The 144,179-nt window shown below is 37.5% G+C and overlaps 9 protein-coding genes and 2 pseudogenes across 13 annotated transcripts in view; 6 read left to right on the forward strand and 5 right to left on the reverse strand.

The window, feature by feature from the left end:
* The first annotated feature begins 19,719 nt into the window (after positions 1 to 19,719).
* Positions 19,720 to 22,102, forward strand: LOC142620323 (uncharacterized). The gene is made up of 2 exons (XM_075793712.1): positions 19,720 to 21,617; positions 21,736 to 22,102. Exons 1-2 carry the CDS (start codon positions 19,720 to 19,722, stop codon positions 22,100 to 22,102), a joined length of 2,265 nt encoding a protein of 754 aa, XP_075649827.1.
* Positions 22,103 to 42,106: 20,004 nt separating this feature from the next.
* On the reverse strand, positions 42,107 to 47,436 carry LOC142618771 (8-hydroxygeraniol oxidoreductase-like). Of its 3 annotated transcripts, none has more exons than XM_075791791.1 (7): positions 47,012 to 47,436; positions 46,123 to 46,265; positions 45,978 to 46,015; positions 45,410 to 45,812; positions 43,596 to 43,832; positions 42,934 to 43,041; positions 42,107 to 42,431 (listed from the first exon to the last, which is right to left on the reverse strand). In XM_075791791.1, exons 1-7 carry the CDS (start codon positions 47,046 to 47,048, stop codon positions 42,321 to 42,323), a joined length of 1,077 nt encoding a protein of 358 aa, XP_075647906.1. In that variant the 5' UTR covers positions 47,049 to 47,436; the 3' UTR covers positions 42,107 to 42,320. The 3 variants fall into 3 exon arrangements, with proteins under 3 accessions (XP_075647906.1, XP_075647905.1, XP_075647907.1); XM_075791790.1 differs by having other exon boundaries at positions 42,934 to 43,092; XM_075791792.1 differs by lacking the exon at positions 42,934 to 43,041.
* Positions 47,437 to 59,993: 12,557 nt separating this feature from the next.
* On the reverse strand, positions 59,994 to 60,731 carry LOC142620324 (uncharacterized). The gene has a single exon (XM_075793713.1). It carries the CDS (start codon positions 60,729 to 60,731, stop codon positions 59,994 to 59,996), a length of 738 nt encoding a protein of 245 aa, XP_075649828.1.
* An 11,641-nt stretch (positions 60,732 to 72,372) lies between these two features.
* On the forward strand, positions 72,373 to 80,907 carry LOC142618996 (large ribosomal subunit protein uL2my, C-terminal part-like; annotated as a pseudogene).
* A 998-nt stretch (positions 80,908 to 81,905) lies between these two features.
* LOC142620325 (uncharacterized) lies at positions 81,906 to 83,060 on the reverse strand. The gene is made up of 2 exons (XM_075793714.1): positions 82,983 to 83,060; positions 81,906 to 82,733 (listed from the first exon to the last, which is right to left on the reverse strand). Exons 1-2 carry the CDS (start codon positions 83,058 to 83,060, stop codon positions 81,906 to 81,908), a joined length of 906 nt encoding a protein of 301 aa, XP_075649829.1.
* Positions 83,061 to 85,354: 2,294 nt separating this feature from the next.
* Positions 85,355 to 90,763, forward strand: LOC142618820 (uncharacterized). 2 transcript variants are annotated; one of them, XM_075791852.1, is made up of 6 exons: positions 85,355 to 85,910; positions 88,349 to 88,426; positions 88,557 to 88,632; positions 89,191 to 89,264; positions 89,403 to 89,473; positions 90,451 to 90,763. In XM_075791852.1, exons 1-6 carry the CDS (start codon positions 85,881 to 85,883, stop codon positions 90,491 to 90,493), a joined length of 372 nt encoding a protein of 123 aa, XP_075647967.1. In that variant the 5' UTR covers positions 85,355 to 85,880; the 3' UTR covers positions 90,494 to 90,763. The 2 variants fall into 2 exon arrangements, with proteins under 2 accessions (XP_075647967.1, XP_075647965.1); XM_075791850.1 differs by having other exon boundaries at positions 85,539 to 85,910; positions 88,349 to 88,447.
* Positions 90,764 to 94,448: 3,685 nt separating this feature from the next.
* LOC142620022 (putative gamma-glutamylcyclotransferase At3g02910) lies at positions 94,449 to 95,392 on the reverse strand. Its single transcript, XM_075793459.1, has one exon. The coding sequence runs from the start codon at positions 95,083 to 95,085 to the stop codon at positions 94,537 to 94,539; it is 549 nt and encodes a 182-aa protein (XP_075649574.1). The 5' UTR covers positions 95,086 to 95,392; the 3' UTR covers positions 94,449 to 94,536.
* A 4,502-nt stretch (positions 95,393 to 99,894) lies between these two features.
* LOC142619991 (prohibitin-1, mitochondrial) lies at positions 99,895 to 106,018 on the forward strand. 2 transcript variants are annotated; one of them, XM_075793420.1, is made up of 6 exons: positions 99,895 to 100,077; positions 101,140 to 101,326; positions 101,825 to 101,941; positions 103,050 to 103,220; positions 103,610 to 103,822; positions 105,499 to 106,018. In XM_075793420.1, the coding sequence occupies exons 2-6, from the start codon at positions 101,150 to 101,152 to the stop codon at positions 105,691 to 105,693; spliced, it is 873 nt and encodes a 290-aa protein (XP_075649535.1). In that variant the 5' UTR covers positions 99,895 to 100,077; positions 101,140 to 101,149; the 3' UTR covers positions 105,694 to 106,018. The 2 variants fall into 2 exon arrangements, with proteins under 2 accessions (XP_075649535.1, XP_075649536.1); XM_075793421.1 differs by having other exon boundaries at positions 99,990 to 100,077; positions 101,106 to 101,326.
* Positions 106,019 to 107,438: 1,420 nt separating this feature from the next.
* LOC142620326 (putative gamma-glutamylcyclotransferase At3g02910) lies at positions 107,439 to 109,031 on the forward strand (annotated as a pseudogene).
* Positions 109,032 to 116,516: 7,485 nt separating this feature from the next.
* Positions 116,517 to 118,748, forward strand: LOC142618551 (protein RGF1 INDUCIBLE TRANSCRIPTION FACTOR 1-like). Its single transcript, XM_075791500.1, has 4 exons — positions 116,517 to 116,736; positions 116,855 to 117,061; positions 117,409 to 117,624; positions 118,136 to 118,748. Exons 1-4 carry the CDS (start codon positions 116,734 to 116,736, stop codon positions 118,358 to 118,360), a joined length of 651 nt encoding a protein of 216 aa, XP_075647615.1. The 5' UTR covers positions 116,517 to 116,733; the 3' UTR covers positions 118,361 to 118,748.
* Positions 118,749 to 142,845: 24,097 nt separating this feature from the next.
* Positions 142,846 to 144,179, reverse strand: part of LOC142619573 (uncharacterized) — a 6,170-nt gene continuing 4,836 nt past the window's right edge. Inside the window, exon 5 of the mRNA XM_075792717.1 lies at positions 142,846 to 143,429. Within this exon, the coding sequence (XP_075648832.1) occupies positions 142,976 to 143,429 (454 nt within the window). The 3' untranslated portion in view covers positions 142,846 to 142,975. The remainder of the gene's footprint in view (positions 143,430 to 144,179) is intronic.

Consider the following 144,179-nt stretch of genomic DNA (forward strand, 5'->3'; position numbering starts at 1 on the left):
TATATTAGTTTGTGGTAATATATTGAATAAGTATTTATTTATGCAAGTTGAGATTGCTAAAAACTTGTTATTGTTCAATGAAATTACAACAATACTTTTTATATAAATCAGGTTCTATTTCTCATTTGCTCTACACTTGAAAGTTATTTTTTATTTTAGTCTTTATAAATATATTGTTTGATTAGAAATTTCTACTAGAAAATATGCATCTGAATATAAAAAACTTAAAAAAAGAAAAAAAGAAGAAAAATTAATTTGTTATTAGTAATAAACAAAATATAACACAAAATTTAGATGAAAATATCACAAATGAGCAAGAAATTAACCAAAAATAGTTAGAAAATTAAGTGGATTAGCTATATTATCGATTGAAAAAGAGATGTTAGAGGAACTTGAATACAAAAATTTAATTAGTCAATTTGCATCTCAAAAGGCAAGAAAAATAGATTTTAAATGAAATATATTTGTGGGGAGTAAAAGGACCCGAATGGGCATATGGGCATTTGGACTGTAGCATGGAGGGCCGACCTACTCCAGAATTAAACTCTACAAATTAGCCCATACGCCGAGGATCCGAGGGTACAGCCAAGAGCGAGCTTCTCCTCGGACAGATCCAAGAGAACTCAAGACTTCATTATGAAGGTCAAGGCACAACTCTGGAAAGACTAATGGTTAAAAGGAGACACCCTGAACCTTCTAGATGCACCAGTGTTAAAGAAAATATCAAGTGCAAAGGCTGCCACCTCCGCATTAAAGGCTCTGCACCTACCTCCCTGGCCGCATTAATGGGGAAGTGGCCCCTGAACAGTAGGGCTGAAACTTCTAGTCACTGTCCAAAAGGTATCAGGGAAGGAAGTATTTAAAGGGGGTGGAGGTCAGAGAAAAAGGGGGATCGGCAACAAAGAAAGAAACTAAGAATTGTAACTTTTAAGTAAGAAATAGAAATAATACAGAAGTAGTCCTCGGCGTACGTCCGAGGAGGCCTGTTTACAATTATCTTTCGTTATTTATAGGTGTTTGTAACTCTTAGCCTGTTATCAAGTTCTCAGCACTTCTAATCTAGGTTTCAAGCCCACGCTCTACAAATTTTATTGTCTAAGGCTCATTGGGCCTGAGCCCGTAGTTGTCTTTGGGTCCAGGTGCAATTGTGCACTTACAATTGGCGCCGTCTGTGGGAATCTAGTCTAGAAGGAGTTGGGATACTATGGCAGGCCTGGGTTCTCACCATGCAGAGTCACAGGGATCACAACCGGAGGATCTTTTCGAGCATCTTGAGCGTCTAAGGGATCGTGAGGGAAGTGTCCATACAGAATACCCCGGGGCTAGCCATACTCATGGTGGGCGTAGCACCACCCATGAGGATGGTGCTAAAGCCATACAGAAGGAGATTAATCGTTTGAAGAGAAAGTTACGCCGCGCCAGACGCAGGTCTTCACCGTTCTCATCTGATCCTTCCTCAGAGGAGGTACGGGGAGGTAGCTACAGCTCAAGGTCATGCTCACCCCCCAGTGCAATGTCCTCTGGTGAGGAGGACGACCAGCCAGCTCGCAGACGCAAGAAGCTTCCTTCTAGGGGCTTAGGGAATGATGCTATGAGTCGGGTGTTGCACCAACTCTCCAAATCTCCGTTTTCACGGAGGATTGAGAAGGGGAGGCTTCCCAGGAGGTTTACTCAACCCACCTTTACCATCTACAATGGCCGGACTGATCCGGTGGAGCACGTGAGTCACTTTAACCAGAGGATGGCGGTGCACTCTCACAACGAGACCCTGATGTGTAAAGTTTTCCCCTCTAGCTTGGGACCTGTTGCTATGAGGTGGTTCAACGGCCTGAAATCGGGGTCTATAGGTTCGTTTGGGGAGCTTACTAGAGCATTCGCTTCGCGGTTCATTACGTGTAGCAGAGTACCTCGGCTATTGGACTCGCTGTTATCCATGACCATGAGGGAAGGGGAGACGTTGAAAGCATACTCCGACCGTTACTGGGAGATGTTTAATGAAATAGATGGCGACTTTGATGAGGTGGCGCTCAATACCTTTAAGGTAGGTCTTCCTACTGATCACGACCTGAGAAAGTCTTTGACTAAAAAGCCCGTCCGCAGCGTACGTCGCCTCATGGACCTTATTGACGAGTACAAGAGGGTGGAGGAAGACCAACAGCAAGGAAAGGGTAAGGAGAAGGTTATCCCGCAGGAGTTAAGGGATTTCAGGTCGGACAGGTACCACAATAACAAGCCGAGGAGAGATTACGTTGGGCAGCCCGGCTCAGCAGCACCTCAGGCCGTGAACACTGTGTTCCGAGAACCAGTACATCAGTTGCTGGAAAAAGTTCGTAAGGAGCCCTTCTTCAGGTGGCCTAGCAAGATGGCAGGAGATCCCACAAAGAGGAATCAGAACCTCTTCTGCCAATACCATCAGGATGTGGGCCACACTACCGAGAATTGTCGGACCCTTTAGAACCACTTGGAGCAGCTTGTCAGTGAAGGAAAACTGAAGCAGCACTTGTGCCAACCTAGCGGGCAGGGCAGTCAATCTGGCTCAAACAATCAGAGGAATAATTCATCTCGGCCAGCGTTAGGAACAATTAATGTTATTTTTGCTGCACCTGGCAGGACCGGCTCGGGTCCCACCAGGGTGATGGCAGTTTCACATCCTCAGGCCGAGGAGTCGGGCTGCAGGCCGAAGAGGTTGAAGCTAAATTTGCCCGTCTTGGGATTTTTCGAGGAGGATAAGGTAGGGACTATCCAACCCCATGACGATGCTCTTGTAGTTATGCTTAGGATAGGGAACTATGATGTGAGGAGGGTGATGATAGATCAGGGCAGCGGTGCAGATATCATGTACCCTGATCTATTTAAGGGGTTAAGATTGAAGCTGGAAGATCTTACTCCTTATGACTCGCCACTTATAAGCTTTGAAGGGAGAGCCGTTGTGCCGAAGGGACAGATCCGTTTGCCCGTTCAATCCGGCTCAGAAACGGTTGAGGTGGATTTCATTGTGGTTGACGCGTACTCTCCATATACAGCCATCCTCGCCAGGCCATGGCTGCACGCTCTTGGAGCTGTCTCCTCTACCTTGCATGTTAAGGTTAAGTTCCCCTCGGGGGAATGTGTTGAAGAGGTCCTCGGCAGCCAATCGGTGGCCAGGCAATGCATATCAGCTGCAGTGCTGCACCAGACGGAAGCCGAGTCTTTGGCTCTGATCACCAAAGACTTATAGCAGTTAACAGCTCTTGATGCACCTGGAATGGTGACAAGAGAGGAGGCTCATTGTGAGGAGTTAGAGAAGTTTCTGATAGCCGATGATCCAAAGAGGTTCTTCCAAGTAGGCATACGTTTGCCACACCAGGAGAAGATGGAGTTGTTGGAATTTCTGAAGGACAATATTGATGTTTTTGCATGGGACCCTTATGAGGCTCCAGGCGTAGATCCGAACTTCATTTGTCATCGTTTGAATGTCAACCCTGCCATTGTACCGAGAAGGCAGCCACCTCGACGTTCTTCCAAAGAGCATGCCGAGGCGGTAAACGAAGAGGTGCTCAAACTCAAGAGGGCTGGGGCTATTAAAGAAATTTTCTACCCCGAATGGTTGGCGCATACGGTTGTGGTTAAAAAGAAGAATGGAACGTGGAGAGTATGTGTGGACATCACAGATTTGAACAAGGCCTGCCCCAAGGATTTGTTCCCAATGCCGCGTATTGATCAACTGGTGGATGCCACTGTCGGACATCCTCGAATGAGTTTTTTGAACGCCTCTCAGGGTTACCATCTGATTCCACTAGCATTGGAGGATCAGGAGAAAACTGCTTTCATTACTCCAACAGGGAACTACCATTATAAGGTCATGCCATTCGGGTTGAAGAATGCTGGGGCTACCTACCAAAGAATGATGACTAGAATGTTTGAACAGCAACTAGGGAAGACCATTGAGGTGTATGTAGATGATATGGTGGTGAAGAGCAAAACAATACCTTCACACGTCAAAGATCTAGCCGACACCTTCCAGGTGCTAAGAAAGTACAAGCTGCGCCTTAACGCCTCAAACTGCTCTTTTGGCGTGGGGTCCGAAAAGTTTTTGGGATACATGATTACTCACAGAGGCATTGAGGTGAACCCAGCGCAGGTCAAGGCTATTCAGGATTTGCAGCCGTCTTGGAACCCAAAAGAGATCCAGAAATTGACCGGAATGATTGCTGCATTGAATAGGTTTATCTCTCGGTCAGCTGACCGATGCCGTCCTTTCTTCCAATTGTTGAATAAGTGGAAAGGGTTTCAATGGACCGAGGACTGCGTGTTAGCTTTCCAGCAGCTTAAGCAATATCTTTCTCGGCCACCTATCTTGTCTCGCCCCGAGGCGGATGAGGTCTTGTTTGCTTATCTGGCAGTGGCCGTCCACTCGGTCAGCCTGGTCCTTATAAGGAATGAAAGCGGGGTGCAAAGACCGGTCTACTACGTTAGTAAGTCTTTGAATGAGGCCGAGGTTCGCTACCTGCTCTTGGAGAAAGCGCTTCTGGCCATAGTTCATGCCACGCGCAAGCTTCCTCATTATTTCCAGTCTCACACTGTAGTGGTTCTGACCCAACTGCCTCTCAAGGCGGTGTTACACAGCGCCGATTACTCTGGTAAGGTGGCAAAGTGGGGAACCATTTTAGGAGCTTTTGACGTTAAATACAAGCCTCGCACCTCGGTGCAGGGCCAGGTCCTCGCTGACTTGGTGGCAGAGTTTACTGAACCATTGCTTAAAGAAACTCTAAAAGAAGCACACATGGATGGAAAATCAGTTGGTGTGATCACAACCGCAGTGCCTTCGACTTGGAAAATGTATGTGGATGGGGCAGCTAATCAGAGAGGGTCTGGTGTCGGACTTGTTCTGATATCCCCTGAGGGAATTATCTTCAAAAAATATCTAAGGCTGTCATTCTCGGCTACTAATAATGAAGCCGAGTATGAAGCAGTCTTGGTGGGCATGAACATGTTACATAAGATGGGTGGAAAGGAAGTCCATGCGTTCTCGGACTCTCAGTTAGTGGTCGGCCAGGTCACGGGGACCATGGAGGCTAGGGACCCAAGAATGCAGGAATACTTGGCCCAGATCAAGCGTCAGCAAGCAGAATTTGACTCCTTCGTCTTAGCTCACATCTCTAGAAGTGGAAACACCCATGCCGATTCTTTGGCTACGTTAGCAACGTCCTCGGCTCAGGGTTTGCCCAGGATTATCCTTGTGGAGGATTTGCTAGAGCCAACTCTTACCCCCGCCAAGGCGGCCCGCATCCATCTAATAAGGCCTGGACCTAGTTGGATTGACCCGGTCATATCTTTTCTTAGGAATGATATCCTTCCTGAAGACAAGTCCGAAGCAGATAAGATACGTCGAAAGGCGCCACGTTTTTGGTTGTCCGAGGACCAAAAACTATACAAACGATCCTTCTTAGGACCGTACTTGTTGTGTGTACACCCTGAATCAACGGAAGCACTTCTGGAGGAACTGCATGAAGGGATTTGTGGAAGCCACACTGGGGGAAGGTCCTTAGCCCATAGGGCCCTGACTCAGGGTTATTGGTGGCCCAATATGCAGAGAGAGGCTCAAGACTATGCCAGAAAATGTGATCAATGCCAGAGGTTCGCCCCTAATATTCATCAACCTGGAGGGGTTCTCAACCCTCTCTCCAGTCCTTGGCCTTTTACGCAGTGGGGATTGGACATAGTGGGGCCATTTTCGAGAGCTGCAGGAAACAAAAGATGGCTTCTTGTGGGAACAGACTATTTCACTAAATGGGTTGAGGCCGAGCCCTTAGCAAATATCAGAGATGTTGATTCCAAGAAGTTTGTCTGGAAAAACATTGTCACTAGATTCGGTATACCACACACACTTATCTCAGACAATGGCGTTCAATTTGACAGCAAGGCCTTTAGGCAATATTGTGGTGACATGGGTATCATAAATAGATACTCCACCCCAGCTTATCCTCAGGGAAATGGGCAAGCCGAGGCCGTTAACAAGGTCATAGTCAGTGGGCTCAAGAAAAGGTTGGACGATGCGAAAGGCAGATGGGTAGAAGAGCTCCTTCATGTTCTGTGGACGTATCGGACCACACCGCGCAGGTCCACAGGAGAAACGCCATTCTCTATGACTTATGGAGTCGAGGCGGTTATACCTCTGGAATCTGGTTTTCCCACCCTAAAGACGAGCTCTTTTAGCCCGGAGAATAACAATGGACTCCTAGAGAAAGGTCTTGATTTACTCGAGGAACGACGCGAGGCAGCTATGGTCCAAATGGCTTATTATCAACAGAAGCTAAAACGGGGATATGATGCCCACGTGAAGCTAAGGCCACTTGCACTTGGTGATCTTGTATTAAGAAAAGTTGTAGGCACTTCTAAGAACCCAGCTTGGGGTAAACTAGGACCCAACTGGGAAGGCCCCTATCGCATTGTTTCAGTAGCAGGCATAGGGTCATATCGGCTAGCTGACCTAGATGAAAGAATGGTACCACACCCATGGAATGTAAATAATCTTAGAAGGTATTATTATTAATAAAATGTGCTTTTGTTAGTTAACATTTCAAAGTTATAAGTACCTCTAACATTTGAAGTTACTGTTCTTAAGAATCAAACAGAAACTAGGTTAAGTGTAGTCCTCGGACCACAATCCTTGTGGAAATTGATGTCTAGTCATTTGTTAAACAGAACCTTAGTTATGCCAGGTCCTCGGACCTCCTACTTTGGGGAAATTAACGTTTGAAGTTACTGCTCTTAAGAATCAAACAGAAACTTGGTTAAGTGTAGTCCTCGGACCACAAACCTTGTAGAAATTGATGTCTTGTCATTTGTTAAACAGAACCTTAGTTATGCCAGGTCCTCGGACCTCCTACTTTGGGGAAATTAACATTTGAAGTTACTGTTCTTAAGAATCAAACAGAAACTTGGTTAAGTGTAGTCCTAGGACCACAAACCTTGTGGAAATTGATGTCTTGTCATTTGTTAAACAGAACCTTAGTTATGCCGGGTCCTCGGACCTCCTACTTTGGGGAAATTAACATTTGAAATTACTGTTCTTAAGAATCAAACAGAAACTTGGTTAAGTGTAGTCCTCGGACCACAAACCTTGTGGAAATTGATGTCTTGTCATTTGTTAAACAGAACCTTAGTCATGCTGGGTCCTCGGACCTCCTACTTTGGGGAAATTAACATTTGAAGTTACTGTTCTTAAGAATCAAACAGAAACTTGGTTAAGTGTAGTCCTCGGACCACAAACCTTATGGAAATTGATGTCTTGTCATTTGTTAAACAGAACCTTAGTTATGCCAGGTCCTCGGACCTCCTACTTTGGGGAAATTAACGTTTGAAGTTACTGTTCTTAAGAATCAAACAGAAACTTGGTTAAGTGTAGTTCTCGGACCACAAACCTTGTAGAAATTGATGTCTTGTCATTTGTTAAACAGAACCTTAGTCATGCTGGGTCCTCGGACCTCCTACTTTGGGGAAATTAACATTTGAAGTTACTGTTCTTAAGAATCAAACAGAAACTTGGTTAAGTGTAGTCCTCGGACCACAAACCTTGTGGAAATTGATGTCTTGTCATTTGTTAAACAGAACCTTAGTTATGCCGGGTCCTCGGACCTCCTACTTTGGGGAAATTAACGTTTGAAGTTACTGTTCTTAAGAATCAAACAGAAACTTGGTTAAGTGTAGTCCTCGGACCACAAACCTTGTGGAAATTGATGTCTTGTCATTTGTTAAACAGAACCTTAGTCATGCTGGGTCCTCGGACCTCGTACTTTGAGGAAATTAACGTTTGAAGTTACTGTTCTTAAGAATCAAACAGAAACTTGGTTAAGTGTAGTCCTCGGACCACAAACCTTGTGGAAATTGATGTCTTGTCATTTGTTAAACAGAACCTTAGTCATGCTGGGTCCTCGGACCTCGTACTTTGGGGAAATTAACGTTTGAAGTTACTGTTCTTAAGAATCAAACAGAAACTTGGTTAAGTGTAGTCCTCGGACCACAAACCTTGTGAAAATTGATGTCTTGTCATTTGTTAAACAGAACCTTAGTCATGCTGGGTCCTCGGACCTCCTACTTTGGGGAAATTAACATTTGAAGTTACTATTCTTAAAAATCAAACAGAAACTTGGTTAAGTATAGTCCTCGGACCACAAACCTTGTCACTGTTCTTAATATCTTGTCACTGCTCTTATTCTTATCACCCGTTTTATGGAAATCATTATCTCACCATTCATTAATTTGGATCTCAAGTTCTTCATTTTTAAGTGTTAAACAAATTTTTGTAAGGAATGGTCTTCGGACCTTACATCCTACCGAAAGCAATATGTCAGGTTACAAAGGTTTAACCGTCATGTGAGTTGTCTAACTGTGACATTATTTAATGTCTAAATTAAGTTATGTGGCTGTTTTGAAGTCATAGTTGTTTGCATGTTGGAGTTATACTTATTTATTCTGTTTTCCCTTTAACTATTTGTTATTGAAAACTTTCATGGCAAGCACAAAAAGAATAAAGTAAAACAAAGACAACATGAACGAAAGTTGAATAAAAATTTTCTTCATTAATTATATACAAAGAAGGGGAGTACAGAAAATTCCTATACTAGGCCCTAAACTAGGGAAGGGGGGTCTTGAAGGGAGCTGCTGCCAGCCTCAGTACTCTTCAATTCCAGCTCAAACGTAGACAAGGCTTGTTTCCCTTTGTCTGTTGAAGGAATGGAGGGCTCCACGCTTTGGATCTGCTCTTTCTCGGCACCACCGCACTCGTCCTTCTCTTTATGGGAACCTTCAGGTTCTGTAGGAGCAGGAACAAGCTCTTGCACCACAGGAGGAAGGGCAGAAGAGGCAGCAACAGGAGGGTCTTCAATTTCCTGTATGTCTAGGGGAAGCCAGATGTTCTCGGGCTTCCTCAGCTCGGAAGCTTGAGGAACCCCTACTGCATTCATGGCCTCTCCCCAGACTTGCTGACAGTACTCTCGGCACAAAGCCGCAAAAGCCTCTGTCAGCTCTTCTTGCGTTCTAGTCACCCCCTCTTGATAACTGGCCTTCTTCGCGGCCTCTAGGGTGTGCTTGTGGGCGCGAACTTCCTCCTTCGCCTGCATAAGCTCCTTTTCCAAGTCAGAGCGTGCCTGTTGGACTTGGGCAAGCTCGTCATCCTTTTGGCGGAGAAGCTTACGCTGCCCCTCCACTTGGCTCTCCATCGTCTTCAAGCTGGCCTTGTCACCATCTCTTTCTCTTTTCAAGTCGGCCAGCTGTGACGTGAGCTTCCCGTTTTCTGCTAGGGCCTGGTCTAGGGACCTTTCTGCCTCTTGTCTTAGCTCTTGCTCCATCCCAGCGCGCTTCCGAGAATCCTCCACGAACTTCTCGGCCGCGAAAACCTCTTGGATGGACTGCAAAAATGTTAGGAGGTTAAATGCAGCGAAGTGTTTACAAATAAATATAGAATATAAGTGTAAGATGGAACTTACCAGAGCTAAGCCCCTTTTTAACGAGAGGAACAGCTGCGGCTGGCCCATCTTCTCCAAGGATTCCATATCCTTGGGCAGCAGAAGAGGACGCTCCAACACCTCGGCTAAGTGGTGGGCGTGGCCTTGTTGGACTGCCCTAATGCTGGAGTGGCAGGGAATTGGGGCGCCGTCCAGCCTCAAGTCAATAAACCAAGTGGCTGGTGCTCGGCGCACCTCGGCCACGTCCCTGATCTCCCCACTTTCAACTGAGCGGGCGCGCCCTTTGCCCTTGTCCAGCTTCTGCTGCTGGGCCGGCGGTGGCTGTTGTTTCAGCTTCTTTAGCTTCTCGCCACCAACCCCCTCGGCATCCACTTTTCTTTTCTTCTTAGAATCGTCAGTGGGAGGTTTTCGCTTGGCTGGAGGAGGGGGTGGTGGCAAGGCAGGGGGAGCTTGGGACCCTCTTGCTCCCTTCTTTGCCACTCGGGTGCCTCTATCAGTCATAAGGTCCTTTAGCTTGTCCATCTCTTCTTCAATAGAACTGTCGTCTGGACGCGCTATCACTAGACCCGCGATCCCAGAGGCCTCAGCTTCTTCTTCTTCCTCGTCGGAAAGGATAACAAACGGGTTTCCGCGAGGTCGTGGGGAGTCCTCGAGCCGAAACTGATCTATCTCCTCGTCCAATGTGTTCGAGGAAGACACTCGCTCCTCTGGGACAGCAATTTCCTGAGAGTGCACGGTGAGTGGGATGGCCGCGATGGGCTGTGTGTACAATACGGTGTGAGGGGCGTCAGGGATGTCGTGATCGGCCAAAAAGTGAGGTCTGGCTACGTTGATTCTCCTACGCCTTCGGTCACCCGCGATTATTGCGTTCTCGATCTCCTGGAAGTCCGAGGAGACGGGATCGTACCCCAGAATCAAGTGGGCCGCCCTAAGTTGTAAGTCTCTGCTGACGAACACCTCGGAACGTAGCACTCTATTCAAATCTGCAACGTTGCAGTGGCTCAAGCGAGGGCGTACGTTTTGCTTATCTGCAAAGAAAAACATCCAAATAAACAAACATGGTCAGAGGTGCAGAACATATAATAAATTAAAGGTAGACGCTCAAGTAAATGCAAATGCACATTCCTAGATGATTTAGGGAGTTATGGGATGGGAAGTTAAATCCTAAGGTGTCGCACCTGGAACTCCCCACTCAACTGGGCAGTGGGGGCCGTCGTGCCAGTTGCCAGAGACGATGAGGTAGTCATCCTTCATACCTTTATTGGACTGGGGCAAACAGGAGATCAACCTAACTACGCTGGAGCGGGATTTGATGTAGTAACCTACTCCAGTGAGTTTGTGGCATTCGTACATAAAGACGACATCATGCCAGGTGAGGTTCAGACCCATTTGCTCGTTTAGAGCGTCGACGCTACCCAAAACTCTAAAAACGTTTGGGGCGCACTGATCGGGACACAACCGGTGGTTGCGGAGGTACTCCCTGGTGACAAGCTTCATTGGGAGGGTCATCCCACCTTCTACGAAGGCTACCATTGGGATGATAACCTCTCCAGCCTTCCTAGAACCGGCCACGGCTTCCGTCGGGCAGTATTCTAAACCTACGTCGCTGGGAATACGATACTTGGCTCTAAAGCCTTCCATCCCAGCGGCGGTATCAACTAGACATTTAAACTTTCCCATCAGAAAGGAACGAAAAACTAAGTTCTAAGAGGGAGAACTGTTATAAGGGGAGCCGAGGACAGGGTCCGAGGAGAAAGGGTTAAGAGAAAAGAAATGAGAACTTACAAATTTCAGGTTGTGCAAATTTCCACGGATTTCTGCAGACAAAAGGTGATTCCTGATGTTTTGATGGGATTAGCCTCTGGAGAAATAAATGAAGACGCAGGTTCCCGAAGCGTCACGACGTGCAGGAAACGGCCTCGAAATTGTATTTGTCCCGCCCAAATTTTCATGGAGTAACAAGGACCGTTGGATGCTCATCTCACCGTTGAACGTGTGGGACAAGGTATAACTTACGGTAATAAATGCACGCGTTTTTGAAAATAAAACCGCCAAGTGGCATCCTCTGGAATGCGAAACGGTCTTCACACGTGTAGTTATTTACAGAACGTGTGGGGAGAGTTTTCGTTGGATCAAAACCCTATTTTTCTCCTCGGATGATGAAAAATAGAGTTTTGAGGGGTTATTGTGGGGAGTAAAAGGACCCGAATGGGCATATGGGCCTTTGGACTGTAGCATGGAGGGCCGACCTACTCCAGAATTAAACTCTACAAATTGGCCCATACGCCGAGGATCCGAGGGTACAGCTGAGAGCGAGCTTCTCCTCGGACAGATCCAAGAGAACTCAAGACTTCATTATGAAGGTCAAGGCACAACTCTGGAAAGACTAATGGTTAAAAGGGGACACCCTGAACCTTCTAGATGCACCAGTGTTAAAGAAAATATCAAGTGCAAAGGCTGCCACCTTCGCATTAAAGGCTCTGCACCTACCTCCCTGGCCTCATTAATGGGGAAGTGACCCCTGAACAGTAGGGCTGAAACTTCTAGTCACTGTCCAAAAGGTATCAGGGAAGGAAGTATTTAAGGGGGGTAGAGGTCAGAGAAAAAGGGGGATCGGCAACAAAGAAAGAAACTAAGAATTGTAACTTTTAAGTAAGAAATAGAAATAATACAGAAGTAGTCCTCGGCGTACGTCCGAGGAGGCCTGTTTACAATTATCTTTCGTTATTTATAGGTGTTTATAACTCTTAGCCTGTTATCAAGTTCTCAGCACTTCTAATCTAGGTTTCAAGCCCACGCTCTACAAATTTTATTGTCTAAGGCTCATTGGGCCTGAGCCCGTAGTTGTCTTTGGGTCCAGGTGCAATTGTGCACTTACAATATTATAATATAAAAATATTAAATAAACATTAATTTAATTAATATATATAAGTATAAAAAAGGCCACATTTTTAGTTCTCGCCTAAGGCCCCAAAATGTCTAGGGTCGGCCCTAAGAAGAAATTGCCCATCTAGACGACTTGAAAGAGACGTTTGCCACCCTTGGAGAATACCTGATGAAGTTGAATCCTAACAAGTGTGTTTTCGGTGTAGCCTCGAGGAAGTTCTTGGGATTCATGGTGTCCCAAAGGGGGATAGAAGCAAACCCGGAGAAAGTACAGGCTATACTTAACATGACATCACCCAAGACCGTCAAAGAAGTCCAAAAACTCATGGGAAGGATTGCGGCATTCAATAGTTTCGTCTCTAAGGCGACGAATAAATGCTTACCCTTCTTCAAGACGTTGAAGCAGGCTTTCACTTGGACTGACGAATGCGAGACAGCGTTTTAGGAACTCAAATGTTACTTCTGTTGACAACTCATTTTGCAACCTGTATTTAACCTCACCTGGAGGGTAAACGGGTAATTTTGCCTTGGAAATATGCATCTCATTTCACCAAAATGATCTTAATGTTGTAACGATCAAATCAACTGGTCATAAGCCCTAATCGGACTACCAAATTGAAAGTTATCATCAAATCAAGTATTAATGACTGAGATGCACTATCACAAATTAAGTCTGACCATATATGATTATGAACAATTGATTTCAATTGGTTATATGTATAATCAATTTGAGATCAATGATGTATCATAATTTGATTGGTTAGGACTACATTTTATGGTAGGGTTGCACACACCTAATTAACTAGATAGTTAAACATTAATCATTCAATGAGTAATTTGTGCAATTATCTTTTAATTAGGATAAATTTGGAACTAATTAGGTTTGAAATGGGAGTTATTGGAGCCTATTAATGTAAATTGGAAACTAATTTGGGACCTATTAATGTTAATTGTGCTGAAACCATTTTCTAACAAATGACCTCTGCTCACTATTTCATCGATATCTCTCAACATATTTTGAATATATGAATGAGGTTAATTTTCCCAGAAACTAGACATTCGGGGATTCAATTTGAGCATAAGAACGAGACAATTCCGATCAGAATTGAGTCAGATATGATTTTTCGAAGTTGGCTCTACAGGCTGTTACAGCAACTACAGGAAAACCGAATTTTGGGTTGCTCCTCGCTCCTCACTCCCACCAATCTCTACATTTAATGCTCCAGATTTCCCCCAAGTCTAAAATGAGGTCTAGGTTCATGATTCTTTGTCAACCCTCATTAATGGCCTTCCATTCATATTTCTTCCACTACTACTATATAAACTCCCCCCCTCTCCTTCATTCCAAGAGACAAAAAAAAAAAACCCTCTCTTCCCCTCTCTTAAGTTCTAGTGAGGTTGAGTAGTCTTGTCATATCTTGGTCTTCCTAAGACTCAAGGTATTGAGTGAGACTCACTCTTTCTCTCCTAACTCTCCTTTTCCTCCACCCTTAGGACTTCTACTAAAAGTCTCCTCCTCCACCGTATGGATCTTGCATGAAGGTATAATCTCTTTTCCAAACTTGTTTTTTTATGTTGCCATGATGAGAATTTAAGATTAAAGCTTGATAGTTATTATTTAAATTCCCTTGAATATGTTTGAATGTTCTTAAATGTTCTTATATGTTCTTTACATGTTCTTGGTTGTTCATCACATGTTCATGCATAACACTAGTTTTAATCTTAAATTCACATAAAAAATATGAAAAACATATTTGTTTCATAATTCTTTCAAATCTTTGAATCTAGGACATCACCATCCACACACATTCACTAGAATTTATTTTTCAATCCAAATAAAATGCTTAATAAATTGAATTAGGGTTTATCACATGCACACACTTTAAATTCAACATACAAATTGATTGATAACATATTGGATGATGTGATATGAATGTTGGCCACCATAATCTAGAAGATCGGTTTCACCGGGCAAGGTGGGTGCCTAACACCTTCCCACCTTGTAACATAGCCTCCGAACTTAGATCAAGGGTTAGTAGATCAAATTCTTATCCATGTAATTTTCAATTTTTAGATTGTAATTAGGAAACAAAGCCATGTACTTTATCTTAGATTGTATCTTGGACCCAAGCCATGCAATTTTCCTATAATCAATGTAAATTCAATTGAAAATTAATAAAATGAGGAATTTTTCAATTTTGGTTTTCTTATTTTTTCAATAATTAAATAAGTGGCGACTCCATTGTGAAACCCTTAATCTAAAGGGAAAAATATAACTAGTTGAACCTCCATTTTGAGAGGCAATAATACAACTTCACCCATTCTCGTGGGTTTGGCCCAACATTCTATAAAACGGGCCGGGGGTACGGTCTCTCACAGTGGCAACTCCACTGGGGATATTGAGGGCTAGGCTTCAATTAGGTTATGGTGGCCAACCATGTCATTGTTTGCTTATTGTTTTTTTTTTTTTTTTGTATATAATATGTCTAATATGTCATTATATTATATTTCATGCATAATTTGGTTGAATGAAATTTATTTTATTTTTGTGCTTGCCCAGAAGCCCAGTAGTATTAGCCCTGGATTGTGGTCTTCCTAAGACTCACATACCCAGCGGTGAACCTACCACCCACCGCGACAAGGATCATCATGGTTATGCCATGGTGGTTCATAGGGGCAAACTGTACCGTTCGGACCAACACGGCGCTCCTGGCATCACAAGTTGGGAGGTACGACGTCCTAACTTGTGGGGACCTTTAACCTACCTTCTACCCATGTTGTAATGACCCATAGAACCTACCTTTAGGTCAGTCCATGTAAATTGCATTGCATCATGCAATGTTTGGCCGTTGTTTGAACCATGAGAAGTTCAAGTCCAATGCTTGGGCCTATCATGATTGTGTGAACCTTGTATGAAGAATTTGAGCTCAAAAATAAGAATGAATAAAAGTGGAGGGAAATGTCTCTAAGTTCAAAGTCTAAAACCCATGCAGGAGAGGACTTAGTCTAGAAATAGCAAAGGGAAATTGAGAAGAAGGTCTGGGCCCATGATCTTTGAAGGGAGTTCTGAGAGAAGTCCAAGCCTTGACAGTCTAAGATCATACCAAAGCTCAAGCCTAAGCCTAGACACAAGCCCAAACACTAGCCTAAACACAAGTCCAAACACAAACCTAAACACAAGTCCAAGCCTAAACACAAGCATAAACACAAGCCCAAACACAAACCCAAGCCCAAGCACTCAATCATCCACAAATATCCCAATTACCCTAAGCCCATTTTCTCTAGCCATGGCCGATGAAAACACTTCCAATGAGCCCATGACCAACTTCCGTGAATTGCTCAACACCTTGGTGGCAAGTCAAGTCCAACTTCGTGAGGATTTCATTACTTTATGTCAAAAACTCCAAGGGGAGGGTGCTAATACCTCAATTCCCCAAACCAATGAAAGTGAAGCCCAAAACCCACCACTGATTGTAGGTGAGAAGAAGATGATGGAAAGGATAGATCAAATGGAGCAATTAATCAAGAAGTCTAGGAGGGAAGATGCTATGGACTTGCACTCTCTATCCCTTTTTCCAAATGCAAGGGTTCCTACTAACTTTAAGATGCCAACATTGGATAAGTTTGATGGAATAGGTTGCCCAAAAGCCCATTTGAAGATGTACACAAGGGCCCTCCAACCCTTGGGAGCTACTGAAGAACTTTTGGCCCAAATGTTTCAAAACACACTTACTGGGGTTGCACTTCGATGGTTCCTAAGCCTTGAAGACTCAAAGACACGTACTTGGGAAGACATTGGCAATGAGTTCTATAGACAATACAAGTACAATACTGAAGTGGACATTACTAGGCAAGATTTGGAAACTACTAAGCAAGAGCCTAAGGAGTATTTTTCGACCTTCATTACTAGATGGAGGGCAAAGGCGGCTCAGATGACAAATAGGCCCAATGAGGAAGAAAAATTGGGAATGGTAGTGAAGAATTTGCTCCCGACATACCACAAATAATTATTTACCCAATATTTCCCCAGTTTCAAAGCATTAGTTGCAGCAGGAACTCAAATAGAAGATGCTATGAACAAGGTACCATCAAAGGAGAAGAAATAATGAGGCCTAAGAAAACATTTGGCCCATCAAGCGCAAAGATCCCAGAAGTCTCAACCATCACTCAACCATACCAATTAATAGCACCTACCCAAGCTCCAAAGGCTCGACCCCAAAGACAATTCCATGAGTTGCACATGTCCTTAAGCAATGTCTTTCAGAAACTCCGAGGAAGAGATCTTCTTAGACCACTAGATCCAAAGCCTATACCCAATCCACTACCGAGAGGTTTCAATGTTAACAAGAGATGTGCCTACCACCAAAGTCTTGGCCACGCCATTGATGAATGCTACTCCCTTAGGCATGCTATCTAGGATTTGATTGATAAAGAGATCATTACCCCTCCAAGTAGACCCAATATTGTTAGCAATCCACTACCCAACCATGCTACGGGACAAGGCCCAAGAATCAACTGCCTCTTTGAAGGAGGATTAAAGGAAGATCCATCCATCTTGATTAGTGACATCCCCATATGTGCCATGCTAACTTGGGAGGAAGTTATGGAAACAGAGTTACCCACAATAAGGCCCAATCTCAACATTTAGGAAGAAGGGCCCACCAATGAACCCACAAAAGAACCAACTCCTACACCGTCATCCTTGGACCACCAAAATGAGATAGCCCATATTACCAAGGGAGGGAAACACTTTAAACCATCCCACCTTGAAGCAGATAACCCACTTGAAGCTTTAAACCAACAATTGAAAAATACCCAGCTTCAACTCGAATATGACATTGTCCTGAAACAACTTCAAAAAACCTAAGCCAACATATCCCTTTGGGGCTTACTCATGGCCTCATATCATCACCGCCAAACTCTAATCAACCTTCTCAACCAAATCCATGTCCCCACCAACTTAACCCCTCAAGCCCTCAACACTATAATTGGAGCAATAAGGAAGGAGCCATCCATTTCTTATTCTGATAAAGATTTGTCTAGCAAAGGGCGAGATTACAGTGATCCCCTTCACATCACCGTGGACACAAATGGCAAGAGAGTTCCAATGGTACTTATTGATGATGGAAGTGCGCTAAATGTGTGTCCATTATGAACTGCAAGTTGTTTGGGCCTTAGTATTGAAGACTTTGTATCCTCTTGCCAATATGTTAGGGCTTGTGACAACACAAGGAGAGAAGTGTTAGGAAATGTAACTTTGGATCTAAAAACTGGGCCTACAAGTCAAAAGGTAGAGTTCCAAGTCATGGACATCCCTGCATGTTTCAATTTTTTGCTGGGTCGCCCTTGGATTCATTCCACTAGAGCTGTACCTTCCTCACTCTATCAAAAGGTTCACTTCCCTTACAAAGATTCTGTTATCACTATATTTAGGGATAGTCAAGACAACACTAGACTTATCCATGGCATTCAGGAAGAAAAAAGTGAACTTTTCTTGTCGGGATTTGAACTAGAGGAAGTCCCCGCCATCTCCTGGATCAAAGAAGAAACTAGGGAATGTTTCCCCATGGATTTTGACCCCTATAGCAATGTCCAAGTGATGGCCATGATGAGAAAAATGAAGTACTTCCCTGGGATGGGCCTAGGGAGACACAGTAAAGGTGTCCATGTATTCCCACATTTCTCTACTTCCATTCGCCCATTTGGATTAGGGTATAAGCCCACTAATGATGAACTCCTTGAGAATGATTCAAAGAAGACTGCCAGATCTAAAGCCAAAGCCTAAGGTGTGTCTTTTGATCCCATATCCATGAAATCTTATACCTCTACCCTTAATGGAAAAATTTTCAAAAAAGGATGCACCCACTTGTACTACGAATTTCCTGAGCCTTGGTATGATTTTAAGACTATGAAGAAGATGCCTGGATTTGAGATCTTTATTGATTGTAAGATTGAAGATGGGGAGGAAGTGAATGTGTTGCAAGACAAGAGAGAAGATTAGGTCTACCATATGGATCCTCAAGCTATGAAGACTTTGTTGGAAGAACATGTACTTAACATGAAGAAGGACAAAGAAGATAAGTTGCCATCCATCTTTCCAATCACTTCCAACTTGGAAAATTGGACCATTGAAGAGCCTTTGGATGAACTATCTGAAGGATATGCTTCCGATGAAAGTTGGGGTGTTGTCATGGAAGAAGATGATAGATCATTGGAAGACCAAGAAGAAGAAGAGCCAGTTGTTCAACTTCCTCTTCCTTTAGCAAGAAGAAATTTTGACTTATGGGATGATTGGGGTGCTAGTTTCACTGACTCTAATGAGGTGCCAAGAGGACTTCTTGAGAATCTTAGAACTTATGTGAAAAGCGTCCCCCGTGAGGTAGGAAACATGGGCGAGCAAGGTGATGAACAAAACTATATTGATATATCTAGTGATGATTCTGATAGCAATATGTCCATCATTGAGATATCTAGTGAAGATTCTGAGAGCAATATGTCCATCATTGAGGTATCTAGTGAAGATTCTGAGGCCGATGATGGTATCTACATGCTGCAAAAGGAGAAGACCAACAAGGAAGTTCCATTAATCACTGAGGCAACATTTGTCCTAAAGAACTGGAGCTGGGGAAAAAACTATCCTTCTGGAGGTCACCAAGTCACAACCAAGTCGTTAGTGTCTGTCGAAAAAACTAAGTCTGTCCCAATTGAGTCTGTTACCACTCCTACTGAGTCTGTTTCAATTTCTGATAAGTTTGCCAAGTCGGTCACCACCTTTTTCAATTCTAATAAGATGATCTCTGATTCTGCTTACTTGCTTGCTTTGAATGTTTTTATTGCTGAAATTAATAATGAAATGGTTGATAAAAGTAATGAACTAAAAGGAGAGATTCAACTAGTTAACTTAGGATCTAATAATGAACCTAAAGCAGTGCAAATTGGTAATACCCTAACTCCTAAAGAAAAGGGTGAATTAATTTCACTCCTCAAAGAATTCCAAGAAGTTTTTGCATGGTCTTACGAAGATATGCCAGGGATAGATATGGACATTGTGCAGCACCATATTCCTACCGACCCAACCATGAAACCAGTGAAGCAAAAGTTGAGATGGATGAAGCCCGAATGGACACTTAAGATCAAGGAAGAAGTAGGAAAGCAATACAATGCGGGGTTCTTAAAAGTAGTAAACTACCCTGAGTGGTTGGCAAATGTTGTCCCAGTACCCAAAAAAGATGGAAAGGTTAGAATGTGTGTAGATTTTCGTGACCTTAATTAGGCTAGCCCTAAGGATGATTTTCCATTGCCTCACATAGACGTGTTGGTTGACAATACACCCGGTCATGCACTATTGTCCTTTATGGAAGGTTTTTCGGGGTATAATCAAATCAAAATGGCACAGGAAGATATGGAGAAGACCTCATTTATCACACCTTGGGGGACTTATTGCTACAAGGTCATGTCTTTTGGCCTTAAGAATGAGGGTGCCACCTATCAACGTGCCGACACAACCTTGTTGCATGACATGATTCACAAGGAGGTGGAGGTATATGTTGATGACATGATTGTTAAAGCAAAAGATCGAGAGGGACACACACTTGCCCTAAGGAAATTCTTTGAGCGCATCAAGCATTATAAGTTGAGATTGAACCCGAAGAAGTGTACCTTTGGAGTAACCTCTAGCAAATTGTTGGGATTTATAGTAAGTCAAAGGGGAATTGAAGTTGATCCAGACAAGATCAAAGCTGTCATGGAAATGAAACCACCCAAAACTGAGAAAGAGATTCGAGGATTTTTAGGAAGGATTCAGTATAATAGCCGATTCATTGCCCAACTAACCATGATTTGTGAACCCATATTTAAGTTGCTTAAGAAAGATGTACCAATAAAATGGGATGAACAATGTCAAGTGGCCTTCGACAAGATTAAAGAATACCTGATGAAACCCCCAATATTGGTACCACCCATGCAAGAAAATCCATTGTTGCTTTATCTAAGCACCACAGATACTGCAATGGGAGCTCTGCTTGCCCAGTATTTGGAAGAATCACGCAAGGAAAACGCCATCTACTACATCAGCAAGAAGATGACTGGATATGAGGAGAGGTACTCAGTGTTAGAAAAGACTTGTGTTGCCTTGGTCTGGGCTGTCCGAAAGCTCAGGCACTACATGTTTTCTTTCCAAGTTTTCTTAATAGCCCGCATGGATCCACTCAAGTACTTGATGGAAAAACCAGTTCAAGATGGGAAAACCGTCAAATGGGTTCTTTTACTATCCGAGTTTGACATAAAGTACGTGACTCAGAAGTCAAGTAAGGGTCGAGCCATAGTTGATCACTTGGCTAGTTGCCCACCTACACAAGCAGAGGAAGTTCAAGATGAGTTTCCAGATGAGGAAATTTTGATGTTGGAACCAACTAGGTGGAGATTGTATTTTGATGGGGCTACTAATCGCAATGGGAGTGGTGTAGGAGTACTCTTTGTTTCACCAAAAGAAGCGCATGTGCCAGTATCAGTTAAGCTCAAATTTTCAACGACCAATAATGTTGTTGAGTATGAAGCTTGCCTTCTAAGATTAGAGACAGCCATTAGCATGGGTATAGAAGAACTTGATGTCTATAGGGATTCAGCTTTAATAATCCGGCAAATACAAAACAAGTGGAAGATTAAAGAAGAGAAGTTGCTGCCATACTTTGAGTACTTTCAAGACCTAGCCAAGAAGTTCAAAAAGATTGAGTATCACTACATCCCTCGAACTCAAAACCAGTTTGCTGATGCACTAGCCACATTAGCCTCTATGATTGACATCCCTGATGACACCCCTGTTCAACCCTTGATCATTAAGCAAAGGGATGCGCCATCTTATTGTTGTTCATTGGAAAGTGAAATTGAAAAGGATGAGGAGTGGTATGTTGATATCCTCCGATTCCTTAAACATGGAACTTTCCCTGATACCAAAGATAAGAATGAAAGGGTGACTATTCGTCGAATGGCCATGAGCTACATTTTGTGCGGAGGGAAACTATATAAGAGGTCGTATAAAGGGATCCATTTATTGTGTGTAACCAAGAAGGAAGCCCAACGCATTATTGGAGAAGTACATGAGTCAAGTTATGGGCCACACATGAATGCTTACATGTTGTCTAGAAAGATCCTTCGACTAGGATATTATTGGACTACCATGGAAGCCGATTGTGCAGCCCACATCTCTACATTGCCTCACATCTCCTTGGCCTTTTTCGACTTGGGGCATCGATATCATTGGCAAAATCCACCCAAAAGCAAGAAATGGTCATGAGTATATTTTGGTAGCTGTCGACTATTTCATCAAATGGATAGAAGCTGCATCTTATAAGGTATTGAACTCCAAAAAGGTTGCGCAATTTATTCAGACCAACATTATTTATAGGTATGGGGTACCGTTTGAGGTTATTTCTGATAATGGATCGCATTTTCGAGATGCAGTGGCTAAGTTGTTTCGAGAATATAACATCAAGCATCATAAGTCATCACCCTACAGACCTCAAACCAACAGGGCAGTTGAAGCCGCCAACAAGACCATAGGGAAGATATTGAAGAAAAGTGCCCAAAATTATAGGGATTGGCATTTGAGGTTACCCTATGCATTGTGGGGATACCGTACATCCATTCACACATCCATAGGGGCAACCCCTTACTCTTTGGTTTATGGCATGGAGGCAGTCTTACCTATAGTGTTGGAGGTCCAATCACTAAGAGTTGTATGGAAGGGGAAGTACCAGAAGCTAAGTGGTTAGAAAGCCAATACAACCAATTGTGTATGTTGGAAGAAAAAAGGCTTAGGGCAATGTATCATACCCAAGGCTATCAAAGAAGAGCCATGAGAGCCTTTAATAAAAAAGTCAGACCAAGAGAACTAAGAATAGGGGATATGGTACTAAAAGAAATCAAAAACCCAATGAGGGATCCCAGGGAAAAAGGAAAATTTAAGCCAAATTGGTCAGGACCATTTTTAATCAAGGAAATATTTTCTGGCGGAGGAGTAAGGCTTGTGGATTTAGATGGAAATCTGTTCGTAGAACCCACCAATATGGACCAGTTAAAGAAATACCATGTCTAAAAAAAAATAAAACCCACTAGACTGAAAACCCAAAAGGGCGGTCTAGGCAAAAATAAGGGTAAAAAAAAAAAGAAAAAAAAAGAAGGGTAGGTTGAAAACCCGAAAGGACGACCTAAGCAAAAGGAGAGGAAAAAAATTGAGTGTGAGAGAGCCCGCTAGGTCGAAAACCCGAAAGGGCGGCCTAGGCAAATATTAGGGTACATAAAATTGAACTACGTGATGACCTGATCATTTTCTAAAAAAGTACGTAGGCAGCCGTTAATGGCTCGGTCGCCAAAAAAAATCATCATCATAAAGAGGAAATGAGGAAAGCTAAAATGCACTGCTTTATTCATTAAAAGATGCTGAAATAACAAAGTTGGAGTTTCTTACTCAGTTCATATGCCTAAGTAAACCTTTCATTATCTAATTTCTAAAATTTAAAAAAAAAAAAAAAAACTAGCAATGCTATGAAGTTTAGAGTCACAGTCACCACCCCCTGCTCATTACTCCTTCTCTTGTGTGTCTTCTTAAAATTCTTCAAAAAAGTTTTTCTTGCTTCCTTCAGCCCTGCCTCTTTGTCTTGAACGTTTTCCTTGAGCTAGTCATGGTAAGCTTTCGGCATCTCAAAAGCCTGAAATCTCACAAAAGTCTCATCTACTCTATGAGCATTGTCTAATCCAGCAATAGCCTTCGTTATGATGGAGGGAACTACATTCACGGGCTTGAAAGGTCAATTCCCACTTGAAGGTATCATTGGAATTAGCCCAAATTGACTCACTACCCTTACACCCCAGTAAAAAGAAACACCTCTGAGACCCACAGGAAAAATATGATCTCGATTTGGTGACCTAAGAAGTGGATAAGGACATCTCCACTAGTGATAGTTCCAGCGGATGTTTTGACCATCCTTCTTACTCAAGAAATAGGTCCACTCTTTTTTAGTCTGGCAACCAAATAATTGAAGCTTTCGCCCAACATAATCTCCAGGACCATAAGTAGCTACAATTGGCAATGATAAAATGCACATGTAATCCATCAACCAAACTTGCAATAGTAAGAGGCTGCCTTGAAAGATGTTGGTCTCCCCCCTAAATAAAGCGTCAAGACCATGAAAAGTTTCTGCCAAAACCATGGGGATTAAACTTTTTTTCTTTTTGACATCATCAAGAAGATCAAAAATTCGAGCATCAGCAAAACCAGGTCTTTTACTACACAACAAGAATTCAGCAATCAAGCAAAAAGCCAAAGCAGAAAGCTTTTCAAAACTTTGGTCAACATTTGCCACTGCTGCATGTCTAAACCTTTCAATGAGCCTTCTCATGTCCACCCAATAATTGTCCTGAATGAAAGGAGGGATAGCATTAAGAGCAAGCCCAAGAACTTTGGAAATAGTTGCCCTATGCCGTTGATGACAAGAGGGAACAATAGGTGCAGCACGAGGGTCACAGCCTAGTATGGCTAAAAACTCTTCAATTGTAAGACAAAGTTCAACCATCTTAAACCTGAAGACATGGTCTTCGGAATCTCAACAACGAACAGCTGCCTTGAGAAAGTTCCAATTTATCTTTGTTGTTCTCAAAGCCAAAAGTCCATCTAAATGGAAGGCATTGAAGTTGAACTTAGAGACATTGTCCCAATGATCAATCCACTCACGAACTTGTTTCCTGACAGAAAGAGAATCAAACCGTAAATCATAAGAAGCAGGGAGGGTGCCGGCCATGTTCTTTGTCTCTTGACAAAAGAAATAAACTCTCTTTTTGAATGAATATTGTTGTGATGATTGGTGAAAACAATGTGCCTAAAGTGTTTGAAAGCCCAAAAGAAGCTCACGTGAAAGTTAACTTTGGTCCCTAATATGGAAAATCATGTTTTTGGGTCTAAAATAAGGTTCTCTTTCTGGTAAAAATCGTGAAACTGTAAAACTTGGAACTGTCAGCTAAATCGGCACTTTGACTGCCGAAATAGTTTCAAACCGGCAAATTGACTGCCGAATAGCTTATAGGCAGCGAATTCGGCATGTTGACTGCCGAATATGTTTCAAACCGGCACTTTGACTACCGAATATTTTACAGGCAGCAAAAAAAAAATCAAGATCCTTTGAAAAAATTTCAATTCCTTCAAAAAATTCAAGATTTCCAATTAGGTTGCTTAAAAAAAGAAAAAGAGGAATTTTCTATAAAAAAAAAAAAAAAAAAAAAAAAAGCCTTGGGACTAGGGGCATTGGGCTCGTACTTCTTAGGTTGCTTTCAAAAAAAAAATCATCAATCAAAACTTTCAATTCCTTCAAAAAAATTCAAGATTTCCAATTTTTTCAAAAAAAAAAAAAGGAATTTTCAAAAAACCTTGGGACTAGGTGCATTGGGCTTGTACTTTTTAGGTGGCTTTCAAAAAAAAATCATAATCAAAATTTTCAATTCCTTCAAAAAAATTCAAGATTTCAAAATTTTTCAAAAAAAAAAAAAAAGGAATTTTCAAAAAACCTTGGGACTAGGGGCATTGGGCTCATACTTCTTAGGTTGCTTTCAAAAAATTTCATCAATCAAAATTTTCAATACCTTCAAAAAATTCAAGATTTCCAAATTTTTTTCAAAAAAAAAAAAAATTCATCAATCAAAATTTTCAATTCCTTCAAAAAATTCAAGATTTCCAAATTTTTCAAAAAAAAAAAAAAATTCATCAATCAAAATTTTCAACTCTTTCAAAAAAAAAAAAATTTCAAAATTTCCAAAACTTTACAAAAAATTCAAGACTTCTAATTAGGCTTTAAAAAAAAAAAAAACATCATTCAAGATTTTCAATTCTTTCAAAAAAATTTAGGATTTCCAAATCTTTCAAAAAAAATTTCAAAAGTCTCAAAAAAAAAAATCTTCATTAAATTCTTTTTCAAGAACAGAAAGCTATGATCCTCTTCCATATTCTCTAGTGGTGCAACATCAAGTCAATTGTCCACCCTCAGCATTCATCAAAGCATGGAAGATATCCCAAACTAGGGGCATTCGCCAGGTATGCCAAAGTCTTTTCAATGAATAACTTTGTTACTAATTGAAAATATTTATTTTGCAAGTACTAGGGTAAAAGGCCCACAAATATCGGCATGAATAATGCCTTCCAAATTTCAATGGACCACTGGGAAGCACGTCCACAATTCATTCCATTAGACCTCTGGGAAGCACATCCGAAATTCAATTCCACCGGACCTCTAGGAAGCACATCCAAATTCAGTTTCAATGGACCTCTGGGAAGCACGTTCAAATTTCAAATCCATTGGACTTCTGGGAAGCACGTCCAAATTCAATTCCATCAGACCTCTAGGAAGCACGTTCAAACCTCAATCCATCAGACCTTTAGGAAGCACATCCAAATTCAATTTCAATGGACTTTTGGGAAACACGTCTAAATTTCAAATTCATTGGACCTCCGGGAAGCACGTCTAAATTTCAATCCATTGGACCTCTAGGAAGCACATCCAAAATTCAATTCCATCGGACCTTTGGGAAGCACGTCCAAACTTCAAACCATCGGACCTCTGGGAAGCATGTCCAAAATTCAAGATCACAACTAAAATCCTCATTTTGTCGTGACCACTAGTAAGCATGTCTTGTACTTTTTTTCCCAAAAAAAAAACAAAAAACAAAAACATGAAAACATAAAAAAAAGGGCTGCATGTATGAACTACGTTAGGACCTGATCTTTTCACCATGAGGTACGTAGGCAATCTCCCCAAAGATTCGGTCCACATTTTGATCCACTACATGACGGTCCGCATTCTTATCTGCATTCACCACGGTTAAATACTGATTGCAAAGTTATGTGTCTTTTTCATACATTGACATTCGCTCTTCAAGCTCTGCCAATGAGAGGCATTCTGTTGACACCTCATTTTGCAACTCGTATTTAACCTCACCTAGAGGGTAAAAGTGTAATTTTGCCTAGAAAATATGTATCTTGATTCTAGTCATTAGATCCTTAATCTCATTTCACCAAGATAATCTTGATGTTGTAACGATCAAATCGACTGGTCATAAGCCCTAATCGGACCACCAAATTGAAAGTTATCATCAAATCAAGTTTTAATGACTGAGATGCACTATCACAAATTGAGTCTGACCATATGTGATTATGAACAATTGATTTCAATTGGTTATATGTATAATCAATTTGAGATCAATGATGTGTCATAATTTGATTGGTTAGGACTACATTTTATGGTAGGGTTGCACACACCTAATTAACTAGATAGTTAAACATTAATCATTCAATGAGTAATATGTGTAATTATCTTTTAATTAGGGTAAATTTGGAACTAATTAGGTCTGAAATGGGAGTGATTGGAGCCTATTAATATTAATTGGAAACTAATTTGGAACCTATTAATGTTAATTGTGCTGAAACCATTTTCTAACAAATGCCCTATGCTCCCTATTTCATCGATATCTCTCAGAATATTTTGAATCTGTGAATATGATTAATATTCCCAAAAACTAGACATCCGGGGCTTCAATTTGAGTACAAGAACAAGATAATTCCGATCAAAATTGAGTCAGATTTGATTTTTCGAAGTTGGCTCTACAGGCTGTTATAGCAGCTACGGGAAAACCGAATTTTGGCTTGCTCCTCACTCCCACCAATCTCTACATTTAATGCTCCAGATTTCCCCCAAGGCTAAAATGAGGTCTACGTTCATGATTCTTTGTCAACCCTCATTAATGGTCTTCCATTCATATTTCCTCCACCACTACTACATAAACCCATGGTTTTAAAAACCGATACGGTGAAAGAGCCAAAAAAGAGATTGGTTACTGGTTTTCTGGTCGGACAGGGGTCTGACCGGTGGTTCAACCGGTGACGTCATAAATAATTTAATTAATAATTAATTAATTATAAAATATAAAATTAAAAAAATAAGAATATGGGTATAGCTACTGATATTTACTAAAATAAGATATAAAATTTTAAAAGTATTTTCATGTTAAATTTAACTCAAATTAAAAGAAAAATAAATTATCATTTTTTAGAGAAAGGAAAAGAAGTTAACCTAAACAAACTACCAAAAAAAAAAGGTTTTGCTTTTAAAGTTTTATAATCATATATAATTTTCAGTATTTTTAACAAAATCATTATTTAATTTAAAAAATATGTATCTATGTTAATATAATTTCACAAATAAATATTTTTTCTAAAAATATTGCATTTATTATAAGAATATTTTATACTTGTGTTGAATATTACAATAACTTTACTAGTGTAAGAAGTAAGAACTAAGAACTGCCATTAATTCTTTGGTTGATTGACCAGTCAAACCCACTTAAGCCATATCACAAAGACAGAAACGTATTTGATATTTCCCAAAAAAAAAATTTATCTGCCTCTCCCACCTAACCATCAACGTGGCAAGTATCCAACCACATTTAAAAAAGCTGAATCTCCTCTCCTTATCTAAAAAGTCCAAAACAAATAATCAAACTCAAATCTGTATCTCTTAACCTTAAATGTTTCTCACTTTCTCTGTTTCCTTTTTTTTCATTCTTTCTTTTTTTTTCTTTCGTCCGTTCTCTGATCCTTCAACGTTCACCCTCTCCTTTTTGTTTTTTTCCCTCTCTTCCTTCACTCGCCGCCAACCCATCAGATTTGTCCAGCCACCGACCCATCGAAGCTCTATGCTCGGTCAAAGCGGCAGTAAAACGGCACCATGATCGGCAACGGCAGGAAATCTGGGTTCATGGGTTTTGGATTATCGGGTTTGTGGGTTTCCGATATATATATATATATATATATATATATATATATTTTTTTTTTTTTTTTTGCTGGTGTTTTTGGTTCTTCTTCACATGGGTTTTTATTTTCTCAGGCAGAGTGAGGCGGAATGATTGTGATTTGTGAGACTAAGACGAGAGAGTGATCTGATTAGGCTTAGAGTTGGTTTTTAGGATTTTATTGAGGACCAAAACAATGCAGTTTCAGTGGAAAAGCAAAAAAAATCCCAACAGTCATTAACCGGTTCGACCATTTCGGTTTTTGGTTTTTATATTAAACCGGCCGGTTTTTACTATTTACCAGTTTTAAACTTATTTCTTGTTTTTTAACATAACCGGACCGGATTAAAAACCGGTTCTCGGTTGAACCGGTCGGACCGACCAGTCCGGTCCGGTTTTTAAAAGTATGCATAAACCCCCCCTCTCCTTCATTCCAAGAGACACAAAAAAAAACCCCTCTCTTCCCCTCTCTTAAGTTCTAGTGAGGTTGAGTAGTCTTGTTATATCTTGGTCTTCCTAAGACTCAAGGTATTGAGTAAGACTCACTCTTCCTCTCCTAACTCTCCTTTTCCTCCACCCTTAGGACCTCTACCAAGAGTCTCCTCCTCCACCATATGGATCTTGCATGAAGGTATAATCCCTTTCCCAAACTTGTTTTTTTATGTTGTCATGATGAGAATATAAGATTAAAGCTTGATAGTAATTATTTAAATTCCCTTGAATATGTTTGAATGCTCTTAAATGTTCTTATATGTTCTTCACATGTTCTTAGTTGTTCATCACATGTTCATGCGTAACACTAGTTTTAATCTTAAATTCACATAAAAAATATGAAAAACATGTTTGTTTCATAATTCTTTCAAATCTTTCAATCTAGGATATCACCATCCATACACATTCACTAGAATTTATTTTTCAATCCAAATGAAATGCCTAATAAATTGAATTAGGGTTTATCACAAGCACACACTTTAAATTCAACATGCAAATTGATTGATAACATATTAGATGATGTGATATGAATGTTGGCCACCATAGTCTAGAAGACCGGCTTCACCGGGCAAGGTGGGTGCCTAACACCTTCCCACCTTGTAACATAGCCTCCGAACTTAGATCTAGGAAACAAAGCTATGTTTCCTAGTTACAATCTAAAAATTGAAAATTACATGGATAAGAATTTGATCTACTAACCCTTGATCTAAGTTCGGAGGCTATGTTACAAGGTGGGAAGGTGTTAGGCACCCACCTTGCCCGGTGAAGCCGGTCTTCTAGACTATGGTGGCCAACATTCATATCACATCATCCAATATGTTATCAATCAATTTGCATGTTGAATTTAAAGTGTGTGCATGTGATAAACCCTAGTTCAATTTATTAAGCATTTCATTTGGATTCAAACAAATTCAAAGGAATTCAAATGATTATTATCATACTTTAATCTTAAACTCTCATCATGGCAACACAAAAAAACAATTAGAGAAATGGATTATACCTTCATGCAAAATCCATAAGGTGGATGAGGAGACTCTTGAGGGAGGTCCTAAGGGTGGAGGAAAAGAAGAGTTAGGAGAGGAAGAGTGAGTCTCACTCAATACCTTGAGTCTCAAGAAAACCGAGATATGACAAGACTACTCAACTTCCTAGAACTTAAGAGAGGAGAAGAGATGGGGTTTTTCTCTTGTCCTGGAATGAAGGAGAGGGGGGGGGTTTATATAGTAGTGGTGGAGGAAATATGAATGGAAGGCCATTAATGAGGGTTGACAAAAAATCATGAACCTAGACCTCATTTTAGCCTTAGGGGAAATCTGGAGCATTAAATGTAGAGATTGGTGGGAGTGAGGAGCAAGCCAAAATTCGGTTTTCCCGTAGTTACTGTAACAGTCTATAGAGCCAATTTCAAAAAATCATATCTGACTCAATTTTGATCAGAATTGTCTTGTTCTTATGCTCAAATTGAAGCCCCGGATGTCTAGTTTCAAGGAAAATTAATCTCATTCACAGATTCAAAATAGTCTGAGAGATATTGATGAAATAGTGAGCAAAGGTCATTTGTTCGAAAATGGTTTCAGCACAATTAACATTAATAGGTCCCTAATTAGTTTCCAATTAACATTAATAGGCTCCAATCACTCCCATTTCAGACCTAATTAGTTCCAAATTTACCCTAATTAAAAGATAATTGCACAAATTACTCATTGAATGATTTAATGTTTAACTATCTAGTTAATTAGGTGTGTGCAACCCTACCATAAAATGTAGTCCTAACCAATCAAATTATGACACATCATTGATCTCAAATTGATTATACATATAAAAAATTGAAATCAATTGTTCATAATCACATATGGTCGAACTCAATTTGTGATAATGCATCTTAGCCATTAAAACTTGATTTGATGATAACTTTCAATCTGGTGGTCCGATTAGGGCTTATGACCAGTCGATTTGATCGTTACAACATCAAGATCATTTTGCTAAAATGAGATTAAGGATCTAATGGCCAGAATAAAGATGCATATTTCCAAGGCAAAATTACCCTTTTACCCTCCATGTGAGGTTAAATGCAGGTTGCAAAATGGGGCGTCAACACTCGGCCTTTGGATTCTCTGTTGTCTATGACTATGCGAGAGGGTGAAACCTTAAAAACATACTCAGACAGGTACTGGGAGATATGTTGATGGGAATTTGATGATGTGGCCATAAGAAATTTCAAGGTTGGCTTACCTACCAAGCATGGTCTGAGGAAATCGTTAACGGATAAACCAGTTAATAATGTATGCCAGCTTATGGACCACATCGATAAGTATAAATGGGTCGAGGAGGACCAGCAGTTAGGTAAAGAAAAGGTGAAGGTGGTCTCTTAAGATAGGAGGGACTTCAGGTCAGATAAGTACTACGATTATCGTCCTCAACGAGATTTTGCTAGGCAAACTAGGGCTGCCGCTGTGCCACAAGCAGTCAACGCGGTTCCGAGAGCTAGTGCATTAGATTCTGGAGAAGATAAAAAATGAATCATACTTCAAATGGCCTAATAAGGTGGGCAGAGACCCCATGAGACGCAATCAGAATCTTCATTGTCAGTATCACCAGGAACGAGGACACACCACCGAGGATTGCAGGACTTTATGGACTCATTTGGAGCAATTGGTCAGAGATGAAAGGTTAAAACAATTTTTATATCGACCCAATGGGCAAGGAGACCACACGGGCTTAGGGACTCAAAGGAACACTACTTCAAGACCTCCTTTGGGCACAATTAATATCATTTTTGGTCCTCCTAGGAGAACAGGTTCGTGTCCCTCTAGAGTAATGACTGTAGCTCGACTGTCATTCGAGAACTCTAATCATGAGCCAAAGAAGGCTAAAGTTGTAATCCAACTTGCATTGAGTTTTTCAGAGAAGGATAAGTTTGGAACTATACAGCCACACGATGATGCTTTAGTGGTCACACTCAGGATAGGGGGTACGATGTGAGGCGTGTATTGGTTGATCAAGGCAGTGAGGCGGAGATTATGTACCCTGACTTTTATAAGGGGTTGGGGTTGAAACTAGGGGATTTGACTAGCTATGATTCACCCCTAGTAGGTTTTGATGGAAAGATGGTTATACCAATGGGGCAAGTCAAGTTACTAGTGCAAACGGGGTCAGAAGTAGTAGAGGTCAACTTCATAGTGGTGGATGCATATTCTCCCTACACAGCTATAGTGGCAAGGCCCTAGCTTCATGCCATAGGGGTTGTCCCTTCCACTTTGCATTTGAAGGTGAAGTATCCATCTGACAGCCAGGTAGAGGAGCTGATTGGGAGCCAATCTATGGCTAGGCAGTGCTAGGTGGCTACAATTAAACATCAAGCTGAGGGAGAGTTCTCGGCATCAAATGAGCAAGGTTTGTAGCAATCAAATGAGCTGATGTTATCTAAAAGTCTAATGGAGAAAGCAGAATGTGAAGGTTTGGAAAGGGTTTTTATAAATAATGATAAAGAGAAAGATTTTTAGGTAGGGGCTCAACTGTCTCCTCAGGAGAAGGAAGAGTTGATGAAGTTCCTTAGGGAGAACATTGATGTGTTTGCTTTGAATGCTTATGAGGCCCCAAGGGTAGATCTGAGTTTCATTTGTCATCATTTGAATGTCAACTCAACTGTCGTACCAAGGAAGCAACCACCTCAACGATCATCTAAAGAGCATTCTATAGCCATCAAGGAAGAGATAATCAAGCTGAAGCAGGCAGGGGCTATCAAAGAGGTATTTTATCCCGAATGGTTGGCCACTACAGTGGTTATGAAAAAGAAGAATGGAAAATGGCGGATATGCATAGACTTCACAGATTTGAACAAAGTGTGCCCCAAAGATCCTTTTCCCATGCCCCGTATAGATCAATTGGTGGATGCCACTGTCAGACATCCTTGGATGAGTTTTCTAGATGCCTTTCAAGGTTATCACCAAATACCTTTGGCTTTGGTTGATCAAGAAAAAACAGCCTTCGTCACTCTTACAGGAAATTACCACTACAAAGTGATGCCTTTTGGTTTAAAGAATACAGGGGCTACCTACCAAAGGATGATGACCAGGATGTTTGAACCGCAACTAGGAAAAAGCATTGAGGTTTATGTAGATGACATGGTGGTGAAGAGTAAGGTGGTGTTCGAGCACGTGATGGACCTTGGGAACATCTTCGAGATACTAAGGAGACAAATTATACCTAAATGCTTCCAAATGCTCCTTTGGCATGGGATCAGGTAAATTTTTGGGTTTTATGGTCACACATCATGGAATCGAAGTCAATCCTAATCAGGTTAAGGCGATTAACAGCTTGTAGCCACCTCATAATCCTAAAGAAGTTCAGAAATTGATAGGATTGACTGCTGCCTTGAACCGATTCATCTTTCAGTCTGCAGACAGATGTAGGCCTTTCTTCCAGTTGCTGAATAAATGGAAGGGATTCGAATAGACTAAGAAGTGTGCTTTGGCTTTTCAACAGCTTAAGGAATATCTTTCTCAGCCACCTATTATGTCCAGGCCCAAGGAGGATGTGGTGTTGTTTGCTTACATTGTTGTGGCTTCCATGTTGTTAGTTTGGTGTTGATAAAGGTTGAAAATGGTGTACAGAAGTCAGTTTATTATGTGAGTAAATCATTGCATGAAGTTGAGATTCGTTACTTACCACAGGAAAAGGCTATTTTGGCAATGGTGCATGCTACGCGTAAGCTTCCCCACTACTTCCAGTCCCACACAGTTGTGTCTTAACCCAACTCCCGCTTAAGTCTCTACTTCAAAGTGTTGATTATATGAGAAGGATTGCCAAATGGAGTACAATTTTGGGGACTTTTGATATTAAGTATATGTCATGCACCTCTGTAAAAGGCCAAGTTCTCTCTGACTTGGTGGCCGAGTTCGCTGAGCCCTCGTTAGAAGAAAATACTAAGAAGTCGAGCATGGATAAAAAATCAGTTGGCATGATCTCCTTAAAGGAACCTCTATCATGGAAGGTGTACGTGAATGGCATGGCAAATCAAAGAGGATCAGGAGTGGGGCTAGTTGTAATATCTCCGAAAAAGATCGTTATTGAGAAATCTTTAAGGATGGATTTCTCGGCCACGAATAATGAAGCCGAGTATGAAGCTCTACTAGTAGGAATGACTATGGTTCAGAAAATGGGAGGGAAGACTGTAGAGATGTTCTTAGATTTAAAATTGGTTGTAGGCCAAGTGGAAGGGGAGCTGGAAGCCAGAGATTCGAGGATGCAGGAGTATTTAAGTCAGGTTAGACGTTTACAATCAAAGTTTGAGTCCTTCACCTTAATGCAAATTCCCAGAAGCAGAAATACTCATGCTGATTCTCTAGCCACCCTGGCAACATCCTCGGCACAGAGCTTACCTCGAGTCATCTTGGTGGAAGATTTATTTAAGCCTACTAGGATGAATGTGGATATAGTCTGTGTTCATCATATTAGGGTTGGACCTAGTTAGATGGACCTCATTGTGCTGTTCCTTAAAGAGAACATCTTACCTAAGGAAAAGTCTGAGGCAAACAAAGTACGCAGAAAAGCTCCTCAGTTTTGGTTGTCCGAGGATCGAAAGTTATACAAGCACTCATTTTCTGGACCATACCTGCTGTGTATACACCCTGAAGCAACAGAGTTACTTCTAAAAGAATTATATGAAGGGATTTGTGGAAGTCACACAAGAGGTAGATCATTATCTCATAGGGCCCTTACCCAAGAATACTGGTGGCCCAATATGCAGAGAGAAGCATTAGAGTATGTGAAGAAGTGTAACCAGTGCGAGAGGTTTGCTCCCAACATTCATCAACCAGGGGGCGTCCTCAATCCTCTATCTGGCCCTTGGCCTTTCGCTCAATGGGGCTTGGATATTGTAGGACCCTTTCCCAAGGCAACAAGAAATAGGAGATGGCTACTAGTCGGCACAGATTATTTCACTAAATGGGTTGAAGCCGAGCCATTGTCGAATATCAGAGACTTGGATGCAAAAAGATTTGTTAGAAAAACATTGTCACCCGGTTTGGAATTCCTCGTGCCCTTATCTCAGATAATAGTCTTCAATTTGATAGTAAGGCCTTAAGAAGATATTGCTACAATCTAAGCATTACGAACATATATTCCACCCCGGCTTATCCATAGGGAAATGGACAGGCCAAGGTTGTCAATAAGGTAATAGTAAATGGGCTCAAGAAAAGATTGGATGATGCTAAGGGAAAATGGGTGGAAGAGCTGCCACACGTCCTTTGGACCTAAAGACTACTCCTCGTAGGTTCATTGGGGAGACCCCCTTTTCAATGACTTATGGGGCCGAGGCTGTAATTCCTCTCGAAACCAGTTTCCCAACACTGAGGACAAGCTCTTTTACTCCGAGCAACAATAATGGGTTGTTGAAAAGGAGCTTGGATTTGGTTGAAGAATGAAGAGAAAGTGCCATGGTTCAATTGGCATATTATCAACACAAGCTCAAACAAGGGTATGACTCAAACATGAAATTGAGGCCACTAGCACCTAGAGATTTGGTATTAATAAAGGTTTTGGGTACTACGAAGAACCCAGCATGGGGAAAGTTAGGACCCAACTAGGAAGGGTCATACTGCATCACCTCAATAGCTGGAACAGGGGCTTATTATCTTGAAGACCTAGATGAAAATGTTATACCAAGTCCCTGGAATGTAAATAACTTATGAATGTATTATTATTAATGAAAGTTTTTTCTGTTATATATCGCCTATTACTTCATGCATTACATTCATTACTTCTCTAAGCATCAAACAGAATATTGGCTATGCCTGGCTCCTCGGACCACATACCTTGGGAAAATTGATATCTTCCATTATTTCTCTAAGTGTTAAACAGAACCTTAGTTATGTCTGGTTCCCTTGACCACCTACTTTGGGTAAATTAATATTTTAGGTTAACTTTTCTAAGTATCAAACAGAACCTCGGCTATGCCTGGATCCTCGGACCACATACCTTGGGAAAATTGATATCTTCCATTATTTCTCTAAGTGTTAAACAGAACCTTAGTTATGTCTGGTTCCCTAGACCACCTATTTTGGGTAAATTAATACTTCAAGTTAACTTTTCTAAATATCAAACAAAATCTTGGCTATGTCTGACTCCTCAGACTACATACCTTGGGTAAATTGATATTTTTCAACATGTTTCTAAGTGTTAAAATTGATCTTGGTTACATTTGGCTCCTTGGATCACATACCTTGGAGATTCCTACAATAGTGATCTGTATGTGATCCGGACAAATGGAGGTTCATGAGCATCACTTAAAGCATTTGTAAGTATATCAAATATTTTTGTTGTCTAGTCAATATCTGATTACTTCCTTAAGAGCTTTAGGCTTATGGGGAATGATGTGGATGGTTGCCCTATTGTGATGTATGGATTACGAAGTTAAAAGTGTGTTTTACTAATATTATTGACTTAGTAATTTTTGACATAATATTACCACTTATGTAGATATCAAAGTGGGGTATATCCCATTGCCCTACTAAGAAAGTACTAAGTAAAACAAAAACTGTATAATGAAAAGATATAAACATCATAAACATGAAAGAAAAACTTGTCATCTTCATTAATCTAAGCCTTAGGAAAAGGAAATTTAGTTATAAAGGTCTACTTGTACAACTAAAAAACAAAAAAACAAAAAAATGAAGTAAATAAAAACCTAAGAGCTAGTTTTTGGTTGAGGGAGGAAGGTCTTCTTTCTTGTGCATCTGAGGGGCAGGATCATCTTTGGCCTTAGGGTCAGCCTCTTTGGATTTGGCTTCTGCCTCCTTCACTTTAGCTACAGCATTAGGGACCTTGGTAGCATCTTTGCGATGGGGTCAACCTCTTTGGATTTGGCCTCTGCCTCCTTTGCTTTAACTGCACCAACAGGGACCTTTACAGCATCTTTGGCCTTGGCAGCGTACTTAGTCTCTGAGGGAGGCTTGACCTCCTTGCCCTTGCCTTTGCCTTTATCCTTGTTCACCTCAGCCCTTGGATTTGATCACCAGTTTGGCTGGATCCTTTGGAAGCCTCAGTGAGGGAAGGATTGGCTTGCACAGTCAAGAGTTGCTCAGAGGATTTAGGGGCAATGGCAGGAGAGGGTGTAGGGGCAATTGGGACTTCTCAAATGTCGGGAGGGTAGTAAACACTCCCAGTCTGCCTCTACTTTGAGGAAGCAGAGACCCCTGCAAGGTCGAGGGCTTTTTCCCACGTCTCTTTGCAATAATCCTTGCACACCTCGGCCAACCCCTCAACCAACCGAATCTCGATTTCTTCCACCCTAAGGTTGTAAGACGCTTACCTTGCGGCTTCCGCAACTTCCTCGGCCACCCGAGCGGTGGCTTTGGCCTTCTCCAAATCAGCTTTAAGGTCTAGAACCAGCTACTTTTGTGTGGTCAGATCTATTTCTCTAAGATGAAGCTGTTTGCATTGATCTTTAGCCTGGTCCTGAGCACCCTTTAAGCCAGATTATGCGCTCTTCCGCACCCTCTCCTTAGTGATCAACTTGTTGGCCAGCTCTTGGTTTTCCTGCTTCGCGGCTCCCAAGGCCTTGGTAGTCTGAGCGTGGAGTTGGGCCTCAGCCTGGGTCTCCTTCCAAGCGTCCTTGACCCATTCCTTAGCTATAAAAATTTCTTGGATAGCCTTCATAAAAATGGCAGAGGAGTCCCATGAAGGAGAAAAAAGAGCGAGTAAGAGAATAAAGAATGAAAAGAACGCCCTAGAATTTATCTAATAGATACGATAGTAAAACTTACCATGGAAAGATCCCTCTTCAGCGACATGAAGAGGTCTTACTGCCTCATGTGCTGCAGAGCATCCATGTCTTTTGGCAGGAGAATAGGCTGTTCCAAAGCTTTAGCAATGTAGGCAGAGTGCCCTCTTTGGAATTCTCTAATGGAGGGATTTAATGGGATAACAGCGCCCTCCAATTCTAGTCAGGGAGCCCAATCGTGTTGTTGTCGCACCTCAGCTGCAATTGGGTCCTCCCTATTGTTTACAAGAGGGACCCATTTATCCTTGGCCATCTTTTGTTGCTTGGCCTCTTTCTGAAGGACCATCTCACCCTCCTCCATTTCCTGCTCCTTCCTTTTCTTCTTCAACTTGGCTATGAGAAGCAGGCCAGTTGTGGTTGTAATAGGAGGAGGGGGAGGGGGAAGAGTGAGTGGTAGTTGGGGTTTAGGGGCCTCTTTGGATGATGACCATTTGTGCCTCGCAGCCATGAGGTCCTTCAAGCCCTTCCTTAGATTCAGAGCCATTGATTCTTCCTCCTCGAAATCAATGTTTACCTCGGCGATTATCAACTGAGGGAAACAAGTTACTGAGGATCTATCAAGCTCGCCCTTGGAATCCAAGAGGTTGATGGGATCAACTTGCACCTCTTCTTCTTTCTCAAGTTGGAATTGATCTATTTCCTCCTCGAGTGAAAGGCGTGAAGAAGTGGATTCTTCCCTTAGAGCTACTACTTCAGGGCGAACGAGAGGGAGAGGTAACTTGTTGGACACAACGTCCTCTCGAGCAAGAAATCCAGGTTTGGAAACATGTATCCTTCGGCGCCTAGGGTCGCCTGCTGTAATTGCATGACCACGTCTTGGAAGACGTCCAATATCAATTTGAAGCCCAAGATGAGGTGGACCGCCCTCAGCTGCCCGTCCTCACTCACGAACACCTTGGACCTTAAGACTCTATTGAGGTCTTTGACGTTAACCAGGCTTAAGTGAGGCGCTAAGTGTTTTTTGTCTGCAAAAACAGCCGAGGAGCAAATCACAATCAGACCAATAAAGTCTGTCATCAAAAGGAAATGAATGTAAAAAATTAAAAAAAAAAATTAAAAAAAAAAAAAAACAACAACAACAACAAAGCTAAGAGAACTAAATCCCGGGCCAAGGGGCCTAATCCCAGGGTACCCCACCTAGTTTTCCCTCCCGAATTGGGCAGTAAAGACCATCGTGCAACTCCCCAAAGGAGATTAGGTAGTCGTCTTTCATGCCCTTGTTGGACTTGGGAAGACACAATATAAGCCTAACAATTTTGGACCTAGACTTGAGGTAATACCCCGAGTCAATGAGTGAGTGGCACTCATACATATAAACGGCGTTGTGCCATATGAGTCCCAAACTCATCTGCTCATTGAGAGCATTGACACTACCTAAAATTCTAAATACATTGAGCGCGCACTGGTGAGGGAACAACCTATGGTTGTACAGGTAGTCTCGAGTAACACTCCCCATGGGAAGTGTCATTCCTTCTTCTATGAAAGCGATCGTGGGAATAACGACCTCCCCTTCTTTCCTATCAGTAACTAACGGATCTGGGGCACAATACCTCAAGGCAACTCCCTGTGGGATGTGGTATTTGGCTCTAAAGCTCTCCATACCAGCAGGAGTGTCTACTAGGTGTTTGAATCTACCTATTTGAACAAATTAAAGAAAATGATTTTGAAAAAGGGATAAAGGTCAGGAGGCCGAGAAGAGCGGCCAAGGAGAAAAGAACTTAGGAGCGTGAAAACTTACGAGAAAAAGAATAGGTGACACTTCAGGAACTTCTTGAGAGTTAGGGAAGTGGAGGATTCTTGGAAGCAGGAAAGTTCGAAAATTCTTAAGGGCTAACAAATTTGTAAAGTAAAGGAAAATTGTGATCTCCCAAGCGCTTCACATAGGAGGTGGGATTAAGTGGGAATTATCTCGCTCAATATTCAAGAAGAAATTCTAACCGTAGGATCTATATCCTACCGTAGAATGCGGAGGACAGAGCGCTGCCTGGAGCATTTAATGAGGCATCATGGGCTCCGAAGCGTCAGAAGCAGTTACAGAACGCAAGAAATGATACTCTCAAGTGCAGAGGTTAAGGAAGCGTGTAAAAGCCGTTGCACTGGATCAAAACCCCGATTTTCTCCTCGGATAAGAGAGAAAAATGGAGTTTTAAGGGGTTATTATAGGGATAAAAGGCCCAAAATGCATTTTGGGCCATAGGCTTTGTTCGAGGTTGTTCACTTGTCCGAGGACAGATTAATGGTAATGAAGATGTCAGATCTAGAGATCCACAAGCAAATTGTGACCGAGGAAACTAAGGGAGGTAATCCGAGGAGGGGTGTCTCCTTGGCTAAGCGATGTAAGGATCAGATGGTACGTCATGTTGTTTAAAATGATCTTTTAAGAGGTCTTGTTGATGAAGATATGTTTCATGAGGGCATAGAGCGCAGTGACAATTATGAAATATCTAAGAGAAAGCTGCTACCACCGCATTGAATACTTTGTATCCAAATCTCTAGCTGCATTAACGAGGAAGTGATATCTAAACAGTGATTTTCAGCCTTATAGCTATTACCTAAAGATTTCAGGAATGTGTTGATGGGACAAGTATCAACATTAGCAGTCTAGACCTATACGTGGAGAGCGGAAATGAGAGGAATAAGGAAGTATAATATAGAAGAAGGTCCCGGAGAAAAGGGATCGAAGGAAAGAGGGAGAAAAAGAAAACATCATAGACTCAAGAACAACATCTGTAATTTGTCCTTAAAAGAGTGAAATATAAGAATCAACCTCATCGGTTTAAGTCTGAGGACAGTTTTCACTGTACAAATTATTCCAGCTTCCTCCTATTGTGATTTTAGCCTTACATTATTTTTAACTAAACTCATTAAAACCTAGATACAAGTTCACTCTCTACAAAACCTAGATACAAGCTCACTCTCTACAAATTCATTGTATTGGGCTCTTTGGGCCTATCGCCTTTCCATTTGTGGGCTTAGGTGCAAATCGTGTCTCTACATTTGTAATTTTTGGTTTTTGATAAATACTTAGAGCTACATGATGTGCATTTGTTATGCAATTTAAAAAATTATTTTTATTCTTTACTTTTACTTTCTATATTATTATTTATTTTAATTATATTAAAGTAAACCTTTCTGGACAACTCCAAATGGCAAGTTCATTTGTGCTGTTACTTGGAATTAGTTAAGAGATAAAGAGATGGAAGTGGTATGGTAGAAATTAGTATGGTTTCCTCAAGCAATACAAAAACATGCTTTTATGGGGTGGCTTACTTTGAAAAATAGGTTGGCTACAAAAAAATAAATTGATGCAATGGAGTTTCTCTGGAGATAGTTATTGTGCATTCAGTAGAAATAAAATAGAGAGTATGGAACATTTGTATCTTGAGTGCTTCTTTACCAAGAGAGTTTGAAAGCATGTTATAGGGCTTTGCCTAGTAACTGATGTTCCTATTATTTGGAATGAAATAGTCTAATGGGGAGTGACTAATCTGAAGGGCAAAGGATTTAGAGCTACCTTCTACAAACTGGTTTGGTGGGCCACAATCTATCACATATGGTTGCAAAGGAATAGTAGATATAACAAAGGAGTTGTTTTGACAGAGAAACAAATTATACAGAGAATTAAATGAGATATTAGAGCTAAAATGGGGCATGTTGTTATGGCTGGAAATTCCATGCTTCACAAAGTTCTAAGCTCTACATAGGGCTGCTTGCACCTTGTTACCAGAGCATACTTCTTTGATATACTAATAGCTCTTATGGCCAATTATGTTTTCTAGTGCTTTCTATAGATTAACCAGTTGCTTTAGTCAGTCTGTAATAGGAGTGCTAGTTCGTTTTTTGTTGTTCTCTGGTTTGCAAGTAGTCTATCAGATGAGTTGGCTCTATTTTTATCAGAGTGTGTAGGCTTATTGTCTTTTTGTTATATAAAATTATTGAATTCTCAACAAAAAAAAAAAAGTCAGTGGCGTGTAAATTATGGGATCACGGGGGTGTAAACACTGATGGACGTAAAACAAAATAAAAGGCATGAAAAGATCTTTCTGCTGTTGGGTTGCGACTCAAGATAGGTTTCTTCCGTGGCTGGAGATGGAGACAATCAATATATATGCAGCAGTTGCAGTAGGGCAACGATATAGAGACATTATGCTAAGTTATCTTTATGGTGTTTTGTCTTTCTGGAGGAGACAAGGGAAAGTCTTGGAGTCTAGAAGAGAGAGGACTTTTTTGTAGGGTAAATTTTTAAGAAAGCAGAAAAATATATTACAATTTTCAAGCAAGAAGAAAATTCAGTTTAAGAACTCAAAAAGAAATGTTCTGGATATTTTCCTATAAAATATTATGGATGGATAACAAATACTATATATGGATATATAAAAAAGATTATGATTGTAGGCCGACCATTTGTTCTTTATGTAAGGTTTTTGGGTATGCCACTACCTACTGCGATAGACTTGTTTAACATATCCACACTTACAAGACACATCTATATCTATATGTGAGACCAGCATGATAATGGAAATATTATATTTGAAAGTGACTTTCCCAATCATCATAATTTTACTTCCTTTTGTTTCATTTTTTCTCCTTAATTATTTCTTTGTAATCCTGAGTTTCCCAAGAAGATAACTAAAGACTTCATATGCTTTTGTAATTTGTGTGGTGCCAACAATTAAAAACAGAAAAAGTAATGTTACTTATCTGTCCTTTATTATAGTGCTTATACAAGTTAAGGAATAAGGGGGAAATTTTTAGAAGGAATTCGAAACTCGAAAAAAATATATATAGATGCATGTTCCCATCGTCTTAAATGTATCTTTATTACTTATTAAAAAAAAAGTATCTTTATTAAGCAACATGCATCTTGCTATCACTAGTAGGATCAATCAAAACTTGATAAGAACCTTCACGCAATCAGGCTGCTTCATTTTCTCAAATGCTTTATCTATATCTTTCGCTAAAACTTCATGAGTCAAAAGTTCATCAAGTTGGATTTCCTGTGAAAAAAGAGTAAATCAGCGTTTCAAAGTTCCCAAAATTTGACATGATTAGTAATTTTTATTATTATAAAACAATTTTTACCCTATAATTGGAAATTTTTAAGATTTCCATCTGAATATGAAAGCATAATCAATGTTATCCCTATCCAAGAGGAGGAAAAACAAACAAACAAACATGTGAAAGAATATAAAAAGTAGTAGAACACACTAAGGTATAGATATTAACTACTTAATTTTACTAATAAAAAGTAGTAAAACACACTTAGGTATAGATATTACTATTTAATTTTAGTACGAAAGATATACAAACTAATATGATCATTATTTTTGCTGAATAAATTAATATGACAATTAATCGTAGGTTTTAATTAGCTCATCTAATAAAAGATTTTTATTAATTGAATTGTTCAAAAAATCAATTTTCAACTATGAACGTGAAGCAGCCACATTTTTTAGTAAGCAAACTGTGAACAAATTGAACATTGAAATTAAAATTCACCTTATTTTTGCATTTGTCTATTATAATAGGAAAGTCAGTTTTGGATTTGAGCCCTCCAAAAATGCTACCCTTCAAAGTTCCACCAAACAAGAGGGAAAGGAAATTGACCTGGACAGTACGATCATTTCCTGCCCCAATTAATATTGTTTGTCCTTTTCCCTGACCGTCAGGCACAACCGAAAAATATATTTAAAAAATAAAATAAAATAAATAGTCCGCAATTAATGTATATGTAGGTGTAATGTGTGTGTGTTTTTTTAATGAAAATATATATATAAGAGCTGTTAAGTTATGTGGAGTTGTATTTGTGTTTAATCTGGATTATAACCTGATCAGATATAAAAGTGTTATAATTTTTATTAGGATATTTTCAAGATTTAGTCTATGAAGCAGATGCTTGGGATATAAATATCTTTTTGACTCCCTCTTTTAGTCTATTATGAATATGCTATGTGTGATAAAAATATTGTTGTTTCATATTAGGGTAGACGTATTGTGTGAGTGAAAAATTGAACTATCACATTTCTTCTGAATTTAGTAAAATCACTGCAATGTTGTGGACATAAAGAATAGCCACGTTGGTTAGGTGTTGTGTGTTGCAACACTATAACATTGTTATATGAAAATATAAAAAAACATGCATGTTGAATTTAGAAACGTACCATTTTTGTGGCTTGGAGGGCTTCATTGATCAAGGGAGGAACCCCAGTGCACTCAAAGCAATAATCCACACCCAATCCACCTGTTAACTCTTTGATTAGCTCAAAAATAGATTTATCATAATCATTAGGGTTTATAAAATCAGTCATTCCAAAAGCTGTTCCCTTTGTTTTTTTCTTCTCATTTATGTCAATGCCAATTATCTTTGCTGCTCCTTGCACTCTCGCCCCTTGTATGGCCTGCAATTTACAAGGACATAATTTCAAACTTCCTTGATCCACCTTTGGGATATTAAAAGGAAAATAAAATGAGAGTTTTTTTTTTTTTTCTTTAGTAGGTTACCTGAACTGCATTAAAAAAAAAATCAACAAGGTATAGCCATAAAAATATTTTAAAAAGAAAAAAGAAAAAAAATGGAAGCACATAGAGAGAGAGAGTCCAACTAGTTAAACAATCTCATCAAGATCGAATCAAGTTATGCAGATTTATATTAAAATTAAATAAATAAATAAAAGAATCTCATATAAAAGCCTACCCCTCATATATGTTACAAAGTTGGAAATTGAATCTGAAAACTATATATGAGACATATTTCATGTCAAAAAAGCACATGATAAAGCTATATCTCTAGTATTTTCACTATTTGTACTACAATAAATCAGACGATGTTATATGATCGACTCTTTTTTTTTCCTCTCTAATTTGAATTATTTGCTTTGAACTTAAGACTAATTATCCGAAATAATCATGTTTCCCTTCGGCCTTTAGGACTTGAGTTATAGAGTAAGCTTATGTCATGCACCCTTCATGTACCTCTATAGACTTGTCATATCATATGTGATATGACAACAAAAAATTTCAGTACACATTTTGCCCTATTTCTCAAACTATTTAGGAAAATATCCCTATTTTGAAACTTAATTTTTAGAAAATCGAGTTTCAAGTGTAAAACTCGATTTTTGGACAATCGAGTTATAGCGGAATTGAACTTAGAAAAAAAAATTCTAGAACTCGAGTTCCACAAAATTTTTATTTTTTTTATTTTTAGCTCGCTATAACTCGATTGTCCAAAAATCGAGTTTTAAATTGGAACTCGATTTTTAGAAAATCGAGTTTCAAAACAGGAATATTTCCCTAAATAGTTTCACACATAGTACATTTTGAAAAAAAAAAAAAAAAAAAAAAGAAGGGCAAAAACCCATTTTCTCCTTAATTAGTGATTTCACATCCACTTTGATTATTTGAAATACCAAATTGGAACCCTAGTTGTACCTAGTGAGAGTGGATATATACTTAGATGCTATTCTTTAAGTTCTCCTTTTAAGATTTTGTCATGTGAATTTTTTCTTATGGGTAAAAATGTATTTTTTAGTCGAATAACACTTAAATACAATATTTAGATGTTATTTCTTAAATTTCTTTTAATATTTGTGTATATACATACGGACACCAATTACACCATTTAATTAGTGGATGTCTTTATCTATTTAATAGTGGCTGAGTGCTTTCAACCTTCTGTGCATGTCTGTGTTGTTTTGTTTTCATACTTTTGCCATGTCCTAGTGGGGTAGGTATTAAAAACTCAGCCAGACATAATTATTAAAATAGCACACTGACAATTAACAATTAGGAAATTACGACAAATATATAATAAAAAAATGTTAAAAACTATAAATGTTATTGTATAAAATTTACAAACTAATATGCCAGTGAGTTCCAATGTTGAATTTTTACTGTTTATGAGTTGTGAGTTATGACACGCCAATATAACCCTAACATCACTCTAAACTTGTTGAGAAAGAAAACACATACATACCCCTAAGCCAACAGCACCAAGACCAAGAACAGCCACAGTTGATCCTCTTTCAACCTTAGCATCCTTCCATACAGCTCCAAATCCAGTAGAAAATCCACATGAGAGGAAGCTAGCATGTGGAAGAGATATAGTTGGATCAAGCTTGACAACATAATTAGCGTCAACAACCATGTACTCGGACCACGTTGAGCAAGTAAAAGAGTGGTACAATTTCTGGCCTCTAACAGACATTCTTGAAGTTTCATCAGGCATTAGACCACTTAAAGGTACAGGGTATTTGAGGCATAAGTTGGTCTTTTCTGAGATACAATTCTCACATTCATAGCATTCCCCGATATATGTTGGAATCACAAGATCTCCTTCTTTTAGATCGGTTACTTCCTCGCCCACACTCTCTACCACACTGCATTATAAATGAATTTTTTTGACTTTCATTTTGCATTCAAAGTCTAACACATCACTATGTAAAAGCTTATTATATATATTGCACCATTTATATTAATCTTTTAACACCAATCATATATAAAGTGTTGTTATTGGTCTGAAAGTTCATTAATTGAGAGCTTACCCAACACCTTCGTGTCCTAGAACTCGAGGGAAAAGAGGCTGTAGATCAACAATTAATAGCAAATTAACCCTTTAGCCCAAAGAATACAAGTTGAAAGTAAATTAATGATAGGACAGTAACAATTGGGAAGGAAATGAATACTAACAATTGGGAACCCTTTGGTGTATAAGAGGTCTGTGTGACACACACTAGCATATAGGATCTTGACGCGAACTTCAGATGATTTTGGTGGCTCTACTTGTATCTCTTCCACCTTCACTGGTTCCCCATTTCCCCAACATACCGCCGCTTTAATTATATCACACATTGTTGAACAAATTAGAGAGAGATAGAGAGAGAGAGATAAGTTTATAAATACAATAAATAAATATTATTATTATTATTATTAAATCTAAAAGTTTTACGCGTTACTTTTTGAAACTTTAGATATCAATTTATTACTTTTAGAATTATAAGTTTTGATATATATTTTTAAAATATTAAAGTTTAATGCTTACTTTTATTTCATTTTTTAAACCCTTAAAATATAGGATTTAATTTATAAATTTTTTTTTAAAGTTTATAATACACAAGTAAGCATGCATATTATATATTACACTGAATTCAACAATTATTTATATATTGAAATGAAATGAGGAGGTACTAAATTAATAAACATATGAACTAATAAATTAAAAATTAACTGTTTTTACACAGATTTTCAATATACATATACATACAAACGTGTATATATATATATATATATATATATATACACACACATATATTTCATGAAGAACAAACTTCATATTAACTATCAATATTAATTATATATGTAAAATCTACAACAAACATAAAATGGAACTTATAATAAGAGTAAGGTTGGGGGAAGGAGTGGTGGTTTCCCTTGTTGGCTAAATGACAGAAACGTTGGGTACTGCATCTTCTGATATCAGACGTTTTTACTAAGCCATAAATATATATAGGAAATGAATCAATGTTTATTTTTCTAAAAACGCAACTCTTATGTAAAAGCTAATTGAGTACAGGCATACCTTTGCATGTAATAATCTGTAAGTCCCTCTTTGACATTGCTCAAGCAATCCAAACTAACCAATACAATTCTGAGTTTAGAGCTCTTTGTATGTGTGTGTGTGTGTGATCAGAGAGAGAGAGAGAGAGAGAGAGAGAGAGTGGGTGGGTGGGTGTTGACGAGCTGAGTCTTCTTTGTGATTCTTTCTCCTCTTAAGCAATATTTGTTACACAGATTTCTTCTTTTTTCCCATTAAAAAAAACGCTTCAATTTATTTATTTTTGTTACACAGATATCTAACTGAATCATAACATATAAAAGTAATATAATATTATTCGGTAATACAAGGAGGAATAATGTTTTTTTTGGGGGGGGAGGGGGGGTGTAAAAACAATGAGTAATGACTGCACACTGGAGTGTACAATAGTCAATAGATAAGCAAAAGTCATTAATCATTATTGAATGGCCTAAACGGCAGCCCCTATCTTATAGGGTTAAAATTACTGTATTGCTCTCTAATGCATGTGTGAGCTAAAAAAAGGTTGGGGCCCTTTTTGGTCTTTTCGTTGTCAATTCAATTCTAGAGGTTCTTACTTCAATATTTTGCTATCTACATGTTTGACTGAATTTATTATATATTACGACAAAAAAGTGGGGCCTTTTTTAGTCCTTTTGTCGTCAATTGTAGAGGTTTCCTGCTCTATATTCTGCCAGCACGTTTCCTCCTTCTTTTTTTTTTTTTTTTTTGGAAATTACTAAGATATTCCTAAGTGCATGGGTGCTCTACAAGTTTGTAAGAGCCTTTTTTGGTATTTTATTTCTAACACATTTGTCATGTAATATATGATTTCACATTGAATTGTAGAATTTATTGTGTTTTTAAATTTTGAAAATTTTTTGGTTTTTTTTTACTAGAGTAGTTTGTATTGTTACTTCATCTTAAATTTTAACTTGATTAAGCAATCCTCATCTACTTTCGAGACCATCATTCTCTTTAATTTTTCATTTACAACAAGTGAAGGGGGATTGAATACAAGTGTTCAATGTAATTAAAACAATTTTATTGTGTTACAACACTTTCTCTCTCTTTTTTTCTTTTGGATAGGAAAGTTACATGTCTTAATCTTCTTCTTCTTTTCAAAATGTATCTCGCACAAGGCGTGGGTTCAATACTAGTGTTTAAAAAGAGGACACCAAATGGCAATGTGGACATGTTTCTTGTTTGAGCAAAAAGATAAACAAAAAATACCTTAGACATGTTTGCTCAAAAAAAAATACCTTGGACATGATTCCCAAAGAAAATAGAAGTAATAGACAATAACTTGGACTTTTACCCATATTTTTTAGGGCAACCATGTGGTATATAAAGTTCATTAAGAGCTTTAATATTGGTGGTGTCAAAATTTAGCAATTTGGCATCACAAAAAATTATTTTATCTATTTTACCACTTTACTTTACAAAACACGCAACAACAGTGGCTTTATTTTAGCATTCAATTAATTATGTAAAATAAATCAATAAAAAACAAAATCATAACCAAAAATTTATGGGAAAAAAAAGAGTGAATAAAAAAAAGGAAAAAAAAAAAAAGAAGGCTCCAATGCAAAGTAGAGTGATGATGCACAAAAATCGTTAGTGAGTTAATTGCCCTTGATCGCACCAATGGGTACCCAAAGAATAAGAAAACAAGAACCAAGCAAAAGGCACCGGTGAAGTACTAACCAAAGACCCTCCGAAAGTTAAGTCAATGAATGAGAAATCTCCAAGAACTCTATAGTGACAAAGCTAGGGATTTTTTGCATACCTTGAAAAAAAAAAAAAAAAAAAAAGACCTGTTGTTTATATAGTGATGCGAAAGAGACCTAAATCCCATGAATACAGGGTTTTCCTTATAGGGAAGAGGTGGAGTTACTGCCACCAAGATCTTGGTAAAACCCTTTATACTAGGAATGTGAAAGTCATGTGGTAGGGTCTTTGTGCGTGGTGCACAAGATATTTCCATGTAGGGACGTGCGTGTAAAACACGCAAGGCCACGTAGGACCCGTCGGTATGCTTCTCCTTCTATCGGTGTGATTTGTATGCTTGGTATGGAAATGCACCCGCCTGCTTCATATGGGTCCATCGGTATAGCCGTCAGCTTCTGCTGGTGTAGGGCACAAGGTTCTAGATGGACCTTCTTGAGACCGATGGTTCCTTCAAGGATTGGTGTCATTGGCTTTATTATTGGTATGGTACTTTTTGCTAACGGGCTCCAATGTTAGAAATCCTTTTCTTATTCCAAAAATACCCTTATCATAGAGCAATAAATCATACCCGAAATATTTATAAAAACGAAAAACAATAAATTCTTTTTGTGACCAGAAACTCAAATCTCTCTCTCTCTCTCTCTCTCTCTCTCTAAACAAAACATAATAAAACATTAAAAATCCCAAAAAAATATAAATGCTCAAACCTCTTTTTATTTTTCATTTTTTGGCACACAACTGCACATTGCTAGAAAAAAATACTTAAAAAAAAAAAAAAAACCTTTCTTTGTATTTGCTATTGCTACTCCCGCATTGGACTCTCTCCATGGCCATTCGGATTCCCTTTCGGTCTATTTGGATTAGGGGGGAGGGGGAGGGAGAGGGAGTAGATTAGAGTTGGCTCAAAATTAGCCTATTTTCAACCAACTCTACTCTACTCTCCTCCACTCCCCCTCCCTCCCCCCTCAATCCAAACAGGCCCTTTAGGTTTAAGGTTTTTAAAATCTGTTTGTTCGCTACTTGTTTCAGTGTTTGTTTCTTTTTTGTATTCAAATCCAACTTCTAGGATACTGAAAATGAAAATTGAGTACAAGTTCTTAAACCAAATAAGTTTTTTGTTGTGGATCCCACTGAAAACTGAAAATGAAAACAAAAAACACCACTTTTTTCAGCTAACCAAACAAGCCCTATATGTATTGTAAAAGACTCTTGTGGTGTTGTCAAAGAACAAGATTCAATGAAATTTTCATAGATAAATCGTGAAGCTAATCTGGCAGCTCATTATTTAGCCAAATGGGGTCGTAATAATAGGTGGCAGAGACTTGTCAATGAATCATCCTTACATGATCGGTTTGTGAATGTGATCAAGAAGGATGCTTTGAATTGTATTTTGCAATGTTTGTTTCCTAATGAATCTTGCTTGGATTTTCAAAAAAAAAAAGAAAGTAAAATAGTTTTTTCCATGTGAAACTTAATTTAAATGTTTGTAAAAGTGAAGGAATGAAAGGATGGATTTATCAAGAAAGGAACCCAGAAGTTTACCTTCCGTTATTTGGCATTGGTGGATGATTGCAGGTCACTGCTGCAGAGGATCCCTAACTCCACTATTTAACATGTGTACATAAAAGCTAACAAGAGTGTTAATGCTCTTACGAGACTGGGATGCTCTCTCCTATCTGATTTTGTTGTCTTTTCTACCCCCTCTGGCTGTTTGCAATGTATAATTCAATGGCATAGGCAAAGCTAGGGGAGGCCAAGGGGTGCCATGGCCCCCCCTAGCTTTTTGCAATTTTCAACTATATATATATAGTGATGATGCTGAAAATCGTCAGTAAGTCGAATAGTCCTCATGTGTCCTTCGTAAACTGCAAAACACAAATAAAAAGAAAACCTTGCAGAAAGTACCGGTGTGGTACCAACCAAAAACCCTCCAAAAGTTAGGTTAGAAAAGAGAATTTTCTATCACTCTAGAGTCTCAAAGCTAGGGTATCATTATGAGTACATTGATTTGTGAAGGCTTTCGGGGTTTTTATAGTAGCGTAGAGACGACATTATTCTCTTGATGGAAAGGGTATTTCTTTTTAGGGAAAATCCTCATTAATGCTCGTATTTCGTGGGATCCTTTTCTTGTAGGGATTCCCCTGATTATGGTTGGGCGTAGAATGCAAGATATTTCCATATTAGGATTCTTGGAGATCACTTAGTCCATGTAGCTTTTTGCAATTTTTAACTATATATATAGTAATGATGCTGAAAATCGTCAATGAGCCGAATAGTCCTCACGTGCCATTGGTAAACTACGTAACACAAATAAAAAGAAAACCTTGCAGAGAGTACCAGTGTGGTACCAGCCAAAAATCCTCCAAATGCTAAGTTAGAAAAGAGAATTTTCTATCACTTTAAAGTGCCAGAGCTAGGATATCATTATGCGTATCTTGATTTGTGAAGACTTTGGGATTTTTATATACGACTTTATTTTCTTGGTGAAGAGGGTATTTCCTTGTACGGAAGATCCTCATTAATGCTCGTATTTCGTGGGATCCTTTCCGTGTAGGGATTCCACTGATTATGGTTAGGTATAGAATGCAAGATATATCCATATTAGGATTCATGAAAATCACTTAGTTCATGTAGGTGCCACGTGGCTTTGCCACCTGTTTCCATCGAGTCCGTCCACCTTTAAATAGTCTGTCCACCTTAAAGAGCCTGTCTGCTTCTCTGCCTTCCATTCAAGACATGATTTCATCTACCAGTTCTTTGGCTTTTAGGTCGTCCAGACCATCTCTCTTCGTAACACCGTCGCTTATTATTAACTCTGTAAATTGGATCCGTCTGCTCTGGGATTTACCCCTATCAGCTACCCCTTCATTCCATGGATCCGTCACTTGGTATCGCAGACAGATATGTGGGGTGACGGTTTTCACTTATTTCTAGGGAGTTGTGTTTTGATTGACAGGGTAGTTGAGAGTCATAAATGTTGAAGGACACGTGACAAGATTTTAGTGGTTGGTTACTCAGATCAAAGCGTTGCTTCGTCTTCTGCGCCGTTTTCCCCTATATATATGTCACCTCTTCATTTCTACTTTTTTACAACCATGTCCTAGTGTCAAAGTGCCACCGTCGTCTACAGGAGTCTGTCAATCCGTCACCTAAATGCATCCGTTCACCACATCACTTCTATCCCTTTTCCACGTCGTACACCTATAAGTGCTCTCCTTCCTGTACTCATGCATTTTCTATTTTCTTCTTTAAGTGTTATATGTCCGTTGAGTATATAAATTTGTAGAGTCTTGGGAGTTTATCCGTCACTTGTAGGTGTAATAGATGCCTAGTGAAGCGTCAAGTGAACAATCGTGTGTCCATGAAGGAGCAAGCTACGATGAGGTGTACCCGTCAGGTCAAGACGACCCCGGCGCCTCTTATTCTAAAAGGGTTCTGTTTGCCAACTCTCATTCTGAGGAGGAGGATGAGGATTCAGATGTGGATAGGTCAGAGAGTGATACAAGTGGAAATTCAAACGACGAGGAGAACATTGAATCTCCTAATAATTCCATTGTTGGCCTTGACGGCCTTAGGAAGTTCATTCTCCCCCTCATGTGGATGGTTAATGACTTTATTTTGACCATCAAAAGCACACACTTCAACACCTTACGAGAGAGGTACCAGATTCTCGTTGACATCCCCATTCGTCTGCCTTTTAAGTCTAAGAAGTGCTACTACCGTGGTGCTGAGGATGTTAGGGTGTACGAGCAAATGTTCAAGGTAAGATTTAGACTGCCCTTGAGTTCTCTCCACCGCCGCTTACTCCAATACCTAGGACTAGCCATCACCCAAATTGCTCTGAATGATTAAAGGATCTTTCTTGGTGCGGAGGTGTTGTACGGGGTTCTGAGTAAGGGGAGACGGCGCCTAACCGTGGAGGAGTTCTTCCATTGTTATTGTCCTAGTGAGATTGTCAAGTCTAGGGGCATCTATAGCTTTCTGCCAAGGAAGCTGGTGCTCAGGCTAGTGTATGAGACCCTTGACTCCAACTGGAACTAAAAGAACTGGTATTTCTTCATCTAGGGAGACAACTAGGTATGTCATCTTGACGAACGGGAGGAAATGCCCTTTGTTGATTGAACTTAGGGTATAATGCCCCCATTTGGTAGGCACTCGTTCACTTATTTAGTTTTTCTATATATTTTGCTCGTTTGTATTTTATCTGTCTTACCATGTTAGTCTAACCGTCTCTTGTCGCAACTTAGGACTGTCCAGAGGTTGATCTTTGTACGTTTTTAGACCTCTTAAAATAACCAGATTAACCTAGTTATTTAGCCAAGTTATTAACTTAGGTAAATTATGAAAATCTAGGTTAACACAAAACAATCATATCATGCAAAGCAGTGGAAATATAAAGAACACAATGATATGATGACCCAGGAAAACCAAACCGGTAAAAAACCTGGGAAGGATTTAACCTAGCTATCCTTAAGGTAAAACTGAATCCACTATGAAGAAATTGAAGTTTACACAATAGCGACTTAGACCACTAACATCCTATTGCTACCTCGAGTAGGAAACTTACTACCACGACCACGTGATAGCTTCAAGTCCTGAACTACTTCATTCTTGGTTTCCCAGCAAGCACAAGCACAAGCACTCCCGCTTGTATATCTTTAAGCTCTTAATGCAGCAACTGAATGATCATCAAGCTCTTGACATAGTCTTGATCATTAATAACCCTATGTATGAGTGAAGGCAAACACCTCTAGATCTCACAGAAGATTCACAAACACAGCATCAACAACTTCTTAAAAACGTGGCTAGGGTTTTCCCTTTTATATCTAGGGCAAAACATAAAACCCTACACACAAAATGGGCTTAGGCTGAGTTGGAAATTTCTGCAGAAAAAACAATCTGAACGACTTTTGATTGGTCGAGTCTAATTCTCAATCGATTGAGCCAGGCAAAATTGCACAATAAATTCTACAGCAACTCGATTCCAACTTTACATTAAAGACACATACTTTAAGCAGTCTAAACAAGACTAAAACGTTTTGATCATGGTTTGCCAACATTACAAATTAATGTTCTAATACATTTAAACCTAAGGTCTTAGAACCTAACAATCTTAAATAGTGGAGCTTCTTGGAGAAGATTTTTAACATCCCGTTAGAATAGAGGACGTGGAAGAAGCTCGTCACCTTGGACACTGTACTGGTATTGTGAGGGTCCTGATCCCACGGACATCGCCCATCGCTACATGAGTCCGTCTCTTTTCTCTTTTAATTGCCTCTATAATTTTTTTCTAACTCTTTCTTATCATTCTCTTCAGTGTAAAAATGGAAGACGGTAAAAGGAGGGCTTACATCAGCTTGCAAGCTGTCGCGCAGGTGAAGAAAAAATAGGAGGAGGGCATACCCCTACTGGGGGGATGGACTCTTTTAAACTGTTCATTAAGAGGAAGAGGATGGACAAGGTTGATTGTCTGGAAAAAAGCCTAAAGTGGTAATCACTACAACTGTCAAGGAGACGCCTCTAGCTTCCAAGCTGCCTCCTTCCCCCCATCATAGGGTTGGGAAAGGCTTAATGACGGCCAAAAGCCCCGTCGTTGAGAAGTGCCCTCCCCTCCTCTGCGAATATTCACGATACGCCCTTGGCCAACGCTCGTCCATCATTAAGGACGATGATTATGAGGATTTGGGCAATCATGCAATGAAGGCCATAGGGGAACCCGACCTCTTCAGTTTGGCTCAAGTGTGTGACCGTCCACTTTTGGCTTCCGTCCTCTTTCCTTTCGTCTCTTAATTACCATCATTTCTAACCTTGTATTTTACTTTCGCAGGGGGTGCTGATGATGAAGGGGCTAATGTACCGTTGCATGGCCCGTGAGAAGCTAGTTAACCGTCTAAAGCAGAGGGCCGAGACTACGGAGACGTAGCGGAATGAGCTTAAAGCCTCGTGGGAGGTTCAGGTCAAAAAAACTTGACATCACGAGGACAGCCTTGGAAGAGTCTAAGAATCAGGCTGAGGCACTGAAGAAGGTACTCAAAGACAAGGAAGGGGAGATCTCTTCTTTAAGGAAGCAAATCCGTCAAGCTAAGGAGGACGGAAAGACGGAGTTTCACAACTCCAACGGTTTCCTTGCCGAGCTTGGCGGCTGCTATGCTGACTGTTTTAACGAGTGCCTCCGTCAGGTCAAGGCTCTTTTTCCTAACTTGGACGTGTCTTAGGTTTCTTTGGATGACATGGCCCAAACCCCAACCAAATCCGTCAAGTCCAAAGGCACCGACGAGCTATTTGAGGGTGACCCCACTCCCGATGCTCAAGGTGATGGAGGAGTTGTTCCCTAGGATGGACAAGCTAAATTCGTCGGCGATGAGAACCGTCCAGTTGATGAGGCAAAGGCAGTTGAGAAAATAGTGGATGAGGAGGCCCCTGTTGACCAGCCTTAGTCTTTTGTAGACTTTATATATTTTTATTTTTATTTTATTTCGTGGGAATTATTTTGAAAACAATGATTGTGTAATCTTAAGCTTGCCCACAAATTTTTGGGTTTTTTAATTATAAGTTTATTTGCTTCCGTTCTATCTAAAAGATATTGCATCTTTCATCCATCGGCTTAAATGTTTTGGACCATTCGTTTAGTTTTTAACCAAAGAGTGATTAGTTTGCTTTATAAGCATGACTTAGTAGATTTTTAGGACAACCATAGTCTGTCCATATCATGGGTTGGACTCTTCAGATAAACATGGTTCGTCCACTTTCGTGTGTTAATAAATAATTCTGGCTAATCATGTTCTTCAAGGTATCCATGGGCATCCCTAGATCCGTCCGCCTAAGGGGTCACTTGTATGAACTGTATCTCTTGGGACTTCCTTAGTATCCGTCCACTTTAGGACTTGTATATATTTCAGGGTATCCTTGGAATGCATCCGCCCACTTAAGGACTTGTATATATTTCAAGGAATTCCCTAGGGATGTATCTGTCCACTTAAGGACTTGAGTAAAATTAAGCACCCTTGAAATGCATCCATTGCTCTATGGACTTACAAATTTCAAGGTATTTCTTGAGATTTCCTTGTATCCGTCCACTCATGGACTTAGGTAAATTTTAAGGCGTCCCTGAGATGCATCCATCCACTTATGGATGTTCATAATTTTCAAGGCATTCCTTAGGATGCACCCATCTACTTACGGACAAATTTTTAGGCATCCCTTTGGGATGCATCCGTCCACTCATGGACGTTGATAAATTTCGAGGCATTCCTTAGGATGCTTCCGTCCAGTTTAAGGATTATAATAAATCCCAAGGCATCCCTTAGGATGCGTCCGTCCACTCATGGACTTTAATAAATGTTAGGCTATCCCTTAGGATGCATCCGTCCCCTTGAGGACTTATATAAATTTTAAGGCATCCTTTTATGATGCATTCGTCCTCTTATTGACTTTAATAAATTTTAGGCTATCCCTTAGGATGCGTCCGTCCTCTTGAGGACTTAGTTGTAGATGCGGTTTTGTAGAGATGTATACATACACATGACATATCTGAATAACTCCTCTTATTATGATAAATACGTGCATAAAAATTGTTCTTAAAAGAATCAAAAGCTGCCCCTTGGGCTTAAAAAGTACTGTAGAAAATAATAAAAAACTAGAAATAAATAAACTGGAAATGAGGAGTGGTGGTCTGTATGCCATCGTCTACTGGTAATATTTCTTTAGGTGCTTGGTGTTCTATGGATGATGCAACTTATGTCCGTCGAGTGTTTCCAAGTGATAGGTGCCTTTCCTTTGCCTTGAAGTGATCCTGGAGGGTCCTTCCCAATTAGGTCTGAGCTTCCCTTGGGAGGGATCTCTTGTAGTGCCCGTTACCTTCCCTAGGACAAGGTCTCCAACTTAGAAGTCTCTATGTCTGACTCTAGAATTGTAGTGCTTGGCCATGAGGTCCTAGTATCGTGCTACCCTTTGTTTGACTATTGCCCTAACCTCGTCTACTAGGTCCAGCTATAGGCGCATGGCTTCGTCATTCCTACTCTCTTCATGATTCTCCACCCTTTAGCTTGTGAGTCCGACATCTCGGCAGGGATAACGGCCTCACTCCCATATGCTAGCTGAAAAGGTGTTTCCCTTGTTGGTGTCCTTATCGTTGTCCTATATGCCCATAGTACACTTAGCAGCTCGCCTGGCCATATACCCTTTGCCCCCTCGAGCCAAGTATTGATGATTTTAAGCAAGGATTGGTTCGTGACCTCAACTTGTCCATTGGCCTGAGGGTAGGCGGGTGAGAAGTAGTGATTCTTAATCCCCAGCTATGAGCAAAAATCCTTAAATGACTCGTTCTCGAACTTCCCAATGTCTGAGACCAATACCCTAGGGATCCCGTACGTGCAGATGATGTTTCTCCAGATGAAACTTCGTATGTTCTTCTCCATGATGGTGGCCAGTGCTTCAGCTTCTACTCATTTGGTAAAGTAATCTATCCCGACCACTATGAATATTAGTTGTCTTGCCGCCGTTGGGAATGGGCCCATGATGTCTAACCCCCATTATGCAAAGGACCACGGAGCTACCATCGGAGTGAGCTCTTTCGTTGGCTGTCTAATGATGTTGTCAAACCTCTAACACTTGTCGCAAGCTTTGACATAGGCTTAGGCATCCTTCTGTATGATAAGCCAATAGTATCCTGCCTAAATTAGCTTGTGCACTAGTGACCGTGACCCCAAATGGTTCCCGCAAATCCCTTCATAAACTTCCCTCATAACATAATCTGCTTCCTCGGGGCTTAGGCATCTTAGGTACAGTCGGGAGAAACCTCTTTTGTACAAGACATCCTTTATTAGGATGAATCGTGCCACCTAAATCTTCAGCTTCCTTGCGGCCTCCCTACTGTCAAGTGTGACGTCTTTCAAGTATGAAACTATCGATGCGGTCCAGTTACTGTCCGAGCCTATTTCCTGCACATTGACGCCATCTATCAAAGGTGAAAGTTGAACAAAAGAAAGTACCTTACTAGGAATGAGCATGTGTTCTGCTGATGCGGCCTTGGCAAGATGGTTGACTTGCTCCTTCTCTTCCCTTGGGATTTGAACGAACTTGACCCGAAGGTCGACCACCCATCTCCTTACTTGCTCTAAGTATTTCTTCATCCGTTCACTTTTGCATTCGTAGGCACCGTTCACTTGACTTGTGACCACCTGAGAATTGCAATAAACAACCATACTTGTGGCCCCTGTTGCTTTAGCGAGATCCAGTCCTGCCACTAAAGCTTCGTACTCCGCCTCATTGCTGGTTGTAGGGAAGTCAAAAGGAACCATGCACTCAATATCGTCCCCTTCCAGAGAGTGAAGTACTATACCTGCTCTGCCAGCCTGCTTGTTGGATAATCCATCCGTGTGGATACTCCATTGAGGATGCTCTTCCGCCCCCTAACCTTTCATATTGGTGAATTTCGCGATGAAGTCAGCAACTACCTGTCCCTTCATTGCAGTGCACGAGCGATATTGTATGTCAAATTCACTTAACTCGATTGCCCATAGCACCATCTGTCCAACAACTTCAGGATTACTCATTGCCCTCCGTAGAGGCTTGTCTATCAAAACGACCATAGTGTGGGCCTGAAAGTATGGTTTGAGCTTGCAAGCTACGATTACCAAGGCGAAGGCTAGCCTCTCTATCAAGGGGTACTTCTCATCTGCGCCTCGGAATGCTTGGCTAGTGTAGTATACGGGCTTCTACACCCTATCTTCTTCTCTAACCAAGGCCACACTGACGATAGCTGGGGAGACGGCCAGGTAGAGAAATAGTTTTTTCCCTAGTTTGGAAGGACTTAGCAACGGTGGGGAAGAGAGATTTACTTTTAGGTCATCGAATACTTGTTCACACTTGTCCGTCCACTTGAAGGACTTTTTCAACGTGTGAAAGAAAGGCATGCATTTGTCCGTTGCCTTTGACACGAACCTGTTCAGCACCGTTATCTTGCCGTTAAGGCTTTGCACTTCTTTTATGTTCCTAGGTGGTGCCATCTCCATTATGTCCCAAATCTTGTTTGGGTTGACTTCAATGCCACTCTGAAACACCATGAACCCTAGGAATTTTCAACCCATTACCCCAAATGCGCATTTGCTTGGATCGAGCTTCATGTTATAAGAGCAGAGGGTATCCAATGTCTCCTTAAGGTGGTCCAAATGGTCGTCTTCCCAACAACTTTTCACTAGCATGTTGTCCACGTAGACTTGGACATTTCTCCCAATCTGGTGTGCAAATATTTTGTTCATGACCCTCTAATATGTTGCATCTGCATTCTTAAGACCGAACGACATTATTTTGTAACAGAAAAGGCCTTGGCTGGTAACGAATGAAGTTTTCTCCTGATCAACCTCATCCAGCTTGATTTGGTTGTAACCAAAAAAAGCATCCATGAAGCTCAGCAACTGGTGTCTTGCTATTGAGTCTACCAGGACGTCAACCCGCGAGAGTGGGTAGCTATCTTTAAGGCATTCCCTGTTTAAGTCCGTGAAGTCTATACACATCTTCCACTTTCCGTTGGCTTTCTTGACCATCACTACATTGGCCAACCAGTTGGGATAATATACCTCCCTAATGAACTCTGAATCCTGTAATTTCCAGACTTCTTCCGTTATAGCCTAATCTCGCTCTTGGGCGAACACTCACTTCTTCTGACGGATAGGGGGAAAGGAGGGTGATACGTTCAACCTGTGAACCATAATGGAAAGGTCGATCTCGGGCATGTCTCATGGCTTCAGGCAAAGACATCTTGGTACTTTCTTAGGAATGTTGTGATTGCTTAGCGAATGGGAGGACTGACAGAGGTGCCGATCCTGGTTATCCACTCAGGTCTAGAGTTGTCTAGAAGTATCTCCTCTAATCCTTCAACTGGCTTTGCAACTGTCCGTTGCTCCTCTATTCTCATAGTTTGTAAATGGTCATCCATCTCTAACATCACTATATAGCACTCTCGTGCTACCACTTGATCTCCTCGCACCTTTCCTACACCGTAAACGGTGGGGAACTTGATCATTAGGTGATAGGTTGAAGTCACGACCTTCCATGAATTTAGGGTAGGTCGACCCAGTATGGCATTATAAGAGAATGAGCAGTCAATGATGAGGAAAGTTACCTCCTTCGTGGTCTGTTAAGGGTAACCTCCAACTGTCACGGGCAAGGTAATTCTGCCAATGGGGTATACTTTCGTCCCTCCGAACCCAACGAGTGGTGCATTGGTTGGTACAAGCCGTTCCTTCTCAATTCGCATCTACCGGAATGCCGGGTAATAGAGGCTATCAGCAAAGCTCCCATTATCAACCAAGACCTGGTGAATGTTGTAATTCCCTACCCATATGCTAACAACAAGTGCATCGTCGTGGGGGTGGTGGAGACGTCGAGCATCTTCCTCTAAGAACCCAATTTCGAGGTTGTCGACCCGTGCCATTTTCAGAACAAAACCCGTCAGTTGGACATTCTGAACCATCCTAAGGTAGGTTTTGTGGGCTTTCCTAGACGAGCCAGATGTTGCGGTGCCCCCTACAATCATCCTTATGTCCCCTAACGGTGGCCTGGGGCGCTCGCCTTCCCTTCTACTAGCCTGTTCCTGCAATGGGTCTGTCCTTTCTTTGCTGATAAACCGTTCTAGTTTCCCCTGTATAATGAGGGCCTCGATTTGTTGCTTCAAGTCATAGCATTTAGATGTGTCATGGTTGTGATCACAATGAAAGTGGCAATACTTATCTCTGGACCTCTTGCTTGGATCTCCCTTTAACTTGCCCGGCCATGTCAAGGTCGTATCATCCTTGATCTGCATTAGGACCTGATCGATTGGGGCAGTCAGCGGGGTGAAATTTGAAAACCTTCTAACGGGTGGCTTGGAGCGCCTATCCTCCAGTCGATCTCCTGTTTTGGAGGTCTTTCGTCCTCTCTCTTGCCGCGCATCTTCCTGTCTGTCCCTCTTCTTGGGGTTTTCCACTCGACCCAGCAGGGCATCTTCTGCGTTCATGTACTTGGTAGCCTAGTAAAGCAGTCCTAACATAGTCTTCGAGTCATTTTTGTACAAGGAGAATAAAAACTTCCCCTTCCGCAAGCCATTGGTGAACGCGGCAATATTATCTTGTCATCTGCTTCATCTATCAAAAGGGCTTCTTGTTAAACCACGTTATGTATGATCTCAATGTCTCATCCTCACGCTGCTTGATGCTTATCAGGCATGCAATGGATCTTTTATACCAGTGACCCCTGATGAAGTGTAAAGCAAACTATGCACTTAGCTCCTTGAAGGTGCTGATAGAGTTAGGCATCAATCTACTAAACCATACCCTTGCAGGTCCTTTTAGCGTAGTCAAGAATGCTCAACATATGATCTCGTTCGGGACCCCTTGTAAATGCATGAAGGTTTTGAATGATTCCAAGTGATCCAAGGGATCCTTACACCCGTTGTAGGGTTCTATCTGTGGCATCCAGAACTTCACTAGGAGGGGGAAGGAAGTGACGGGTGCTGTGAAGGGTGAATCCATCCTGTGGACCAGCTCGTTGAGGTCATTTGACACCCGTCCCTTGAGGGCGTTCATCATGAAGTCCACCCTCTCCTTCATCATCTGAATTTTCAAGACCACATGCGTCAATGCAGTATCTGTGACAAATGGTCTACTCAAGGCATTTCCGCCTTCTGGTCCCTCTCTATTCTGCCTACTGTTGGTGTGCTGAAAACTGTCACCCAACTGCTTTTCTTCCTGATTTCGGGGCTCAGCGTCCCTTTGGTGCAACTGTTCTTCTAGATCGTGGTTCTGCTTAGTATGGTGTTCCACAGCTGTGGACAAAGTTTGCATCTGTCTTTCGAGGACAGCGACGCATGGTTCAGTCTCTTGGTTGTTGGTTGTTGCCATCGAGCGTGTGAGTACCATACAACTCTTTGTCTGGGTAGTGGCAATATGGCTATCGCGCTCCCCACAGACAACGCCAATTGATGATACTGAAATTGTCAGTGAGCCGAATAGTCCTCACGTGCCCTTGGTAACCTACGCAACACAAATAAAAAGAAAACCTTGAAGAGAGTACCGCTGTAGTACCGATCAAAAACCTTCCGAAGGCTAAGTTAGAAAAGAGAATTTTTTATCACTCTAGAGTGCCAGAGCTGCGGTATCATTATGCGTACCTTAATTTGTGAGGGCCTTGGGGTTTTTATAGTAGTGTAGAGTCAACCTTATTTTCTTGGTGGAGAGGGTATTTCCTTGTAGGGAAGATCCTCATTAATGCTTGTATTTCCATATTAGGATTCTTAGAGATCACTTAGTCCACGTAGGCGCCACGTGGCTTTGCCACCCATTTCCGTCAAATCTGTCCACCTTTAAATAGTCTGTCCACCTTAAAGAGTCCGTTTGCTTCTCTGCCTTCCATTCAAGACATGATTCCGTCTACCAGTTCTTTGACTATTAGGTTTTCCAGCCCGTCTCTCTTTGTAAGACCGTTGCTAATTATTAACTCTGTAAATTGGATCCGTCGCTAATCATATAGTATTCATATAATAAAAAAGCACAAATTATTAATAATAATAAAAAAAGAAGTAGTTATTAGGCCGTACAAATGTAGTTAGTAGTCTTGAACACAAGTTTTATACACTATGTATTTGTTTGGGTTTTGGATAGCTCCTAAATAATTTTTTTCTATTTAGCTAAGCCCCCCTAAAAAAAATTTCTAGCTCCGCCACTATTTGACAGTGACTTTTTCTCGTCTTGTTCTAGTTCCTTAGTTGTTTGATATATCTTCTGTTTACCAAAGAAAAAAAAAAGGATGGATTTACCCAAAAGAGTCAAGAGACACCTCCTTTGATTTATCTATTGGTCAAGAAAAATATTGAAAGTATTAAAAAAAGAAAATAAAATAGTTTTGTCAATAAAACTTAGGGTCCGTTTAGTTGGAAGGGTGGAAAAGATAGAAAAGATTTTAATTTCCCTCCTTTTTGTTTGGTTGGGAGTGGAAAACTGGAAGGATGAAAAAAGTGAGTTTGTATAAATTTACTCATATACCTTTATTAAAAAATAATTCCCAATTAAAACCAAAAAAGTAACAAACAACCAAAAAAATAAGCAATCGCCTAAATTTATTAAAAAATAAAAATCATTTCCAGAAAAAAGAAAATCACATCTAAACAAAAAAAAAAACAAAAAACACACAAAAGAAAGCAAAAAAAAAAAAAGAGAGCAACGTACACTGGATGCCTCCTAGTAAATCAAAAGAAAAAAGAAAGAAAGAGGAGGTAATGTCTAGGAAAAAAATAAAAAAAAAAGGAGGCAACATGGAGGAAGGAAGAAAAATTAAAAAGGTAAAGAAAAAAAAAGAGGACGCAACGTGGAAGAAGGAAAAAATAAAAAATAAAAAAAGTGAAGAGCAACGTACAAATGAAGCTCTGTGCAAGTTCATATGGGCATTTTTATCCATTAAGCAGCTTCATTTTCTTCCTTCAGTTTTCTCTCCATTTTGCGGAGAAAACTTTTTAGTGGGTCTGAGGAAAAAACATCTGGGCTCCACCATTTATTTTCCTTCCTCTCCACCTAACCAAACACACCTCAAAAAAGTTTTCCTTCCCATTTTCTCTCCAAAGTTTTCCTTCCATTCTATTTCACCTCTAAACTAACACACCCTTAATTTAAATGTTTGTAAAAGTGAAGGAATTAAGGAGGGATTATTAAAGAGACGCCTCCTATGACTAATCTATTTGTCAAGAAAACTATTGAAATTGCGGCTAAGAGAAAGAGTAGACCAATCAAATCTTTATGGCAATCTTGACTAATCTATTCAAATAATAAAATAGTTTTGTCAATGCTTTGTTTGTCTTCCAACGGAACCTCGTGAATCAAAAGTTCTTCAAGTTGAATTTCTTGCCAAAAGAAAAGAAAAAAAAAATAGATCACAGTTTATCATCAAGTCATCAAATAGTTTGGTATTGGCAGGAATTGAACTATAAATCTTTTACCTTAAAATAAGAAACTCTATCAAATGAGCTAATTGGAATTTAATTATTACAACTTCATCACAATCAATAGATCAAAATCGTATCTAATTTTAGTTGCGTATGTAATCTTTTTATTCTTTATAGCAGTTTATTTAGTAAATCAAGTATCATGTGTTTGATTTTTTTTTTTTTCATTTTAAACTTTAATGATTTTATAAGTAAATATAAAAAATGTATGCGTAACAAGTTGTAATTAGTGGAATATATAGTGAAACATAAAAAGTCTAATTTTGCGCCACGTGTCTCATGTCATTTTTAAATTTATGTGTCAAGTGAATTATTAAATGCAAAAATCAAAGAGTCTAAATTCAATTAGATTCTAAATTGAATTTTAGTTGAAGTTTAATTTTGTGTCATGTGTCTCATATAATTTTTTAATTTTTGTAGCAAGTGAATTATTAAGTGCAAATACTGAAGAGTCTAGATTCAATTAGATTCTAAATCATGTCTAATTTTGCGCCATATGTCTCATATAATTTTTACATTTGTGTGTCAGGTGAATTATTAGGTGCAAAAATCAAAGAGTCTAAATTCAATTAGATTATAAATTGAATTTTAATTGAAGTCCAATATTGTGCCATGTGTTTCATCTAATTTTTTTAATTTTTGTAGCAAGTGAATTATTGGGTGCAAAAACCAAAAATTCTAGATCCAATTAGATTCTAAAACAGGTCTAATTTTGCGTTATGTGTCTCATATAATTTTTAAATTTGTGTGTCAAGTGAATTTTTAGGTGCAAAAATCAAAGAGTCTAAATTCAATTAGATTATAAATTGAATTTTAATTGAAGTTTAATCTTATGCCATGTGTCCCATTTAATTTTTGTGACAAGTGAATTATTGGATGTAAAAATCGAAGAGTTTAGATCCAATTTGATTATAAATCATGTCTAGTTTTGCACCATGTGTCTTATATAATTTTTAAATTTTTGTGTCAAGTGAATTATTAGATGCAAAAATCAAAGTGTCTAAATTCAATTAGATTCTAAATTGAATTTTAAATAAAGTTCAATTTTATGCCATGTATCCCATCTAATTTTTTAATTTTTGTGGCAAGTGAATTATTGGATGCAAAAATCGAATAGTCTAGATCCAATTAGATTCTAAATCATATATGTGTGTGTGTGTGTGTGTGTGTAATTGTGATTGATTTTAAAGGTACCCGTGCATACATTACACACTCGTACAGTAATAATGGGACTGGTTTCTTAGGTGGGTTAACTCATAATCTTACCTCAACGCAATCTAAGATTCAATTATTTTTAATATTACAAGATGATAATAATTGAGTCCAACGAGATTCATATGTCATCATCTTAAATATTTTAATTTAGGGAAATTAAACCAGCATTGTTTTGATGGTAAAGCAATTGACTAACAGCACATTTGGTATATTGAATGGTAATTATGTTGATAACGGTAATTCATATCACTAGGGTGGACAATTGAGTTCAAGTCTGATAGGCCAAAAACGTATTAACCCCTTGTGATGGATTAATTTGATTAATTAGTCGAGTTTAATTAATTAATCAATTTAACATGCAAACGCGTGATAGCACAAACAAATCACCAATAAACTAAAGTGCAGCGGAAAATAAATTTGACACGGTGATTTGTTTACGAATGGGGAAAATCTCCAAGGCAAAAACCCCACCAGATGATTTTAAGGTCACCACTCCCGAGAATCCACTATTATTAAAACAAACGGTTACAAGTAAAGGAATCTCAGTACCTTCTACCAACCTACAGCTGAACCCTTACCCCAATACCCAATTGGACTTGTTCTGTAGTGACAATCTCTCTTTTTGATACACAACTCCCAATACATGACTAACCAATGGCGCAGATCCCAATACGCGACTTCAATCACCAACTTGAGAAAGATATTGGCTGCAAAGTTCTTCAGTTCATCCACACGATGAAGAACAAGAAGATGCTCGGTTACAAAACCCTATAGTGCACAAACACAGTAGCTTCTTCACAATAGAGATGAACTAGGGCAAACTTTGTCTCCAATCACAAATTGCTTGAACAAAATTTGGCCAATGCTTGTGCAACTTGTGTTTTGTTTGACGGCCCTTAAAATAATCTTTTTATATGTCTAGGGTTATGAGAAAAAAGGCCCAAATACATATTTACGAATTGAAATTAAAACAAATCTGAAATTCTGTTTTTCTTAAACTTCAACAGATAGCATCTGTCGAGATGGTGTTGAGCCACGGGGCTGGAACAGCTTCTTAAGCTCGATAGATACTAGCTGTCGAGCTTTAATTATAGGCACTTCTTCTGCTTGTTTCTTGGACAGACTTGCATGGCTTTAACACTTGATCTTGAAACCTTATTTCTTGAAGTATTAAAAACATCCTAGATCTACCCAAATACAAGTAAAGTGCGTTTTGTCAAAGAATTAGCCAATTACATAAAATAATGACATATATTCCTAACAAGTGAAACACATATGTCCTAACAAAGTCCTATTATTTAGGATCAAAGAAGAGAATCTTGTGATGGTATTTCTTAACAAGAATAGTCGACTCTGGTATAAGAACTTCCTAAGTCACAAGAGGACTTCATGTTGTTCAAACAAACAAAAAGTAGAAACAGAAGAAAGAATAAGTTGCACACCTAAACTATAGAGTTCAAAATATAACATTTTCTTTATTTAAATTCTATCCTTAGCTATAGACTATATGATTAAAGTTGAAATTTAATTATATTGGAATATTACCTTATTATGTTTAATTATTCACTCTACGAATGAATTATTGATTTGAGATATTTTTTGTATTAAAGTCTTAATAATCTTTTGGTGTCTTGATTTGATGATAAAGAGCTATCATCAAGAGCGAACGTCATAGGTCAAAACTCTTTAAAAAAAAAATTTATAATCTTACATAACATGTCAAGTCATATAAGTTTAATACAAACATGATTTAAAAAAAAAGGTGAATTTACATTTTTTTTTTCTTCAGTAAACCATGAAAATTCATTAAACTAGGAATTCACAAGTCTATTACAATGCATGCTAGCTTTGTCAAAAGCCAAAATACTCTCCACCATAGACGGTGGGTTACAAAAGAGGATAAAGAGCTAGCTCCTAATTTCGCCAACGCATCAGCACATTGGTTGGCTTCGCGGTAAGTATGGAGTCTATGGACCACCCGTTTATTTGGGATCTCCTTCAAGAGGTTCCTGCAGTCAGTTAGGAGAGGTTCCATTAATAAATTGGTAGAGTCATTATTCATAAGCATAACAACACTTAAGGCATCAAGCTCTACTATAAGATTGTTTAATCCCAGCTCTCTAGCCATGATCAAGCCATCCCTTAACGCCCATAGTTCAGCAATGAAGCTGCTGGTATGTCCAAGCCCTCTAGCGTAACCTTGCACCCAATTTCCATCATGGTTTCTTATTATTCCTTTATCCCCTGCCTTTCCTGGATTCCCCAAGGCTGAACCATCCAAGTTAAGCTTCATCCACCCCACTGGCGGCTTCTCCCATCCTACTGGAATGATGGTTTTTTGGCTTTTAAATTTACTGTCTAACCCAATAAAGAAAAATTTTGCACTAATCTGTATGCATCTTTTCCATTTTAGCTGGTTTACCTTCCCTGTCCGAAACACATAGTTGTTCCGATGAAGCCATAGTTGCCATACTACAATAGGAAACAAGATTCTCCATGGTATGCCCAAAAACTTGGAATTCATCTCTGCCTTACAGTTGGTTTCTAGCCACTCTTTAAAGGGGAGTTTAAAGGATTCTCTTAGGCAGAATGGTACTTGAAGCTCCTGCCAGAACTTGCAAGCTATTTCACATTCTCTGAGAAGGTGTTCAATTGATTCATTGTTCCTATTACACAAAGTGCAAATTGGGTCAAGGCTTAAACCTCTTGAACCCAGCATTTCAGCCGTGGGTAAACTGTTATAGAGACAAAGCCATAAGAGAAACTGAATCTTGGGAGGAGTTTCAGTCTTCCAAACCCACATAAAAGACATAGTGTCCAGGTTCAGGGGGTTTAAACCACTAGCAAGAAGGTATGCTGGTTGTAGGGAGAAACAACCATTTTTGGAGAAAGCCCATAAGAGAGAGTCCTCTGATTGTTGATCATAAGAGAAGGGGGTGGCCTTAATGATGTTGAGCACATTCTCTGAAAGCTCAAAGGAAATACTTAGAGGATTCCACTCATGATTTTCATCAAAGCATTGCTTGACAGTAAGCTTGTCTTCCTCTCGGGTAAGGGGTCCTTCAATAAGGTCCCTCAACCTCCCATTAGGGAAATAGAAGTCCATCCACATCTTCACTAAATCACCCTTTTTTACTGCCCATCTCAGACCTTTAACAAAAACTGGACCTCCTTTTTTACAAGCTGCCCAAATCTGAGCAAGGAAGCTTCCTCCCCTCTTCAGTGATTTTGTTTGGGGCTAGGTATTTGGTAGTTAGCATGCTTGCCCAAGGCGCCTCCTCCTCATTAGCAATCCTCCAACAGAGCTTGGCAAGAATGGCTTGGTTCCTATGCTTCATGGAGAAAAGTATCAATCCTCCCAACTCTTTAGGTAGAGAGATTTTGTCCCAACTAACCATATGCATTTTTTTTTTCAGCTGTTGAGCCCCATATGAAATCTCTTACCATCTTATCCACCACATCACAAACTTTATTGGGAAGAGCATGGCACTGCATGTAGTATTTTGCAATGGGGGCAGTAGCTGTTTTGACAAACACAAGTCTCCTAGGTCTTGACAGTAGCTTGGTTTTCCAACCAGTGAGCTTACTTTGGACTTTTTCCATAATAAAATTAAAAGCACTACCCACCCTGCCTTGGTGGATGATGGGGAAGCCTAAGTACTTGCCAAGATTATTAGTGGCAATAATTCCCAAGCTTTGGCAGATATTTCTTTTCCTTCTAGTTGTGACATTGGGAGAGAAGAAGACTCTAGATTTTCCATGATTCACCTTCTGCCCAGCTAAGCTGCAAAAATTATTCATAACCTCAAGGATGGCAGTGCAATTCTTGGCATTAGCCTTGGCAAAAAACATTATGTCGTCTGCAAAGAAAATATGAGAGAAGCTAGGTCCATTCCTGGATGCTTTGATTTTATCCCACCTTTTTTCCTCACACATATTTGTGATTTCATGAGCACTCAAGAATTCCATGCATAAAAGGAATAGATAGGGTGAAATGGGATCACCTTGTCTAATTCCCCTAGTGGGGTGGACTTAACCCTAATTTTATGAGGATAGCATGCGGTAGACAACATTTTTTTTTTTTTTTAAATCGACAAATACTGACCAACTAACATAAATGACAATGTTTTTAAATTGACACAAATAATGTTGTAAAAAAAATGACAATATTATGTGTTAGCACGAATGAGATATAGCTAAATTGGTATTTCCTTTTTTCCATGATAATAAGTTGGATGGTAAGGTCGTGGGATCTAAACATACTGGATATGTGTGTTTGGTTTGTCAATCTCAAAATAGTTGTTTTGTGTTGTTTGTTATATGTATCTTGCCTTTCTATAACATGTCGTTTCTCCTTCTATTAGTGCAACACTACAACATTGGTTCCCATATTTGGAAAATCGTTAAATTTTTCCCTCAAAATTGATTGACCATATCAATGAACACTACTTATAGTCTAACACACTCAAAATTTGAAATGTGTTTTGAGAATAAAGAGAACAGGTAATCCTACAACATAATTTTTATAGTTTGCATGTGATTTATACAATATTAATTCAATAAAAAGTTATCAAAGTATAATATTTACAAAAAACAAAACAAAACAAAGGTAACATATTCTCATTCATGCATAAATATTAGTATATCTTGAAATGAAAAACAATAGTAATAATAATAATGAAGACCACTTAACGCATAAATGACATCGTTAAGGGCTCTATCTTCAAACAAGTACAACCATGGTTATCAATATGAAATCCTAGATCCCATGATCCTACCTCTTGAAATTGATTTGGGTCAATCTAGGTTCATCCGGGGAGCAATGTTTTTTTTTTTTTTTTTTTTTTAGAATATTAAGTATTTTTAACACGCACATAGGAAGAGGGGAAGGTTTTTTAAAGAAAATTACAGTGATGTATATCTAAAATGACCTAACTTTATTAAGAACACAAAAACTTACATAATTTTTACCACAATTTATCACGTGGCAAGTTGTAAGCAATGAAGAAAAAGTGGCAAGTCCATATGACCCCGCACCTCTATCACTCATAACTCACTACATGTTAAGTTGTGGCAAAAATTATATATAATTTTTGTGTTCCTAACATTTTAATTATATGGGAGGTGGAATGAAGATTGTGTACAATGGCAATCCTGATCCCAATGGTACAACACAAAATGAACTCTTTTTTTTTTTTTTGTTATTTCGGGCCTCCAATATTCGAGCCCAAAGTGATTACTAAAAACAAGTCTGCTGAGTGTTTTTTTTTTTTTTTTTTTTGAGCCAAGCCCAAAACATCATTAAAATCTGAAAATTTACAATCCAAAAAAAAAAAAAAAATCTGAAATTCCATTCTCAGAACAGAGAGACGAGAGTCTCTGATGCCACAGTGCCTGTGAGTTTTTTTTTTTTCCCAAATTCCGGTGTTGATTTGTTAATATTTTCCCATTTTTTTGGATTTTTTTTATGATTTCGTTGGGTTTTTTCATGTCATGATTAGTTGAATTTATCTGATTTGTTCATGATTATTGTTCCATTCTGATTATTTGTAATACTGCTTATCAATAAAACTGTATAGTTTGCGCCTTTTTTTTTTTTTTTTCTGTTTCTCTGCTTATTTGAGATACTTCAGCTCATTTGGTTTCTGGGGTCTTTTTAGTTCTTATTATTATTATTGCCGTTTAAAACAATGAAGCAAGTATTTGTGTAAAAATGGCTTCTTGAGCTTTTGTTTTATAGTTTGATGCAATTGAGTGGGGTGCAGTGAGTCCTTGGTTGCTGTGCAGTTTATTTAATCTGAATGTGTGTTATTGAATTCAATGTTTTTGATGGTTGGTATGTTCCTTGATTTAGAGTTAGAGTTGAACCCAATTCCCCACCACTGCGCTATAATGCCAGGACTTCACTGACATGGATGGCATTATGCCAATGTAGATATATTGTCAAAAATAAATTGGGTATTTATATGTTGGTGTTTTAAAAGATTTGATTTTTTTGGACCCAAGTTTCAATACCAATATTTGATGAATTTGTAAATTAGGGTGTCTTTTTCATTCATTATTTGCAGCAATTGCAACTGATTATGGTGATGCCAATGAACCTCCAAATGCATGAAGGGATTTTGGTGATTATCCTGTGGATGATTTGGGTGCTAAAAATGACATAGATGAGAATGTAGTATGATGATCAACCCCCCTATGAGGAAAACATTCAATCTTACAATGACCTTGGTTTAGATGATTTAGTATGCTTGTGGCTTTATTTGAAACATTTATTTGCTTTGTGTTGTTTATGTGAGACATAATGTATGTCTGTGGAGTTAGAACTTTGTATGTGTAAGTTGTAACTTTGAACTTTGAAATTTATTCATGTATTTTTAATTTGGTAGTTAGTAAGACTTGCCTTTTATTAGTAATTTTTGTCAAAATTTACTTTTTTCCAATGTTTCCTTGACATATGTTATGAAAATTATAATTATTGGTATTCTTTTTTTAACAGAAATTAGAATCTTATGATCACTGATCTGATTCCCGAACACCTCTCACCAATCCTGTGTAGGATTCCCATCCTGACAACCTTGAGTACAACAGGGAAAATTAAACAATCCTAAACCCTAGAGTGCTTTGATCAATGGCTCTTCGGCGAGCTTCTTTAACAACCTCGTCCATTCTACGATCTTCCAATTTGCCCTTAACAACATTGCTTCTCATTGCAATTTCTCCTCTGGTACTTTTCTTTTTCACAACTCTTTCTCTCTCTCTCTCTCTCTCTCTGTTTGGTTGCCGAGAAAATTGTCTACATTGACAGAAATTTATTTTTTATTTAAAAAAAAGTGTATTTAGTGCTTGGTTGCTGAGAAAACTGAGGGCGAGAATAGGAATGAATTATTCTTCCCTCAAACTTTTAAGCTTAGTTGGTGTTTGGTTGTTGAGAGAAACTGAGGGAGAGAATGGAAACTTAAAATTTGAATCCTTTTTTTGGGTCAAATTTACTGTTTGGTTACAAAGAAAATGGCAAAAAGAATTAGAATTTGATTATTATTCTTATTATTATTTTTAATTCTAAATATGTGATGAACTCTAATTTTCTTGGCCAAATTGCTGTATAAATCTCATTTGGGGCTTTGAATCCAAGTTTCTGCTTGGTTGCTGCGAAGTAAAAGAAAATTTGGAATTTCAATATTATTGTTGCTTTGTTTCTTGGGAAATTATTTAAAGTTCTACTTAAGTCAAAATTTCAGTCATAGTTGTGAGAAGCCAATTTGGCATTTTTAAAGTGAAAAGACTAAGAATTCAACCTAAGTAGCCTTGCTAGTTGTGTTAGGCTTAATTTTATACGAGTGCATTGCTTTATGAAACTAATCAGAATGCAATTTTTTTTAACAAAATCTTTTTGTTCTTTGTTTCAATTTTCATAGATGTAGTTGGCATTCATAGTTTGCGTGAGAGCATGATGAACCAGATGCTTCATCATGACAGAAATCACAAATTGGGAGTTGTATGCCACTTGCTGCTATGCGTATTGGAACAATGATCCATAACATTGAGGTCACCGGGGTCAAGGTGCAAGCTAGTTCGAGCTGCAAGAACTTGTGCAAAGATCTTGAAAGAGCCGGCGTCTAGATACTGTTTAATTAAACTGCCTTCAGGTGCTGAGAAGTTGATTGATTCACGGTGCCGGCCCACAATTGGTATGGTGTCAAACCCAAGCCATGGGGCTTGAAAGCTCAGGAAGGCTGGGCAAAGCGGGTGGTTAGGACGAAGACCAGTAGTTCAAGAAGTGGCTATGAATCCAGTATGTTAGGACATATGTGGTTCACTTGATAAGAACATATATCATTCTTTTATGTAATTGGCTAATCCTTTGACAAAACGCACTTTACTTGTAATTGGGTAGATCTAGGATGTTTTTGATACTTCAAGAAACAAGGTTTCAAGATCAAGTGTTAAAGCCATGCAAGTCTGTCCAAGAAACAAGCTGAGAAGTGCTCTTCATTAAAGCTCGACAGCTACATCTATCGAGCTTTAAGAAGCTGTTCTTGCCCCGTGGCTCGACAACTGCTCAACAGCACCTCGACAGCTGTAATTGGGTAGATCTAGGATGTTTTTGATACTTCAAGAAACAAGGTTTCAAGATCAAGTGTTAAAATCATACAAGTCTATCCAAGAAACAAGCTGAGAAGTGCTCTTCATTAAAGCTCAACAGCTGGCTCGACAGCTGCATCTATCGAGCTTTAAGAAGCTGTTCCAGTCCCGTGGCTCGACAGCTGCTCAACAGCACCTCGACACCTCTAGCTGTCAAGATTTAAGAAAAAGAGTTTTTCAGTACTGTTTTGATTCTAATCCGTGGACATGTCTTTGGGCCTTCTTTTCTCATAACCCTAGACATATAAAAAGATTATTTTAAAGGCCGTCAAAGGAAGCACAAGTTGCACAAGCATTGAGCAAAGTTTGTTCAAGCAATCTGTGACTAGAGACAAAGTTTGCCCTAGTTCATCTCTTTATGAAGAAGCTGCTTTGTCTTTTCACCGTAGGGTTTTGTAACCAAGCATCTTCTTGTTCTTCATTGTGAGGATGAACTGAAGAACTTTGCAGCCAACATCTTTCTCAAGTTGGTGATTGAAGTCGTGTACTGGGATCCGCGCAATTGGTTAGTCACGAATTGGGAGCCGTACATTGAAAATGAGAAATTGTCAGTACAGAACAAGTCCAATTGGGTATTGGGGTAAGGGTTCAACTATAGGTTGGTATAAGGTACTGAGATTCCTTTACTTGTAACTGCTTGTTGTGATAATAGTGGATTCTCGGGAGTGGTGACCTTAAAATCACCCAGTGGGGTTTTTGCCTTGGTGGTTTTTCCCATTCGTAAACAAATCACCGTGTCAATTTATTTTCCGCTACACTTTAGTTTATTGGTGATTTTTTTGTGCTACCACGCGTTTGTATGTTAATTTAATTAATAAATAAACTTGGCTAATTAATCAACTTAATCCATCACAAGGGGTCAATACGTTTTTGGCCTATCAAGTGGTATCAGAGCAGGCACACTCTGATTAAGGTTTAATCTCTGTGTGTGGTCCATTGACCCCTGTTTTTCATGGATAGAGGACAAGCCCTTATTGTCCCTCCTTTATTTGATGGGACTAACTATGCATACTAGAAAGTACGCATAAGAGCCTTTTTGCAGTCTCTAGATGAGAAAGTGTAGCAAGCTGTAGAGATTGGCTGGACCAAGACAAAGGAAACGCCGACTAATTGGGATGAGGCAAAGATCAAGGCTGCAAACTTCAAGGCTGCAAACTTCAATAGCAAGGCATTGAATGCGTTGTTCAGTGCAGTCACAAATGAGGAATTCAAAAAGATAACCTCCACTGAAACTGCAAAGGAAGCATGGACCATCCTCTAGACAACCTATGAGAGAACAAAGACTGTCAAGGATTCGAAACTTCAAAGGCTCACTACAAGCTTCGAAGAGATAAAAATGGAGAAGGATGAGTCATTTGATGAGTTCTATGCAAAACTCAAAGACATAGTGAACTCTACCTTTAATCTAGGAGAAACTATCCCAGAACTCAAGATTGTGAGAAAAGTGCTCAGATCTCTTCCCGAAAGATTCCATGCCAAGATCACCGCGATTGAGGTATCGAAGGATATTGATAAAATTCCTTTGACAGAGCTGGTTGGAAATCTACAGACCTATGAGTTGGGTTTGTCTAGAATCGGAAAGACGAGCAAAAGCAAGAATATGGCACTGAAGGCCAAGAGCTGTGAGACGGAAGAGTCTTCAGACGATGAAGATTCTAAGATAAAGTCCTACATCATTAGGCAATTCAAGAAGTTCATGAAGAATGCCAATGGGAAAGGCTTCAACAAGGACCGTAGGCAATGTAGTTCTTCTTAGTTCAAGGGTCAAGACAAAGGGAAGAAGGATGCAAAGGATGGCGGTCAGTACACTGTTCCTACATGACCTAAATGCTTTGGGTGTCAAGGCTTCGGACACATAAAACAGGAATACCCAACATATCTCAAGACAATTGGGAAAAGCAAGGCACTTGCTGTTACGCTAAGCGACATCGAGCCTGAAGATGATTCTGACAATGAGGATGACGGAATCTTGAATGCCTTCACTGCCACAGTTAATCCTACTGAAGGGATTGTTGAAGATGTGGATGAAGAAGAGGAATTAGTGGAAGCCAAGTTTGAGAAGATGGATGATCAAGATGACATTCACACAGCCTATGCTAAACTATATAAGGTCTCAGAAAAGCACGAGAAGCTGTATAGGTTGACTACCAAGAAGCTCAGTGATGTGGAGCTTGAACGTGAAGAGCTTTCCACAAAGTTTGATGAAGCAAATAAAACTATTGGAGCACTAAGGTTTATAAATAACTTCTTGGCTGAGAAAACTAAGAAGCTTGAGGTAGAACTATTCCAAGTCAGAGCTCAGCTGGAAAGGACTTCAAGTGCTAAGCTTGATGAAATGCTCAGTTTTTAAAAATCTGCTTCAGATCGAATAGGTTTAGGGTATGATTTTTCTTCCTCTAATATTGTTTCTGCTAGTATTACTGTCTTTGTTTCCCCTAGCAATAATGTTGAAATTGAGAACACTAATGTTAAAACTAAATTAGCTAGTGAGAACATAGACAAGGGTAAATCTATCTTAAGAGCACCCCCTAAGCAGGATAAGAAGGAAGTTAAAAATTTTAGGGCTAAGAAGGCTATCTCTCAAAGGCCTAAACAAAAGAAGCAGCATCTTTGTCATCACTGTGGAGCAGTTGGTCATACTCGACCAAATTGCTATACATGGTTAGCCACTCAAAATAGCAACAGCATGTTGGCATCGAGAAACCAGAATCAATTTCCGTCCTCGTTTGCTCCTCTTGGAGATTTTCTCAAAGCCCTCATGTTCCTTTCGAACTTGAACGGTATCAATTCTTGCCCCTCACCGCCAGTTCAAGGGTTTGCGAAAAGAAAAGGTTCTTCCGAGGGGTGGAAAGAAAAGGGTTCCAAGTGATCTAATCACTTTTTCTCTCTCTTCTTCTGTTTTTGTTTTTGCATTACCTGTGTGTTTTGCTTTAATGTTTTGAGTCAGTCTAGTTTTTATGCATTTCTTTGCTTTACTTTACATGCTTTTGGTTATTAGTTTTTCAATTTTAGTTATTTTATTTTGTTTCAAAAATTAAAAAAAAAATTTGAAAAAATCAGAAAAATACAAAAACAGTGTGTGTTTATGTACATCGGTTATTGTGAACCTTAAAATGGCCTTTGAAACAAAGTTTTCTAAACTTTGTATCTCTTGTAACTTAGATGAGCACTATTATGCACAACTAAGCAAGTGAGTTTTGTAGCTCTTTGTTTGTGATGAGTAAGGTTAAGTGATCTCTTGTACTTAACACTCGTATCACTCTTTTTGACGGGAAGGACTAGAAAATCCTAAGAGAAAGGCATAAATAACCATCTCACCACTATTACTCGTCAATCATGAAATGACATCTGTATGCTTCGGCATAGCAAAAGTGCAATGTCAATGACATTTGTATGCTTCGACATAGCAAAAGTGCAATGTCAAAAGTTTAACATAATTGGGTATTTCTTTTCTCTCCTTTGTATACCCATGCATGGTTTGCTTAATAAAAAGAAAATATGCAAAGAAAATAAAAGCAAAAAGAACAAAATGCTTTAAATATGATTGCAAACGTGTTTTCTAGGAGATGTAGGAGTTATAATATGTACCTCAAAGGTGATAGTCTCATCAAACAGTTATGATTGTGTGTAAGTTAAAGTAATTTTCTCATATCTCAAATCGTCATAACCTTGAGACACTTATGCAATCTTGCTATGTTTTTCACACACAACACGCAATATTCTTTGCTACTCTTGATACATGTGCAGGTACAATGTGATTTGGCTATCACAAGGTTTATATGTGTTGATGTATGCTCACTAAATTGTCTTAACTTGTTTTTGAAATATAAAATTGGTTAGACTTGTTTAATGTGTATGTGCGTGTGTGTGTGTGTGTGTGTGTGCACGCGTGTGTGTGTGTGTGCGCGCGTGTGTGTGTGTGTGTTTTTAGGAGCTAAATGGTTAACTTTTTGTTGTTTGAGAGATGTTTTGAGAGGTTAAAATGTTGGTTGGATCATTGGCTAAGTTGCATGTTAGATTGCATTCATATTTGTGTTTTTCTCCTCTTTGAAAAACTGTTTTTAAGCCATCTCGATACCTTCTCGACACCTCTCGATACCTGGCTTATCTGTCGAGCTCTTCAGATGAATCTTATCGCAATCTCGACACCTTTCGATAGCTTCTAGATTGATCGAGAAACCTCCTGGCCTCTCGATAGCTTCTCGACAGCTTGGTGGATCGATCGAGAAACCTCCTGGTCTCTCGATAGATTCTCGACAGCTGGTAGATCGATCGAGCTTCTTACTCGTGTCTGATGTTTTGTTCCTCGACACCTCCTCGATAGTTGCATTTGTCGACACCTGTGTTCTCGACACCTACCTCGTCACTTGTCTCGATACCTCTCGACACCTCTATCTGTTGAGATTTACTGAGGTTCTATATATTGTTTCAGCACGATTTGGATCTCATTTTCTTGATCTCTCTCGATCTATCTGCACCTGTTCATCTCCCAAACACTCTTTTCTCTCTCAAAACCTTTGACTCACGTGATTTTCGGCCTCTTTTGCTTCAAATCACTTGGTATGATTTCTTTTCTCTCTCTCCTCATGTTCCTTTCATCCATTCATACCTAGGTTTTTGAGTCTTTGAAAAAAAAATTTGGGGTTTTTCAAAATTGTTAAGTTTTTGTGAAAATTTGGGATGGGTTTTTGGCCAAATGAGTTTCAAATCTCATACATTGCATCTCATGAGCATTATAACCATATTATCATGCATTTAGATGTGTGCAATTGATTGTGTGCTGGTAGGATTGGATTGGGCAGAGCCCATGATGTATTTTATTTGGCATGTCACATGTTCATGCATTTCTCATGCGTACTTTCTTTCCTTCAATATACTTGCTATATTTGAACTATGTTGGAACTTTTTTGAGTGTTTCTTTCTTCTCCCTCTCTCTCTCTAGTTTACGTTAATGCGTTAACGGCACTAAAACGTAAGTCTACTCCGGTTCAGAACCCTCTGCGTTCTCGAGCCTCTTCGTCTTCTGATCCTACTCCCTCCTCTGTTAGGTTTTGTGATGAGAAAGCCCAAAAGGACTTCTCAGAGAACTTCTCTAAACGAGGTGTTCATTCGGAACGCCAAGTTGTTTTGTCGGATTTTATCAACACTGACCTTCCCAATGTCATTCACAGACGAGAATGGGAGCCACTGTGTGACATCCCGGTCACATGTCCTTCCGTGCTAATTCAGGAGTTCTACTCCAACATGCATGGAACTGATACTTCAATACCTCTCTTTCATACTCGCATTCGAGGTACACGCATTGTCGTCACACCGGAGTTGGTATCCAATGTGCTTCGTGTTCTCAGGGTTGCGCATCCTGACTACCCTGGTTGTGAGCGTCTACGAACTGTGTCCAAAGACAAGATGATCTCTGCTTTTTGTGAGCACCCAGCTAATTAGGGTGAGCGTCAGTTTACATCATGTCGACATTTTGCTAAAGGTCCTAAATTCTTGAACATGGTGATGACTTTTGTGTTGTATCCTCTCTCTCACTACAACTCCATTACAGAGTCTCATTCTCGTTTTCTATTATCCCTTCTTGAGGATCTTTCCATCGATTTTCCTTCACATTTTATCATTTCTATCATAGACGTGTATAGGGATACGGCTACCCGTGATAAGCTCATCTTTCCTTCTGCTATCACGAGGATCTTACGCCACTTCTCTATTCCTTTTCCCTCATCCGACCACTTCTCCTTTATATGTGCCATTGAATACGCTACCATTAAACGGAGCGAGGTGCAGTTTCGTGCGAGGCGGTCCGGTTCGACAGCTTCTCCCACTCCTTCGGCTCCTTCTACCTCCACTCCCTCTTCTTCAACAGGAGGTGTAACTTTGGATGCGATCATGGCGCAGCTTCAGCGCATGGATGCTCGCCTTGATACACTTTCTACGGAGTTGTATTAGGTGAACACCCATGTTGGCCGCATTGCTAGACGACAGGCTTGCCTTGGTGGTTTTGTGGAGTCTCCCTCTCCTCCTCCCGAGGCATCCGAGACACCTAATGATGGTTTCGGCGATGATGATGATGAGGATGGAGATGCTAGCTCTTCCAGTTCTGATGAGATGTCTACTTGACACGCTTACCCTTTGTCACTCGTGACAAAAAGGGGAAATAGTTTTGGATATGAGAGTAGTCACTCTTAGAGGGAGAGTTAGGAGATTTTTGTTAGGAGGAGAGTTTGTTTTTGAGGGATGTAGTAAGGATTGCATGTATCTTTTCTTTTCTTTCTTGTTAGAGATACACTGTTCTTGTACCTAGGTCTTGTGACCATTTTTACATACATGATGTTTATCAAGTGGTATATATATATATATATATATATATTGTATGTTTTATTCACCTACCTCTACATATGTTGTTTCTTTTCTTTCTTTATACACATGTTTCTTTATTTTGTATGCAATCTATTATTTCTGCTTTACACAAAGATGCCTTGATGTATTTTGTTTAAAGTGTTTCAGAAATACAGGTTGTCAAAGTCTACTTGCCATGAACTCTCTTCTTGCAAAGTTTTTCAAGAGTTTGTGTTAGGATAGATTTTATTGTATATCAACAAGTGAGTATGAGTTGAGTGATTTATGACTTCTCTCATATGTTCATTTGTTTGTTGTGGTTTTGTCACGGATTGCCAAAGGGGGAGATTGTTAGAACTTATGTGGTTCACTTGATAAGAATATATGTCATTCTTTTATGTAATTGGCTAATCCTTTGACAAAACATACTTTACTTATAATTTGGTAAATCTAGGATGTTTTTGATACTTCAAGAAATAAGGTTTCAAGATCAAGTGTTAAAGCTATGCAAATCTGTCCAAGAAACAAGCTGAGAAGTGCTCTTCATTAAAGCTCGACAGTTGCATCTATCGAGCTTTAAGAAGTTGTTCCAGCCTCATGGCTATACAGCTGCTTGACAACACCTCGACACCTCTAGCTGTTAAGATTTAAGAAAAACAGTTTTTCAGTACTGTTTTGATTCTATCCGTAGACATGTCTTTGGGCCTTCTTTTCTCATAACCCTAGACATATAAAAGGATTATTTTAAGGGCCGTCAAAGGAAGCACAAGTTGCACAAGCATTGAGCAAAGTCTATTCAAGCAATTTGTGACCGGAAACAAAGTTTGCCCTAGTTCATCTCTTTGTGAAGAAGCTGCTGTGTCTTTGCACCGTAGGGTTTTGTAACCAAGCATCTTCTTGTTCTTCATTGTGAGAATGAACTGAAGAACTTTGCAGCCAACATCTTTCTCAAGTTGGTGATTGAAGTCACGTACTGGGATCCGCACAATTAGTTAGTCACGTACTGGGAGCCGTGCATTGACAAGGAGAGATTGTCATTACAGAACAAGTTCAATTGGGTATTGGGGTAAGGGTTCAACTGTAGGTTGGTATAAAGTACTGTGATTCATTTACTTGTAACTGCTTGTTATGATAATAGTGGATTCTCGGGAGTGGTGACCTTAAAATCACCCAGTGGAGTTTTTGCCTTGGTGGTTTTCCCCATTCGTAAACAAATCACCGTGTCAATTTATTTTCCACTGTACTTTAGTTTATTGGTGATTTGTTTGTGTTACCACGCGTTTGCATGTTAATTTGATTAATAAATAAACTTGGCTAATTAATCAACTTAATCCATCACAATGAGTCAATACGTTTTTGGCCTATCACAATAGATCATCCTCATGTTGGAGGTGAGGGTAGAAGCAAGAGTAATGGGAATCATGGAAGGTGTTCTCTTACTCCTTGGGGCAAGCCATGTAAGTCTGGGTACAAGACTGGACCCCTGAAGCGCAGAAAGTAGTGTCGATAAATTATTTTTTTGAGATTCTACTATAGATTCTAGTTTTCTTTTCATGCTTCTCATATGCAATTAATACTAGGGTCACAACATTTCTCACAACTCTGAGGTGGCAAACTATGAATGATTGTCTATTAATTTTATATGAACTCATCATATTGTTCTACTACACATAATCCGTTACATCAGAGTTATAGCACAAAAAGTTGTGGTCATGCTAACATGACAATACACGTGACAATCTATGTGACGAAAATAATATCTTATGTTAGCTGTTAGCAAGGTCAGCATTTTACATATATCACTTAACAACATGAACATTTTTGGCACAATACCAAAAGTTTAGAGACTAAATTGATATATTTGAAACGTTAGAGACCAAACTGACACACAACCTAAAGATTAGGGATGAGGATAATAATTTATCTTTAAAATCTATATAAAACATAAGACATTTAACTTTTAATTTACCTCATTGTATTTTTTTTTTTTTTTAACCAATTAGAAATCTATCCTAAAGTGCTCCCTTTGAACCTCTCTCTACCCCCAAGCTCAAAGGCTTGGGGGGTGGGGGGGACATTTCACTGTTATCCGGCCTAATAGGTGGGTGGTTACCGGTAACCACTACCATATTGCATTTTTTCATATAAGCTTTTGAGCGTTCACAATTTTATACATTATAACTCTAATATGTATTTTCTAACAAAATTTAAATTTCATTCTATATTTAAACCATCTTTTAGAATCTTAAAACATTATTTTTTTTAATATTAGAATATATATATATATATATATATATATAATTCTATATACAAATACAATTACAATAAATTCTTAATTGTAGAATATTTATTTCTATATACACTGTCATTTATTTATTATTATGCCTATTAGTAACTATAATAATTATTAAAAAACAATATTATATTAATACATTGCACAAGTTGCTGAGTTCCTTTTTTTTTTTCTTTTTTTTTCTTTTTTGAAAAGAAAGCATTCATTCATTCAATATTATGTAAAGAGTCTTGGTACAAAGCCTCCACTACCGGCGGTGGTGAATCCTCTATCCAATAGATTACATCATCAACATTTTTTGCATACCTAGCTAAAGAATGCGCAGACATATTCCCTCCTCGCTTAACACAACTGATTGAAATCTGCCTCATCCCATTCAGATAAACACAAATATCATCGTAAATATGTCCAAGCAAGGAGTTACGGTAGGACACATCTGATATAGCTCTCATTACTGTGCTGTTATCGCCTTCAACTACAAGCTCTGAAAATCCAACTTCCATGGCAAAAACCACTGCCTGTCGACACGCCAAAGCTTCAGCCTCTTCGCTATCTCTCACATAGGACCCCTTAGCCGACATCCCAGCCATTACTTCCCCTTGAGCATTTCTGATTATTGCTCCAACCCCAGAACACTGCTGCTCCATGAACACAGCTGCATCAAAATTCAATTTATTCATATTCTGAGGTGGAGGCTGCCAATGGTGTCCACTTGATATTGTGTTCGAGACAACCAGCTGCTCTTGCGCTATTCTGTACTCTTCCATGTAATCTGCCGCTTGTTTGTTCAACCAACAAGGATGCTTTATCTGTCCGCCATGCACCATTGAGTTCCTCTGGTTCCACACAGTCCAAGCTTTCACCACAAAGATCTCCATCCCAGCTGCATCAAGTTTGTTCAACAATACCTCAAAAAGCTGCATAAAATCATGAAAGTTAGTAGCACATTTCTGCATCATGATGGAACTACCCGCCCACACATCTTGGGCTGCTGGACACTCCCAAATGGCATGAATCACGGTCTCTGGAGCTCTCTGACAGCAAAGGCATAAATTGTCTCCAATTATATTTCTTTTTGCCAAGTTTACACGGGTTGGCAGTATCTCATGACAAGCCCTCCAAGCAAATACTTTCATTTTGTTTGGCACCCTTATTTTCCACAATTTCTTCCATAATTGCTACCCAGCACCTATCGAACTTTCAGCTCATTCCCTCAATACTTTCCTTGCCACATGATATCCGGATTTAACTGTGTAAGCTCCCTCTTTATTATGTAACCATACCATAGCATCAGCCACACGCCTATGGCTTAAGGGAATTTTACATATAGCTTCCGCATCCTCTCTATTAAAAGTTGCCATGATGGCATCTCGCCTCCACCCATGTAAATCCAAATCAATAAGATCTGAAACCCTCCAATCCTCCTTTTTTTTTTTTCTTTTAAAACGCGCGATTTGCTAAGTTAATAATAAGGATAAAGTTTTAAGAATCTCCTCTAACTTATTAAGTGAAGATTTATATAAGGTTATTCACATATATTATCTACATATATAAAACCAGAGCTTTTGACCTTTTATTAACCTCTCTAGAGCTTGCCAAATCATTATCATTTTTTTAAAACAAAATTATTTTTGTTTAGTCCACACTTAACAATGAGTAAAACTCTATCTTTTTAACAAGTCCAACTTAAATTCAAACTCATCATTATCATTTTTTTAAACAAAATTATTTTTGTTTAGTCCAAACTAAACAAAGAGTGAAACTCTATCTCTTTAACAAATTCAACTTAAATTCAAAAGTTGATAATTTATCTTCAAATTTGCAAGGTTAATCATGAACATTATAAAAGCAGTGCAAACCCCAATATATATATATATATATATATATATATATATATATATATATATATATATCTAAGTCGAGTAGAGGTATGAGCTCTTCTTCTGTTATTTTCTTCTCCTCTACTTTGTTAAAAAAAAATATATTTTATGGTTTTTCATGTTTTTTTTTTAAAAGTAATTTTCATACATGAACCACCAAATTCTCCTTTTTAGCCGTTTTTTATAAGATAAGAAATTTTACAATAATTGAAATTTAAGGTTGTTGCTACTGCATATGTCTTTTGTTTTACCTCACAATACGAAAAGTATGTTAATTTCTTGGCCAAAAGCTTATATAAGATATATTAAGAGAATGTATGGCTTTCATTATTCCAACGTGGGCTCCTGCTCAACATTTTTTAGTGTGGATCACATGCTGATAAGGTTCATTTAAAATTTAGATCCGTTAAAATTTAAAACTCATTGCTTTATGGGTTCATGGACTTTTTTCTTTTTCTTATATTTCTCTTTTGAATAGTCATATATTTGATTATTCAAAAGAGAAATATGCATGGATACATTTGAAAACAATCACAATTATATATATATATATATATATATATATATATATATGATTTAAAATCTAATTAGATCTAGACTCTTCTGTTTTTGCATTCAATAATTTACTTGTCATAAAAATTAAAAAATTAGATGGAACACATGCGCAAAATTGAACTCCAATTAAAATTCAATTTAGAATCTAATTGAATTTAGACTCTTTAATTTTTGCACCTAATAATTCACTTGATACACAAATTTAAAAATTAGGTGAGACACGTGGCGCAAAATTAGACTTCAGTTAAGAATTTAATTGGATTTTCTCTTAGCTTTGACTATTAATATATATGACTTATAAACTAATGTTGTTTTTTTATACAAAAAAAGGCTTATAAATATAAAATCATTCAAATTTTATATTTTTTATGGTTTACTTATATTGGACTTCTCGTTTTTTACACTAAATTAATTCATTTAACACAAAATTTAAAAACTTAGATTAAATGGAATACATGACACAAAATTAAACTCCAATTGAAATCTAATTTTTACATTGAATTAACTCACTTGGCACAAAAATTTAAAAACTTAGATTAGATAGGACACATGGCATAAAATTAGACTCTAATTTAATTCTAATTTGAAATCTAATTGAATTTTCTCTTAGTTCTACCTATTATTATATATAGATTATATATCTTTTTTGGCGTTTAGAAGTTTTAACATTTGAATTTATGTAATCACACACACACACACACACACACACACATATATATATATATATATATATATATATATATATATATATATATATATAATTTGTAGGCCCTGAATCTTTTGATTCCTTTCAATAGTTATAGCCATGAATTTTTTTTTTTTTTAATGTAATCCATCTTTTTCTTATATTTCTCTATTATTTAGTTATATATATATATATATATATTTTTTTTTTGTTTCAATAATTTTTAAACAGTGAATTATCTGATTTTTTTAGTCTTTCAGAAGTTTTAATATCTAAATTTTTGAGTTATTTTTTTATAGTATCTGAAACTGTCTAACAAATTTTTATAAGTCATTGCACATTTAAGCAATAACTTCTTCATTAAATTATAACACAAATTAAAGTCATATAAAAATAAATTATACAATAATGTAGTTTCTTAATAAATTTAATATTTTATAAAATTATTTTAGTTTATATCACAAATAAATAGATTTTCGTGCATAACATAAGTTACCAACTAGTTTAAACTAGTAACTTGACTCGTTAAATGGACAAGGATACAACTAAAAACATACTTGGATCATGATTTGATCAGAAGGGAATTCCAGCTATTTTATTACAAAAACCGGTTCAGAGATTATTTTTTTTCCCCTAATATAGATCAGAAGATTTTCTTTAAACTGTAATTCTGTCATATTTTATCCTTTTTGTTTTTTTTTTGCTCACCATGAATGTTTTACAAAAACCCCAGTAAAATATCAGGTGCAGGATTTGGCTATATTTTTCACGCAAAGAATTAGAGAGAAAAAAGAAAAAAGAAAAGAAAGAAAAGACACAAAATCTGATATCAAAATCGATACAAATTGTGGCATTGAAAGCTCCACTCATCTCTCTTTTTCCCATCAAAAATCCACCACAAAGCCCAAAAACCCTTCTGATTTTTTCTCTTAAATTTTATTGATTTCAAAGGGTATACGATATTCATATCTATGTGTTCATCTGAATGAAGAGCTACTAGTAATTAGCTTTCTCAAATGAAATATAGAAAGGAATCTGTACTGTACATACCAACCCAGTAGATGGAGGTCAATCATAATACCATCCAAAAGGTATCGAAATTTTCCTGACCCACTTCTCTGTTCTTTTCTTTCCTTATGTTTTTTTGGGGGTGTATAATTATTTTTCTGTGATGCAATGATTTTATTCTAGCACTCGGTCATGATTCCTGTAATTATTTTAGGATTTTGCTTCTGGGTTTTCATTTTTTTGGGTTGTTGTTATTGTTGTTACTCTGTTTGGTAGCTGAAGAAAGATGAGAAAGCAAAAGAAAAAAGTGAAACTTTTTGGGTTGTTTGATTTCCATTATGTGTGTGTGTTCTGTAGTTTTCTCAGTTATCAATAGAGGGTGCTGTTTCATTGTTTTCTGCATACGGTGGAGACTGTCTCAATTGGGTCTATTATAGTTTGGGTATAGACTGTTTCAATGGGTGCCCTTATGGGGTATAGCCAAATTACTGCAAAATGTGTAAATAGTTGCTGAGCTTTTGTCAGCAGAACACACAATGAATCTTTCAAGCCTGTGATTGGAATTGTGAAATGCTAAATGAAATAGAGCCAATGAGCTATGAAATGGCACTTCCTTTCCTGCAAGAATGGGGTGGGGTGCATGTTGAGGTTGTGGGTTCAAGACCCACTGGCTATGTATCTAACTTATCATTTAAAAAAAATGCTAAGGGATAGGGGTTCATTGTCAATATGAGCGTTGTAGCTCAATGGCATTACTTGTTTCTTTCTATGGGAAAAAGTTTGGGTTCAAATACGCCTACCTCCACTTATCGTAAGGAAAAAAAAGATTGACAGTAAATTGGTTCTCCCCTATAAATTTTTTGGTTCAAGGATAAAGCAGGTAGGCCTGCTTTTTGTAGGTCTAGACTACATATTGTGGGCCAGGATCTTAATGGAAGTAATGATCATTTAACATTAATTTATACAGTTTCATGCAAAAAAAAAAAGGTTATACAGCAAAAATACAAGTTTGCGAGTAACCAAACCTATGTTATCTGCTAATACAGGCAGCTTTGGTTTATGGATGAGAATAATAACATAATGTTGGGTGGATTTTGCCCAAGACTCATATGGGGGAGTGGGGAAGACTCTTTGAAGAACATGAGTGGGTTTCTTGGAAGAGTAGTTTGGTAGATTTTTTTTAGGTTGAATGATGCTTGTTTTGCGTATTGAGAGTTTTTTTTTTTTTTTGGGGGGGGGGGGGGGGGGGGGAGGTTAGTGTGGGAGCATCATTGGCTGTATTAGGGTTTTGACATTGTGAGTTTGTACATGATGTTTGTGAGTGAGTTTGTGTTATGGGAGGTTTTGTTTATGCTTGTGTTTGTAAGGTCTGTAAGCCTTGTTTGTGAGAGTCTCTGAGTCTGATTTGTGAGGTTTGGTTGAGAGTGATTTTAATCTAGATTATTGATAGTGGATTTTGGTTGGCATTGCTTGTGGACATGGGCTTGGAGTTGGTCAAACCATGTTAAATATTATTGTGTTGTGGGGATATTTAGGGTCCGTTTGGTAATGTTGTTGTAGTAATGTTGTTTGTATTTTTTGGAAATACGTGTGGGTGAAAAAGTGTGTGGAAATACGTGTAATGTTGTTTAAAAACTGAAAACATGTGTTTAAACACATGTACTAAATGGGCCCTTATATTCCTTGATCCTGCGAATGCACTTCCACTAGTCCCAAATCACAACAATTACTCTTAAATATGATATGACAGGTGTAGGACTTTATAAATCACATATGTGGAGCATTATGAGGTAGTTTTTATTGCAATAATGATTTTAAGCAATAAAGTGTTGATGAAACAAATATCTCTGAATTGCTTCAATTTTGCTATTTACAAGAAGAAATATGTCATGTAAGAGATAATTAAGCATATAAGGAATTGACCCAAACTCGACCTGCTATGGTTCTTGCTCTTTAGACCTCTTTTAAGTTAAATACATTTTTTTATTGAATCAGTATAGTATTTTGTTTCTCCTGATGTGCATACCACAATGTCAAGTACTAGGAAATCAGTAAATGCAGATAACCTTTCTTTGTGAATACTGTCTACCAGATTGGTAGTGTGCAGAGGTATAGGTATAGTTGCAATGCTTTTACCTCGGAAATAGAACATGCCACAATGAAGGTCTTTACAGGGAGATCTTCCTGGCAATGAAATAATTAGTAGAAAGTGAAATAGGAAGCAGGATTATTCTAATGGTTGCATATATGCTATCAGAACTTTGTTGACCTGAAACTTGAAATACTACAATTAAACCATTCATTAAATTCTCATTGTTAGCTCAAAGTTATTTTCAGAGCTTCTGATAGGACCTAATTTAATTGTGGGTTTAGGGCCTTCAGGCAACACATCTAAAAGAGTTTTATCATCTTACAAGATGCTTGTGGTTCAATTTACATGACTTGTTTCCAAGGGATTGGGATTGTAGATTTAACTCAGATGTTTGATCTATATTTGATGGCGGGCTTTACTTGTTTGAAGGATTATTACAAAGTTTTGGAGGTTGATTATGATGCAACTGATGAGAAGATCAGATTAAATTACCGAAGGCTTGCACTGGTTGGTCATCTTTCTTTTCTGGTAGTTCCTGGAATAGTGTTTTTTTTTTCATTTCTTTAGGGTCAAATTTTTCTTTCATTAAATGCAACATGACACTGAGGAAATCTACATGATTCTGTGGGTTATACAGAAGTGGCATCCTGACAAGCACAAGGGTGACAGTGCTGTTACTGCAAAGTTCCAAGAGATCAATGAAGCTTACAGAGGTAATTCTTATGGATACAAATGAAATGGTCTGCATTGGTTTTAGTCTGCTGAGTCCACTTACAGCATCTGCTACCCTTCGAAATCTTCTTGGTCTCACATCTTTAGAATCTTCAAGAGTCCTGAAAAGTATTTTTGGAATCTAGTGAAACAGTCGCTGACTAGTCCTCATTCGGAGATCAAGATCTTTGATTGGGATATTGAACTATTGAATGCTTGATTGTCTACAACATTAAAATGCTTAATTTAATTCCTTGCTGGTTATTGTCATATATTTAATTTCAAGATCACGGGACCCACTTCTACTCTTTAAAAGCAGATTATATTTCTCTGTACATCAGACTTTTATACCATAAAAAATATTGAATAATATATTTTTTGGTCTTGAATTATCCATCACTTCTTTTGTTGATGTGAAGACAGTAAAGCAATGTTACATGTTCTTTATACTTATCAAAAAAATGTTACATGTTCTCTATAGCAATTTTGGTTTTAGATCATGCATTAATATAATTGTACAAAATACGAAGTATAATATTACGTGTTAATTTCTTTTGCAGTTTTGAGTGATCCTGCTAAACGAATTGACTATGATCTAAGTGGAATCTATGAGGTTGATAAGTATACTCTGCGGGTAAGAAAATGGAAAAATCATATTATCAGGTCTAGACATGTCTACTTACACTTGTTTAGGTTGTTTTCAAGGCCCCCTTAGTTCTGATTATTAATGTTGCATGCTGACTATTTGGGACATTCTACCCTTTGTATGCAGGAATATCTTGCTAGATTCAAAGGAATGATACTTACCTGTAATGGGCTTGGTATTAGTCAGACGGCTATATGGTAATATTTTAATTAATGTTTAAAATTAGTCTTGTTCAACAAGGTGCTGAATTATTTGATCAATGACTATGATGAAAGACTGCGTTTGTTTACTAACTTTTTGTTTGTATGTGTGTGTTGTCTGATGTTGAGTATCCGGAATGTCAAGATATGTGCAGTTCTTTTAATTGTCAAGAATCAAGATATTAACCCTGAAGAAGAATTAAGAATTATTTCCTTTTTAAAATCAATACCTGCTTTTACAATGTTATAAAAATCATAATACAGTTCGCGATATGTTTTTTTTTATTAAATGGACACTCTAAAAGCAATATATTGTAAATCCTAACCTCTTTTTCCTTTAGATATGTTGTTTGCTTTTAATTCATTAGAAATGTCTGTCCAAGTTCTTGGGATGGTTCCAATAGAGTTGCCATCCTTTCAAAAAAAACTCCTGCATATCTAAGTTTTGGAAAAATGGAAGGACTCTATCTTCAGACGGAGTGGCTTAGTCTAGGACATGCCCCCAAGCTATTTATAGAAGAAGCAAAGCACACCTCATACTTTTGGTACAAATGCTGGTCTCACCTTATGTGGTAGCCCTACCCTAAATGTACCCAAGCATGAAAGGGCTGCCCTATCTTTACTGTTGATCATGTCCTTCTGACCTCTTCTATGCCCTTTTAGAGCTTGCATCCATTTATTCACATTATGAAAACATTTTCCTAATTTCTTTTGCTCTTTATGATGTTGTCTCTTGGTTTTGTTGGTTGTTTTCCTTCCAAATTTTGAGCCTCATTCCCTAAACAGTATCATTGCTAGAAAAGATTGTATCCAATGTCCATATTAGAATCATTGATTGATATTTTGTTCAACACGTGTGTCTTCTTGTGTAAATTAGATTCAGCAGATGTGGCTGCCCAAGATATATACTTTGGAATCTTTTGTAGTTTTATCAATTTTGTGTAGTTACTTATAATTCCTGTATACTAATGCAGGACACAGCAACTGATGGAAACTGATGACTTAACAGATAAATGAGGTTTGGAATCCATTTCCAACTTTACAATTTGCTTTCCTAATCAATTCTTTTGACATGCTGGTATATGTAATAAGTCTGATAGTTCTGTATATGTTGTTACAGAGTTTCTGTATGAAATCTTAGCTGATTAGAGTTGTTAATATGCACACCCGGCTCCTATATGCTTATGTACTTGAATATAGACCTGATCCAATTTGTAATTTTAGATCAATATGGGTCAAAATGAGTGTAAAATGATTACTCATGATTTAAAGGCCGTTTCATGTGAATGTGAGTTGTTTGTGTGTTGGTCAATCCCACCCGCCACCCCCCCCCCACCTCCCAAAAAAAAAAGAAAGCAAAGAGAGAGAGAGAGAGAGAGAGAGAGAGAGAGAGAGAGAGAGATGTTTATTGTGGCTAAATGACGGGATGAGATTATTTATATCATCTCATTTAGCTTGTAGTATGGTCTGCATACAATAAACAAATTGGTTTGCCCTTATCAAATGAAATCTACTCTAAACAAATGAAGCTCCTAGTCTAAAGTAGGGAAGGCACCAAGAGTTGCTGTCATTCTGCTAGGAATTTGGGTTGTGTAGGAGTTCCATCCTATGGAGCAGTCTTCAGAAGTGTCAAGAACTTTGGTTCCATAGGCATGATACTCAACAATGACATCATAAAGAAAAGAATGATTCCATAGTCCTAATAACTGAAATAGACAACAATAAATCTACTTCAGTTGCTTTAAAAAGGAGAGGGGATCGATTCATTTGATGAAGAAATTTTTCATGAATTTTAAATTGTACGTAATGTTGCGTCTTACTGAATTTCATGTCATCACATAAAAAATTATATTTCATTTTTAAATAACATGATACCATATTTACCTTTAAATTTTGGACACTATTTCAAAAGCAAATTGAGAGAGGTTTATGTGTGTGTTTTCTCTTGGTCAATAATGGGAATGAAGTGTTAACTGTGACTTTACTGGCAGATCTTGCGATTTAATTTTATAGACCAACACTTATATCCACCTAGAAAAGGATCATTTTCATTTCATTTGAACTGGAGAGTATCCATTTCATAGGAATGGAGAGGGTTTTATCCGATTATTATGGGAATCAAGTTGTTAACTGACTTCATTGGTAGATCCTGTGATGTGGTTTTATATGTCAACACTCACATTTTCCTAGTAGATGATCCTCTTCATGTACACTTCATGAGAAGGGTTTGGTAGTCAATAAATTCATAGGTAAGTTTAATGATACATTATTTAAAATCAGTTCTTATTTCTTATTTGGTGGAGAAGATGCTAATCCTATTTAACCCACCACCACTCTAGTTTCAATTAATTGTCAATTTTATTCATGTAAAACCTCTTACTTTTATTTCCCAAAAGAAGAAAAGGATAATAGATTCTTAAACCAAAAGGATGGTAACAACATATCTTACATTTCAATGCTATGCAAAAACGCTATTGAATTATGCAGATTTACAGTATTCCAGACCTCTTTTTCTACACATGTTTGATCTTGCATGTATCTTTATGTCTGTGAACGTGTGTCTAAAATTTACAGTATGAATACCTTTTTTGCTTGCTTTTTATTTTTTGGGTTCTTGATTATGTTTGAATATAGGACTCAACAACTGCAATAGTTGAATGAGAATATTCAATTACTAATATATTATCATTTTGTCAATAAACAAGCAACATAATCACTGTCACTGATACCTACCACATAATAGTTAAGCCAAGCCAAGCCATCATCAACAATATTTAGTGTTCAATAATAGTGGCTGAAGGTCATGTGTAATGCTTAATCTTATACGGTTGCGTTGATGCCGCCTGTTGAAGAAATTGAAAAATTCTATGCAATAACGACAAAATGTAGACGTGTAAAAGGAAATAGAAGAAATAGTAAGTAATGTATAAAATACAGTAAAGGGTTGTATAATTTTCCATTACATGGTATGAAAGATATCGGTGTAGTTTCCATCTATTAAAATAATAGATTTTTTTTTAGTCTACCTCACTATTGAACGAATCCGTTTCTCCTATATTTTAATGCCGATTCCTGTTGTTGACAAAACTTGTGGGTGATACCTCTGAAAATGTCAATTCTGATTTTTTTTTTTTTTAAGAAAAGAAAAGAAAAGGAAAATGTTAATGCTAAATGCAGATTGAAAGTGACAAAATGGTCAAAGTCGGTGATCTATCTTGTATGTTTGGATCCTAATAATCTATTATTACAAATGTTCTAAAAAATAAATCTTCAATGACTTGAAAATGATCTAAAATAAAAAGAACTCGAGAACGATATATATATATATATATATATATATATATATATATATATATATATATATATATATGCCAAAACAAGCTTCTTCTTTCTTGTGTGTGTGGGGAATATGCTTTCATTGCCTTAGATCACTTCCAATATGATAAAAATACTGGAGAAAACGGTTATTTTATTTGTCTTTTTTTTTCATTTGGAAAATTAATTAAAAGTTAGAAAAATTTTCTATATGAATGGTAATTTGAACAAATGGATTTCAACCATCAAGAGTATTTTCAATTGAGGAAAATAGATATTTACTGTATATATAATTCAAACAAAATAATCAATTGGTTTGGAATTTAACCAAAACTATGAGCTATTAGGAGCATAGGAAACTAATAAAAAACGAATCATTTTGCTATGGTGTCATATCGTGACTCCATTAGAATTTTTGTATGTCTTGTTCTTTGCAATAATCTAGAGCCGATTGACCTGATTGGCTCAGGCAATTCTAATTTGGCTGTCGGTTCTTTTTAAGATAAAAAATGACATTGATTGATAGACCATTAATGATGAGTTTTAAAAATTTATCATCGACTTAAGAATATATTTTGCATTCTTGTCTCTTCTTTCTTTAGAAAGAGAGAGAGAGAGAGCAACAACACCATATTCAACCTCATCTTCTCATCTCTCAAACTCATCTTCAAAAAGAAGTGGCGATGCCAAGGCTTTTTGTCGATGGTGTGTTGTTTTGCATCTCACTCCCTCGTCTAGTTGTCCATCAAGTTGATAATGTCATTGTGTGTGCCAATTAGCCCAAATTGACTAAGTCACATAGCAACGAGCTCAATAAATCTACCTTGATGCAGTTAACTAAACACTCTTTTGCAATGAATGGGAGTTGATGTGGTTGAGTAAACACTAGTTTGCAATGAGAGTTTTCAATAAATTAGCCCTTGTGACATTGCAAAATGATCTCAAGACACATATCATACCAAATCACACAAAACCCTAATGTATGATAATTTTGTCAAAAATATCAATATCTACATTCCATAAACCACCACCCCCCCACAAAAAAAAAAAAAAAAAAAAAAAAACCCAGATAACTTGTTCAAGATTGGTTCTTGTTTTGTCAAACAAGCTCGAGCTTGTTAACGAACTATTTAATTAACCTATTCTTTTCCAATATAAATAAAAACTACAACTAGCTTGCTAACAAATTATTTAATTTACCCATCTCTAATTTAGTATTTTTACCTTCAAATGTCAATCCCATCATATTCAACTGACCACACTTTAAGTAAGAGTCATCAAATAACCCAGGACTCATGGTGCAACAGTCCACCAAGCTAATAGGTAGCTCGGCCCATTGTTGTTAAAGCCCATGAGTAGTCTACTAGCTTAGTGGGTCAAGCTATGGACTATTTTTTATGTCCATGGACTAGCCCATTAACCTAGCTCGTTGCCCTACCTCAAAATTCATAACAAATAGTAGGTGGATGTGAAATTGATCCTGAGACATTATAAATAAATTTTTTAATAGAACCCCCTTATCACTAAGATACTTAAAATAAATAAATAAAACAAAGGTAAACATTTTTGGAATAGGTAATTATAAACATTTTTTTTTATTTTTGGGATTTGTTTTCTGGCAAAGACTATAATCTAATCAAGTGACACTGCAGCATAATTTTCTCGACTTTAATCTAATCAAGTAACACACACAAAAATCTCTCAATTATTATTATTATTTTTTTTTTATCTATGTTTGCTTTCAATCAATCTTGGGAATGAAGAAAGAGTTGAATGTGATCTAAGAAAGTAAGGTTGTGAGGCCTATCTTTCCGCTTCACATACCCTTTGGCTTCTTTCTCGGAATACACGTTCAACCCCTTCATCCCATTTCTCTTCCACATCTCCGCCGCGTAGCTCTCGTGCGCATAGTACGCCTCCGCGGCGGACGTCACCCCCTCGCCGCCGCACGATCCTCCGTCAGCGTTGTCTAGCTCCACCGTTATAGACAGCCTCTCGTAGTGTCCCCGAGTGGTGCCCTCCAACTCGTCCAACCTCGCCAGACCCGAAGCCGACACGGCGTACAGCTCGCCCGTCACTGGCTGACCCGACCCGGCCATGTTGAGCAGGAAGGGGACCCGGTAAGGCCCGCAAACGAGTGGGTAGTTCTCTGCGGTGCGACAGGTGGAGACGAAGGTGGCGTCTCCGGTTCGGATGAGGTCCTGCATTAGGGTGTGGTTGGAGAAGCCTCGCTTGAGGGTGCCGTACGTGAATACTAGGCTCTTCTTCGTACTCTCTTCTTTTTCGGCCACCATGTTTGTTTTCTTGTTTACCTGGAAAAATTCAAAAACCACGCGGGGGGCGGAGATTCTTTTTAGAGAAAGAGAGTGAGGGAGAGAGGGAATCAAGGAGATCTGGTTTTGAGAGATCGGAGGAAGCAGCGACGACAGGCTTTTATTGAAGCTATGTTTAGATTGAGAGAATCTGAGGTTGGGATTTTGTTCAGATTTTGCTGATTTTGGAGTCCTATTTATAGTACTTCTGTCGTGCCTTTGCAATTTTGTTTGTTTTGTTTGGTTTTTTTTTGGTTAACAAGAATAGTAAGTGCTCAAGATTCCAAGTGCTCAATTATGAGCTTTAATGTATTTTTTTATTTTTAAATACACATTTTAATAATTTCTTTTTTTATAAATTTGACTTCATTATTAAGGTCAAGTAAACCATGTTCTTCTTTCTCAAAAGAAAAAAAAGTTAACCATGTTCTTATCACAATTGTTAATAAATTATTTTATAAAAAATTTTACGTCTATTTTCATGGGAAATTAAAAAATATAGTAAAAAAAATTGATTGCTTTTTCTTTTCTAATAAAAAGTTTCTAAAAATATATCCTAAAACAATGTCCCTAGGACATCTATTAACTATCTCTCCTTTTTTTTTATATTGAATTTACCTATTATGTGGTTGATCGATAAAACTATCCATGTATATATATTTAAACTAGTTGGTAATAGACATTTATGATATTTGTGTTTGTATATGAAAATGTATTTTCTATAATTAAAAGAAAATATTGGTTGAATGAATTTTCATTTAAACTTGTTTGGAAGTAAACTTTTTCATTTTTTTTTTTAGGCGGAGAAGATTTGGGAATTAGTTATTTTACAACTTTCCAATTAATAATGACAAAACTAGATTAGTGTTGATGCCCAATAACAAGAAAAAACCCAACAATATGGGAGACAATAAGGGAGAAGAATTAGCAAAGTGAGAAGAAAATCATGAAGCCCGAATGGCAGGAATAATGGTCCATGGGCCTGTAAGATATTTAAAAGGCCCTAAAGGAAGCAAACGGGCCCAAGTGAGCCTAAAGAAAGAAGTAGTAAACCCATGGGATTTATGAAAAATGGAAAGTAAGCAAAAATGGGCCAAATGAGCTGAAAGGAAAGAATTAGTAAATGGGGTTGGTAAAAAAGGCCAATAAACCCCGAAAGTAAAGGATATAGTAATTTGGGCCAAGGAAACCTAAAAGACTTAGGAAAAACCCATGGAAATGAAGGATTGGAATAGGCTGGAGTTGCCCGAGGAAATGAAACGAGCTGAGGATGCCCAAAAGAATAAAATAGACTAAGGAAGCCTCAAAGGGATGAAATGGGCCAAGGAAGCCCAAAACAGCATGAGTACAAGCCCAACGATAGTAATAGACTACTAGAATTAAGTAGTAGGAAAGTGTATAGCAGGCCCAAAAGAGGCCCAGCAAGCATAAGTCAAATGATAACATAGCAGAAACAATGGGACGACATGGCAAAGGTGTCAGGCGACCCACAAAGAGGGTAAGGGTTGGATTGAAGAAGGAAAGGCCTATGCCTAAGCAAGACCCAACCTAGGGAGAAAGCAAGATATAAAGAATGAAAACTCAGTGACTCATCCACGCCACAAGAGGTCAAGAATTAGTAGCAGAAAGTGTAGCAAAGGCCAGAAAAGCCCCCAAGTCATGGCAAATGCATGAACAACGAACAAGCCATGAACACACATGGAAGTGGAGTACGCATAAGGCTCAGACACCACCCACTTGTACCTAGCCAATACAGAAGTGGTAGGCCATGGGTTAGAGATAAGAGAGGGTATGGTCTGGCGATGGGAAGAAGGGGAAGCCTATTCTGGGGTTCCTACTCAAGCTCTTTTGGGGAAAATGTCCTGCTGGGATGACATATCACCCAAAAGAGGGAAAAATGAGCTAGAATCACTAGGTGTATGCCATAGGGGTTAGTAAGAGAGAATGCCTACCCTTATTCGGATGGAAATGCCATGGAGAGTAAGAAAACAAAATAAAACTCTTTTGTTTGGGAATGGAATGTGGCACGGCTAGCACAGGTAAGTGGTGATGGTTAGGCAGCTGACAGACCAGTGGGTGGTTTGGGAAGGACACCTATATTAGGACAAAAGCAATTAAGAGATAAAACAGTAAAAACTCGTCATGGGAGGCAGTATAAAAATGGCCTTAACTGTGCACAGTAGGGACAACGGAGGAGAACAGAAGAAGGGGGAAGGAAAACAAGAGAGATAAAACAAGAGAAAAAATAAGTAAGAAAATGAGTGAAAGATAAGAGAGAAAACAAGAAACTTAGAAAGGAAAAAGGAATCAGAAAGGAAAACAGAGAGTGAGCAAGAGTGTGATGGTGTGCATGGACCAATAGGCTATTCTCTTCTCTCCCTCTAACAGCTTGCTCTCTAATGAGGATTAAGGAATTCAATGATAAGCCATCTAGGTCCATTCTCTCAAAGTGGGCAATATTTGTGGCAAGACTTTCTTATGAGATTGCCTACATTGAAGAGTGGTTCCCTTCCTGGATTTGAAAATCAAGCATGGCAGACTAATCTTTCTTCCTTTTATTGATCAAGTATTAATATTATTTCCTTTTCTTTTTGTTGTTGTTATTAACTCATTTCTGCCACATTTATATCACTGTATTATTTCCTCTTTTACTGAGAAAATGATTTAGTTTTTTTTTTTTTTGGCTGACAGTAAACATATTCTTCTTAATTTTGTCAAATTACACCTGTTTGTCATAACTTTTTTGTAACAGCATCCTCTGTCGTGGGCTCGTGTCTAAGGTCCCAGCAAAAGGGTTCTAGCTTGTGCACAAGCTGGCTTGGGGTGTATTGCAGTCAAGCCAATCTTGATTCTCCTACCCCATAACCATTGGGCCGTATGTGGTAGTAGACAGTTCAGCCTAGAGTTGCAAAAAAAGCCCACCACAATTAGTTACCTTTTTTTTCCCCTCAAAAATATAAATTTCTTTAATTCTTTATTTATTTATATATGATAGGAGGATTTGAATTTATGAGATTTTAGGCATGATAATTGTTTCTATTATATGCAAATAATATTCAATTTGAGATCCCTTACCTCTTGCCAAATTCAATTAATCGAAAGTTGAAACTCTCTAGATGTCTTTAAATTTGGGGACAAATCAAAACAAACACGGAGATAATAAAAAAATACTAACAATTCTAAAGCTACCTTAAGAGTCAAAATCCTTTTCTTTGGATCAAAGGTCAAGATACTTTAATTGGCTAACATATTATTTTACATATATTAAAAAAGAAGAAGAAGTTATTTTGCAGGTTTTGTTAGTTTGATTCCGTGTTAATAATAAATTATACTGTCCAACAAAAAATTAGAATAAATTATGAATTATGATGCCTGCATTGAATGTGATGTGTGAATCTATAAAAACATCATCATTTGATCATTTCAATCTAATAAATAATTCAAAAACAGGATAGAACAAAAGAAAATATTGGAGTAATTTCCAACCAAATATTCAAGTTATATTTTTGGGTGCAGCCTACCCACTCACCGAAGCATAACCCATTGACAGTTTGCTAATGTTGCTGAGTTGTTAAAGTCGAACGTTACATTTTTACAAATTTGATAATCTAAAGTTTTACCAGTTAACTTAACTGATAAAGTCTCTTATGATTAAATAAGAGATTTGTAGTTTTCAATTTCTGCCTACACCAAAAATTGATTGGTGTTTTAGTTCGATGATAATTGACACAATCATTAGAAGCGGAAGTAATAAGTTAAACTCAATTTTAAAAAAAAATTGCTTGATATAATACTTGGATAAAATTCTTTCCAAACAAAATTTAACACTTTATTAATCAATGAAAACTCAGTAATACATTTTCATAAACAAAAGTCTACTCTAGAAGGGAAGTTGGGGGCAAATGCACGTTAATAGTTGCCAAATTGTCCTGTTCTACTTCTAGCTATTAAATAATCTTGTTGTTAGCCTTTTGTTGTAAGGCCCAAAACTAAGTCAAGCCCAGTTTTAAAAGAAGCAAAGCTCAACTATTTTGGGTCTATTATTTACTCTTTCTTTTATTTGATGTGGCCCAAGGCTATATAGATTTAATTGAGATTTTAAAGGATTGTGATATAAAGGATTAAGAATGGTCTATTTAAAGCTTACCCATGGGCTTAAGAGAATTTTGTAAAGTGGATTTGGAGCACTTGCAAAATCCGAAGGCCATATATAAGCATGCGCAAACTATAAACATCTTAAGCTTACCATGGGCTTAAGATGCGACTCTTAAACCCAACTAATGGATCTGGTTAATAGGTCGATTAAGGCATTTGTTATTAAACAATTTTAGAAAAAATTTAACATTACTTTTGTGTGAAATAAAAAAATTATTAAAAAATCAGTTATACGGTCAAGAACTAATTATTAAATTTAATATCAAGAGTCTTGTACTTTAGTAATATTGTATATTCTACCTAATAAAAAGTACCATGGCTCAATTTCCTTCCTCAAATTATAACAATTTTATGCATATAAAAAGTATTAAGTAAGTAATGATCAATTTCCAAAAGTTATGTGCCAGTAAGGACAAGAATGAATTAGTGTTTAGATAAGTAAGGACCAAAATGATTTTTTTTTTTTTTTGGTTAAAGGAAAATGAAATACTTTGCTTAGAACTAGGATATCCTAAAAGTTGACCAATACATTTCCATAAAAATTAAATATATATATTAATAAAAAAAAAGTTGACCAAAAATTCAAGTGGGCTGGATTGTTATACAAGTAAAAAACAGCCTACAATATCTGAAACTAAAAGATTTTAACTTTAAAAATTTATTATAAAAATAAAAAAATAAAAATAATGGCACAGTCATATTGTGCGGGGTTTAAGAAAATATGAAGGCTTGGCAGTCACTTAGCTGAAGCATCTTAGCTTTAGGGTTTATATATTTTGACACCTACTACTCTGCTTGCAAGACGCTTCGCTCTTCAAGGTCTGTTGCCTCTGTTTCTTCTTTTCTTGTTTATTTTTTATTTTTTTGGGTTCTTCTATTTTTGCTTTGTTTTGTTTTGTTTTTTCTTGGTTACTTTCCATCTTCGCTATAAGCATCAAAACCCAACGTCAAAAAAAAACCCACAAGGTTAATTTATTTACCTTTTTTTATAATGTCAAAAGGAAATGAAATTGAGAAATGTTTGTGGGTGTAGGTCATTTTACTACTATGTTAAGCTATGGCCTGCTGTTAATGTTAAACAACCCAGATGATAATTTAGACAAAAGAATTTTCTCAGAATTGGGTATTACTATTTGTGAGAATGTTCCCATTTTCTTAAATTTAGGGGCTTTGTTTGGTATGAGAGAGCTTATTGTTCTACATCATTGGTTCAATTTACTTTCCTTGAGTGCAATAGTTGGTTTATGATTTTTTTTCCCCATTTTCCTTCTTTCTGGTTTTCCCACCATCTTATTGTTGTATAGATTAAGAGAATAAATGGGTTTCTTTAAATTAAGGGGCTTTCATCTCTCCCTGTTGTTTATTTTAGTTAGAAGTGCCCTGTAGCAGGAAGAGGATGTAGGAAATATATTTTGTGTTTTCTATGATACCCACTTAGGAAATATTTGGAATGCAATCCTGTTATGTGTCATGCGGATTCATTTGGAAGGAATGAAATTATTGGACGTTCGAAGGCATTGGACGACCAATGATGGTGGTGAAGCGGACTTTTACGAGTACTTTGTATGAGTGGATGGCTGCAATGAGTAGTCATTGCTTCTCTAGTTTGTTAGATCTTCTTGATTGTTGTACTTTTCTTAAATTTTGATGCTTTACTCCTTCCTGGCAAGTTCATCTTGCTGTGGAGAACTTGCCTCCCCTTTTCTTACTTACTTGGTTACATTCTTTTATTTCTGTATGTTTTGCTGCTGCACTCTGCTTCATGAAAATAATGGGTGGCATGATTGGATTTTTATTTAATTCCTAACCTGTGATACAAAAAAAAAATGTATATTCTCTGCATTTAGGAATCATTTTGACCTATACTCTCTACATCCTCAGCATTTAAGACATGAATTTCAACAACGTTAAAGTTCCCAAGGTGCCTGGTGGTGGTGCAGCTTCTGCTTTGCTTAAGGTTGGAATTATTGGTGCAATTGGTTTGTATGGCGCTGCCAACAGTCTCTACAATGTTGAGGGAGGGCACCGAGCCATTGTGTTCAACCGCATAATTGGCGTCAAAGACCAGGTTACTGTTTTGTATCAAATTCTTGTAAATTTTTTAAAAGGTTATGGTTGATTATCTTCTTACCTTTGTCTCTTTCTTCTTATGTTATTATTACTAATTATTAAGCTGTAACTAAATCTGACCAGTTTTTCTTATATGAGTTTCGATAATTCGTTGGAAGTCATTGCTGACAAAAGAAAGAAGTTTTGTATCATTGTAGTCATTGTAAGTTTTAATTTTTTAAACATCAAAATAATTTAGGATCAGTTGAAGCTTAGGATTTGACTCTATGAACTTCTGACCCTTTTCATTTTTTGGGATGGGTTTGGTCCATACTACATTTGCAGGTAAAGACAAAATGTATTATATTGATAGCCTGAAAACCCTAGATTAAAATATATTGCTCCCTATCATCTGTACATCTGTATACATTTCATCATGTTATGTGCAACACTTTGTTCTAATTTTCATGTTTTGATACAGCAGTACATTAATGTGTTGAATAACTTGAATGTGCAGGTCTATGCTGAAGGTACACACTTCATGATTCCATGGTTTGAGAGGCCAGTAATCTATGATGTCCGTGCAAAGCCCCATCTAGTGGAGAGTACTTCTGGGAGCCGTGACCTCCAGATGGTAAATCCTTCTCTCATTACCATTGCAGAAAATTGACGTGATTATATATTTTTTAAAGTTGTGATTCCATTAAAACTCTTGTCTGTTCTGTTTTATAGTTATCTTATTCCAACCTTCAAAAGCAACATCAGTGGGTGTGTATAGGCATCTGGGGTTTGCCCCTCAGGGGTGGTCCCATTGGCCCATATCTCTAGGGGGTTCCTCATCATCAAAAAAAGAACAAAAAACAAAAAAACCAAACATCAAGTGATATTTCTTATATTTTAACTTAAATTTATATTAATTAATTCTTTTGTATTGTGTTGGCTGCTCTCTATGTACTCATATAGATTGCACATTTCTACTAGTCTTCTTTTCAGCTACTAATTTATATGCACCTTACATCCCCCAACTATATTAAAAAAAAACTTTCAAGCCACACTATAAGGACTGTTTGGGAGTTTCTCTGAGTTTGTGTGTGTGTTAGATTTCCGGTTCCTTTTTCTATCATTCATTTTGTGTGGGCATGTGCACATTTTTTTTTATTACTTTGTTCCATGGAAGCTGAATTTCATCTAGTATATATGTTTTGTTAGCTTCATTATATTTAAGAGACCTGCCTCTTTAGTAAATGTAGGTATCAGAAGTGGAAAGGTGTGCCACAATATTTAGAAAGCACTTTATTTACACTTTTTTTTTGAATAAGGAACAATTGGTTACAGGAAACCACCTATGCATGTCAGTCATTAGGTGTTGGTTCCAATGCTGGATGGTTTGTAGCCACTTGAATAACAATCACTGGATCAATAATAAATCATCCTATTCATTTCTTACTGTGTTTCTCAAGGCAAACAATACTGTTGCAACATATCTTATAAAACTTTGCCCATGCTTAGCTATACAGTGAAGTGTTTATAATAGCATACAAAAGCCATATAGAGCCTGTTAGTGTTTTGGCAGCTGTTATAATTCGATTGTAGAGTTGAATTTCCATGCTTCTAGAGGTTGATTTATGGTCAAATATTTGTTACTTAGAACAAGCCACCTCATCCTGAGTTAATGTGTAATTTATCAAAAAAAAAAAATCCTGAGTTAATGTGTAATATAGATCTTCGATTTTGATGTACAGGTAAAAATTGGGCTTCGAGTTCTTACCCGTCCCGTGCCAGACCAGTTACCGACAGTTTATCGAACCCTTGGTGAGAATTTCAATGAAAGGGTCCTGCCTTCAATTATTCATGAAACTTTGAAAGCTGTTGTTGCTCAGTATAACGCCAGCCAGCTTATTACTCAGAGGGAGGTAAAACCCAAGGCTTATTCTTTTTGGTAGTTTTAATAGCATATTGATCTAATTATTTTGGTTAGGGTACAAATATTACTTTTGGTTCCATATCCATCTGTTATGGTCAAGCTAATTGAGTTAGCAGAACTGTTTCTCTGAAGGTCTTGCTGTGAAGATTTTCTTTACCTCCCCTTTGACTAAAATGTTTTTTTTTTTCCGTCATCCAGTCATATAAAGCAAATATATCATGTGATGAATCCTTGCCTTTTAATATTCTGTTTCTTTTCCCTCCTAGTACCTTGGTTTTTATACTTTGAATTTCTGGTATAGTTACTGATGGGTGGGTTCTAATGATAGAGGTACACTTTCAGGTTTCACTGAGTGTTTATTAACCTTATTATTTGTAGGCTGTTAGTAGGAACATACGAGAGATTTTGACTGAAAGGGCTGCCAATTTCAATATTGCACTGGATGATGTGTCAATCACAAGCTTAACTTTTGGGAGGGAGTTTACAGCTGCAATCGAAGCCAAACAGGTGGCTGCACAAGATGCTGAAAGGGCTAAATTTATTGTGGAAAAAGCCGAACAAGACAAGAGAAGTGCCATTATTAGAGCACAGGTTAGTGATTGATTAGATTGAACTTGTCTGCCTTAAATTTGGTTCAAGTTGCTGCAAATGTATTTATTTTCTCCAAGCTTTTAATCATCTGTTGTAGAGTGAATGTTGGTGAGTGATCTACTGGATTGATTTATGGACAAAGTTTAGCTACGAAATTGATTGTAGCTTTAACCTACAATTTTACTCAATATCTTTTTATTAGAAATGAATTTTGACAAATTCACTATTGGATTATATTTTCTTCTTATATTCTCTATGCTTGCAAAATTTCTAGAAAATTAACGATTAATAGCTATGTTATCAATAAATTATTTTAATTACAAGTTTTTGTAGTTTAAAGTTATGCATAAAATATAAGCTTATAAATCAAGTAGTAAATATATCCGATTTACACAAAATTTGACATGTGGATTTAGAGCTTAAAAAACATGTAATTCAATACTTAGATTTTCAAAATATGTAGTAATGTTTATTTTATTAAGTAAGGTTGTAGTATTAAGCTACAACCAATATCATAGCTAAACTTTGTCTTTCATCTATTGCCTCCTGATGTTAAGCCGGTGAGAATTGGTTTAGAAATTCAGCTGTAGTAATTCATTGGAAAAAATAGAATCATGTTGCTTCATTTTTTCTTGATCATATACTAGTCCCCCTTTATGATTATTGGCTTCTTTTGTGGGTTTAGTGGTTAAATTTTGGTGATTACCTGGCCATTTTGGTCAAGAACATTCAGAAAGCTTTTTGTTCTCTTCATTTTTAATAGGAATTTCTGAGATCCCCCTAAGAGAATTCACACCAGAATAATGTTAAGACATCTTATTATTCACAATATATTGAACAACTATTGCATTGTTTTTGTTTTTAGTGGTAATTGTATTCATGAATCTGGGTTTTCTCTGTTCCTTGTAATTTGTTGAACTTCAACAGGTCTTGATACTATTTGAAATTCTCTCTTGTTTATTTTTCCCCACCGGTTACCACTTACCAGGGTGAGGCCAAGAGTGCACAGCTGATTGGTCAAGCCATTGCCAACAACCCAGCATTTGTCAAAAAGAAAAAAAAAAGAAAAAAGAAAAAAAAAAAGAGAAAAAGCAAAATATAATCACCTTAATAGAATCTAGCTAGTCTTTTTAATTGGATTAATTCAAGTAATCATATTGGTTTACATTTTGAGGTAATATTTGATTCAAATACTAAACCAGTAATTTTAGACTCAACTCAGCGTGGAACTTTACAACCCAATCATTCGTACTTAAGTTTATTAAAAAAAAATTCCCCATTCTCCTAGAATATTTTAGCAAAACCCTATAGATGCCGTGACCCTTTTTTATTTTATTTTAAAATTAACTATCACAACACCACAACAACAACAATGATCACGTTTCCAATATTCACTACATCATATTGTTTTCCCCCTTTTACCCTGTTCTATCTCTCTTTATTATCTTTTGCTGAGTGCTTTATATTGTTTTCGTGTAAAATGTGTGTTGATGCAAGTGTGTCCATGGAACCTTTGTTAAGTTACATTGTAGTAAGTGTTGGATGAGCCATGCATAGATGCTTTAATTTTAAGAAATATATATTAAATTGAACAAACAGTTCAATTTGCTGAATTTAAACAGTTCTTGATACCATTTGAAATATTCTCTTGTTTATTTTTCCCCACTGGTTACCAGGGTGAGGCCACGAGTGCGCAGCTGATTGGTCAAGCTATTGCCAACAACCCAGCTTTCGTCACTCTCAGGAAGATTGAAGCTGCAAGGGAAATTGCACATACTGTCTCAGTTTCATCAAATAAAGTTTTTCTGAAATCAGATGATTTGTTGCTGAACCTTCAGGAGATGAATTTGGATCCTACTGGAAAGAAATAGGCATTACAGGTTAAATTACCATCCCTTTAATCCTGTTAATCAACTCTATTGTGGTGATATTCCTTGAACCTGAGCAGTGCACAAATTAAACAGATATTTGACTTTTGATGTACTTTGTGAAACAAGAAAACAAGAAAATTCAGGTTCTTATCAAATTACTGTTTGTGGAAATATCCCACTTATATAATGGAACTTCTTGAAATTGTTTCGATCAGTTTAGTTTATTAACTGCTCACTTGTGATGATATTGTGTTACTGTTAATGGACAAATTGAACTGTGAATGTTACTTCATTTAATAAAAGTGTCATTTCATTCTACCTTTCACTTTTTATTGGTCTTATTTTTTTTATGTTTACTTTGGATGTGTATGAATTATTAATTTGTTTGGACTTTGTGGGTCTGTTTCTTTCTTCTTAATTAGTTTGGACAGTCTCAGTCTGTTGACAAAATAATCTTATGATTAAGTCATTGGTGAAGTTATTTCTGGCTTTGTTGTCTGTTTGTAATGAAGAGAACCATCCAAGTTTTTATCTGCATACAAAATGTAAACATTTGAATTGAAAAAACCAATGAAGCACCGATCAATTCCATCCGCATGAACAACATTTGACAGTGTAAGGACTAGCTTACATTGGTATCATAAATCTTTATTTAGCTATCTTCACCTTATTTCCCGTATCTTTGCTTTGTCTGTCTATTCAACTTTTTTATTTTGGTATTCTGTAACATAGAAAATCAGGTGTTTGCTATAAATATGTTTTAAAAGAAAAACTCTTATCTTATTTTTAATAGATGTGATAAAATTTGAGATTCAAACCTAGATCTCTTATTTGAAAAAAAAAAAAAAAAACACTTGCAGGCTCATGAAAAATAATTTTTATTTTATTTGGCTAGTCTCACTTTTGAATTTACTAGTAAAAAAGTTCAATCAAAGCAAGTGTTGGCAATTGGCGTTGTTTTAAATGTGCTTACATCTATAATCTATAGCTCTGGTGTATTGGACGTGTCATAAAATTGTTCAAAGTGTCGATATATATATTTGACATGCAATCTTAAACATAAAAAAAATTAAAAATTAAAAATTGATTTAGCATCTTATTGATATGATATCAAATACTTTTTGATAAAGAATCACATAAAATAAAATGAAAATCTTTTTAAGGTTGTCCACATGTTGGTTTTTGTTGATTTTAGGGTCAAATCAATAACCAATATGATCATGAAGAGTCTGGAATCATGCAACTTGTTAATTGCAGATTGAGAACTTGCACAAATAGCAACTTTAAATTTCAACCATTAAATGAAAAAATGAAAACAAGTAAAAAAAAAAAAAAAAAGTAAAAATAGTAAAAAGTTGTGAGAGGGAGGGGGATTAATTGCATATGGAATACGAGTGATCGACCATCACACTAATTCCTACCACTCGACCTTAGATCAATGGACTTTCTTAACAAGGATACGGCGTCGACAACCTTGTTGGTTTGATTGATCGAACCAAAGTTCAAATCTTTGTAAATTACACGGAACCATCGGGTTTGGGTCACAGATGTAACAAAATATATGCTAATAGGTCTGAATGTCACGTCATCTTCTCAGTCGCAACTCATGTCAACCCCCCATGTGAGAGGGTATATATATATGTTCATTACTTTCGTACGTAACCTCACGTTGTTAACCATTTTATATGAAACAAACTTTCTCTAATCTGTGTCTATAGTCTCTGTAAGATAACCAAAACTCTAAGATGGTTACCCAAGATAGAAACGAGTGTACGAGTAGTCCAAGTCCATGTTCACTACTTCGTACGTAAACTCACATTGGTAACCATTTTATATGAAACAAACTTTCTCTAATCTGTCTCTATAGTCTCTGTAAAATAACCAAAACTCTAAGATGGTTGCCCAAGACTAAAAAGAGTGTATGAGTACTTCAAGTCCAAGGTTGTTCATATTCACGTACGGACGCTGAAACGAGGTTTCTCCAACCACACACTAATACAGGACCTCATGCAAACCGGAGACGCCACCTTCGTCTCCACCTGTCGCACCGCAGAGAACTACCCACTCGTTTGCGGGCCATACCGGGTCTCGTTCCTGCTCAACATGGCCAGGTCGGGTCATCCAGTGATAAGCGAGCTGCACGCCGTGTTGGTTTCGGGTTTGGCGAGGTTGGACGAGTTGGAGGGTATTTCTCGCGGTCACTATGAGAGGCTGTCTATAACGGTGGAGCCAGGGCCAGCCCTAGGCCTAGGCCACTTAGGCCACCGCTTAGGGCCCCCTACTAGAGGAAGGCCCCAAATTTTGGGTAAAAATTGATATATTCAAAAAAAAAATGGAGATATAGGAAAAAAAAATTAGTTTTATAATTTTGCTCTACTTTTAAGAAGTTCCAGAGTATTAAGTAATGCTAAAGATAATACAACTTTAAAAACATGGGTCTTACAAATAGAGTAATGCTATAGTTTTACAAACTATTTTACAACATTTTTACAAACTATTGTTGTGGCCAAATTCTTATTGGTTCTCATCTCGATCCATCGAGATCATCACTTTTTTATTTATCTATAATCATTCATCACATCATCAGTTTGTAAAAGTTTTTGTAAAAGAATTTGTATCTTTAACATTTTCCCTTACAAATATATGTGTCACTAATCGCAAGAAATAATTCAGGTAGGAAAATGCTAGAAATATTATTAATTTTACTTGAAAATTTTACAAATTGATGTGACAATTAATATAATATGTGAACGTCAATAACCTATTAAATGCATTTTTGAATTATTTTTTGTGATTAATGATGCAACTTTGTAAGCTTCATGTTGTAAAATTTATAATATTCCTAACATCATTCATTCAAATACTTGTTTATTATCTTTTTGAAGTGTCACTAATCGCATTCATTTTTACATCATTTGAAAGTTTTTTTTAGTAAAATTTGATATAGCTTTAGCATTTTTCCAACAAAAAAAAAAAAAAGCATATTACAAAATAGAAGGAATAGATTTTTGTTATAAAAAAATTATGAAATTAAATACTAGTTAAATATTATATAAGTGGTAACAAAAATGCCACATTTAAATATATCGTCTTAGGCCTCCAAATTTGTTGGGCCGCCCCGGGGTGGAGCTAGACAATGGTGACGGAGATGATGGATCGTGTGGCGGCGAGGGGGTAATGTGCGCGGAGGCTTACTATGTGCACAGGAGCTACGCGGCGGAGATGTGGAAGAGAAATGGGATGAAGGGGTTGAATGTGTATTCCGAGAGAAAGAAGCCAAAGGGTATGTGAAGCAGAAAGATAGGCCTCACAACCTTACTTTCTTAGATCACATTTAATTCTTTCTTTGTTCTGAAGATTAGTAATGACATGATCACAAACTATTTTATAATATTTTTATAAATAGTTATTATGGTTAATTTTTTTATTGATTTTTATATGGGTCCACTAATAACTGGAGCGGAGGGAGGGGTCAAGGGGGGCAACTGCCCCCCTGACCTTCTGAAAAATTCTCTATGTATTAGTAAATTATTAATAAACGTAGTAAAAGGTTATTTGCCCCTTCTGATAGAAACAACGTTTTAGATTTTACTATATATGTATGAGAAATGATATGTTCACAACATTTTCACAATATTTTTACCATAAATCCTAAGTGGCAGGTTAGTACTGGTTGTTATTGTTAGGGCAAAAAAGTAATCTTAGTGTTAGGTTCGAATTTAAACCAATAACAACTAACCACTTTTGATTTGTTGTAAAAATGTTGTAGACGTAGCATCTCTTATATGTATAGCTAACTTGTCAACAAGAAGACAATTTTATATTCACAAAGCACAGAAGCAACACTTTTATTAAATAATGAGTCCCACCTACTACTATATTGGTTTTGCACACAACTTCCCTAAATAGGACTGGGAAAAAAAATAGTAATACCAAACTGTAGCACCTCACCAGTCCGCCTCTTATTTACAATTTTTTTTTTCTCTTGTAATCAACCATTTTCAGTCTGAACCTGAGTTTTTGCTGATCTAAAAGAAAGAAAAAAACCTGAGTTTTTGCTATACACTCAAATGTCTATATAACATTTTAAAAGCATTCATGGCATTGAGGAACATATACAACTTTGTAGTAATATGTCCAAGTCAAATTCGAAACAAGCTCCTATCGAAGTAGATTTTTCAATTGAGTAAATTTAATTAGAAATGAAAAAAAAATGAATTAAAGTAAAATTTTATATTACATTATGTATGACAATGACTTTGGCATATAGTCGTTTATTTATTTTGTTATTAGTATCGATTAATATTTCTTAGATTAATTTTACATTCAATCTTGTCTTTTAATCTTGCCCCTCTTGACTTGAAATCCTAGCTCCACCACTGACTAATAATAATATTATTTTATTTACCAATAATTACTCTCCACATTGGCAATTTGTAAAATTTTTTGTAAAAAGAATTTGTTTCTCTAGCGTTTTCCTCCATTGAAAGCAAAAATAAAAACTGAGACTTTTGTGTGTTTGTATTAGTTGTGCTTTTAGTTGAAATTAGTAACTGTGTCACTGCAATTTAAGAATGACGGTTTTAAATTATTGTCCATTATATATATGGAGAAAAATTTTATCTTAAGATACAAGAGTATTCACATCAGTCTCACCAATTTAATATTTCAGTAAAAATTTATCTAAATTCAACCAACACAAGCGTGCATCAGTCTCACTAAATTAACTAAATTTTTTAAAGATGATAGTCTCATATCTACATATAGTGAGCCTTTATCCTCACTACATTAGATTTCAATGTTGATAGAGTATTGAGACTAATGTAAGTGTATAAAAATATAAAAATAATAGATAGCTATACTAGCAAAAATAGAGTGTTTTTGGATTAATTTAGCTAAATATTTGAGAAGACTAGTGTAAATGCTCTAAGAAGATAAATGTTAATTGCTGATTTCTACGTTAATTGTAATAAAAAAATTATTGCCTAACACATGTTCAAGTGGTAATTTGCTTTTATTATTATATTTTTGTGATAATTTGATATTTGGGTGAATGAGGAATTTAAACCATGAATATTTTTGTTAGAAACACTATGAAGTTTCAATTAAATTACAACTACAAAACACTTGGCTGTCATTTTTTTTTCCAATAAAAGTGATGAAAGTCTAACATAATGGCCAATTGCGTTATTTTGAAGAGTGTGTTTGTTACACACACTCTGTTGTGCACACATTTACACACACACAAAAATTTCAATTTGGAAATTGTAAATTCAAGTCACAATTTTTGTTTTTGTTTTTCCACATGTATGTAAATGTGTGTTCAACAGAACGTGTGTAACATTTTTTTTCCTATTTTAAATACCATAGAAGTTGTGTTTAATAATGACTCCATAGAGATCTCTTTACTGTCATTCTTTTTAGAGAGGTGCTACGTCCACAACATTTTTACAACATTTTTACAACAAATCATAGGTGGTTAGTTGTTATTGGTTCAAATTTGAACCTAACACTAAGATTACTTTTTTGCCCCAACAATAACAACCAGTAACATCCTGTCACTTAGGATTTGTTGTAAAAATGTTGTAAAAATGTTGTGGACATATCATTTCTCTTCTTTTTATTTTAAATTTGCGCCCCATGATCCACATCATTTTGAAAAAATTTGTCACTTTAATCGATTGTAAAAGGAAATATAAAAATAAAGTTTTTTTTTTTTTTCAAAAACAGAAAGACTAATTTCACACAGAATATTGTCAAGTCATTTTTTATGAATGAAATATATATTTAAATCTTTAAACTTTTGATCTAAGAAAACAAAAATACCAACTCTTCAAAATATTAAATTAATCTCATTTTACTGTTTAAAATAAAAATTTTAATTGGAACATCCCTAAAACTATTTTACTATGGGCCAAAAGCTATTGGAAATCTGAGTTGGGGCAATTGAAACCATTGCCCATTGTAGATCCACCAATGATAAGGCAAAACTAAAGAAATGTAGCAAAGCATGGTTCTTTATTCGTGTTGTGAGATCTTTTTGTGATCTGGAATAGAATATAGAATTCTCAGTCGATATTTTCATGTCATATCCCAAAGGAAGATGCCATCCATCGCAAACGAACAGAGTGGAGAGGAAAGGTGCGTATCTCCTCTCCTTTCCAAAAAAAACAATACCCACTAGCAGTCCAATCATATATCCTATATATTATATTAAAATTGAAGTATAATTATAATTCAAATTAGTTTATCATTGTTGCTTAATTTTGCATCATGTGTTTAATTTAATTTTCTTAATTTTGGTGTCACTTTAAAAAAAACTTGAATTGACAATTCAATTATCTAGTTACATCACCGTATCATCACTACTGTTGAATATTTTCATAAGTAAAAACGAATCAAAACCTAAATATGATATTTTTTTTAAAAAAATTTAAGAAGGCTAATTTAACTGTATATTATTCACTTACAAGATTGAGGGTTAACATTTGTTAGAGATCTCGAAGTCTAATATTAGTTATTATTCAAGTTTTTGTCCAATCCTACTTGAAATGAAAACAAAGAAATCTTAATTTACCTGTATTGCACTATTGTAACTTTGGTTTAATATATAGTTAATCTAGTATTTAGTCTACCATAAATATCCTTCAATGAGTTTATTGTAATACACAAAGCTTAGTGGTAAACATAAAGCCATTAAAAGCTTTTTCTTGCTTGTAGATGTAGGTCTCTAAAGTCGAACCATGTTAATTCTCTCTCTATTTTTTTTATTTTCTTCTTCATATTTTATTTTACACTTTATCATGGTGTTAGAGTAAATCTTGTCTTTGTTGGGAAATTAAGAGAAAATAATGGAAGAACAAGCTTAAAGGTACAAATTAATCATCTTTTTTAAAGCAACATTTGCCCTCACTCAATTGAGTTTACTAAAGGATTATAGGTAAATCGTCTCGCAAATATAAATGAGTAAGGATTCTACGAATAACAACTTTAGAGTTTAGACATTCTGAGTTTCTATAATAGGTGTGCTAAATTTGTAAAAATTGGATATGGCTTATTACATATAACCAATGAAGAGATAACATTGAAAGGTTGTGAAGAGACATAAGCTTTAACATGTAATTATGACAGCTACTATTCATTAGGAATAGAAATGTTATCTTTGCCTTGTTTTCTATCAAATTCTACTTAGCAATATCAATTTGTTTACTATCTCGTTTGAACTGAGTTGAATTTTGCTCAAGCAAAACTTCTAAAAATTCAAACAGAAAGTTTGCTTCTCCTTCGACTGTCACTCACTTGACTTTGGTCAAGCGAAATTTCCAAAACACATCTTCTTCAATCCAATTTTTTTCTCCATTCTTCAACTTCTAAAATGGGATATTCCCATCCTCGTTCCATTTCTTCAAATATAAACTTGTTGGGAAATTTAGAGGAGGTCAATGGAAGAACAAAGAAACAAAGAGGCTTATAGGTACCCCAAAAAAAAAAAAATCATTTTCTTTAATATGATATTTGTCCTGACTCAAATAAGTTTGCTAATAGATTCTAGAAAATCTTCTCCAAGATAACTAAGCTTGGATGCTACAAGTAGCAAGCTTGGAAAACACCCCCTTAGGGGGTGTTTGGTAAAGTAGTTTGAAATGAGATTTTTGTAGTTTTTTGAAATACGTGTGAGTGAAAAAATGTGTGAAAATATATGTAATGTTGTTTAAAATGTAAAAATGTGAGTTTTAGATGATTAAACAAGTAAGCCCTAAATATGATTGTTTATTTATAAACAATGAAGAGTTACTAATGAAAATACACATTTGAAAGGTCACTTAGGTTGGGACAAACACTCTAAAACATGAGAAGGTATCTCATGCATTGGGCGCATACACCCTTTGTCTCACTGAGGGACCCCTTTATTAGTGAGACAAATGGTGTATGCGCTCGACGTATACAAAGGTTTTGTCTAAAACATTGTCAAGACTGCTAAACATAATATTATTCATAAATTCAACTCTTAGATCAATTGAACGATATTAGATGGTTTAACTTTTACCAATTAAACCAGTTTCGCACTTTTCTATTAGGAGGAGATTGGATTATGCATATTCTTCATATATTAATTTGAAATAACTGGTTATAAGATTTCATTTTAAATCCATAATACTACAAGGGTTTTTATTTCTGTCAAATTGCCTTGTTGCATTGCTCTTGTCACTTATAGAAAGAAAGAAAATTGTATTAAAAAATGAGTAAGTAGTCATAATGTAAGTTAAAGGCTTGCCCCTAAAAATAAAATAGATGGTCTATGGCAACAAATTAAAGGGCTGGTAATTGGTAATATATTTGCTTTTCCTACTTGTAACTGGGCTATTGGTTCCTTTAGATTTCTTGGTTGGGCCACTTTGTCGGTTTGTCCACAGTTGATTGAGCTCTGCTCTTTTAATTATGGGCTACCCTTTCGGTTGTCTCCTTTTGAGATTTGTTCTTACTAGTACTACACCCATATAAGCACGCAAGTAACAGAAGAAAAGTCCAAGAAAACATCAATTTCGACTTACATTTCTTTATAATTATAGATTTGAACGTAAAGTTAATAAAAGAATTGAAGAGGTCATCTCATTGACGCCAGTGTTTGAAAAATGTGAAATAAGAGTATTGTCACTCACCATGTTCATTACAGAGTGGTTGGAAACATTTGGTTATAATATGACTTCAACCAAAAAAAAAAATGCATTTGTTTGCGATTCTTTCAAAAAGTTTGCAAAGAGAGTACAGCCCCATAAATGCATTATGATTTATGAACACCATTTTTTTTAAGTCATGTTTGTCATCATTTCCCTAAGTGCATTCAGTAAATGATAGAAAGCCAACCATGGTTTCCATATGTTTTCATTATTGTTGTGCTATTAATGCAGTATTTAAAAAAATTCAAAATTGTGTAATAATTTTCTTTTGAATTTTCTCTTTTCCTCCTAAAAAAATACTTACATGGTCCTGGAACACTGCTCTGAAACTAGGTAAGTATTACCCCTCTTCCTAAGGGGAGAGTTGATTAGTGTAGGAGAGATTCAAACTTAAATCACTTATTAGATAACAAAAGACTTAAAAATTCAGGGAGAGTTGATTAGTGTAGGAGAGATTCAAACTTAAATCACTTATTAGATAACAAAAGACTTAAAAATTGAGTTTATTGAAACCTTTATTTTGTTCGGTGGCTAATACTTTCTCAAAATTGCAAACAATACCCATTCAACCCTTTACCTTTAACCAATTAACAATAATAAAAAAAGAGGGCCATTTAGATTTTAGACTTCTCTCTCCGGGCCCCTACTCAAAATACCCTTTTACCACAATTTTTTTTGTTTCAAAGGGAAAGGTGGGGTTACCTTACCACAGAGTAAAGGCCAAGTGAGATGAAGAATGTCAAAAGTGAATTTGCTTTTTTACGTTGAAAATATTCCTGCGGAAAATATTTTCCTTACACTTTTACTGTTTGCTTATTCTATGTTTGGCAATTGAGGTGGTATACTATAAATCTATAATCATATAGTGTACTGTTCCACTTACCATACCATCTCATCATGCAAGTTAAACATACATATATGCATGCATAAAGCATAAAAAAAGAAAAGAAAGGATCCAATATATACACGGTTCTTGTAAGTTTCCTCATACATGACTGACTCATCACCTTTCCAACGTGTCAAGACGATTATCTCCCAAGTGTCAACCCAATGAAACAAACAAACAAACAAATTTTTGCCAACCTAAACCTACTCTTCTGTCCAAGAAAATTAAAGATTACCACATTCCAAATTAGAAAAGTAAACACACAAAAAAAAAAAAAAATCAATATTATAGGATATAGTCTATAGTCTATAGCCCACATAGGTCAGTTCATGTGTTCCTTCAAATAAACGCATCTTCAACCCAAAAAGCAAAATAATATAAGCCAAAAACATCTTTTTAGTCCTCGTATTTTAGTTATGTTTTTAATTTGGTTCTCAAGTTTGTATTTTATTACTTTATTTTAGTTTGTAAGTTTTTTAATTTGCTGTCATTTTGGTTTCTATTATCATCTCACTTATAAAAAAAATGTTTACGTGATTAATGGAATATTGCACTACTAACTACGGGCGAAATCAATAATTTTTGTTTGGATGGTCGAGTTGTGATACTAACATTTTAGTCATGATAATCTTGAAGGCTCCAAAAATAACAAATTAAACCTTACACACAATGGGTTGAAGCTTAATAGGTTACTTTTTGAAATCTAAGATTTAATTTGTTACTTTTGAAATTATAAGTTTTACTTTATTTCTTTTTGAAATTCCAATATTTAATTTATTACTTATGAAATTACATGGTTCAATTTGTTACATCTCTTAATTTATAGGGTGCAAATTTTTTTTTTAAGAACGCCAATGCAAAAACTCAAATATTTGGGGGTCAAACTCTAATTTTTATAAGCTAAATCTTCAAAATGCTAATATTTTTACATACTATAAAAAGATTTTTCAAAATTTTGAGGGGCCATGGCAGTGGTTCTGCCCTTGCTACTAACTTAAAACTGCGTTTTCTGTTATGAGATGACAATGGAGATTAAAATGACAGTAAATCTAAAAATATAGGGACAAAAAAATATTATAAAAACTTAAAGAACTAAATTGACAATATGACCCGGATACAAGGACTAAAAACTAAAAAGATATATTTATAATAAAATAAATAACAAAAAATAATATTAAACTCAACCATTTGGTTTAGGTTCGGAGATAGGTTCGGTTGTGGACTTTTTAAGCCCAAGATAAAGCACATATCCCACACCTTAACCCATCCTTCCCACCCCATCCACCACCCACCATTACAAAAGTACTACCCCACCTCTCTTTTCTCTCTCCTCTTTCTCTCTCTCTCTCAAGAAAAAAGTATTGCAACAAAAAAAAGTTCTCTTTTTCTTTCATCTTTTTCTACCCTCCAAAACTGGCTGTAGATGATGATCAAAAACTCACCATAAGAGAAATCAACCCCAAAAGCAGAAGAATCATGGTTAGCTTAGCCCTCACATCATGAATACACTTAATTCTCACATTTATGATTGATGGGTATTTCTCTTTTGTTGTTGTTGTTGTTTTAATGTATATTTTGTTTGGTTTTTTGACTATAGGGAGGAGGTTTAGATGATGATGATGGTGTAGAAAATAACAAGTGGCCACTATGGCTTCGGCCACTTCTCCAAACTAGATTCTTTGTTCAATGCAAAGTTCACGCTGATTCTCACAAGAGTGAATGCAATATGTATTGCTTGGACTGCATGAATGGTGCCCTTTGTTCTCTTTGTCTGGGCTCTCATAGAGACCATCGCGCTATTCAGGTTTGTTTCTTTGTTTGTGTTTTGAGATTCTGCAACTGATTCATAGTTTTGTTAAAGATGGGGTCTTGAAGTAGCTAAACATGGTGAAATTATAATCCAACACACTACATTGTCAAAAAGTCTAGCTATAATTCATAGCCTTCAAAATTAATCACATGGTCATTTTTCGATTCTAACAATGACATGATTTTTTGGAACTGAGGCCTCTATAGTCCTCTACTAACTAGCTCTCTCTCTCTCTCTCTTCTGACTTGTAAGTTTTATTTTGGGTATTTTCATTTTTTTTTAAAGACTTGTCACTTGTGTTGTGTATTTGCTAAAATTTTTGTGATGGGTTTTGTTTGTAGATAAGGAGGTCATCCTATCATGATGTGATAAGGGTGTCTGAGATTCAGAAATACTTGGACATTACAGGCGTGCAGACATACATAATAAATAGTGCCAGAATTGTGTTCTTGAATGAAAGGCCTCAGCCTAGGCCTGGTAAAGGTGTCACCAATACCTGCCAAGTCTGTGAGCGTAGCCTCCTTGATTCCTTCAGTTTCTGCTCACTTGGTTGCAAGGTACTGTTTAAGTTGAAACACAATTACCACTACACTCTTTCTTTTTGTTCTTTTGGAGGGTTTTAGAAGTCACTTTTTGTATTTACTTCATGCGTTTTACTCCAATTTCCAACCATTAATTTTATATCTAAATTATTTTTTCTTCCAAAAAATCAAAATGGGTTTTTCTTTTTCTTCTATTTTGTTTTGTTTTCAATTTTTAGTGATTTTTTTAGAGATAATTATAATATGCTATTAACCCTACAATTCAAACTTTTTTCCTTAGATTTTCAAACATTTTATACATGGGAAGGTATTAATTCAGTTACAAAACTTTTAACTAATTTTTGGTGATTTCGTTTCGTTGTTTGGTTAAAATTTGTAAGGGAAATCTCTAAAATTGCTCTATATAACTATAACATACGTTACAAATACATTAAAATGGCATTAATTTATTCAGTTTTTTTGGTTTTTGGTAGGAAATGAATGTGAATCAGTGAGTGATGATTATTTCTATTTGTAAATTTTTCAGGTTGAAGGGACATCAAAGAATTTCCGTAAAAGGAAAATGTGCATGGACACAGATGGGTCAGACACTGAAGGATCATTGAATGGCATTAGCAATGGATATGTTAAAAGCAGAATTCAAAGTTTTTCACCATCAACACCACCTCCAACGGTGAATTACAGAACTGCCAAGAGGAGGAAGGGAGTTCCACATAGATCTCCAATGGGAGGCCTTATTATAGAATACTAAGAAAGACAAATAGGGCTTTTTAAATTACTTACCAATATACCTCTCTCAAAACACCACAAATGTGTCACTGCTGCCTCTTAAAGTGGTAGTTTTAGCAATGTCTTTTTTATGTTAATTACAAAGTTACTGTAACATCTGAGCCTTATACATGGGAGGCCGGTGTTGAAAAAACAAATCTCTATGCTGTATAGGCAACAATAATGTTAAAATAATAATGGGCTTTAAAAGAAAAAAAAAAAAAATGATGGATTACATGGGGAATATAGATAGTAAGGAATAGTTTCATGATCTACAGGTGTTTTGATATTAAATGTATATACAAGTTTGTAGATAGAGTTTGTACTGTGAAAAATCAATGAATAAAATGCCATAGGGGTTTTGATATTAAGGATTGTGCTTTTTTTTTTTTTTTTGGTAAACAAGGATTGTGCTATTATTACTATAACATTCTCTCTTGGGAATTGTGAAGCTTTGCTCTTTTGTGAGTGTGTTTGTCTGTGTGTAGCTTCTAGAATGCATGTTTGGTCTGCTGAGAAAAGATGCACAACAGAAAGCGCGTGAAACATTTGTCTCTGAGTTGAATCATGCTGATTTAGAAGTGTTTTTTTTTTTGTTCCTTCCATTCTTTTATTTTATTTTTTTCAATAGTGCTTGTGATAGGGTAGCAGGAGTACTCATTCATAGTTCAAGAATCTTGGAACTAGGAAGTTCCCAAGTTTGGTTTCATGGTATCTAGCTAACACCTTCAACTTTTAAATAACTTTGATAATTCCTATTAAAATAAAATAAAAAACCTTGATATTTACTAGGGAACAAGTACAGAGAAATTATTGCTATTTCAAAGTTCTGCGCACGTTTTGCACAAGGCAGCAAGAACTTTTAAGTTACAAATACATAAATTTGGCATCATCAAGTAATGACTTTTTTGGAGTTATAGCAGTTGTATATTAAAAAAAAGTTTTTTTTTTTTTTTTTTTTTTAGAGAAGTATAAAAAAAAAAAAGTTAGTACAAAGTTACTTAGAATAAGGGTGGAGTCATCCCACTTACCCTATGTGTGTGTATTTATCAAATAAAAAAAAATACTCAGTGTTGTTAAATCGTCCCACATCGGGAAGGTGTAATATTTAGAAGGGGTTTATTACTTGCTTCGTAACACTAACTACCGCATGCAATTTTGGTGTTAGCGTGTGAGTGTATTCTCTTATCTCATCTCTCTTTCCCTATATGTGTAATGAAAAAAAAGGGTTTACTGGTTTGGAGTATGTAATAACTAATAAGAGGTGTTTGTATTTTTGTCATGCATTGCTCTAATCGGTGAAGCAGCAGTTACAGCATTTAGAGAATTACATGGTTAAGCAATTGAATAAGTACAATAACCCAAGCATGCAGCAAGATTAAGCCATTTTCTAAGGTCAGAAACCAACAAGTTCCTTAATGTTAATATGCATGTTGGAAAAGAATTAAATAAGATTAATTTCTTAATATTTTCTAACTTAAAATGGAAAGTTCATATTCATTAGGAACATGTCAAATCCACCTTAAATTGAAAATCTCTTCCAAAAAAAAAAAAAAAAAAAAACTAAGTAATCATACTAGTGCATGTAGAGTGACCATTTAGCAAAAGTATATGGAGTAGATATTTGTACCTATGTTTCAAAGCTATAGCCTTTTTTCTTTTTTCTTCTCAAGGTAAGATGTCAACAAAATCCATTGATTCAATGTACCAAACTATACAAGGGTACCGGTCCTCTTCAGCTGTAGCGGCCAACTCCCTCAAAATCAGGGCCTAGTTCTCTCTAACTTATCATACATATGCTCACTTAACAAATAATTGAATCAAATAGTTTTCAGTAAAAATTCGTGTTCTAAATGGATTTATCAACCTTTTTGCCTCGAATACGTTCACGTTTATACGAATTGACTTTTGTGGAGCCTATTATGTGCCTATGTGGTAGCTTTTATTACCCCAACTTTTATTATTTTTATAATAGTTAGATTAGACCGCTAGAATATACACTTGTCAAAAATAACTTATAATTTTTAAGTTTTAATATAAAAACACATCACAAACTTAACTAAAAAAATCATAGAAATTTATACCAACATGGTATACCTACCATTTGTTTATGTTACTCTCATTGTGAAAAAAATAGTCATTAACTTTCTGATAATTTTTTGTATAAAATTTTACTCTAAAGTATGAATACTACGGAGAAATTAATGTTATTTTCCCACCAACAATTATTTGCTCCACAACTCCTACTGACATATGTGAATCTAGCTAGGCCTCGCCGTCGGAGTGGAATAGATGAAAAGGCACCACTTTAAGATGTGAAAATATCACCATCGATCACTTTGTGTCAAATATTGTCAGTTAATTATGCCATCTATTTGATTATCGCTCAAAAAAAGTGGATTGCCACGTGAGTCTTACAATTAACACAACGCACATAAAGGAAGAAAAAAAATGATAAAGGTGATGACTATGAGAATAATAGTAACAAGAATAAAAATAAACTTTAAAAATAAGAATTTTTCTACCGACATATTTTATTTCACATTGTATTGACAATGAGAAAAGAAATCACAATTAATGATCTATAACTAATTTTATTTTATTTTTTCTATTTTTTTTTTTGATGAACTAAAGGAGGGCGAGGGCGACCATATGTGACTTACTCCCCAGGGCGTGACCTAATAGGGGCACCCCCCGTTAGGAAATGTTGGATTGAATCATAGTTACTGTGACCGAGGTGCCGCAGACCTCACCATAGCACCCCAAGAGAGCCAGTGGAGGAGGAGCAAAGCAAGCTAGGAGCCCACCCCCCACATGGTACCCGTCATGACTCAAACGAGGGACCTTGTGCTTGCTTGCGGGATCTCCACCAACTGGGCCACCCCTCCTGGGGCTTTTTATTTTCTACTATTAAATATCTACAATTGCAACAAGTTATGAAAAGAAGTCATGAGTGTAAATACTAAGTACATTTCTTGCCATTAAAATTTGGGGTTACGTGATTTCATCTTAATTTTTATGATTCAAAATTCTCATTTTGATCTTTCTTGTTTAATTCTATTTTCATATTAGCACTGCTATCCATTTTCGTTAATAATTTAGTGACACCGTGACAATTGACATTATATAGATGACATATATTAATGGAATACATTTTATGATATATAACAATCAGATTACTACCAGAAATTGACGGCAAAGTCAAAATGAAATGATCAAATTACCAACAAAAATATACAACATGACAAATATGAAAGCAAAATCATATTTCAGAGTGGCACAAGACTTTTTTATCAATTTTTTGATAAATACAATTGAATTTTAATTTATGGTATCCGTCTATGATTTTTACTCTTTATCATCAAGATATATAAGAAACATGAACAGTTTTTGACATAAACAGAGTTCAAATTCTAGATCTATTATGCAAAAATAAAATACTTTACCAGATTTTTTATATATGCAATAAAATTGAAATGTATAGTGTTTGCTCTATGATGAATTTATAGTATTTACTCTATGATGACTTTTTATCATTATATTAAGAAATATTGATTGATTTTTAATGTAGAAGAAATTTGAATTTAAATATCTTATTCAAAGATAATAGCATTTATTAGTTTTTTGATAAATACAATAGAATTTAAATTTATAATGACCAATTTATATTGATTGTTTTTTATCATCAGGGTTAAGAGAGCAATCAAACAAAATTTAAATCTCAAATCACTTATTTAATAATAAAATATTTTACCAATTAAATTAACTAAAATCAAAATTTACGAGAGAATTTATTAACGGAGGAACCCGCTCAAGTTCTCATTAAAAAAAAAATTCTAGTATGCAAGATGAGTCATAAAACTTTTGTACTCTCTGGAAGGTCCTGATATTGACACGTACTGTGTCCTTCATCTTCTGCAATTCTACCGGTAATACCGGTAAAGAGAGCTTTAATTTTTTTTTCTTAACCCACTGGTTGAAAGTGACGTAGTACACGCCGCCCTTGCAACTGTGACGTACCCGAAAATAGCCCATCGCTTTCTTTGCTTTTATTTATTTATTTAGTTTTAATCTATTGCCACGTGTACCATTAGCTCCAATAATTGTCCTTATGGCACTTCTCGTCCGTCCATTTTTCTTGTGCATCTTTTGCGCCGTACTTTATTGACAGAACTATTATAAAAAGAGAGGTGCTACATCCACAATATTTTTACAATATTTTTACAACAAATCATAGGTAGTTAGTTGTTATTGGTTCAAATTTGAACCTAACACTAAGATTACTTTTTTGCCCCAACAATAACAACCAATAACATCCTGCCACTTAGGATTTGTTGTAAAAATGTTGTGGACATATCATTTCTCTTATAAAAATTAAAAAATTGAATTAAAAAAATCAAGTAGGAAAATAAAAGTTTCACATGAAAAATAATACTAACAATAATAATAAATAAATAAATAAAAGGTTAATATGTATTGGGTTTTCTTTTTAGTGGTGGTGGTTGGTGGTAGCCAAAGGTCAGGGGTATGGATTTAATTAAACGTTATCATTGTGAATTTGTAGTCAATTAAGAATCGGAATCTATATATTGTCCAATTATAAAAAGAAAAGTGGATTTCTACATGACTTTTCCACCATTTGCTATAAAATAGTAGGAAAGATTCCCTTCTTTTATGTGTTGGTTTGAGAATTGCTAATATATTTTGATAAACTCATGCGCATAAGTAGACGAAAAAAAGTTTTTAAAAAGATTTACAATACGATATACATTCAAAAGTCAAATGGGTTCAACTCTTAAATGTTGTTTGAAAATTGCTTATATTCGGTAACTTAATTGTGTAATATTTGCTAAAATATATAATTTTTAGTTACTTTTATGTTAAATATGATACAAAATACTAAAAATTAATTTATTTATAAAGTTAAAATCTAGATTATTTTTAAAAAAAACCGAGACAAAATAAAATTTAAAAACAAAGCTATTTTCAATAATTTTCAAATGTATACTATATTTTTTAATTTTTTTTCCTAAGAAAAAGAATAGAAATTTTAGTGGTGGTTAAATGTTATATCATCTTTTATACACTTTAGCGGTGGTATGAGGCCTTTTTTTTTTTTTTTTTTTTTTTTGAGAATGAAGATATGAGGCTTTGGGCTACTTCTCGAGGTTACAAGTAATAAGGGACGAGGATAAGCCTTTTTTTATATCATTTATATGATTTTTTTTTTTTTTTTTATGAACGTAGCACTCGTATGATTTTTTTAATGGTTTAGAGTAGTTTTCAATATATATATATATATATATATATATATATATATATATATATATATAAGAATTGAGTAAACAGTATATATTCCAGGGTAATTGACATATTAATAGTAACACACGTGATTAGCATTTCATAATGACTATGAGAGAAATGAGAGTTAACTATAGTGGTAGGTGCGAAACTCATGGGCCATAGCAGCATGGGGTGTAGCTTTCCTTTATTTTAATGGCCATTATCTATAAACAATTCCACTAAAAAGGTTAATAAAAAATGGGTCATTTTACATATTTTTTAAATTAAATAATCCATACGCAATCTTTTTATTGACAAAATAAAAATAATGAGTTATTTGGTAAACTCTAAAACGGGTTTTTAGACATTTAAAAGTTTATGTTGAACAAAAAATATTAAAAATATAAAGTATAATATTATGAAAATTTATGAGAACTTTTAAATTACGGATCCAGATTATTTTCGGTGTTTCCAATGCATTTGATTCGGTCGGATGGTGACATGTGTCCAAAAATGGACACATATCACAATCTCAACGGGTCCACTATCACTGGACACTGGACCCAAATCCTTCCTTAAATTACAAGCCACTATAATCTATAAGGTGGAATCTGGGAGTCTAACATTCATTACAAAATTGAATAAAAATAAAATGTACTTTGTTAATAAGGAAGAGGCTTTTCTGGGAAGTTCATATTGTATATCTGAATTCTTTTTTTTGAGATTAATTTTATTAACTATTCACAAATTTGAGTTTTTTCATGCCTCTCAATGTACCTATCAAAAACCTAATCCAAAAAAAAAAAAAAAAAAATCAAAATTGTCTACTAACTATTCACATATATTTTTCAAAAAATTGTTTTGTTTTTTAAATCGCATCTTTCAATTGTATTTGAACTTAAATTCAATTTTAGTATATGGTCCAAAATACATTGTTTTATCAAAATTTTACCAACTATTCAAATAATTGAGTTTCATTTCATTTGTTGCATAAACAATAAACAAAAAAGAAGGAAGTTTCATTTCATTTATACTAGTTCTTATATTATCTAGACAAACAAGCAAACTAATTCCTGGTCATAGCTATTAATGAATGATTTGTTGAAATTTTGAAATACGACTGGATCACTTTAATTATGGGGGCAACTTTGTCTATATCGATGATTATCAATGCAAGAAGGCCTCTAAGAAACCCCCCAAAAAGTCTCTCGATGAGACTATGAATTACTATATGTCAAGATTAACTAATGAGCACTGCCTAAATTCACTCCTGCGGCCCTGCCCATAATGGATGCAGCACCAATTAATTTCTTGAAATTTGGTAGGTTGCTCCACTGAATTTTATTAAAAAATTTCTTGTATACATTTTTTTTTTTGGTGGAAAAAACAGTTTTGTGGTCTCTATATTTTAGCCCTAATTTCAATTTGGTCATCAAGTTTTCATAACTTTCATTTTAATCCTTATATTTTTAAACTTGCCATCATTTTAGTTTACTAGTTTAAAACTTTAAATAGTATTTTTCGTAAGTGTTGCAACCATAGGGATCGAAATGATATCTTGTTTAAAAATATAATGATCAAAATAAAAGTTGTTAAAACTCAAGGACCAATTGAAAAAAATAGGACCAAAATATAGAGACAAAAAATATGTTTTTTTTCTCTCTTTAAAAAAAAAAAAAATTATTAAGGTAATATGTAGTTGTTCTCTTTCCTTTTCTCTCCTTTTGATTAGTAAGTCACCATTGCCACTTTTTTTTTTCTACTCCTTTTTCTTGATAAGAAAGTTTTGGTTCCAAGGACAGAGGAGAGAAAATTCTAATTAGTGACTTCCACTTCAGAATGCCATAATCTCGAACTGATAGTGTTACCCCTTAGACTTAAATAACTGGTTTTAAACCTGAAGTTCTACCTCCTAACCCTTTTTATAGAAGGAAAAAGATATCATTTAAGTTTATTAACTTGAAAGTTGGTCATTGATTTTTCAAAAAAAGAAAAAAAATTATTCATATGATAGTTAACAATAATTGTAGTGAATAGCTAATGTGAAACTTTTTATAACAAATTCAGGTTTAATTAGTAATAAAATGTTGTTCATAGAATCACTTCGTTATCATATGTAAAAGAAACACATTGCTCATAAGCTAGGTATGATTTGCAAGAACACATCATTGTGAATGAGCTTACCCTTTGCCATTTTTACCATTTTGTATTCTCGTGGGTTGTGGTAGTTTTTGGTGTCTTGACTCTTGAGCACTGAAATGGAAATCCCATTATGTTTAGCTGTATGGTGTATAGGACTTATGATTCTTGTGGAATATAATAATACATAATTATTACAGTTGAGTTGTATAAACCATATATTGAAGTGGAAATCCCATTTCCAAGTTAAAGATTCACAATTTTCCTTTCCAAGCATTAATTAGCACAGTACCATTGAAGGATATTGGTCCAATAATAAAGGGTTATTCATTATTCCCATTTTTATTTAGTCCAGGGTAAGTCTTGAATTCAAACCTTCAAAAGTGGGGGCTTATATTGTAAATTTATTAAAAAGAATAAAAATTCAATACATTTTGAATCACATTTCTGACTCAATCAGAATAAGATTTTCATCTATCTAAGTTACAAAATTATAGGAGAGGTTTGGGTCTAGTGTTTCTAGTGCACTGGACCCGGTCGGATGATGACACATATCTAAAAATAGACAAGTGTCACATTTCCAACAGGTCCAGTGTCTAGTGACACTGGACTTAGATACTGGACCTAATTTAGACCCCAAAATTATAAACTTACTTAGCAAGATGTGTGTTGTTGGTTACTCAAAAAACAAATACTACTATGATCATGCATAAGTAAAATTGTTACAATTAAATCCCTCCTCTTTACCATCTTTGCAAAATTGTTTCAATGTAAATCTCATACCAAACAAGAAGGTTTCCAAAGTTTACTTCTTGGTCTAGTTGTTGGTTCTTATCCTTAGCCAAATACAGAATTTTTGTGTACTCATCATCAATCACTTTAGTGGGATCCTCAGCATTATCTCAGAGATATGCTTCCTATGTCATGCCATGGATTCTCTACTCTAGTAACCGTATTTTGTTCCCTTCTCTTTTGGTCCACTTGCTCCAACAATTAAAAAAAAAAAAACTGACCTGGGGTCACTGATTATAGGGGTGGGTTTTTTTTTAAAGGGTCCCACATTTGTTGAAACATTTGCCTAAGCCATGATGTCAATTTAGAGTGTACATTACAATCCCCTCATCATATCATGATGATATTGATCTGTCTCATAATTAATGCTGAGAGGTTGCACGTACTAAATCCACAATTATTTTGTTGACTTAACATCGATTGGTTAATCTATTGTTAGGTTACCCACATCACCAACTTAATTGCATGATGAATCATATGGTAATTTATATGTTCCACCACCATCAAAATCATATGAACCTGGGCATGAAGCAAGACCCAATGACCCACAAATAAATACCCAATGATCCACTTGTACTTGTTATTTTGTTGCATATGAAACATTTACATCCATGCCTGATAGCTATATTTGTGAGGCAATATTATAATATTTTTCACTTTTTAAATTTTTTTTTTTATTATTCCAATTGTTGATATGCTCTATAGTTTTCAGGAATATCACTTTCACTTCATATATAGTGTAAAATATTATATTTTTAATTTTTAAATTTAGTTTTTTATTATTCATTGAAACTTAGAGCTCAAGTACTGAGTCAAGTCACCCTTTTTGTGTCCCAGGAATTAATTATAGAGGTTGGTAGCATTTCTTTTCCTTTTTTTTAATCATTCTGCAGAAGCATATTTTTCTCAAACTAAGCACAACAAATGGGAAACGTAAAGTGAATAGAAAATCAGAAAGGAGGTTGAATTTTTTTTTTTTTTGGGATGCTTAATTTAAGTCTGTTTTATTCCACCAATAAAAAAAAATGTTTGAATTATTCCCTTCAACTGTTTTCACCAAATTACTGTCCATATAAAGATAATTGTTTCACATTTGGACAATCAATTGGCAAAGTTTTTTATTCTTCAATAAGAGATTACACCAAAAAATCAACTGATATCTTGGCCTGAGAATTATTATTATGGAGCAGATACTGTGGGGGGTAAAAAGATCTTAATAGGGATATGGGCCGTTGGGCCTTACTAAGGAAGGCCGACCTGCTCTTGGGTTTAGGGCTTGTTGGTACTTTAGGTCGGCCCATGCGCCGAGGATCCGAGGATCCAGCCGAGGATGTTTTTCTCCTCGGACTAACACCGGAGAGAACCCGGGACTTCATGGTACGGGTTAGTGAATGACACGGTCAAGACCGGTGGTTAAAGGGGGTGAACCCTTGAATGTCCTAGAAGCACGATGTTGGGAAAGTGTCAGAAAGTAAAGGCTGCTACCTCCACATTAAAAGACCACCACCTACCACCCTGGCCACAATAATGGGGAGGTGACACTTGAACAGTGGAAGGGAAACTTCTAGTTACTGTTCAAAGGCACTAAGAAAAGAAATATCTAGGCTAAGGGAGGAGTTGGGGCAACACGTGTATAAAGTATTAAAAAGAAGAGTATTTAAGGGGAGATCTAGAACAGAAATGAGGATGGACTTTTTGTAACCTAAAAAGAAAAAAAGACAAAGAGAAAGATATAATATAAGAACAGCTCTCGGCTTACGTCCGAGGAGGCCTATTTATATTACTTTGCTTGTTTCCAAATGCGGTAATCTTTAGTTTGTCATTTAATCTTCACTCACTTCTAACCTGGGTTTCAAGCCTACTCTCTACAAATTTTTATTGTTTAAGGCTCATTGGGCCTGAGCCCATAACTGTTCTTGGGTCCAGGTGAAATTGTGTACTTAAAATTGTCGCCGTCTGTGGGACCCTCGTCTAGAAGTAGTAGGGATAGTATGGCGAGGTTTAGGCTCTCACCATGCAGAGTCACAAGGATCACAACCGGAAGATCATTTCGAACGTCTTGAACATCTTAGGGATTGTGAGGGAAGCGTCCATCTGAGAATACCCGGGGGCTAGCCATACTCGAGGAGGGGTAGCACTACCGCTATGAGGGCTCTAAATCCATGCAGAAAGAAATTAATCGTTTGAAGAGGAAGTTACGCCGTGCTAAACGTAAGGTTTCCCCGTCCTCATCTAGTTCTTCCTCAGAGAAGGATAGGGGAGTTGGCTACAGTTCAAGGTCATATTCCCCCACTAGCGCAACAGCGACATCCTCGGCGAGGAGGACGACCAATCAACTCGCAGACGTAAGAAGCTTCGTTCTAGGGGCTTAGGCAACGATACCATGAGTAGAGCGTTGCACCAACTCTCTAAATCTCCGTTTTCACGGAGGATTGAGAGGGGGAGGCTTCCCAGGAGGTTCACCCGGCCCACCTTTACCATCTATAATGGCCGGACCCGATCCGGTGGAACACGTGAGTCACTTCGACCAAAGGATGGCGGTGCACTCTCATAACGAGACTTTGATGTGTAAAGTCTTCCCCTCCGAAGCTTGGGACCTGTGGCTATGAGATGGTTTAACGGTCTCAAATCGGGGGTCTGTGGGCTCGTTTGGGGAGTTAACTAGGGCATTTTGCTTCGCGCTTCATCACGTGTAGCGAGTCCCTCGGCCATTGGATTCGTTGCTATCCATGGTCATGAAGGAAGGGAGACAACGAAAGCATACTCGACAGATATTGGGAGATGTTTAATGAAATAGATGGCGACTTTGATGAGGTGGCGCTTAATACCTTTAAGGTAGGCCTCCCTGCGATCACGACCTAAGAAAGTCTTTGACGAAAAAGCCCGTCCGCGGCGTACGCCGTCTTATGGATCGTATTGATGAATATAAAAGGGTAGAGGAAGACCGGCAGCAAGGAAAAGGAAAGGAGGAGGTTATCCCGGGGAGAGAAGGGATTTCGGGTCGGACGAGATATCACAACAACAAACCAAGGAGGGATTACTTCGGACAATCCGGCTCGGCAGCACCCCGAGTGTAAAATGCGTATTCCGAGAACCGATTGCATCGGTTATTAGAAAAAGTTCGTAAAGAGCCCTTTTCGGATGGCCCGGGCAAGATGGCGGGGGACCCTGCGAGAAGAAATCAAAACCTTTTACGTCGGTACCATCGGGATGTGGGCCACACTGCGAGAGCGCTCGGACCACGTGTGGAACCATTTAGAGCGGCTCGTCGGTGAGGGAAAGTTGAAGCCGGCATTTGTGTCGGCCCTGCGGGCAGGTCGATCAGAGTTGGTTCAAACAACCGGAGGAACAGTTCATCTCGGCCAGCATTGGGAACAATTAATGTTATCTTTGCCGCACACAGTAGGACCGGCTCGGGTCCCGCTAGGGTCATGGCGGTTTCCCAACCTCGAGCCGAGGATGTGGGTGGCGGCGAAGAGATTAAAGAGCACTTTACTGTCTTGGGTTTCTCGAGGAGGATAAAATAGGGACTATCCAGCCCCGTGACGATGCTCTTGTGGTTACCCTCGGGATAGGGAATTATGATGTGAGAAGGGTGATGATAGATCAAGGCGGCGGTGCGGAGATATCATGTACCACGATCTATTTAAAGGGCGAGGTTGGAGTTGGAAGATTTAACTCCTTATGATTCTCCACTTATAAGCTTTGAAGGAAGGGCCGTTGTGCCGAAGGGACACATCCGTCTACCCGTTCAATCCGGCACGAAACGGTTGAGGTAGATTTCATTGTGGTTGACGCGTACTCTCCATATACGGCCATCCTTGCCGAGGCCATGGGCTGCACGCTTTGGGGCTTGTTTCTTCCACCTTACATGTTAAGGTGAAATTCCCCTCGGGGGAGCATGTTGAGGAAATCCTCGGCAGCCCGAGGTAGTTGCTAGGCAATGCATATCGGCTGCCGGTGCTTCGTCGGTCAGAAATGGAGTCATCAACCTTGCCCATCCGGGAGTCATAGCAATTAACGGCTCCGAGAGGCACACGGAGCGATGACGAAGGATGAGGGCATGCGAGGAGTTAGAGAAGTTTGTAATAGCGAGATGACCCGAGAGAGGTTCTTCCAAGTTGGCATACTTTTGCCATACCAAGAGAAGATGGAGTTGTTGGAATTCACGAAGGACAATATAGATGTCTTTGCGTGGGACCCTTATGAGGCTCCGGGCGTAGATCCAGGAGCTTTATTTGTCATCGTTTAAACGTCGATACGGTCATCGTTCCGAGGAGGCAGCCACCTCGGCGATCATCCGAGAACATTCGAGGTTTGTGAAGGAAGAGGTTCTTAAGCTCGAAAGGGCGGAGGCTATCAAAGAAGTTTTCTACCGAATGGTTGGCTCATCTTGTTGTCGTTAAGAAGAAGAACGGCAAGTGGAGAGTATGCGTAGACTTTGCGACGAACAAGGCTGTCCTAAAGATTCGTTCCCAATGCCACGGATTGATCAGCTGGTAGATACTGCTTGTCGGACATCCTCGGATGAGTTTTTTGGATGCCTTCCGGGGTTACCACCAAATTCCCTTGGCGCTAGAAGATCGGAGAAAGTTGCTTTCATTACACCAACGGGAACTATCATTATAAGGTCATGTACCATTTGGGTTAAAAAATGCGGGGGCTACTTACCAAAGAATGATGACCCGAATGTTTGAGCAGCAACTGCGGGAAAAATATAGAAGTATACGTGGATGATATGGTGGTGAAGAGTAAGACGGTACCTTCGCACATGACGGATTTGGCCGACACCTTCCGGATGCGAGGAAGTATAAGTTGCGCCTTAACGCCTCCAAGTGTTCTTTTGGCGTGGGATGCTGGAAAGTTCCTAGGATATATGATCACTCGCTAGGGGCATAGAGGTGAACCCGGTGCGAGGTCAAGGCTATTCAGAATTTGCAGCCGCCTCGGAACCCAAAGGAGATTCGAAATTGGCCCAGGAATGATTCTTTGCGTTGAACAGATTTATTTCTCGATCAGTGACCGGTGCCGTCCTTTCTTTCAGTTGTTGAACAAGTGGAAAGGGTTTCAATGGACCGAGGGATTGTGAGTCGGCTTTCCAACGGCTTAAGCAATATCTTTCTCGGCCACCCATTTTATCTCGCCACGAGGTGGACGAGGTTTTATTTGCTTATCGGCCGTGGCTATTCATGCGGTGAGTCTAGTTCTTATAAGGAATGAAAGTGGAGTGCAGAGGCCGGTCTACTATGTTAGTAAGTCCTTGAATGAGGCCGAGGTGCGCTATCTACCCTTGGAAAAAGCGCTTCTGGCAGTAGTCCACGCCACGCGTAAACTCCCTCACTATTTCCAGTCTCATCCGTGGTTGTTTTGACCCGGTTGCCTCTCGCTGTGTTGCGTAGTGCGATTATTCGCGGGGGTGGCAAAATGGGGAACCATCTTGGGAGCCTTTGATGTTAAATACAAGCCTCGCACCTCGGTGAAAGGTCAGGTCCTCGCTGATTTGGTGGCAGAGTTTGCTGAACCATTGTTAGAAGAAACTTCAAAGGAAGCACACATGGGTGAAAAATCGGTTGGCGTGATCACAGCGTATCTCCCTCGGCTTGGAAAGTTTATGTGGATAGGGCTGCTAATCATAAAGGTTACTGGCGTTGGACTTGTTCTAATGTCCCCTTGAAGGAATTGTCTTTGAAAAATCTTTGAGATTGGCCTTCTCGGCTACTAATAATGAAATTTGAGTATGAAGCGGTCTTGGTAGGCATGCAAATGGTACGTAAGATGGGTGGCAAGGAAATCCATTTGTTCTCGGACTCTCAGTTAGTAGTCGGCCAAGTCGTGGGTACCATGGAAGCTAGAGATTCCAGAATGAAGGAATATTTGGCCCGGAGTCAAGCGTCGGCGGGCTGAATTCGACTCCTTTGCCTTAGCTCATGTCTCTAGGAGTGGAAATACTCATGCAGATTCTTTGGCTACGTTGGCAACATCCTCGGCTCAAGGTCTACCAAGGGTTATTCTCGTTCAGGATTTGGTAGAACCTTCTCTTATAGCGCTAACGCACCTCGCATCCATCTAATAAGGCCTGGTCCTAGTTGGATGGATTCGATCATATCTTTTCTCAAAAAATGACATCCTTCCCGAAGACAAAGTTGAAGCAGAAAAGGTACGTCGAAAGGCGCCGCGTTTCTGGTTGTCCGAGGACCGAAGCTATACAAACGATCCTTTTCGGGACCGTATTTGTTGTGTGTACACCTTTGAATCGACGGAATCATTCTTTGGAGGAATTGCATGAAGGAATTTGTGGGAGTCACTTGGGGAAGGTCCTTAGCCCATAGAGCCACGACTCGGGGTTATTGGTGGCCTAATATGCGGAGGGAGGCTCGGGACTATGCCGAAAAATGTGATCAATGTCGGAGATTCGCCCCTAATATCCACCAACTTTGGAGGGGTTCTTAACCCTCTCTCCGGCCCTTGGCCTTTCGCGCAATGGGGCTTGGACATTGTAGGGCCATTCAGAGGCTGCTGGAAACAAAGATGGCTTTGCTCGTAGGGACGGAACTACTTCACTAAATGGGTCGAAACTGAGCCCTTAGCCAATATCCGAGATGTTGATTCCAAGAAGTTTATTTGGAAGAATATTGTTACTAGATTTGGTATACCACATACTCTTATCTCAGACAATGGCGTTCAATTTGACAGCAACGCCTTTAGGCAGTACTGTGGTGACATGGGCATCACAAATAGATACTCTACCCCAGCTTATCCTCGAGGAAATGGACAGGCCGAGGCCGTTAACAAGGTCATAGTCAACGGGCTCAAAAAGAGGTTGGATGATGCGAAAGGCAGATGGGTAGAAGAGCTCCCTCATGTCCTGTGGACGTATCGGACCACACCGCGCAGATCCACTGGAGAAACACCATTCTCCATGACTTATGGAGCCGAGGCGGTGATACCTTTGGAATCTGGTTTTCCTACTTCGAAGACAAGTTCGTTTAGCCCAGAGAATAACGAGGGACTTCTAGGGATAGATCTTGATAAACTAGAAGAACGGCGTGAGGCGGCTATGGTCCAAATGGCTTATTATCGGCGAAGCTAAAACAAGGACATGATGCCCACGTGAAGCTAAGGCCACTTGCGCTGGTGATCTTGTATTAAGGAAAGTTGTAGGCACTTCTAAGAACCCGGCATGGGGTAAGCTAGGACCAAGGGAAGGCCCCTATCGCATTGTTTCAATAGCGAGGCATAGGGTCGTATAGGCTAGTTGACTGGATGAACGAGTTGTACCACGTCCATGGAATGTAAATAATCTTAGAAGGTATTATTACTAATCAAATAAGCTTTTGTCAAGTAATGTTTCAAAGTTATGGCTAACTCTCGCATTTGAAGTTACAATTTTTAAAGAATCAAACGAAACTTGGTTAAGTGCGGTCCTCGGACCACAAACCTTGTGGAAATTGATGTCTTGTCATTTTTAAAACGAGAACCTTAGTTATGCCGGGTCTTCGGACCTCCTACTTTGGGAAAATTAACATTTGAAGTTACATTTTAAAAGAATAAAACAAAAACTTGGTTAAGTGCAGTCCTCGGACCACGAAACCTTGTGGAAATTGATGTCTTGTCATTTGTTAAAAACGAAAAACCTTAGTTATGCCGGGTCTTCGGACCTCCTACTTTGGGAAAATTAACATTTGAAGTTACAATTTTTAAGAATCAAACGAAACTTGGTTAAGTGCGGTCCTCGGACCACAAACCTTGTGGAAATTGATGTCTTGTCATTTGTTAAACAGAACCTTAGTTATGCGGGTCTTCGGACCTCTACTTTAGGAAAATTAACATTTGAAGTTACAATTTTTAAGAATCAAACGAAACTTGGTTAAGTGCAGGTCCTCGGACCACAAACCTTGTGGAAATTGATGTCTTGTCATTTGTTAAACGAGAACCTTAGTTATGCCGGGTCTTCGGACCTCCTACTTTGGGAAAATTAACATTTGAAGTTACAATTTTTAAAGAATCAAACAGAAACTTGGTTAAGTGCAGTCCTCGGACCACAAACCTTGTGGAAATTGATGTCTTGTCATTTGTTAAACAGAACCTTAGTTATGCCGGGTCTTCGGACCTCCTACTTTGGGAAAATTAACGTTTGAAGTTACAATCTTTAAGAATCAAACAGAAACTTGGTTAAGTGCAGTCCTCGGACCACAAACCTTGTGGAAATTGATGTCTTGTCATTTGTTAAACAGAACCTTAGTTATGCCGGGTCTTCGGACCTCCTACTTTGGGAAAATTAACGTTTGAAGTTACAATTTTTAAGAATCAAACGAAACTTGGTTAAGTGCGGTCCTCGGACCACAAACCTTGTGGAAATTGATGTCTTGTCATTTACGAGTTACAATTTTGAAGAATCAAACCAAAGCTTGCGTAAGATTTGGCTACGGACTACGACTTTGAGTAAAGTTAACTTCGATTGTGTACGGATGTTAATACCTTGCGTTTATTAACTCGGATCTTACGTCTTATATCTTTAAGTATTGAGCAAATTTGTGTAAGGAATGGTCCTCGGATATTACATCCTACTAGAAACAGTGTTATGCATTATAAGGGCTTAATCGTTATATGAAGTCCTCTTTCCTTTTTAATCAAGGCATTGTTCGAACGTATTAACTATGTCATCTTGTATTAAATCTTTAGTGATATACGCGTGATTATGTGGAAGTTATGATTGTGCAAGCCTTCGAGTTAGATTTTTATACTCTGAGAAACTTTTGATATGACTTAATGGGAAACTTTTGTAATAAGTACAAAAAAAGAGTAAAGTAAAAACAGAGACAATCCAAGTGAAAAGTAAACGAAAGCGCTCTTCATTAATCAATTGAGTATGTATTACATATAATTCAAAAAAAAAAAAAATGGAAAAAGAGAAGCCCTAAGCTAAAGTCCTATGCTGTTGGAGGAGGATCATTCTGAGAGGTACTATTGCCCACGGTCTTTCTCAACTCCGGCTCAAAAGGAGTCATAATCTGCTTTCCTTTATCCACTTGTCGTTGTTGAAAGGACGATGGGTTCCGCTTCCGGCTCAAGTCCTTCTCTGCATCCACTCCTCCTTCCTTCTCTTTATTGGAACCGGAAGGTTCGTAGGATCGAGGGAATTTGGTGGGACAATCGGAGGTAGGGCGGGAAGAGTTGTCTCGGGGGTAGGAGTAGCGGCGGGAGCCTCTTCAATCTCTGTATTTCTAGGGGAAGCCAAACGTTCTCGGACTTCCTCAAATCCGAAGATTGAGGAACTCTGCTACGTTTAAAGCTTCCCCCATACTTTTTGACGGTATTTGCGGCATAAAGCCGCGAACTCCTCTTGTCGGGCTGCTCCTCGGTGGTGGCTACCCCTTCATCGAAACTTGCACCTTGGCCGGCTCGAAGAGAGAGTTGGAAAGGAGCGGCTTCTTCCTTCATCGGCGGTGCTTCTTAAGATCCGAGCACTCCCTTTGAGCTTGGGAGAGCTTTTCATCTCTTTCATGAAGGAGCTTGCGCTGTCCTTCTATTTGGGTCTTCATGGTCTTTAAGTTTGACTCGACCCCATTCTTCTCTCTCCTCGGCTCTGCTACCTCAGAGGTCGGCTTCTCGTTCTCGGCAAGGGCTGTACCTAAGGTTTTCTCGGTTTCCGGCCTTATTTCGAGCTCGGTTACGGCTACTTTTCGAGCGTCTTGATAAACTTTTCAGCTACAAAGACCTCTGAATAGCTTTGTAACAAAGTATAATGGAGTTAGGAATAGCCGAGCAGCAAGCTTACTTATAAATATTGTTAAAAGGAGAAACACTTACCGGCGCTAAGTCTCTTTTTAGGGAAAGAAATAGGCGTGGGCGGCCCATCTTTTCCAAGGTCTCCATGTCCTTGGGCAACGGAAGAGGGCGTTCTAGGGCCTCGGCCGGGTGGTGGGCATGGCCTTGTTGAACCGCCCTTATGCGGGTGGCGGGGAATGGGAGCGCCGTCCGGCCTTAGCTCGGGGGACCGGGTGGTCGGTGCTCGGCGCACTACGGCCTCGTCACGATTTCCCCGAGTTCGGTGAACGGGCTCGCCCTTGCCTTTGTCCGGCTCTAGCTGTGGGCCGGTGGGAGTTGTTGGCGTGGTTTCTTGGGGTCTTTAGTAGTCGTCCCCTCATCATCCCCCTTTCTCTTCTTCTTGGGATCCTCGGGCGGCGAGTTTTGGCTCGGCGGGGAGGAGGAGGAGGAGGTAAAGGCGGGGGAACTTGGGACGTCCCCGTTTTCTTTTCGCTGCAACTTTGGCAGGCCACGGTAAGGAGACCCTCCATTCGTCCCATGTCTTCTTCTTTGTCGTCTCGGGAAGGGCAACTACAAACCCTGCAATTCCGGAGGTCTCGGTGGCTTCTTCTTCCTCGTCGGAAAGTACCACTGAGCTGGTTTCCCGCGAGGTCTTTCGGTGTCTTCGAGATGGAATTGATCTATCTCGTCGTCAAGTGTGTGTGAAGAAGACACCTGCTCTTACGGAATGACGATTGTTTGTGAGTGCACGGCAAGGGGGACTTTGCTATCGCCCGGTTGTACGAGAATGGTGTTAGGAGCGTACGGGAGGTCACGGTCGTCCAAAAAATGGGGCCGCGCTACGTTTATCCTCTTTCGTCTTCGGTCGCTGCAATAATGGCGTCCTCTATCTCTGGAAGTCTTTGGAAAGGGGGAGTACCCTAGAATAAGATGAGCGGCTCGGAGTTGCAGGGTCTTCACTAACGAACACCTCGGAGCGAAGTACCCGGTTTAGATGCGACGTTACGGTGACTTAGACGAGGACGCACGTGTTGCTTATACGCAAAAAGACATCAAACAAACAAACTTGGTCAGATTTATATAGAAGTTTAACAAATTTAAGTAAGTGTGAATACGCATTTCTATGTGTATGTGTTAAGAGAAGTTGTGTTGTGGGGAGATTAATCCTATGGCGTCGCACACGGATCGCCCCACGCGGGCGATGGAAGCCATCGTGCCGGTTCCGAGACACGATCAAGTAGTCGTCCTTCATGCCTTTGTTTGATTTGGGCGGACGGAGATTAGCCTAACGGTGCGGACCGAGATTTCATGTAATAACCTACCTTAGAGAGTTTGTGGGACTCATATAGGAACACGACATCGTGCCATGTGAGGTTTAAACCCATCTGCTCGTTTAGAGCATCTACACTACCTAGAACTCTCAAGACGATTGGAAGTCCTTGGTCGTGGCACGAACCGGTGGTTGCGAAGATACTCCCTCATTACGGGTTTCATTGGTAGGGTCATCCCACCCTCTATGAAGGCTATCATAGGAATGATAACCTCTCCTTCTTTCCTAGAATCAGCCACGGCATTGCCGGGCAGTATTCTAACCCTACGTCGGCTGGGAATATGGTATTTGGCTCTAAAGCCCTCCATCCAGGCGGCGGTATCCACTTAGACACTTGAATTTTCCCATTACGAGAAAGACAATAGACTAAACTCTAAAAGGGAGAGTGATTGTAGTGATAAGCAGAATGTATCCGAGGAGAAAAGGTCGAAAGACTAGAGAGAGCAAGAACTTACAAAGTTGAAGGTACGGGTTTCCACGGTTCTATTTGGTGAAGAATGATTGTTGTTGTTTTGATGGGATTGATCCATGATGACTTAAATGAAAGCGCAAGTTCCCGAAGCGTCAGGACGTGCGAAAAGGCGGCCTCGAAATTATGTCTGTCCCGCCTAAAATTTTGTGGAGTAATGAGAACCGTTGGATGCCCGTCTCACGCGTTGAACGTGGGGGACAAAGAGTAACTTACAGTAATAAATGCGCGCGTTTTTGAAAATAAAACCGCCAAGTGTCATCTTCTGGGACGCGAAATGATTTCCACACGTGCCATCACTTATAAAGTGTGTGGAGAGGCTCCTCGTCAGATCAAAACTCTATTTTTCTCCTCGGATGTTGAAAATTAGAGTTTTGAGGGGCTATTGTGGGGGGTAAAAAGATCTTAATAGGGATATGGGCCGTTGGGCCTTACTAAGGAAGGCCGACCTGCTCTTGGGTTTAGGGCTTGTTGGTACTTTAGGTCGGCCCATGCGCCGAGGATCCGAGGATCCAGAGGATGTTTTTCTCCTCGGACTAACACCGGAGGAGCCGGGACTTCATGGTACGGGTTAGTGAATGACACGGTCAAGACCGAGTGGTTAAAGGGGGTGAACCATGAATGTCCTAGAAGCACCGATGTTGGGAAAGTGTCAAAAGTAAAGGCTGCTACCTCCGCATTAAAGACCCGCACCTACCACCCTGGCCGCATTAATGGGGAGGTGACACTTGAACGGTGGAAGGGAAACTTCTAGTTCTTGTTCAAAGGCACTAAGAAAAGAAATATCTAGGCTAAGGGAGGAGTTGGGGTAACACGTGTATAAAGTATTAAAAAGAAGAGTATTTAAGGGGAGATCTAGAACAGAAATGAAGACGGACTTTTTGTAACCTAAAAAGAAAAAGGACAAAGAGAGAGAGATAATATAAGAACAGCTCTCGGCCTACGTCCGAGGAGACCTATTTATATTACTTCTTGCTGTTTCCAAATACTGGCAATCTTTAGTTTGTCATTTAATCTTCACTCACTTCTAACCTGGGTTTCAAGCCTACTCTCTACAAATTTTTATTGTTTAAGGCTCATTGGGCCTGAGCCCATAACTGTTCTTGGGTCCAGGTGCAATTGTGCACTTACAGATACTACAAATTAAAATTTGACCTTATTTATATATATAAAAAGAACACTTGAATGTTAATTCTCCTTAATTTGTTTTTCATTTAATTATATTTTTTTTATAACCACTTTATTCGGTGTAGAAACTAGAGATGGTTATCCTTTTCCCCCCCTTTTTTTCAAAATTCAATAAATTCGAGATGGCCTACAAAACAAAGCCAAAATCCACTAAAAAAAATGGGTAGCAGAATTGGTAATTTCTACTCTCTAGTAGCTACAATTGTACTCAGGGGCGGAGCCACCTTATGCATTGGGGGGGCCATGGCCCCTCCAATTTTTTTTAAAACCTCTCTAATTATAAGTAAAATTAGTCTACAATCATTTTGAGTTAAGAGCTAGCCCCCACAAGATTAAAAGATTGGCCCCCCCTCCAACACATCACTCATAAAATTCTCCCCACCCCAAATCCCAACTGTGCAATGGTAAAAATTAACTCCTCTTGTCTTTCCCATTCTTCTCTAAAGCATGATAGCCACATCCATATTTTTCTAGTTTTTAGTTATTCAATTTTTGTGAAATGATAATACTGAGGAGTAGTACTTTAGATTACTTGATTAAACTCATATGTATTGAATTTCAGTGTCCTTAAAAATAATATTATTGTTTGTATTTTATTGGACATGTTAAATATGTGCTTGAATTTAATTGAAGAACGTAATGTATTACATTTAGGACATTGTGCTTAAGTTTTACACTTTCTCAAAACTATTACAATATCTCCTTCCACTTTACAATTCCACAAAAGACTCTCCTCATCACTTGGTGTTCTCTCTTCAGTTTCTCTACATTAATTCTTCCATAGGATGCTCTCACGTAATCACATTTTCATTAGTTTCTCCCACTTCCTTGACAAAGAGTTTTCTTATTTAAAGCTAAGCAAATATTGAGAAATACCAACTTTTTTTTCTTCTTCTTCTTCTTCTTCTGCAGTTTGTTGTATACTTATATTTGATTTCTATGAATGTTATGGACTTATGGATTTTCAAAAAAATAGGAGAAACTCAAGAAAAAAAAAAGACTTAAGATGCTTAATTGGTCGATTAACTTGTTAGTATTTTGATTTTTGAGTGCTATAGAATTACACCGACAAAAAAATTCTATCAACAAGCTTGTGTTATAAATATACTGTACTTTGAGTTTTTCGTTGAATCAAAATGATAGTTTTACGTTGGCCCCCTTAAGCAAAAATTCCTGGCTACGCCCCTGATTGTACTTATAGGTGAGAAGCTTGTGCATTTATTTCCATGATACAGCTGGGGATGGATAGGCACTTTGAATTACGGAGGAAACTAACCACATGTCCTAACCCTTCATAAGTACACATTAGTGATTGATACCAAACAAATTATACATACATAGTGAAGGCTACATCAATATTTTCATATTTCATATTTCATATTTATAATTAAAAAATAGGGTAAATTGCAAATTGTATCCCTAAAGTTTGGGAGTGTTCAGATTTTACACTCTAAAATTTCAAAATTTAGATTTTACTCCCTGAAATTTGGGGGTGTTTGGATTTTACACCCTGAAATTTCAAAATTTAGATTTTACCTCCTAAAATTTGGGAATGTTTTGATTTTACACCTCCAAATTCAAAAATTTCAGGATGTAAAATCTAAATACCCTCAAACTTTATGGGGTAAAATCCTAATTAAAACCACTAAATTTTAGAAGATTAAATACAAATTCTGAAACGTCAGGGTATAAAATTCATATACTCCCAAACTTCAGAGGGTGAAATCTAAATTTTGAAACTTTAGGGGTATAATTTGCAATTACCCTATAAAAATGTAAATAAAAAATTAAAAAATAATCGTTATCTTACCAAAATAAGATGATTTTTTTCCCAATTTCCGACTACCATTTGCGTCTAAATGAATGGTGAGTTAGTCAGGACTCAGGACAATGAACACTATTAGAAATTGCTTTTAACTTAAATTCTTTGTATGCAAATGTCAAGCCAAGAGCATAAATTAGAAAGGAGTATTTCTAATCCTAACCCAATTTTTTATTCATTATTTTATTTTATTTTATTTAAAAGAATGCTGAAAATTACATTAAAGAAAAGTCATATCAGATTGGATTACCACAGTAAGGTGGGAAGAAATATCCTCTATCTACACCAAAAAACTTGTGACATATTTTGCATGTCTTGTAAGGTTGTGATTAGCAGGATTAACCTTGACAACGAACATGTGAGAAACTAAAAAGACCCAGGGGAAAAAGCATTTTTTTTTTTTTTGTGGAGAAACAAGCAAAATATTCTTTGAGCCCAGTGGAAATTTTAAAAGATATTTATCAAGATTTGACTTACACACAACTATCTTAGCTACCATCATAATAAGTTTCGCTTCAGAGTTCACCTCTGTTTTTTCATGAAAATGACTAGAACACTCATGCAACTTGAGAATAAAAAAGGTAGAACATAAGCCAAGAGCCTAGTAATTTTTGTGGTGTTCAAATCCACATCCCTCACTACTTGTAAGAAAAAGAAAAATAAAAAAAGAACATGGAAGTTCCAATCAAGCAATCCTAATTTGGGTGCTCAAAATCGGGTCAATTATGAATCACCCAATTGAACATCCTCCTGGTGTGAACGTATCTGGATGATTAGACTACAAATATGCAATAGTGTGAATTGGAAGATCGCTTAATTTAAGCATTGATGTAACGCATTCTGTGAAGTGAAACTTGAATGCCCACTTTAATTGGGCAAGTTGTATATACTTATTTACTATGGAAGAGGTCCTTAATCTATTTGGGACCATTTAGGTGGGCAAATAGAGGTGACAAAATCCTCAACTGGTTCCACACCTTTTTATCAGATACAGAAAAAAGATTTGGCTAACTACTACACCCATATATTAATGAACTTTTTATTTTTATTTTTATCTTAACTACTTGTTCTCCATTTTGTCTTCAATTTTTCTTTGTTAACTGCGTACTTATTTGTCTTCAATCAAGCCAAAACTTCAGAATTGGACTTCCAAGGAGCCAATGAGTCTACCAAACATAAATATGAAACTTTGAACTTTGTACTTTGTTTCTTGGAAGAAATGAGTCAAGATTGAAAACAATAACCATCAGGCTGACAAACAGTTGAGAAGAGCATGGATTTTCAACATTGTGCACGTAGGAAATCCAAGTATTAAATATTTTCTATGCACCCAGAAATTTGAGAGCAATGTTTGGCTTGTTGGAAGACTAAAAGCATTCAATACTTGGTCCTATTTGTCAAAGGCTCAAAATATATCATCATCAGCCAATCTAAGCTATCAAAAAAATGTAGAGGATTTTATTAGAGTCAAATGCACTAGTTTTCTCAAAATTGTCAAAAAACGAGATGTTTCAATGAGGTTACAATAGTAAAGTATAGGGTATTTCATTGTCAAAATTTATGAAGTCAGAAGTTCCAAGTTTGTTACTTTGAAGGGATAGGCATCCTGATAAATCAAGCACATGTTAAAAATGTGACATTCTGGTACAGCGTGATTGAGATTTCATGACAATATGCTTACCTACTCAAAGACTAAGATATTTCATTGCCAGAATAACCAATGTGTACATTCTCACAAAGATATCAACAAAGGAATGTGTGGTTACAAATAAATGATATGTCAATGTACATGGCCTACAGCACCCGACTATAAGCTGGAAATATGATCTGAACCAACATCTGATCGAATAGTAGAACTATCATAATGGAATGCAAATGATTCTGCTAATTCAATTGCATCCTGAACCCTAAGCCGGGTCCCCTGTTGCCCCACAACTGTAGCTGCAACCCTAGATGCCAATGTACCCATTCCTTTCAAATCTGACACACCCCGTAAAATACCATACAACATACCAGATGCATATGCATCCCCCGCGCCACAAGTGTCCACTGGTACACATGGAGGAGGAGGAATATATACAGCTTCTCCTTTTACACCTATGTAAGAGCCTCTCGGCCCATCAGTAACTGAGATTAGGGGAACAAAATGGCTCAGATACCTTGTAGCTGAAATAGGACTTTCCTCTGATGCAAAATGACATAGAGCTCTAGCTTCATCACTGTTAGCAAAAACAATGTCGGCATGGTTCCCTATTATTTCCCTGACAGCAGAAAAGGAAAGAAAAGTAAAATAAAACTGATGAACTGTTCACAGAGAAAACAATTTCAGCATATGAATGGAGATTGCCAGATTGGAGAGTCTTCAATGAGGAAAAAGTTACTAATCACAAGATAAATGAGATAATAGGATGTATTAAAAAATTGAAAGGATATAAAAAACAAACAAGAATGAATTTCAAAATTGGACAATTAATTCTCTAGTTTCAAAAAGTTCAGGCATTAAACCAGAGAGAAGATGAAATAGCTTTGGAACTAAGGTTTTTTCTACCACTCGCAATCTATATAAAAGCAGCAGGCATCTAGCAACCTGGGATCTGGCATCTGGGACCATCCGTAGTTTTTTAGTGGCATTTCATTTGAGTCCATCTTCTTTATGCTGGCTAACCATTTTGGTGAAGAATATTTGGAGTTTGACACTTGAAAATTTTAATAAATAATCCCATTTCTTTCTTCTTCTGAGGATTTCAATAATTAAACTCATTTTATACAATTATTATGCAAATAATTATTGCCTAAATCCATTTATATTGAATTATGGAAATAGCTATTGCCCCAAAATACTCGTTCTCAACTGTACAGAAAGCCCAATTAGTTCATGCAATGTCCCTGGTCCGTCCTCAACCCTTATGATCATACTTAGATTAATTAGTTCATTTAATATAGCCCCACCTCCAACTCATCTTCATCATCATCCCAATGCTAAAGATTTCACTTGGGGCAATGATTTGTAG

Source organism: Castanea sativa, chromosome 12, assembly GCF_040712315.1.
Source record: "Castanea sativa cultivar Marrone di Chiusa Pesio chromosome 12, ASM4071231v1".
NCBI lineage: Eukaryota > Viridiplantae > Streptophyta > Magnoliopsida > Fagales > Fagaceae > Castanea > Castanea sativa.

What these genes read in the sequence shown, in the direction of transcription:
- LOC142620323 (XM_075793712.1), top strand. Translation starts at nt 19,720, where the DNA reads ATGGCACAGGAAGATATGGAGAAGACCTCATTTATCACACCTTGGGGG. An exon ending in CCACCCAAAAGCAAGAAATG is followed by an intron (nt 21,618 to 21,735) that starts GTCATGAGTATA and finishes CATTATTTATAG; the next exon opens with GTATGGGGTACCGTTTGAGG.
- LOC142618771 (XM_075791790.1), bottom strand. Translation starts at nt 47,048, where the DNA reads ATGTCAAAGAGGGACTTACAGATTATTACATGCAAAG. An exon ending in CTAGGACACGAAGGTGTTGG is followed by an intron (nt 45,813 to 45,977) that starts GTAAGCTCTCAA and finishes TTTATAATGCAG; the next exon opens with TGTGGTAGAGAGTGTGGGCG. An exon ending in TAGACAAATGCAAAAATAAG is followed by an intron (nt 42,432 to 42,933) that starts GTGAATTTTAAT and finishes CTTTTTTCACAG; the next exon opens with GAAATCCAACTTGATGAACT.
- LOC142620324 (XM_075793713.1), bottom strand. Translation starts at nt 60,731, where the DNA reads ATGAACGCAGAAGATGCCCTGCTGGGTCGAGTGGAAAACCCCAAGAAG.
- LOC142620325 (XM_075793714.1), bottom strand. Translation starts at nt 83,060, where the DNA reads ATGGCAACTTTTAATAGAGAGGATGCGGAAGCTATATGTAAAATTCCC. An exon ending in GGCGTGTGGCTGATGCTATG is followed by an intron (nt 82,734 to 82,982) that starts GTATGGTTACAT and finishes CTTTGCTGTCAG; the next exon opens with AGAGCTCCAGAGACCGTGAT.
- LOC142618820 (XM_075791850.1), top strand. Translation starts at nt 85,881, where the DNA reads ATGGAGGTCAATCATAATACCATCCAAAAG. An exon ending in TTGGTCATCTTTCTTTTCTG is followed by an intron (nt 88,448 to 88,556) that starts GTAGTTCCTGGA and finishes TGGGTTATACAG; the next exon opens with AAGTGGCATCCTGACAAGCA. An exon ending in TTGATAAGTATACTCTGCGG is followed by an intron (nt 89,265 to 89,402) that starts GTAAGAAAATGG and finishes CTTTGTATGCAG; the next exon opens with GAATATCTTGCTAGATTCAA.
- LOC142620022 (XM_075793459.1), bottom strand. Translation starts at nt 95,085, where the DNA reads ATGGTGGCCGAAAAAGAAGAGAGTACGAAGAAGAGCCTAGTATTCACG.
- LOC142619991 (XM_075793420.1), top strand. Translation starts at nt 101,150, where the DNA reads ATGAATTTCAACAACGTTAAAGTTCCCAAGGTGCCTGGTGGTGGTGCA. An exon ending in AGCTTATTACTCAGAGGGAG is followed by an intron (nt 103,221 to 103,609) that starts GTAAAACCCAAG and finishes TATTATTTGTAG; the next exon opens with GCTGTTAGTAGGAACATACG. An exon ending in GTGCCATTATTAGAGCACAG is followed by an intron (nt 103,823 to 105,498) that starts GTTAGTGATTGA and finishes ACTGGTTACCAG; the next exon opens with GGTGAGGCCACGAGTGCGCA.
- LOC142618551 (XM_075791500.1), top strand. An exon ending in GAGACCATCGCGCTATTCAG is followed by an intron (nt 117,062 to 117,408) that starts GTTTGTTTCTTT and finishes TTTTGTTTGTAG; the next exon opens with ATAAGGAGGTCATCCTATCA. An exon ending in TCTGCTCACTTGGTTGCAAG is followed by an intron (nt 117,625 to 118,135) that starts GTACTGTTTAAG and finishes TAAATTTTTCAG; the next exon opens with GTTGAAGGGACATCAAAGAA.